At 44.8% G+C, this 144,179-nt stretch overlaps 6 protein-coding genes across 16 annotated transcripts; 2 read left to right on the top strand and 4 right to left on the bottom strand.

Annotated features, from left to right (window-relative positions):
* Positions 1-45,426: 45,426 nt before the first annotated feature.
* On the top strand, positions 45,427-92,083 carry LOC118505880. Of its 2 annotated transcripts, XM_036042317.1 has the most exons (4): positions 45,427-47,439; positions 83,499-83,624; positions 90,302-90,887; positions 90,973-92,083. In XM_036042317.1, the coding sequence occupies exons 1-3, from the start codon at positions 45,432-45,434 to the stop codon at positions 90,418-90,420; spliced, it is 2,253 nt and encodes a 750-aa protein (XP_035898210.1). In that variant the 5' UTR covers positions 45,427-45,431; the 3' UTR covers positions 90,421-90,887; positions 90,973-92,083. The 2 variants fall into 2 exon arrangements, with proteins under 2 accessions (XP_035898210.1, XP_035898211.1); XM_036042318.1 differs by lacking the exon at positions 83,499-83,624.
* A 1,490-nt stretch (positions 92,084-93,573) lies between these two features.
* On the top strand, positions 93,574-110,752 carry LOC118505879 (phosphatidylinositol 4,5-bisphosphate 5-phosphatase A-like). 8 transcript variants are annotated; one of them, XM_036042312.1, is made up of 10 exons: positions 93,574-93,765; positions 96,982-97,258; positions 105,614-105,736; positions 105,809-106,034; positions 106,115-106,290; positions 106,378-106,608; positions 106,685-106,838; positions 107,284-107,433; positions 108,921-109,199; positions 109,272-110,752. In XM_036042312.1, the coding sequence occupies exons 2-10, from the start codon at positions 97,227-97,229 to the stop codon at positions 109,551-109,553; spliced, it is 1,653 nt and encodes a 550-aa protein (XP_035898205.1). In that variant the 5' UTR covers positions 93,574-93,765; positions 96,982-97,226; the 3' UTR covers positions 109,554-110,752. The 8 variants fall into 8 exon arrangements, with proteins under 8 accessions (XP_035898205.1, XP_035898201.1, XP_035898202.1 ...); XM_036042308.1 differs by having other exon boundaries at positions 105,584-105,736; XM_036042309.1 differs by having other exon boundaries at positions 96,930-97,258; positions 105,584-105,736.
* On the bottom strand, positions 110,541-116,395 carry LOC118505877 (probable G-protein coupled receptor Mth-like 14). 3 transcript variants are annotated; one of them, XM_036042304.1, is made up of 6 exons: positions 115,875-116,395; positions 114,740-115,518; positions 112,241-112,965; positions 112,032-112,156; positions 111,728-111,947; positions 110,541-111,645 (listed from the first exon to the last, which is right to left on the bottom strand). In XM_036042304.1, the coding sequence occupies exons 2-6, from the start codon at positions 115,250-115,252 to the stop codon at positions 111,261-111,263; spliced, it is 1,968 nt and encodes a 655-aa protein (XP_035898197.1). In that variant the 5' UTR covers positions 115,253-115,518; positions 115,875-116,395; the 3' UTR covers positions 110,541-111,260. The 3 variants fall into 3 exon arrangements, with proteins under 3 accessions (XP_035898197.1, XP_035898198.1, XP_035898196.1); XM_036042305.1 differs by having other exon boundaries at positions 114,740-115,011; positions 115,165-116,390; XM_036042303.1 differs by having other exon boundaries at positions 114,740-116,395.
* A 967-nt stretch (positions 116,396-117,362) lies between these two features.
* LOC118505878 lies at positions 117,363-123,896 on the bottom strand. Its single transcript, XM_036042307.1, has 5 exons — positions 122,187-123,896; positions 118,923-119,538; positions 118,639-118,839; positions 118,398-118,554; positions 117,363-118,308 (listed from the first exon to the last, which is right to left on the bottom strand). Exons 1-5 carry the CDS (start codon positions 122,631-122,633, stop codon positions 118,011-118,013), a joined length of 1,719 nt encoding a protein of 572 aa, XP_035898200.1. The 5' UTR covers positions 122,634-123,896; the 3' UTR covers positions 117,363-118,010.
* Positions 123,897-126,168: 2,272 nt separating this feature from the next.
* Positions 126,169-127,191, bottom strand: LOC118505876. The gene is made up of 2 exons (XM_036042302.1): positions 126,876-127,191; positions 126,169-126,795 (listed from the first exon to the last, which is right to left on the bottom strand). The coding sequence occupies exons 1-2, from the start codon at positions 127,166-127,168 to the stop codon at positions 126,495-126,497; spliced, it is 594 nt and encodes a 197-aa protein (XP_035898195.1). The 5' UTR covers positions 127,169-127,191; the 3' UTR covers positions 126,169-126,494.
* A 1,966-nt stretch (positions 127,192-129,157) lies between these two features.
* On the bottom strand, positions 129,158-135,996 carry LOC118505875. Its single transcript, XM_036042301.1, has 5 exons — positions 135,273-135,996; positions 131,402-131,631; positions 130,952-131,307; positions 129,865-130,225; positions 129,158-129,784 (listed from the first exon to the last, which is right to left on the bottom strand). Exons 1-5 carry the CDS (start codon positions 135,588-135,590, stop codon positions 129,484-129,486), a joined length of 1,566 nt encoding a protein of 521 aa, XP_035898194.1. The 5' UTR covers positions 135,591-135,996; the 3' UTR covers positions 129,158-129,483.
* Positions 135,997-144,179: the final 8,183 nt, after the last annotated feature.

The following is a 144,179-nucleotide window of genomic DNA, read 5'->3' as shown; positions in this document are numbered from 1 at the left end:
CCATGGGGCGCATCGTTGCAGTACATCCAGGAAAGGACGGGGTAGTTCGCGTTGTTACACTGCGCACTGCTTCAGGGAAGCATATCGTCCGCGCAGCTAATCGTCTAGCTGTTCTACCAAATCCAGACCCGCTAAGTCATCTTGAAACCACGGAAACCACATGCACTGATTAATGCGCACTTGTAAACCACGCTACATTGTTTACATTCACAAGTGTCAATCACGGATCAAGATAAACAAACACACGCCCACACGCACCCACATATACACACACACACATGATAACAGGCAGATAGGAGATAAGCATTGCGTCAGGAGTACACGATTAGTTTTGAATTCACATTTGCATGAAATTTAAAGAAGTTCCTTCTTTGGTGGCCGGGAATGTGGGAATTAGAATAATTATATAATCTTGCATGCATTTGAACTACAGGATTTAATATTACAATTTTCGAGCATGCATTTAAATTTCACGAATTAAACAGTAGACAATTAAGGATTAAGATTAGGACTACTCGACTGTTATACACTTACACGAACTACTCGAATTACATGTAAATCATTATGGACAAACGAATACACAGTTGCAAACCGACTAGCGATACGAGTGCACACAGTCTCACTTCAATCCTCAAAATATATCACAACCACCCCCTTTCGTGAACATTTTCACACCCAGATTGTTAATTTAGACTTCTTATTCCTATTTGGCACTACAATCTCGAAAGATTGCGGCCTGCCATTTCTGTGGCTTGAATTTACCCTGTAAAGGATCCTGTCAGTCAGGCCTGCGGACGAGGAAACGATCTGATTGTCGAATCTGATCCCAACTTTAGCTGAAGATTGTTGTTCCTGCTAAATCAGTTATTCTTCTTCTTCTTCTTTGGCCTAACGACCTCTTACTAGGTCATGCCTTACATCTGGCTTACTAGACTTAAAGATACTACGTAGATGGAAAGAAAGCCCTCACTACGGAGGAACAGTCCGGTTAGGATTTGAACCCCAGTCCTGCCGTATGAATACCTGCGCCTTACGAGCCTCAACCATCGGGCCGCCCCGAATCAGTTATGCTTGTGGTTGATTCATTTGGATATTAAAAAAATACAGACTAAGAGTTCTCAAGGTTGGAAGTCTTAGTCTCCTGGTCTTAGTCCTGGTCACTAATTTTCGGCCTCATTGACTTTCAATTTTCTCATACAGTTTGACAGTAACTCGTTTGTGGGAAGGATAATTTGAAGGACCGATTATCCATTCAATTTCAACTAGAAACAATCACTACCCGTTTGTCACCTACGTGAAGCCTTTCGCAAATTAAACGTTTGTACTAAGTAAACAAAAAAGGCTTTTACTGCGCAACACTAGTCAGCATTACACCAGTAGTCACAAATAACTGTTATTGAACCCATTGCACACTCCATTTGCCAGCACCAAGTGCGTTCTTAAGCGTTCTTTCTGCCACCGCTGGATGCGCCTTGCCCACGTCTCCACAATCGTCTCCCTGTGCGGTGGGCACGGGCTGGTGGGTGGGATGTAATTGCGTAAAACACTCTTCGCAACGCATCCTGCGAACAGCAGCTCCGTTACGTTGAGTTGGAGCAGGGGCAGCCCTTAGCAGCCCCGTTTCGGAAGCAAATGAGATCAATTTTTACGCCCATAAAGCCAAGGGCGTGCTCGTGCGCGAATCGCAAAATGCAGGCGGCTCAGTAGCTCCCCGGCCCGTACCCTACAGCCCTACAGAGAAGGCAGGAAAGTGGGATGATAGTCGCTTGATTATGGAACAATTGCAAGCCACTGCCAACACCAGAGCCCATCGTTGGAGCAATATGATCGAGAGAAAAAGAGAGAGACAGAGAGCAAGAAGCGATCACTGACGGTAGCTAGAACACGCGCCCGCAAGGTAAAGGAGCCCGCGAGCCTGTTCTAGTTCTATTCCCATTCTTGTTGCGCTCGGAGGCTGGGAGAAGATAATTAAAACAACAGCTAGTTATTGGATCTAACGGATCTTTCGCCGTGGTTGCCCTTCGGGAGTGCTGCCCTCGGTACGCTGGTGGCGGGTGAGTCTATACGAAATGAAGAACAGGAGAACAGCTTCTGTGCACAAGGGACACGAGTTTTCATTATGTCTGGGGCATTTTTTGTTGTTGCTCTGCTAGGGATCCGTTCAAGAGCCGGTGGCGATCATTGCCGATCGATCGGGATTGTATTTATAAGTATAATTTACGGTTGTTCTGTTGGATGGGTGCATACTCTCGGTAAGTCTGTGAAGGCGGTTTGCATTTGAATAACATGTCCCTGTGGCAAATCGGCATACATGATTCACACCACAATCGGGTCATACTCGCCGGTAGCTCGGTGTCGGCTACTGGGTTGCATTGGTTGGTGTTAGCTGGAGGGCATTGGGACTCTTTGTGAGCAGAGCTGTAGATTTCTACTTTGTGGTCTTGACCTGAATGCTGTTTGGTTCAGAAATGGGTGCAGAGCTCTTTGCGAAGGTGTCATTGTGAGATGTGAGACGTGAAATTCTGTAGGAAGAAATAAGAACCCTTGATGGTAATTGATTAATCTTGTAATGCTAATTTGTGGGAGGCCAAATGAGATATACTAAAGCTGGGTTTTCTTTGGAGGATAGAGAACCAAAGAAGAGCAAGAAGGTCAATGAAGAAGAATCAAAATTTTTATGCATTGAAGATGTGTTAAAGTGCTTATAATTTAAATATCATAATTCCGCAATATGACCTCAGATAGAGAAGACAATTTTTTTGTGGATGGAAAACTCACAGGGCCCATTGCTATCATCCGGGAAATGGGTTTGCCTGTCTGCTTTTCAATCTGGCGCTAGAGAGAGCCATCCGAGACTCAGAGGCGGAAACCTCGGGAACCATCTTCTATAAGTCAAGCCAGATTCTGGCATACGCTGATGACATAGACATCATTGGTTTGAGGCTCTCCTATGAAGCAGAAGCTTATCAAAGGATCGAGCAAGCGGCACGGATCCTCGGGTTGGAGTTCAACGAGGCGAAAACCAAAATGATGGTGGCACCACCAGCGGCCCTGCTAACAAACACTGATTTACGCAGGGGTGATGTACAGATAGGTGACCGCACCTTCGAAGTCGTCCAAAACTTCACCTATATGGGGTCAAAAGTCCGCACCGACGACAACATTGATGTTGAGTTACGCGCAAGGGTGCTGGCTGCCAACTGGTCCTACTACAGCCTGAGGAAACTTCTCCACTCTAAATGGACGGACGAAGCTGGGACTGTAAAGACCATTTATAGTCCCAGTACTCACATACGCCTCTGAGACATGGACTCTGTCCAAAACTGACGAAACCCTCCTAGCTGCGTTCGAGAGGAAGATGCTCAGAAGGATTTTTGGCCCCGTATGTGTGGAAGGACAATGGAGGAGCCGCTGCAATGATGAGCTCTACGAGCTGTACGAGGATCTCACCATTCTGCAGTGCATTAGACTCGCCAGGCTCCGGTGAGTTGGTCATGTCATGAGAATGACACCAGACGACCCAGGCTATAAAGATCGTTTTTGATCGCACACATGGACAGAGGAGACGTGGTAAGCCAAAATTGGGATAGAGTGATGGTGTTGATGCGTCCGCCTGAACGGCTGTGATAATGGATTGGTATACGACGGCTTTGTATCGTGAGCCGTTTCGAGGATTGTTGCAGGTAAGTAAGGACCATCCATGGACACTTGAAAATGGATACGTTCGAATATCTCAATAAACTCAAGATCTCCAAGAATAATTAGGTCTAAAGCTAACATTTAAGATGCCATATTTATGTTGCTAACTTACAGAGGGATGACTAAGATTCAAGGCGATCTTTTTGGTTTATTCTAGGAATTTATCCAACCCTAAAGACTTGCAGAATCGTAAACACATTATGTCGATGATATAATATAAGACTCGTAACAAGATCTGTATTAAATTTAAGCTAATAATTCCAGATGTTTTCTGATAAGAATTTCCGACAGTTGTCAAAATCGTAAACAAAATAGTAGGCCTTCTTCTGAGTAGATTGAAAAACAAAGTATAGAAGTTCGTTTCGATCGATTTTAGAGTCTACTCATGATAAAAAATAATAGCTCAGTTATCTTATAAAATTTAGCTTTTGTAGACTTTTTGACTGATTGTCCAAGAGGTAACTTCAAACTAGCTTCAATTTAAATTCAAACCAAAACTTTGCCAAAGCAATCGGATTGAGTTCCAGACCGGTTCCCAGTCTTGACTTAGTCGAAGTGCCCAATTCACCTTCGAATACTGCATTTACATTATTTTTTTCAAAACACCTCATTACAATAAAATTCATGTACCCGCTAAATGTAACACCGCTTCTAGAAAGTGTTTACCCCCAGCCTGTCACTTTCCCATTTCCCATCACACACCAATTGTTGCATCGTGTATTGCAGAACCCAAAATGCCTCCCTTTCTCAGCACCCAAAAATTGCACAATCCGAAATCACTTAAGCGCACACATAATCATGCACCGCAGCAGTACGAATTGAACAACAACAAAAAAAACCTCCCATGCAGATTAAATCATCACGCCACAGCAACAACATTGTCTTCGGTCCGAAACCATCCCGGATATGCAACGATCGGTGCACCACATCGGTGTTGTTTGCTGATGTCCACGTTGTAACAATGCTCCGGTGCAATAACCACGCTGGGAAGGCGGCACTGGGCGCGCCTACAAACAGCTGACCGAAGAACTAACCGCAACCCAACCGCCGGGCTTACCATGACAACCGGTTTGGTGGGGCCCATCGGTTACTTCGAATGATGCAATGGTGCAAATTGCAAGTTTGTGCCGTGTTCGTGCAACGGACACCTTAACGGCATCGCACAGGAAGGACATCGACGGTCCCGGTAGCGATGGAGCACGGGGCAGCTGCGGTAGCCATCATCACCTGCAGATAATTATTATCATCATTAATTGCACTTATCCGTGGCACCAAGCAGGAGTTTGCCACCATCTCATCTTTTAATTAAATCACTGGCTTTGTGGTATTTCTTGCTTCACCAACCAGCCCTAATCGGTTTCCGCGAAGATACCGCCACAGTCAGAACAGTTCGCTCTTGACCCGCGGAACGTTCCTCCCTAGACGCGACGGCTAATTGAGAGGATAAATCCAGCGAACTACGCCTAGGGTAATGCTCAGCACCGGGCAGCATGTTTGTTCGGGATTTATTACCCATCCGGTCTGATTAATCTGCAGGTTCGCGCATTAAACTCTATTAAGCCCCGAGAGGGTGCACTTTCAGCAGCTATCAAACAATCAATTAAACGGGTCAAAGCTACTTGTTTTTTAAAGCCTCACCATTCCATGCCGGATGCATCAAATCTAACTGTAAACGTCCGAAAAACCTCCGAACGTCCGAAAGAAACAAACTGGTAGTTTAAGATCAAACAGATCAATGAAAGAAACAGAACCACAAAATATGACATTCTTAAAAAAAGCAGTTTCCCACCGCTTCCCTGACGGACTGTTTATGCAACGAACTTCAAACGAGAAAGAGGAACCAACAGAGAACCAAACCACTGAACGGACGACGACTTGTCAAACGAGGCGGCGATATGAAGCCGAAGATAAGCTGCAAGCCTTACTCCAGTTATTTGATGAATCATTTTACTATGTGACTTGTGATTGGGCGATTCCTTCTTCGATCCCTCCCAGCACTAAACTCCCATTGATTGACGATCAATGATGATGGGCCGCATAATTAACCGGAAACTGGAAGTTTAGAAATCGGGAGCAACGGAGCCCACCACTCCACAACCCAAGCTACTGGAATTCAACCTTTTTGTGTGTTGTTGTTGCGGTGAAGACCTCCCTTGGGGCAGATTCTGGAATCTGGACAAAAATTCCAAACGACAGGTTGTCGCTGTCAAAAAACACAAAACCGTTTCAAAACCCCATCCTTGCAGCGCTTGTCCGCTTTGGAAAACAGCAAAACAAGGTGAGGATCAAACGGAAAACGATTGCCAAAAAATTTGCAAATTAAATTTCTTCTGGCCCTCTCTCTGGACATCCGCTCCGTTCCCACCACCGAAACAAAAATGGGGGAACAATTCCAGGGCGTTTTCTGGATCTGGGGAACCACGACCCGCCGGATGGGAAGGAATGTATTTTGCACTGGGCCACAAATGACCATCATTAATCAAACACGCTTTGTGACGTCCAAAAAACGAGGTGTCTTTTGGCTACGTCCCTCATACGGCAGATACATTAGCAGAACTCCTGAAAGCTGAAGCCTCTTCGAAAGATGCGTTGGGCGATAACGAACGGGCCACGCTTTACATGTGCGCCGGCCCGGGCAGCTTTAATCGATTTTGCTGTGAAATTTGTAATTTTGCATCACGAAAACAATTATCAATAATTCAGCTCGCCACATCGGTCGGTTTTCTTCCCGTGGAAGACAACATGCAAAAATGATGTGAAAATGATCCTAAGGGAGGTCCTGACTGCTGCAGTGTTCACGTTCTCCAATATCTTCTCAACTGCTTGGACGCCATAGAAATTCTGAGAAAATGCTTGTTCCTGAAATTAAGTAAGTGAGATACGATCTATACTGAGTCGGGGAGGAGCTCGAGCCATCCGTGTGGTAATTCTTTTGTGCGGCAATATCAGAATCTCACACTCATTAGCTCATCAGCTCCGGCTAATGTATCAATTTCTGCGCCCCGGCCGTGCATCGTGAAGCCCGCCCGGCCATACCCATAAAATCATTCAACGATTTTTCTTTCCCCATCTCTGGATCTTCTGGAAGTTTGTCTCCATCGCATCGTCAAGAATCTTCAGGACAGCATCAACCGGTCCATAACGAGCATTAGTGGATACGAAATCTGACACTCGATACCCTTTTTTTAGTGTGTGTGTGTGTCGCTCGGAAGACACATAAAAAAACCCCATCCAATAGGGGAGGGGTAGCAAAAGAACCGATCGTGGTGGCTGCAAACCGAACTGCAACTCAACCTCAACTGATCTCATGTTAAGCCTAATGATCGATTACTCGAGCCCTCACAAGAACAAGGCGAAGCCGCCGTCAACATCCGGACCGTTCCAGTCCGGGTCCATTTGGTGAGATGGTTTCTTTGCTTTAGCGTACGTTGCCGCCTCCGTACCGCATGTCACAGGTCGCGGTACGATCGCGGTAGATCATTAGAAATCCGCGATTACTTATTTCAGAACCCAGTCCGGGAATGAAGAATCCCAGTAAAGGGAATGAAGATTATACTCCTGCCCACCCATTCATCTGCCAGCGGGGATTGGAAAAGCTGACGCTTTTTTTCAACAACCTGTGGCAAGTAAATTGATTGGCAATGTTTTGAAATTAATTCCCCAGCACCGTTCGGACTCACCGCTACCTAGGGGCGGTGCGCGCGTCATCGATGGTGTCATTTGGCGCGCTTTTGACGCGCCCTCGTTGAATTGTTTTTTCTGGCCGCCACTCTATCGAAGGAAAGCGTTTCCGATTCCGAAGGTCTACCGTACCTACCAGGGTGGTGAAACCGTCGACAGCGTGCACCCCGATAACGGGCAGATATTTTAGAAAACAAATTAATTTCACGCTTATCACGCGCTCGCAGGTAGCATTTCGGAAAAGCCGGGCCCAACCGGCCCCAACCATCGGTCAGTTGCAATGAAGTCAACCAGCCAGAAAATGATCAGACCACACCGACATACACTTCTCGCGGTGAAAATGTTTCCGCGCCCTGATTCCTCCGAGATGCGGATCGATCGTTGGAGATCGCACGTTTGCTTTGCGGGAGCCGCTGCCGCCACACGCAAATCATGTACAGCGGAGGTACTACTGTTGACGGCATGTCCCCAACCTGGTAGCCGCCACATTCCACGTGCGGAGGCTGGCACGAGCGAATCGGCATCGGATTCAAGTGTGGTCGGTATCGGATAGTAAGTATGATGTTTGTAACGCTCATTTAATGGCTCGCTTCGATGAAGAACTAGAGGGTGGATGGTGATAAAGATCATATTTAGCTACTTTCGTTTTCTAAGAAGCAGTAAAGATCCTCGGCTGTGAAGAGTGAATGTGTTGGAGAGTTGTTTTGGTTGTAATGGAGCTATCGAGAAGCTTCCAAGCGATGTGAGGCTTAACACGCCACACTCGTATCGAATCTGATCTGAAACAAACCGCTCGAAGCAATTATTGAATAATCAGCTACAATTGAAAATAGCTATTGGTGGAGTTCCCAGTGCGTCCCGATGACTTACCTCATCCCTCAACATCAGGATAGCTAATGACGCATTTTAAAGGGAATGTTCAAAGACTTAGGTTAAGTACCTATGTCATTTATATTGTTAACTTAGTCTTAAGTTAAGTCTACTGCTCGAACTCCACATACCATTAGCCGCGAAATCAGTTAGGATTAGGATCAGTTCTACGGACATTAATATCTGCGAGTTTCCCAACACCGATATTAATTGCTAAGCGTTCCTTCCTATCTCACCAGAGTTGTTAAGCCCACCCACCTACTTTTGAATAGCAGATAACACCGGCCAATGTACCTTAAAGTACTATTCTTCCTGCCTTGCCAGAACCGCTAGAACATCAACTCAAAAAGGGCTTAAGCTCAGAGCTTAAAGCCGAACCATTTTTCTCGTCCCCAGCAAACGTACGTAACCCCTTTTCGAGTGATCCTGCAGCGAAATGGATGGGCCCGATTTAAGCCCTTCCCGGTGGCCTCCGTGAAAGCAAACCACGGTGGTACAGATGGTTCTAATTAAAAAAAGGAACTGTTTTCCCGGTTAATTGAAAACATTTGCCAAACGAACGAACGCGACGCGCTTCTAGTACGAGCGTGGAATTCTACATCCATTTGCAAAAGCCCAACACTGCAAGACGCCGGTCACCGTCAATTAGCCTTCCGTACATTAATCTTGCCGGATGGTTGGACGGTGGTTGTGTGTGTGTGTGTATCAATCTCTTGTGTTGCCCAGTGTTCCGATTCTAAATATGCCTTGGGATCCTTGGTTTTCCACCTTCGCAAAAACGGCACGGCGGATCACGTTCCGACGCACGGGTTTGGCAAACGACTGACGACTGCTTTCACAATTTATCACAGCAAAACTAGCAACAATTTCGCACACCATCGCCCGCCGACTGAACGTTCTCGGGCGACACTAGAAGGTTAGAAAGGTGGTGGTGGCCGCCGTCGCCAACAATCGCGTGCCAATCGCGTGGACACGTCTCCCCGACAGTCGCCGGATGGTCAGTTTTGCGGCGTGCGATAGTAAATCTTCCGGTGCGGTAAGTTTGATTTATGATTGCAAACGTCGGCATGTTCCCGGACGATTCTTTTGTTGGAGCAGATGCCGAACCGCTGGATGTTGGTCAGAACGGGCGGGAGATAGAATTCGCTTTGAAACACTATTCCGGTCGCAGATAAGGGTACGCCGTTCGCTATGGTTTCTTTCCGCAATCGATTAATGCACTAGTCTCATCCAGCGGTGGTTCTTGGCCGGACGTACTGGAACTGGAGCACGCTGCGATGGGAAAGAATTTGCGCGGAGATCAACAGCAAAACAAGCTGAGATAAGAGAAATGTTATGAAATCTGCAAGAGAATGTCTTCCGCTAGCATGATCGTTTTCTAGCGTGTCTACAGCACGCCGACGACGGTTTGGATGGATCTCGTCCAACATCTCGACACAGCGATACAACCCCTAAGACAATAGCACTTGGTCACGGTCACAGCCGACTGCAGCAAACACTTGCGTAAATAACAGTGCATCAAGAGCGGCAGAACAGACTGCAATGATCCCAATGGTCGTAATGCACACCTTCAATTCCTCCGAGGGTCTACGGGACACCCCACAAACACACACACACGGTGTGTCACTTCTTCCATTTCGATTGTTCCTCCCCCCGGAGCAGCACTGCTGTTGGTGTAGCTGTATTTACTACAAATTTTCCGCATAATTAGAGAACCGTCCGTACATTCAACTCTGCATGCTCCGAACGCGCGTGTGGACCACACCACACACACAGCAAGGTGGGAAAGGTCAAGAATTATGCTGCAAACGAACAAACTGCGATGAGTGTCGGCGAATGGTACAGACACGCCGAAGGTTACGTGATACGTACCTGTCAGAGGTGCAGCAGGGAAGGCACAAAACCTCCACCTCGACGACGACATAATTAAGTGCTGCAAGGGCAACACGTGAAGACCTTCTGGCAGTGGGAGCAGAGGATTCCGTGTACTGACCCCTCAGGAAAACACTTACGGAATAAATCCGTCCATTCGGGTGTTTATCGTGCCATTTGCTGTAGGGACGAACGAAAGAAAATGGGTGAAATAAATCAGCTGATGCAGCAGAAAACCACACACACACACGCGGAACGAACCGTGCAGTGCAACAAAGGAAGAGCTCATGAGGCTCGGGAAGGTCAACTACAGCCCTCACTCACCCATAGGGCGGTGTGGTCCCCCCGGTGAGAAAGCGAACGGTAAAGCGAACCTCCTCTGAAGATCAGCTCCACCAAATTTCGCATTCATTAATGCAAACTAATGGCAGTTTTACACTGATCGTTCCAAGATCTCCCACTTTTCGATCGTGTTATCGTCTATTTGGCTAGCTTTACAACTGGCAAATCCTATACACGCCATTTGCAAAGATTGATGGTTGCACACTAGAACTAACGACACCCTTCCATGCGTAGTAGGGTCGATGAGCTTCGAAAGCAACACGGCCCAAAACGAAATCGAAAGACAAATGACGCCAGCGACGGTAGGACAGCGTGAACCGACACACCAAAACCCCTGGAACCGAACGGTAGCGAAATCGATTCCATTTCAATCGAATCGGCACGGCTGAGGTATCTGAGGTAACGTCGAACATCGGTCCGGTACCAGTTTTCTCCGTCAATTCAACCGTCATTATGTTAATGAAGTTTGTTGACTTTTATGGGCTGCCTAGCGTCTGCGCGATGGATGCTACTGTGCCGGCTGTTGGACCACTCCGCTCGCCATCATCCCGAGGGAGTTCGCAGAAGAAGATCTGTAGAATCTGTGCAACATTGTAGCGAGGATTTATCCAGTGATGAACCCCACGGGTCTTACAGATGTCTAGAATTCTATGTCTTCTCGGGTGAGCTCCTCTCCTGGTCGTGGAACCCAACAGATGGGCGGGGGGATGCGGTTTTCGTAGAAGTATTAAGTAATTTATGGTTAGCTACAGGACCGATTCCTACGATTCCCAGCGATTCGCAAAGTGTGAACAGACCAATAACAATCGAACTCTTTTGCTCGTGTCACGTTCCACCACACGCTCGGCTGCCGGACGATTTGAATAGACGATGTTGGCGGGATGAAATAAACCCCGGCTGATAACCGACTCTCCGATGTTCGTGTCGGAGTCACACAGTCGAACCGGCTCGCGACCGGCCGGGACGCACTGAACTGACGTTTCCGTTCTGGGCGACGACGAGTCGCATTCGCTTTCCTGGATCCCAGCGTGGATCCCATGGCCATAGTTGGTAAAAGTGCTGTTATTTATGGCGTTGATTGGTGCTCATTTGCTGACAGGTTGAACGACTATTTTTATTACCACCGAAGACTGAGCCTGAGCCGACTCGAAGGGAACGCCCTTGCACGGGACGAAGCAATTTCCCAGCCCGGTCCCCGGGGCCGACGTCTGGTGGTGTGGTTGTGTGGAAAAATTATTCAAATCTAATCGTCCACATTTTCCGAGGTCGTTTTCTCGCGCACATTATGCTTTGCGCGTTCCGTCACCGTGAAGGATGCGGCAATGGGTGACTGCACACCTAATTAAATGTGCAAATATCAATGTCGTGGCGCATAATCGGTGACTGTAGCGAGTGAGACATAGTGAGCCGGCAGCAGGCAACTCATTTATTTCCTTCGGTTTGATGCTGGATGGTCTGGGTGATTGGGGTGCAGAAGAAGGATCGATTGTGTCATCCTGGCTGGAAGGGGGTGAGTGACCCGTGCCCGTGGGTCATTGACAAGCGGAGTTTCTGTGAGGATCGGGTTTCTTAACGGTGCTCCGATAACTGTTACATATCAGTGCTTGCAGTTTGTTGACAGGTTGATGAGGGAAGATGCTAAATATACATTTCCAAGTGAAGTTATCAGCACGCATGTGACGTACGGGATAAGATTATAATAGAGAGACATCGTCCAGGGACATTATCCTGGGATGATCGGGTCTAGCGCGTCGCTTTTGAAATGACTGTTTGAAATTAAAAGTATAACATTTGAACATGTTAGAACACTAGGACAAAACCTTAGCGGCGCATTGCTATGAAAAACTTTAAGTGTTGGAAAAAAGTAGAACCACAGATTTCGCAGGCGCGAGCTAAGCGTTATCTCTGAAGTGTATAACTAAAGATCGCTTCAGAGATTGGTGTCCTTGAGTCGATCAGATAATTAGTCCCATAGCTACTGGAAGAATGCACTAATCATTCACTAAGAGGTGAATGAGGTCTATGAGATTTCACTCTCTTCTTGGTTTAACGACCTCTTAGGACATGCCTGCCATTTCTGGCTCACTAGACTAAACGTCTTCTTTTTCTTTCGTGGTCTAACGACCTCTTAGGTCTTACCGGGCATTACACTTATTGATACCGCATAATTGGATAGTTAGTCCTCACTATGGGGAAACGGCCCAGATGAGACTGAACCATGGTCCAACCGTGCAAATATCGGTGCCGTTGTCGCCAGGAATTCACTGCTATTCCTATTTGTGACGTAGTATGTGATTATGATGTTTATGTCTTGTGTTCTGCTCGTTGCAACCACCTTCTTACTGTCTTCAGGGTCCATTTCCATAAGGCGTAGAACTTCTCTTTACAACCGATAGTGAAGGCTTTACAAGATCTACATATCGTCCAGGCTTTAAAGCTTTATATAACCTTGCTGAATTCTTTAGAGCCATCTTGAGTTGGAAAACTCATAATGTTCAACATTTAGAAGGAAACCCGGTTGACCACAGCCATTCAAAACATGACAGTTTCTGATATGTCTACCCTTCTGTGATTTGATTTTTCCCGTAGCTGTGGGGAGGCGATCTCGATGAGATTTGAACAGTGATCCTGCCCGGCGCCGCTGTCTTCTCGGCCAGCGAACCGCCACGACATTAAGAACTAGAATACGTTTCGAGGACTCACAAAAATTTTGAAACAAGAAATTTTTAGGTTACAATATATTTTCTCCAGCTTTCAGGGTTCGACGAGATCTCCAACTAGATCATTCCGAAAAACATTTCTTGGGAACTTCATATCAGTCTCACCAATTTCTTCTACCAAGTATGCAAATGATATGCACCATACTGTCCATCCCAAGGGATGCATTTTATGTGCCTTATTAGCACCACATCCAGAACTCATCAACGCTGCAGCAGAACCATTTTCTCACCATTACCCCCCAAAAGAAAAACGACCCACACACAGTCATCCCGTGGCGAGAATTCGTTCCACCTGAAATTTGAATTAATTTTTGGGTCACCGATGCAGGGCGTTACATAAAAAGGACCATTTTATCGGGCCCGACTTGGATGTAACTTCTGTCCACATCATCCGATCGGTTCAGCATTATTTACGTTACGATCATTGCAAAGCAGGTCTCATTAGGCCGATAAAACGACGACTCCCCATCACCCTCCCATCATAAGGTTTTTTATAACGAGCATAAATGCTTCACCGTTTAAATTGAACACCCAACCGCGGGCACGTAAAATTAGATAATGACCATCACAAAAGTAAGGGGAGAAGAAGAAACAAACGAAAAAAGAAAAACAAAATCGAACACACGCATACCGATCCCCAAAATGAAACAAAAAAAAAATACGGAAGACCCCCTTCCCGCTCAAGCCCTTTTGCTGGAGCTGGAGAAGCGATGCATTATTTCCGATTTTATAATCAACCGATGGGGAAGGTTTTTCTTTATGGTTCTCCCGGCATCATTCCCGACCGCAGCTGAAGACGTACGAGCGGGTGAACAGGGTAGAAACCGCTCCATCCATCCGTACGATCGATTGATTGTTGGAGTGGCTCGATCGATGTTTAACCGGTTCGGTGCGTTATGCCGTTGCGGCATTCTTCTGGCATCGGTCTGGCCACGTTCTTCGGGTGGCCCTTAGCGGCCGATCCGAGTGACACGATGCGATAGAAATGGAAGGAAAATCATCATCGGCCAATCGGAATCGAAACCCCCCCCCCCACTTTTTTCCACCGCTGCTGTGGATACTTCATTCTTTCCCTTTGGCCACAGGAACAGAAGCTGGAAGACACATTCTATTTTCTTCCCTGAAGCTTCCCTCGGGAGCATCACGAGGATGAAATGTTTCTTTTTTCTTTTTCGTTAGTTCCATCCGCACGATTCTACTACGGCTCGCCATTATTTGCCCAACGTAAGTCGTTTTTTATTATTATTGAATCCCCGCTCACATCCTCGAGCACCTTCCCCACCATTGGCCATTGGCCCTTCCGGGGGCCTGTCTCAATCATCGGCATGCCCATTCCGACCTGCGCCTAGAACAAATACTAAAACTGGACACGATCGACCACCGGACGCGACGGTTGCTCGTGATTTGTTCGTGATGCTTGCGAGGCCCTTACACACCCCGTACAATTGTATGGCGGGTATGGCTTCTTTTTCTTCTTCACTGTACCCATCGGATGTACCATTACCCCCCCCCCCCCCCCCCCCACTGCAGGCCTTCCCATCGTTCTAACCACCCGCTTAAGCTTTAACGGTTTTAATGAAAATTTTCAATTGATTGGTTTTAGGAGCTCCCGGTCACCCATTCTTCACTGACTGCTCTCTCTCTCTCGCACTCTCCCCTCGACCTAAACAAGAAGTAACGGATCGCGCGGATCAAGTCGGGCTTTATATTCTTCAAACCCTCGGCCCACTATTATGGGTATAAATGTGTGTGTGTGTTTTTTTTTTCTTATGCCCCATCGATCTGAACTCCCATCCTCCCATGCTGCCGCCCGTCAATGAGATCGCTGGAGAGGGCGGCTTTTCATAGGCAGAAGTTTAGATAAGGTCGGTCCCGGCGAGCCGAAAAGCAAACAGAACGTTCGACCGTCTGAAGATTGAATTTCGGAGTTCGAAAGTTCATAGGGCCATTTCTTGGTGGATGGTGGTGATGACCATTGGTCAGCACATTTTTAACGGTTCCGTTCCGTTCTGGCGTAAAGTTTTGGATGATTACTTAAATTTGCAGGGCTCGTTTCACATCTCGTTTGGTGTGAAGAGCAGCGAAATTCGCAAAGTTTGCAATTAATAATGAAATGATAATCGTTATGTTAATTTTCCCCAGTCTGTGCGTCAGAAAAAAGCTTATCTTATTTTATAGTCAATAGCACGTACTGCTTGGTTTGGCAATAACAAAATAGCTTGGTCAATTGTTACAAATTTGAGAAGTACAAACCTTAAACCTTATACCATTAAAAAGATTTTGAAGCACAGAATAGGCATTACTACAGTAGATGCTCCTGATCTATTGGCTCTAGGTAACACAAATTTGACAAAGCTGACTATCCAGCTACAAGTAAAATTAAGTCACCGGGAGCCAGAAATTGCATGCTGAGACCTCTCGAGGTTGCAGTGTCAATATCACTTCCGTTTAAATACTTTGTATTGCTATTGGTTCTGCAAAAAAAAATCCTATTTGAGAAGATCCAAATACCAGGTACAAACGCTCCTCAGGTATCAGGATCTCCTGGATAGTACGTTCTGATACGTTCTGGTAATATTGCTAGACTACACTTAGGATTAGAGCAGGATTGCTAAAAACCGGCTTATAAAACGCAGCTCATCCTACACAGTTGGCACAATTATTTTTAAGTTTGAATGAGTTGTGCACATTGATATAGCATGGCCGTTTACGCCCGAGTAATTAGATACCTTGAAACGTAAGAAAAAAAAAATCAAGCCTGAAGGATTTTCTACGAAGAATTTAGTAACTCTTTCCTGATATGTACGTCAGGACATGGTGCAGTGATCAATTAGATCTATCAAAAACAGATGTAAATCCTGAACGCTTACTTCCGTGCATCTTCATGGTCTTCAAAGTCTGGATAAGGCTTTCTTATCTATAATTAATTGTTTAGATGAATGGAGATCCATCCATTGAGGTCTATAAGATTTTTAACAAGTTAGTTAAAATAAAACAATGTTCTAGAAACTGTGGACATTAGTAGGAAAATAAAATCTTCAAGAAAATATCAAGAAAACCAACTAGAAACAACCCTTGAGAAACCCTGCAGTTCTAGCAGAAGATCAAGCTGAAAGATATCCAAAAAGAAAACCCGCTACACAATAGAAGTGATCCAAAAAACCAACAATCCTTAATCCCCAATTCCCAAAATGCTTCACCCTTTATTGATGCACAATACACAAACAAAAAAACGGGCCACGCGCGCCCAGCCATTCCGACTGTTTGAATGCTGACGTTTGATTGAGGCAGAAGTAGCATCCAGCAGCAGCAAACCCATCCCTTATCAAAATCTCCCCTTGCACGAAAAATCACATCAGTTTCCGTTAGGTCGGACCATCGTCATCGGCCAACACCCTGATCCACCACCAATTCCACATCAAGAACGAAAACAAGATCAGTTTAAAGCACCCACCCCACAGGATGGGCGGAAAAAGCGTAGACCCAGGGCATAGGAAGCTGGGCCTCCTTCTGGAGAGCGAAACAACAGTTTAAAGCATAACACATAATCAATCGGGGCCCGCGGGGTCTAAGGTTTCGTTCGGAGTCGGGACCATCGTTCCCGGGCGCAAGGGTTTTCGGTTACACTGTTATGTTTATCTAAGCTTTCTATTTGGACAACGGCCACCATCACCTCGCGCTCGAAAGGAAGCCGTGGCGGGCATGTTGTGTGCGTCGTTTGGTGTTTGTTTACCACCGAGTGCTCCCGCGAGATGCCTGGAAGTGCCTGGAAATTGGTTCGGCCCTGCAAACGCGTTATTGATTTGTTGTTCGAAGGAACGAGATCGTGTTCGGATCGCCGAAAAGCTGTTCGATCGCCAAGCCATTCTTGCTGCGTCACCTCCACACGGGGTGATTTTCCGCCCCGATTTGACGAATGCTGGATGAGTTCTGTTCTGCTCTCGAACCCGGGTGTAGGCTCAACGTTTGGCTTATTGATTTTTCTTACTTAGGTTTGGATTAGGTGCCTCCGGCAAGAACTCGTAAAATAATGCATCCAACGTAAAATGATTTAAAGCACCTACCATTTCCTAACACAAGTACCTGGCCCGTAAGCCACTGCAAAGCGATTGCAATAACACTTTGAACACTCGTTTATGGTATCCTTGGAAATGGTTTTATAGATTTTATGCGTCGCTATAAAACTGTCCCCCTTTTTTTCTCGAGCTCGATCGTGCATTTCCATCACGAAAATTGCCCTCAAGTTCACGATCACGTTCAAAGGGCCACCCCTCGGATAAGGAACGGGGTTCCCACAATGGTAAACCGGCAACCCAAAGCGGTCCCTCCCACAGGGTCCAATCGATTATCACATTTCTCTGTCACCTAGGACGGTGGACCGTTGCACCGCACGGAGAGACCCAGATAACTTTGGTCCAGTGCCGCACTGCATTTACCCGCTGCACCAGAAGCGGGGACTTATCTTGTGATCGACTCGATTTTCCTCCATCCGATCCCACGAGAAGCGGGAGGCATTATTTGGGGCGGGCAAATACCGCACCGTGCGATCGGAGTTCGAAGATCGGTTCGGTTACCCAAAACGGGGTAAGTGAGTTAGCAATTCATAACGCCAATATCTTTAGCCGCCCTCGGCGTTCCCGGTTGTGGGCTCGTGCGAAACTCCGGAAGCGCGATATGGGTCGTCGCGAAGAGCTTTTTCGCTTATTTTATCCTGCTTTGCATAACTGTGCCCTCGTCACACACACACCTTCCAATTACGTCAAACGATCCTTGCATTCCATCGGGCAAACCATGATCTGTACCGTTTTTTTTTTCTTCTGATCGCTACCTCGCCTAACCATATTTGGTCAGTGATCTATCGCCCGTGACCAGAGAGCATGGGGCGAGCGTCCGGGCACGTTAAGCGAACCTTCAGCTTCGGACGTACGGAGGATGGCGCAAATTGCAGTGCATAATTTATGACCACCGTAGCAAAAGTCCCCATCCGCGACGACGACAATGCACCCTTTGCGGGTATCTAACGTCCAGAATGCATCCCCGTAGGACATCCTTTCTCTCCTACCCCGCGCTCGTTAGGTGAAAGGTTTACGCGTTTTTATGCAAAAATCGTCATCGTTTTTCATGCCACGCCATCCCACACAGCACCAGCGAACCCTTCGGTCGCCCTTTTCCAATGGCCAGTCCAGGGGCCGCTGGTGACCTCGACGTCGACAGCTCGCCCGGTTGAATTTCGGTCACCCTTAACGCCACGCTGACCGTGACCGACGTAGAAACGGGACGGCCGTGCTTGGTGGCGTTGTAGGGCGAACCCGCAGGCCAACAGACTCACGCCTCGGTTCGTTCCATTCTGCCCGTCAGCACCCTTCACAAGCGTGGCCTGATTTCTGTGTGTGTGTGTGTGTGTGTGTGTTTTTTGTCGTTCTTCACTGCTTTCCTAAGTGCTTAGGACTATGGGGTTTTTTTGCGAATAGTGTCTTCTTTCGGTTTTGGTGTCTGTGTTACTTGTTTTTCGTACGGTCGTTTGTTTCGTTTGTGCCTACGAGAAAGGGGGGTTTGGAATTCAACGCTAGATTCGACACACGGTGAGATCGTGAGCGGCAGTGCGATCGAAGAGATGAAACCGTTTTACATTCCGAAAATATCGGTCTTGATGCGTCGTGACTGAAGTGGACGACATGGATGACCTTCTTGCCGGCGGCCGGCGCAGCGATGACGTTTATTGGATTAGATTCTGTGCGAAAACAACAAATTCTGTGGTTGAACAGGGGAAAAGGCGAGCGAGCCTGGAGGTAGGCTGAGGAGGTATGCCATGTTGCATTGAATGTGTGTCATTTGTAGCAGGATTTAAATTGGATTTTTTTAAATGTCATTTATCAGGATATAAATATCGATTTGTATAATTTAGTAGGAGCTTTCTAGACAGTTCGGGAAAAAAATAGATCAACATAAATTGCTGCTTAAGTGTATTTTCAAGTATGAAGATCGTAACGGAAATTTACAGCTCCTTGATCGACGTACATCACTTTACAACACTTTACACTTTACAAAAAAATGTTGGTGAAATATTTACTGTGAAACTTTACTGAGAAACTAAAGAATACGATGGAATGGTATTTCCCTAAAAAAATACGATATTTGGCCAAACTACGTTACATTTAGACTGGACTTGGAGGTTACTTCACAATTATTGTGAATTAATACAATTGGTTTATGATTACAATTTGAAGATCTTGATCATTTCAGTAAGAAACAGTTTCAGTAACTAAATGTAAGAAACTACATGAACTCATCCCATACATTTAGGTCCAGGTCCAGGTCATCCAGGTCTAAGGCCTTATCTTCAACGGATTCCGGTTATCTTTTAGTGCGTAGATTACATCTAATATAGGAGAAATAGTAAAAGAAAGCTATTTGGCTTGAAAAACGAGATTATTTCAGGCATAATCTTCAATTCAAATTTTTTATTTTCATTTCATTCATTTTAAAAATAAATGAGCAAAAGTATTGTAAGAAAAATGTCGTTAGCAATTGTTATGAACACAGTTATCGTTTTTCACCGGTCAAAGAGGATTATAGTAAGGCTTGTAAAAGGCTTAACCCGGTTGCAATTAGCAACACGGCCAGGCCGTTCTTTATGAATAAAAAAAAAACCCGGTTGCAATTTCTTCCAAGAGCTTCAAGGGGCCTTCAACCCAAAGTAAGGTTTCAAAACTCCAACAAAGGATGGTCCTTCCGAATATCACTGGGACTTTCCTTGCCAAAGGTAAGGCCTCGATGTGTCTAACGTCCTAATAAGAAAGATTCTGTTCTGAAGTCTTCACTGCTGCCTGGATAGTCGATGTATGGAAATATTATTTGTTCGCCCAGCTTATGGTTAGCACTGTTCCGTCGCATTTGATAGTTCTATCTGTTTTTACTCACTACTTACTTATCAGGCGCTACAACCGCTTTGTGGTCTTGGCCTGCCTCAACAATCCTAGATACCGCTCACGGTTTAGTGCCGTCGTCTGCCATCAAAGCCATCACTCCATCTCAATTTGGGCCTACCACGCCTCCTCTGTCCGTGTGGATGGCCTAAAAGGACTTTACAGGCTGGGTCGTCAGGTGTCGTTCTCATGACGTGACCATCCCACCGGAGCCTGGCGAGTCTAATTCGCTGCACGATGGTGAGATCATCGTATAGCTCGTAGAGGCTCGTCATTGTAGCGGCTCCTTCATTGTCCTTCCACACATACGGGGCCAAAAATCCTTCTGAGCATCTTCCTCTCGAACGCGGCTAAGAGGGCTTCGTCAATTTTGGACAGAGTCCATGTCTCAGAGGCGTTTGTGAGTACTGGGACTATAAATGTTCTGTACAATCCCGGATTCGTCCGTCGCGACAGGTTTGTTAGCAGGGCCGCTGGTGGTGCCACCATCACTTTAGTTTTCGTCTCGTTAATCTCCAACCTGAGGTTCTGTGCCGCACGCTCGACCCTTTGATAAGCTTCTGCTACATAGGAGAGCCTCAAACCAATGATGTCTATGTCATCAACGTATGCCAGGATCTGGATTGACTTATAGAAAATGGTCCCCGAAGTTTCCACCTCCGAGTTGAAACCTTTTTACTCATTACATTGGTTTAATCAGTGAGTAGCTATCATCCTGGGCGGTCCAGTGTAAGAGACGATAACGGCGCCGTTCTTCACCTCCAACTGACCTCAGCAGCATCAAATAGAATTTGTGGGGAAACTTATGTTGGAGGCCCTTTTCCCTTTATTCTTTATTCAACACGGAGTAACAACTGACCGCTGAGAATGTTTGAGACAGAATCTGGACTTCTTTTTTAAGATAATAATAACCAAAGCTTCATGTGATTTACATAAAGCTACTTGTAAGCTTAACATCCAACTTCAAATTATGGTGCATCTGTGTTAACTATCTTCACCACCTAAAGCTGCTTCATTTTTACATATGAAAATTATTTAAAAATCTTTTTGGTGGTAACATATTTTTTGCTACATATTATACCCTTAAAAGCACTCATTCAAATGGTATAAATGTTACCTCAATGAAGAGTAAAGGAAAAATACCCCTTTTTCCCGTCAAACATCCCTTCAACGCCGCACGCTGATAAATAGCCCTTGCGACCATTAGGTCAAATTAAATAAACGAACACCAAACTGCATACCGGTGGTCAATTTGTGACGCTTGAATCGACCGCACACGCGAAAACCTCCCACGAAATCGCGTCCCGAAAACCCACCTCACCGGTTGCTGACCGGTGGCCACCGTTCCTTTCACGTGGATAAATTACTGATCCTCACCGAACCACTCTAACGAACACGCATTGTTCGCTACGGTTGTGAAAGCGACAGCCTGTGAAGGAGGTGTCTAGCAATAAAACGCCGTGCCAAAGGTAGAACACCCCTGGCTCAGAACGTGCCCATTTTGCAGGCAGCGACAACACAACAAACGGCGACTACACTACAATCACCACCGAAGATGCAAAATAGTGGTGAGTCGACTTCGGTTTCGGCTCCCGGAGAACAGACCGGCCCTATGTCTACCTGTGTCTGGGAGCATATGCATACACCACAGCCATTGCACCGGTAAGAATGATTTGTATTTGCTTTTTCCCTTTACCAACACTCCAGCTTCAGTTTCTCCAGGAGATCTTCCAGGCTCCCGACCAGATGCGCACAATCGACGATCTGTTTTTCTTCCAGTGCGCAGTGGATGGATGCGTTTTGCTGTACGGTGCGGCCGGATGCTGTCTGCAATTACAGCATTAAACCACTGTAACGAATCGGCAAAATGGGCCACCACCACAATCGCGCTGCACCGTGCCCAATCGGATGCATCAGCAAGCGCATGCACAATAAACTTCATCCAGAACCGCACGGCCAACCAATAACCACCAACCACCACCTTCCAATTAATCAATCGGCCAACAGATTGTAAGTAATGTGTACATTAAGCCATAAGAAAGGGTCTCCGTCCGGCACGCGGTGGCTCGGCGAATGGGAATGGAAAACCGCATCCGTTTTGCCAAATCAAATTAATCTATTCGCCCAGCGGTTTAGCTTTTCGCCCCAATGCGCAAAACGTGTAACGACAGCATTTTCACTCCCCTGCAGCTTTTCTTTCTTCCATTTTTCCTTGGTGTTCACACCTTTGGCTGCCCTTAATGTGCCGTTGTTGCCGTAATGATTCGATTGCGCTCTAGTGTGCGGTGATTCTGGTAGGGGGCTGGAAAGTGCTCGGAAAACAGCCAAAAAATTGCTACCGAACGATGGCGTTAATTAAACAACCGTTAAAAGCTCGGCGAAGAAAAACAAAAAAAAAAACTCCGAACGCCGAGTGTTGGCGAAATGATAGACAGATTAATGCGTTGCGTGGGATCACAATTGTGGTAGGGGTTTTGTGCTGACGGGAAGCTTTAAACCAGCGGGTGTGGTTATGTGTGAAGATTGACAAATTCGTTGCTATGCTGGGAGGGAATGTTTGGTGTCCGTTAGGTTGGGGGCGCAAAACGGGGTCGCTTATCTAGGGCCTATGATGCTCCAGCAAATTAATTTAAGATCCAAATTTTACTGTGCGCTGTAGCCTGAATTGTGCCTTGTGATTTGCCATGTGATAACAGTGCATGCAATAGGTGGTTAAGTGTCTACATAAATCTCTTTGTCTATTAAAAATAAAGCTTGCAGATATTGATGTAGGATTACCCACCGACTTGTGATCCTATGATAACAATATTAACTACACAACACCTTAGACAACAATTTGAGCCATATATCTGTAGACTAATCGATAGTCGAGCAAACCAATTTCGAAACAGAATCAATGCATCATTTTCTATCAGATTTAGATATTCTGGAAAATGACCAGCATGAACTAAAAAATTTAAATCTAATGATTGTTACTAGCGATGGCCCGGTGGAAGAGGCAAAACGGTACCGGTCTTCATACGGCAGGACCGGGGTTCAATTGTCATCTGAGATATCAATGAGAAGAAGAAAAAGAAGATTTGTTATTACAAACGAGTCGTAGTATCAGTAAATGATGTCGGATGTCTGCGACAAGTGAGACTTTATCGAAACTAGTGTGAAGCAGTTAGAGTTTGGTAATAAATTTTGGTAATAGAATCTTGAACAAACTAATCAAATGTCATGCTAAACTATAATAGTTATCATAGTTAAATTATTAGGAGCAGGAGAAAAATTAAGTCCTTTTCTAAGTGATGTAGTAGCTGAAGATGAGAATTTTAGGTTGATTGTCATTCCGGGATATCTTCTTATTCTATCTTGGCCAAACGACCTCTTAGATCATGCCTGCCTTTTCTGGCTTACAAGACTTATTTTAACCTTATTTTAATAGTCAGTGCTAAATATGGGGGAACGGCCCAGAAGAGACTTGAACCTCAGTCCTGTCGTCTGAAGATCGGCGCCGCTGTCGCATCCACCACCTGGTCGTTCCTCATCCGCTAATTACGCTAATTCGCTAAAAGATTTCGCTAATATATAGAAGCCTTGCAGAGCACATTCCACTTAATATACCTAAATTTTAAAGAGATTACAGGTTAAGAGTCGGGGTCTGACAGACTGAATTCAAATTTCAGTCAACAAGGGCTGCGTCCTGCAGCCGCCTTTCTTTCGATGAAAATCTTTTTCTCTCTCTCCTGACGCTTTTAAGCGTGCCTCTGCTATCGGCAATCTTGGCTTCGGGCGTTGAGCCGACCGTTAAGAACATTAAAGTTCCCAGCAACGTCTACCAATGAAATAGTTTCGTACCACTAAGAATTCTAAAACTATTTGTTCTGTTAAAGATTTTCTTTAATACTAACACAGTCTAACGGAGCGGTCCGGTGACCGGGGCGACAGCGTCGACGGTCTTCACAAGGCAGGACCGGTATTCATATCCCATCATGTATATAGCACGAGGGACTGACTATCCAGCTACGGGTAAAATGAAGTCACAGAAAGCCAGGAATAAGCTGGCCGAGATCTCTCGAGGTTGTAATGCCAAGGAAACAGAAGAACAAAGCCTTCCAAAGCACTTTCCGATAGATGTAACTGAATTTTAAACAAGTTACAGGTTTATTGAAGAATACCCTCCATATATGAGTGGACCTGGTCTGACAGCCTGGGTTCAAATCCCAACTGACAGGCTTGCTTCACAAAAGGACTATTCACACGACTGTAAATTTATCCAACCTCAACTATAGTTCTCTTTGGACTTTTGACTGGATCCAGAACGAGACATTTTTTGCTTTAAGAGTGAAAGAAAACACAGGAAAAGCATTAGTCCTACTATCTAATGTTTATCTTAAGTTACCTCTGGATCTATCAGTCCTGACGAGATTTTTGAACACTTATATTAGGGTAGTTCTGCATTGTTCCTAAACTTGACGAAGAGCAAATATTTTAATCTGAAGCTACTGCAAGAATTAAGCATAATATTGCATAAAATTTGATCAATTTAACGATGCTTGATACATCTTCACTTGTCTTATATTATTTCCCTTTATTATTCTCAATCCTCAATCAATCCATCCTCAACATCAATCAAGACAGTACCTTATAACACGATATATTGTAAATTTTTTCCCAAACCAAACGACATTTTGGTTTGTTTCTATCCTAAATGACACAGGTGAAAATTCCACAACCAGCTCTATTGCTTTTCTTCCACGACTTCTCCCCTCAGCTACAGAACTTGTAGGTCACACTTGTGTTGTCCGTATGTTAATTTGAAGTTTGAATCGTAACCGTTCGACATTTGGTGTAAGTAACCCGGTAGTTACCCGAATGCCCGCTTTCAGCATATCGTCCAGATAAACCACATTTCCATATTCCTGGCCGCGAACTTCACGGTCCCCGCTGTACGTGCATTTCATTAAGTCACTAAATTCGGAATAGATACATTGCGCCGGTGCAAAATGGTGCATCGCCCGGTCCGAAAAGGAGGCCAACGTCCCTCGCTGTTGTGAATTTTTCCAAAGTTTTCCTCCCCAACTGGACTCCAACTGCTTCTTTCGGGTTGGCAGTTTTGTTTTTCTTCTTCTTGTTTTACTCCCATCTTAAGTAAAGGTTGAAACAAACACACTCACCCAATCGATCCTCATTAATATTCAAGTATCGGCATTTGACCGTTTGTAGCATCTGACACATACCCCCACTTTTGGGTCGGTCGGTCGATCCGGGGTAACTGTAAATTTTAATTCATTCCTCCCATTTAAGGACTCTTCAGGAGCAGTCGAGTAGTAGCGGACGCCCGGATGATCGTTCGCTACTTTACCACTCCCGTTTAATGATGCCCAACCACTCATAATCAGCAGCGTACGGTGCAGTGTTTTCCAACGCGAGGGTGCGCTTGCCCGGCAGGATCGTAATTGCAATCCATCGACGAGCAGAAGACGCGAGCCGGAGACGCTACCCTCCACTTAAACCGTCGCCTACAGGCGGAACGTATTGAGGACGTACCGGCAAGCTACTTTTCCCGGTATGCCACCTTTCTTTCCCTAGGTGACCTTCGCCTTCGCCTGGGAAACACAGCACTGCAGCGGCCGAAGTTGTGGCGAGTAGCCCACGGAACAGTCAATTCGGAGGGCATTTAATTCGTCGTGGCTGGGCACGGGAAGCTCCCTCATTAGAAGGCAATGAATGTCAGACAGAGCACGGATGGTTTGCCAGCGGAGCGGTAGATCGAAGTCGCAAGATCCAGAATGCAAACCGCGCCAACGGCAACGGCAGAGCAGCCAACTGCCAAATCCATCGGGAGGCATGTAATTACAAGCCAGACATTGGCGGAGGTCGAAGCTGGGGTTGGGGGTTGCTTTGATCGAACGAACTCCGTATTTGTGGAAAGAGTCGAGAGTTCGGGAAGATGTTGCAATATAAAACAGACCGCTGTCTGTCTCTGTTTCGATCTGTTTCTCTCTGTTCACTCCTAGCTCCAGCACCCAATTTCTAGTCCCAATTTCTCTTTGGCTCGTACTCGCCTCATTTGACTCAACACCGGGAGTCGGTGGATAAAGCGCAACTGCTTGCGGCTTGGAGGAAGCACGCCGAGCCCAAACGTGTTAATTATCGGAACGCCGGACTGAAACAAGAGCACGTAAGAAATTGGATCGATTTATGATGGGGTGGCTCATTTGGGAGCTTTTTTTTGTTGGTTGTTGCTTCCTCAGTTCCCCAGTTGCCTAGTTTATCCCGCCGGGTTTTTTTCGCTCCCCCTATTTCAACGAAGATTTGTCTTCCCTCACTCAATTAAATAACGAGTTTCTTCTAGCCTCAACGAGGCTTAGGGAAATGTTGGATAACTGGCGAAATTTAAGAAGTCTTATATTTTGATAAGCTTCTTGCTTTCTTCCAGTGCGATTGGAAAAGCAAATTATTAATTTTGTGAAAGTAAAATTACAAATAATTGTAAAATTGTTTTTAGTCTCTCGTCAAAGAAGAAAAGGAAAGGTTGGAAAATTTGGTTTAAAAGCAGAGCAATCATCTTAAACTAAAGCTAAGATAGAACCATTTGATTTGACTTGATTTAAATAAATTTTTATAAAGCCATATGTTCGTCCAAACTCTCCCGGATTTGCATAATGCCTTATAAAAAATAAACGAATGAAATATTAATTAAAAAAAAATCAATACTTGTTACTTAGATACTAGGTATACCTAGACTTCGTATTCTCAGATATTTTTGTTTTCGTCCAAGAACTGGACAGGATTGGCCGGGTTAAAAATCCTATCCGGAGCTTCTCTGTCACAGGAATAACTATCGACCTATGAGAAAATTGAAGTCAAGAGAAGCCAATAAAGACATATCAAGATATCTCGAGGTTGTATCTTCTTCACTTTCCTTGGCACTACAACCTCGAGAGGTCTTGGTCTACCAGTTCTGACTTATCCGTATCAAAGCAGTCAGTCTCACGTACGGGATTTGAACTCCGGTCCTGCCGAGTGAAGACTGGCGTCGTTATTGCCTCAGCCATCGGACCGCCCGAGGTTGTATATGCCATATGCAAAGACATTCAAGGAAAGATATTGACACCTATCGCCAACCAAATTAACCACCAGTCGATAAATATATCGATCGATATAACGACTATCATGGCGGAATGGTATCGCAACGCAACAAATTTGTCAACCCGTAAAACGATGGTAACAACTGTCATGCCCGTCATACAAATCGTGAGGAAAAAGTCGAGCAGTAGTTAAAAAAGTCGTTAATTTGCATCGCGAACGACACAGTTTGGCACTACCGATCGATATATTTATCTACTGCCACGAACCAGTTGATAAACGGTACGGAGTCGGATTTGAGAGCTTACGTTGGATTTAGGAAAAAAAATTGTACTATTTATGTGCTATGTCAAAATTTTTCTAGTAAATTTAACGATTTTATTGGGTCGTAAAAGGAAAAAAAAATGCTGAAAATTATATTTATCATGATTTTGCCGAGAATTTCAATGAATTTCGAATTTTGAATCAATCTAAACAATCAACATGTAATGTAATTATATTGAAAAACTTAAAATCATGAACACTTATAAAAATAGGCAACGGCTGTTCATCCAACAAGGATTAGTACACAACACGCATAATTTAAGTTGCTGGCAAACTACCAGTAACGTAATGACCAACGGAACACTCAATCTCCTAATACCGGGCCACGCGCGCACCCGACATACGACACGCGCTCTGCGACACCCTTCGGAAGGCTCTTCATCAAAGTTCAGTATGCGCTTCTCCGGGAACTAGAGCCAGTAACCACCTGACTAGCCATACTGTAAACCACTGCCCGTCTTCAGGGTGTACACCTCCTAGCATCCTTCCACGTATCAATGCAATCGATGGTCACTTCCACCACACATGTTTTCCCTTACGTTTTATCAGGTAATTCAAAATGCCTGGTAACAAATGCCTTCGTTATGCTGCAAGATTTGTATGATCATCATCACCATCATCCGTTAAAAATAATGCATTAAACATTTTTAACCAAACTTTTCCCACTAGCAATAACAATCTTGTGTTGCTATTTGTAAACAAACCAGAGATTTTACAGCCAATTTGACAGATAGCGTAACTACTCGAACAGTATTTATATCGATCGTTATCTTTTTATCGACTCGTGAGCGGTAGGCGTTCGCGATGCCAATTCGAGTAGATAAATTTATTGGTCGATATAACCAAACCAGTGGTTTATTTTTATCGACTGGCTTCGCGATAGATGTCATTGTTTGACTATATTGTACTATGAAGGTGAATAGAATAAAAAATATAAAACTGAGCTAGTATTGATTCGATAAAACTGAATTCTGTTCGGGGTAGGTTTCTAGCACTGATTGTACAGTGCTTCTCTTAGGAAGACAATCAATCGCTTTCCGATTTAAATTATGTTAAAAATCATGTAAGTGATCCTTATTCGCAGGGTTTATCCTTTCGTGTCAAAAGATCCGGGATAAAATCAAAAGTATCGGGAAGAAATAAAAAACGGCGTACTCTTGAAAAAAAAAATCTCGAGAAGAGAATAAATATATCTGGGAATGCGTCCAAAAACCATGATAAATCGTCAAAAGTCACCGCTATAGCCGTGACTTAATAATAAAAATTATTAAGTATACTATTATTATGATTACTTCAATAAAATCAAATTGCACAACAAACAGTATAACAAAAAAATCTAAAACATAAGAACAAGACTGTAAAAAATACAAAGAAAACACAAAAAAAGCCTAAAACATAAGAACAAGACTGTAAAAAATACAAAGAAAACACGCTATATAGACATAAAGTGTGGCAACTGTGTAAAAATAACAAAAATACAGAACAGAAGAAAATGAAATAACAATTTAATCACTTGAAAAGCATAGAAAGAAGAAGACAACGTTCAAGTATAAAAATTAATGAAAATGATGAACTAAACAAATTTTAATAGGAGTCTTTGCTTTAAGACAAATTACTGATGATGCAAATTTTTCCTGTGAAATACTTGTTAGACATATTAAATTTTACTTATTTTGATTATTTTTCTACAAACTTTTTAAATAAATTTGCTTCATTTAATTTTTTTTCATTATTTATAACATTTTCTAATTGTCAAAGATCATTACATTACATTAGTTTTTATTGATTCGATTTACAGTTACATTCATTTTAAGTTTTACATTGGTTCCGATCAATTGACCTCTACTCAATATACAAAAAAAAAAATTTTTACGCTTTGCGATGGTGGATGTTTTGCAAGTACGAATGGGACTTAACTCGGGAAAAATTTGAAAAAACCCTATGTTTGTTTCCTTATTTATATCCTATGGCCTAATATATTAACCTATCTTACTATCTAACTATGTACATGTGCAGTTGTGTGTGCGTTTCAGAAATTAAGAATTGCAGAGAAAGTTTTTTACTGAACGAATTCCAGAAATTCTATGAATATCATACGTACTGTGCCATGGAGGAAAGTTAAGTATTCTTTTGAGGTACTTATTTTGAAATATTTGCAGTTTCTTAATGTGTACATTGGCACAATTAGCCCATACCTTAGAAGAATGCATAATAGTTGGTCTAACTACGGTGATATACAACAAAAGTTTGTTTTTTAAATTTAATTTTGAGTTTTTGTTGATGAAGCTGTACAATATTTTAAGCACTTTAGATCCACTAATCAGTTTTTCATCAATATGGTGTTTGTATGTTAGCCTTCTGTCTAAGTATATTCCTAAATATTTGACATTTTCACTCCAAGCAATGTCCCAATCATTTATTTTCAATTTGCTACTAGGAAGTTTTCTTGCACTTGTGCAGCGGGAAAAATAGATGGCTTCAGATTTGTCACGGTTGATTTTTAGTTTCCAAGTATTACAAAACTTTTCGTAATGTTTAATTCCGTCGTTGAGGTTTTTTATGATTTTTTGTGGATCTGAATCTGAACAACTCATAGCGAAATCATCCGCAAAGCAATACTTTTTAACAGACTTTGTTTTCGGTAAGTCGCTTGAGAAAATATTGAACAGGACGGGTGACAAAACACTTCCTTGTGGCAATCCAGCAAGCGGTAAAAAGAAATCTGATTTTTCGCTATTTAATTGGACAAAGCAACTTCGATCGGTTAAAAATGACTGAATAAGGAGGATAATAAATGGTGGAAAATTGAATCTGATGAGTTTATGTACAAGTCCTTGGTGCCAAACCGTATCAAACGCTTTTTCTAGGTCCAGCATCACAAATCCAGTAGATTTTTTTATTTCACGCTGTGTTTTGATAATTGAAGTTAGTCTATGGATTTGTTTTGTGGTTGAAAGGCCAGGTTGGAAACCATATTGATAGTCTGGAATTATTTCGTGAACTTTAAGGTGATTTAGTATTTTCTGCAGTATGATTTTTTCAAAAACTTTCCCCATGCAGCTAAGGAGACTTATAGGCCTGTAGTTTTTGGGATCTTTATGGTCCTTTTTAGGTTTTGGAATTGGTATAATTTTTGCAATTTTCCAGGCATATGGGAAATAGTTTAGTTTAATACACGCGTTTACAATAAACGTGAAATATATGATGGCTTTATTAGGCAAATTCTTTAATGTGCGATTATTGATTCGGTCAAAACCTTGTGATTTTTTTGTTTTTAAGTTTTTAATGATTTTTTTAATTTGCTTCGGTTTTATCCAAAACTTCAAATTGGAGTTTGTACTAGAGTGAGTTTTATGATAAGCAAAAAATCGATCATTTGTGGTTTGGACATGTTGTTCTAAAGGGCTATGATCATGGAGGGTTGTTTTGTAAGCTGCTTCAAAGTGTGATTTCAGTACCTCGCATTTTTCTCTACTTGTTATATACCTTTTGCCATTGGAAGTTAGTGGAGGAACTGTCTTAGAACCCCCTTTAATAATTTTAACAAATCTCCATAGCCTACTCTTGTTTGGATCATTATTCATTTTTTCCAAGTTATTGGACCAGCAGTTATTTCTAAATTGCTGGATATCTAGTTATTGTCAAAGATCAACTTTTCAACATCTCCAGATGCTGTGTGTCACTAGCGCTCCCCTATGTCCATTCCCAAACCGATCGAAGCATAGATGTCACCTTCGTCAACCATGTTGTGCACACAAAGTAGTTCGCACACGTCCATCAACCACGTCCACCTCCATCCCTCAACAACTAACGGGTCATTTTGATGGCATAACTTTACGGTACTCCGCCCTCCCCTATTCGCCGGCAGCGGCGGTGGTGAGTGTGTTACAACTGTTGCAGGTTTTGTTTTTGACATTAGCGAACCCCCAAAAGGGATAGAGAGAGAGGTGGTGGGAAGAACTAGCAGCATGCCTAAAACCAACCGTCGGCAGGCGAACGATAACTGCCACACAATGACCTCAGCGTATTGGCGATGCGCGCACCGGTCACGAAAACTGCTCGTTCCCTCTGCTGCCAAACGCCTCAAATCGGTCATTCGCGTTCCAACCGAACCGGAGGATGAGCCTACGAAAACATTCCTACACCCCGGTTCCCGCTTCACACCCTCCTTCAGGTTGACCGGCGTAAAGCCGCGTGCCAATTTAGGCGACCGGCCAGACTGTGGCCGACAACCGGCAAAAAGACCATTACTTCACCCGTGTTAGACGCAGGCAATTCACCGACGGGTTTTGCGTTGCATTTCTCCTGAGTCATGCGGCCCGAAACCGCTCACGCGGCCGACCCGACCCAGGAATGTTCGACGGCACAGGGCTGAAGTGGCCAATTTGATGAGCTGGCACGAGCTTTCGCTTGGCGACCTAAGACAAAACCCTCTGTTATTACCACCCCCTCTAGCTGCCTGGCACCGGGGACTCCCAAACCTCGGACGACTCTGTTAGCTCTAAATTGGACGAGTGGACTCGGTGGACTTTCCAGTCAAACACAACGCGCACACACACGCCCCACGGATGGAAGGGTTCTTGTAGGATTTTTTCGATAATTATGCGCGAAAACATAGCGCTCCCTGCTCCAAGTGCAGAACCCCATCATCAAGAACGAACGCTTCTCGTGTTCTCAAGAACGTTTTGCGTCTAGCGCGATGCTGCAGGGCGTTTACCGGACTCGCGTACTACAGGTGTGTACCAGAAGGCTACTCATACTTTAGACTCGTCGTCGATTGTCGAAGTGATTGCAACCCCTTGACGAATGAGTGGAGTTCAATCGAACGTTACCATACGTTGCCACGTGCTAGACCTGCTCGGGATGAGGTACCGTACTATACCGGCCCATGAGAGCGAAACAATGTGCGGATTATTGCCACGTTCCGGGGTTTTGCCAGGATCCGGCAGTGTTATTACACCGATTATGCTCATTGCGCCGGTCATTATGGGTGCTGTTATTATAGCTTAATTTTGTGATTATTCTGGTGGGTAAGAAATCGTGCCGTGCTGAGAGCTCTGTGAGGATTATGCGGTAAGAATATCAGTGCGTTTGGTTAGGAGATCGTGAGCCATGAGACTTCAAGAGCTTATGTTACACTTTATCAGGTTTGATGTGCGAAACTGGTCAAACGTACTTTTGGCTTTAAGTACATCATAAAATTTTTTTTTATGTATTTCTTATAAAAAATATTTCTCGTTGTCTTAAAAATTATGAAAATTTTAATGGTTGAAATCAATAGAAAATACAGGGGTTTTCAGTTGGTAAGGTTATAGCACCTATTTTTATGGCTGACTCTTTAGATGAAATGTTAAACAAAGCTAGTTAATATGGGAACAGCTAAAGATGGTAGGGAAATCAAATACCTTTCATTGTAAAGTCCTCAGATGATATTGTCAGAGTAGCCGTTGATATTGCACGCACTTACCCGAGCGCTGAAAGGACGTGAACAATATCAACGGCTACTATGAGAATATCATCTGAGGACATCACAGTAAAAGGTATTTGATTTCCCTGTCGTTTTCATATCAACTAGCTTTGTGTGCACTTTCATCTAAGGAGCCAGCCATAACAATGGATGCTATTGGCTTATCAACTGAAAAACCTTGTAATTTTTATCGTTTGTTTTTTTTACTGTTGTCTTTCTTTTCAATCTTCTTTTTTGCTTGCATTTTTGTTCTCTTTTTCTCACAGTTTTTTCTTTTACCTCTTCTAGTACTTTTCTTTTTATTTTTCCGTATTAGTCTTTTTTGAATTTTCTCTTGTATTTTTGTACTTTTTTGCTTTTCTTTACTTACTATACTGCATTCTTCTTGATTTTATTACACTGCAATACATTTTCATAAAGGAAGGTCTGTCTGTATTATTCTGTAGTGTATTGTTTTCCTTGGTGGCAAATAATTTTATTTTTATGTCTCAATACTTCCACACTATATTAAAAAAAAATATATGAAGATATTTTTAAATATTTTATACTGATAGCTAACAAACTGAAAAAAAAACAAAAAAATATGAAGCAAATTTCCAAGAAACATGCTATAACCATTAAGTTAGGTAAAAAAACTCACTAACAAATCAAGAAAACGTAAGTAATAAAAGCAAACCGAACGTTCCCGAAACTATAAAACAGTAAGTGCAGTAAAACGCACCACCGCCCAATTAGCATTCAGCATGAAACGGCACTCCGATAACCGACAAAAGCTATTCGGTGAAATAATCCCTCAACGAATACCGTCGACCTGAACCGTCGTTAGCGGGTTCGGTCCCGAAACTTTTTTGCAAAACGTAAGGCCAAACATTAAATCACACTTTTCGCTCGGCTGGCCGGCAGCGAACGATCGATCGCGCAGCAAACGCGAGGTGGCACACGTAACAGGCACCGCCACGTCCGTTCGTGGCGGAATGCAACGTGATGTGGCTCACGCGATGCACATACACACGGCTCCCGCGAGGTCGGGTTCAATCAAGTTCAAGTGCAATCGGTACTCGGTGCAGGCGGGAACGTTCAGAAAAGTCGGGAAGTAAACCAGCAAATCAACCGAACCGAACCGGGTGGCGTTCGATGCTGCGTATTTGCTGCCCAACTTTTTTTTTATTTTCGGTACACTGGCGCGTCTCACTTTCGGACACTCTGTCTGTGCCATTTAATGTCATTTAATCTTAAAGGGCGTCTCCGGAAGGTTGGAAGCAATTTGGAAGCTTACCTACGGCATCGTTTAAAGGTGTCTGGTACGGTTAAACCGTTCCCTGTAAAATCAGAATGTGAATGTGCGCAAGAAGAAAACGCTTTCGTTCGGCGCGTGATGGTCCACCATGCTGTGGGTAAATGTTTCGTTGCGTCTACCTCCCAAGAACATGAGCGAGCTTCATTCAGCACACGGGGCAACGAAAAGGAAAACTCCGAACCGAAGCCGTTGCACTTTCGTTTCGTTTGCGTTGCGTGTTGTGCCCTTGTGTCAACTTGCAACCGGTAAGAAAAAGGGAGAGGGGTGGGGGGAAGAGGAAAAATAAATAAAACCGACGGAAAGGTCCTTAATCTCCGTGACCGGTCTCCATTTCAACGCTATCGTAACGCGCTGTAGACTTTCGCGCTCATCGCGCTCTTTCACATCAGCATCTCAGCCAGCCGTTCAACAATGGATGCAGATGGTGATAGTTGGAAGTAAGTTAAATCCGGGACAGGAAATGGTGGGAAGAAAGTATTATTTTTCCGAAAAATGAACTCTGTTGTCGCGCATGGGGACGCGTGTGCGGATAAGACATGCACATTCGGATGCGGTGGAAAACGAAACCGTCGCATCGGTCAGGGGTGCTCAACGTTTGTTTTTTGTTTTCTGTTTCGAAATACGATCTTAATGCTTAGAACCGCTTCAGGGTTTCTCGTTCTCTTGCTTTGAATTAGTCTAATATTTTTTAACTTTAAATAGGTTAGTTGAAGCACAAAAGTAAAAAAATAAATATTAGAAACCTAGCAAATAACTAAGAGGCCACACGGACAGAGGAGGCGTAGTAGGCCCAATCTGAGATGAAGTGATGGCGTTGATGCGTCCACCAGCACGGTCGTGATAATTGATTGGCAGACGACGGCGCTGGACCGTGAACGGTATCGAGGATTGTTGCAGCAGGCCCAGACCGAGAAGCGTTTGTAGTGCCGGATAAGTATGTAAGTAAGCAAAATAAGAAATATTCGTATCATCATATTCGGTGAAATTGTGCTTATTTTTCGTTACTTTTCGATCGTTGCTTGTCAAATAATAAATTTGAGGTAATAGTTAATTTAATCATAATAATAATTTAGGAACGAAACAATTGATCCCTATTAATATCTTTCTACAAACAAAACAGTAAAATTTTACAGTAAAGGAATATTATACAAAAATTGTAAAATTCTCAGTGATTTAAATCAAAATCTTATAATTATACAACCACACAATCTGTTCTTAGATTTATTTTTATTCATAAAGGACGGCCATATTACTTAAAACTAAATTACAAATCGAATACATCTCACGGTGGTTTGGAGTTATTGGCTTCTCCAACCCGTGAAAGTGCCTTATCCAGGGTGAGCTCGATCGTTGATTTGTTTTTTGTTTCATCATTTTTATATGTCCTTATTCTTCTTCTTCCTTGGCACTACAACCTCGAAAGGTCTCGGCCTGCCATTTCTGGCTTTCTCTGACTTAATTTTGCCCGTAGAAAAGTAGTCAGCCTTAAGTACGGGGAGGCGGTCTGGATGGGATTTGAACCCCGGCCCTGCCGTGTGAAGACCGGTGGCGCTGTCGCCTCTGCCACCGGGCCGCCCTAACTATCTCCTTATTAGTTATTTATTTATTTTTACTTTCACCATTATCACTATTGATTTCACTTGTGTATAAGTTTCGTTTAGTTTGTTTCATATTTTTTCCCGTGTTAGTTAAGGATTCTTTTTGCAGGACTTGGGAAGCTCATAAGGGCACGAAATCTCAGAAAGTTTGACCTTTATAAGCATTTGAGAGAAAATATGTCATTTATGTCTTTATAACATGTTAGTTACCTTAGTTGGTTTTCCCTGTAAAGATCCTTCAGTTAGCAATAAAGCCAGTGCATGTGTTATGAATAAAAATAAACTCCTTTAGTTGTAAAATGCACATACCCACTAACATATTTGTTATATTGGTATATCTTACAAATATTTAAGTCTACCTTTTACCGAATTTTATGTTCTTTTGTTTTATTTAAATAAAAAAAACAGCAGTTCCACCAATGATATGTACAATTGATATGTATCTTTGATACATTTTTTTTAAATTTTTTTTTACATAAATTGCCGCCCACTGACACAAAACGTGAAACACCGCACGAATCTTCCTTAGATAACGATAATAAATGAGCTCGTTTTGATTCCTCTTGCGCAAGATCTCTCGTTGCAAGACTCGTTGCGCGATGCGCTCAACAGCAACAACAACAAACAAAAAGGGGAAGACGCTACCGCACCAAGAATCCGACGAAAACGAAACTGGAGCTTGACGACGTGACACAACCCTTCCAACCTTAAGAGACGCTTGTTTGTCGCCAGCAGAAAAGGGCGAGGAATGTGTGCACTGGCTTTTAATTACCATCGCTCCTCCCCAGGCCTTCAAACGTATCCTGAAAGCGAGTCCTAATGAGCTGTAAATGAAACTTCCGAAGAAACCACCGGACAACTGCTGCGCGCCGACCAACACACTCGTCAACATCATGCGCCAGGAACCGTTGATAATTTATCAACTTCTAACTACTTTAGAACTGCGTGTTTGGCGTTGCTTCCGAATCCGGTCAGCTCGCGTTGCCATGGTTGCCGTGAAATTCTACTGAAACTTGATCGTAAAAGCGATCCCGAATCTCCTGAAGAATTTTTTTTTCTTTCCCAGGATCCCTTTCTGGTTCCTCAACTTCAAGCTTTAACTCCACATCAGTAACACTGCCTGCTCTTATCCCGCTTTGGATCATGATGTTTGCCGAAAACAAAAGCGGCGCAAAAGCGAGCGAGATGGACACACCGGCATAAAGGAATAAAACGGATGCACCGGAGCACCGGTCCGGTCCGGCAAAAGATTGAATTCCAATTTTTAATAGCATTCGCTAATGGTTGCGAGAAATCATAAAATTTAGACATAAAATTTGCACGACCCCGAAAACACATTCCCACCGCAGTTTCGCGCCCCAATGCCCGGGCGCTCGTCCATTGCCGTCGAAAACGATGCATTCCAACCCATTCCGGGAAAAAAGCGTGCATCTCGGTGTATGTTGTTGCTTGCAAAAACAAAAAAGAACTAACCCTCCCCAACTACTCTCCCCATCTCCATCCCTGTAACTGGCCGTGGATGTCTTTCGGGATGTGTTGCCGGCGTCGGGGTCAACGTTGGTGGATTTTGCCCGTTTTTCGCTTTACGCTTTGAATTATGTTCATCACCGAGTTCAGACATATTTACTCGCGTTGAATGAATCATGTGGCTTCGCGGACGGTAATGATGTTTCCGTTCCGTGCGCCGTCCTGGAGCTGCCTGACGCGATGCATTTATGACCCCCGGGAGGTCGGGCCGCAGCAGCATCCTTTCGGATGCAAACTCGCCGTGTGGCTTTCGTGTGCAATCTGCAAAGCTGCTGGTTTCTGAGTTTAGGGGTAGCGCGCTAGCGTGTGTTTGTGGACAAATGCCGGTAACTGGAGGTCTAGAAAAATCATTTCTTTTAATGAGCTTTTGTTTCCTCAAAACGTGGCTCTGGTCGGGTTTGGGTATGCTGATGCTGGGGTTAAACAGCCATTCTCACGTAAGGATTTGGGTTAGACTTATTTGTTTAGCTCTTTGCGAGTTGCAATATTCAGTTGACTGATTCAATTCCAGTCTCGTTCTCTCTGCAATTATCAGTTTTTCAATATTATTGAACAATTCTTCAAATGTTTTTAATTGTGCTTTTGTTATATTTTGCTCAGATTTACGGATCAAAAATTTCTTTCTGATCAAATAAATAATTCATATAAATGTCGGATCCTTGTGTTAATCATTTTTTGAAAAACAAAAAAAATCCAGATTACTAAAAAGTAAATATATTACTAAAAAAATCTCGTATGACATAACAAGCTCAGTTATATAAACTAAATTTAAAAAAATCTTTATTTGTTTATCTAAACTTTATTTATTAATGCTTTTTTATTAAATATATTCGATCATTTTAAACAGACTATCCACAAACAAGATTTCATCTTTATTGTGTTGTTTTAACTTTATTCGATTGTTTTTATCAGAAAATGATTTTTTTTAATTTTATACTTCAATGTTTATACTTTAGAGTCGAATATTTTAAAGTATGTAATTGAAATATTTTTTATTCATTGCATTTACGTTTGTATTTGTATGTTAAATTAAATTTATAATTTCTTTTAACCTTTTTTTTTACGACCTCGATTTTATCATTCTTTTCTACATTGAGTATCGTACTTATTTTTATGCTAAAAGACTGGTCAATTGGACTAATTAATGGCTTCAGCTTAAATATTAATCGTCATTTCTATAAATTAGATGGTATTTTAGTATATTTTTTCTGTTTTTTATAATTTATTTTTAAGATTTTTTCTTAGTGTTTGTTTCATGTTTTATACAGCGTAATGTTTTATTTTATATCAATAGTTACAGGGGTTTTCAGCTGATAGGGCAATTATACACGTCCTTTCAGCGCTCGGGTAAGTGCGTGCAATATCAACGGCTACTATGAGAATATCATCTGAGAACATCACAATAAAAGGTATTTGATTCCCCTGTCATCTGAAGCCGTTTCCATGCCAACTAGCTTTGTTTGCCATTCCATCTAAGAAACCTGCCATACAAATGGAAGCTTTTGCCTCATCAACTGAAAAACCCTCTATTAAGTTTCAAACATTTTTTTAATTTAAATATTGTTCTATATAAATAGTTTTTATTAGATTTAATTTCATACTTTTTTAATAAACATGGTTGCTCAAATTTAAAGTCAAATATCGTCCATTTGGTATATGTTTACTTTCCAAAGTGTGTACTGTAAGTGTTTTTTTATTCACTTTATTACTTTAAATTCTTTTATTGCTTTATCAAGGTACCTCCATTCTTCATCTTACATCCTCAATTGTTCTTACCATCTTCCCTCGTTCTGCCATCGTTTTCTTCATTCTCTAACGTCCCACAAAGAAGATTCAAAAGGTCACCGAAGAAAGGCAAACACAAAAACCAAAACAAAAAAAACAAAACTCCAAATCCACCCGAAAACAAACTTTCCTCGAGCGAAAGATCAACACCTTCTGATTAAAGCTTCCTCAAGATTCCGCCCATTGTTGTGCTGCCGAGCCGAGCGGAGTTTCCATCCACACGCTCGGTACCTGGGCAAACCGCGGCAAGGGTACGCAAGATTTCAGAACAATTGATAACGCGTACGCAACGTGACAGTCAAGCCGGACCACTGTGTCGGTGTGGTGTGTCCTCCTGCTTGGTGTGGTTTTTTGTAAAACGCTTTCAGTGAGCCTGGTATATTGGCTGGGGCAAAGGGTTGGAGGATGAGCATCGGGGACGGGGTGTTTCTTGATTCATAAATATGTATGCTCGTGTGGAGTCCGGTTTCGGGCCTTTGGGGCCTCTTTCTCCCGCATACATATCTTAATTTCCGAACCGCAGATTCAACGACTCCACGATGCAATCACACGGCATCGGGTTTTACTGCTTCGAAAAGACAAAAGGCCAGCGAGTTGCAGAAAAAAAACACTTCAACTCCAGCCAAGAACACACACACCAAACGAAAGAGCAAAAAGCACACGGCCAGCATGGATGGTCGGCGAACAAATGGAGGCGTAACGTCAAAAACCGCAGACGAAAGTGCACATTCTTGGTTGCAGCGTGCTGGTGCGTTTGTTTCGTGTTATGCGATCGAGACGGATTTGGTTTGTTTGCTGGTGCTTCGCTTTTCGGCACATTTGTTGTGAAACGTTTGGTTTCTGCGTGTGTGTTGGCGACTGTTTGATGTACTTCCAAATAATCTCTTCCCTTGCCTCATTTCACCGCGTGGATACGATTGGCTGTGCAATGAAACTTTATTGAATTACAACCGGCGGAGCAGTAAAAGCGTAGCTGCAGTTAAATCTGTACGCTGCACAAATGCGCACTCGGATGGATGAGCAAAAGGATTGTGGCAGAAACTTTTCGTACCTAAGGTATTGTAAATGCAGGGTTTACATCCTGATTTGACTCTTATTTTGGTAATCCTTGAATATGTTTCTTATTTCAAAATGTTTATAATTGTTTTATTTGTTTGTTTTAATAAAATTTTATAATTTTGTTCACGATTTACAACATCGTCTAATGTTCCTCCTATACGATTAAATTATTTCAATTATGATTTTACTCCTTTTTCTTTATCTTTCCATTTTAGCAATCATTCTCTATGTACTCGACTTAATCTCTTTTTTCCAATTCTGAAGATTATGGCAATTTTATCACACAAATAAAGAACAAATTAAATTAATTCATGTTGTTTTTTTTGTAAATTTACTTTAAGATATGTTCTTCTTCTGATTATTATTCTTCTTTTTCTATGACCCTTTAACTTCAAGAGGCCTTGGCCTGCCATTTTTGGCTTTTCTCTGACTTGGTTTTACCCCCCCCCCCCAGGATAGTCAGTCCTGCATACGAGGAGGCGGTCCGGATGGGATTCGAACCTCGATCCTCCAGTGTGAAGTCCAAATCTGATTGTTTACTTTCAATTTTTTTTTAATTCATGTTTTTTTCATATTAACGAAGGATTCATAAAATTGTTCACAAAGATTTTACATTGATCAGAATTCTTATAAGGTTCGTCTCCTTCTTCTTCTTCCTTGGCACTACAATCTCGACAGGTCTCGGCCTGCCATTTCTGGCCTTTCTTGTCTTGATTTTACCCCGGGGCTGGATAGTTGGGCCAGGGTACGGGGAGGCAGTCTGGATGGGATATGAACCCCGGTCCTGTCGTGTGAAGATCGGCGCCGAGATCGCCTCCGCCACTGAACCGCCCCAATAAGGTTCAGCAGATTTAATTATTGAATTATTTTCCTTACTCTACAAAATTTATCAATTTGTGTAATTTTTGTATTTTTCGCCTTAACTTTTTTATTTCATCAACAAATCGAAAGGGATTCACTATTTTCGTTGACTAAATTTCGATTATTTACTTGTTTTTAAATAAATTTGTGATAAATGAAGAGAATTTTTTTATTAGTGTGTTTGTAATTTTGGGTCATAAACGGGATTGATTTGATTCCTTTATTTATTTATTTATTTATTTACTTTTTGATCATCCTATATACTTATTAGTTTATTTAATTATTTAATTACTTTTCGATATTAAACTGCAAGAAACTTTAAGCAATTTTCAACTAAGACCAAACAAAGGAGAAAGGAAAATTTAAAAATTCGTTTTTGTTTAAACATTTCAGTAATTTAACTTGTAAATCTTTTATTCAGTCTACAAGATGTAAAAAAATCAGAACAATTCATTTTTTATTTTAAACACCTTCACGCTCTTCCCTTCGTACGAACCCTTTTTCCAGCAGACAGAACAAACACAATAACTAACGTTCAAACGTTTATGCACAACCGATCCAGCATCGATGCAAGCAGCATCGGCGCAAAAGATAAACCCAACACTACCCAATACGGTTTTACGATACACCCCGAAACGAAGAACTGGAAAATTTGGGCACTATTTTTGGAACCAACCGCTTTCGGGCAAGGATCGGTAATCGAACGCTACCCAAACCCCGAGGATGTCTTTTGGGGGTACCGATGCCATTGACCTTTTGAGGGCCGGATCGCACCAATCAACCTTCATGTGAGATTATGCAGTACGTACGGCGGAAGGCTGACCCGAAGCCACTGCACCCCCCACCCCCTGGTTACGGGGCACTTGTGCTTCCGAAAACTGAAGCAAAACAAAACCGAACAAACTCCGTGACCGTCGCACACAAATCGTGAGCAACAATTCGACTCCAGCGAGCGATACACGGGTCGGAAAATCGGAAACCATCGCAAAGGCACACGTTACAGTATCGAACGGGAAGCCACAGCACACAGTTTCGGCGAGTCACGGCGACGGGTTTTTTTTTTTTTTTGCGCAGTGTTCGAACAAAACATTGTTGCACTGTTGACCCGCGGCTGTCGTTTGCCGTAATCAATGACATCCGGGCAGCGAGATTTGTGTGCGCGGGCATTCTTGGCAGCCCGCCCGCCGGTGCTTGAATTCCTGTTTCTGATCCTCATTTTATCCTGCAGCGCCTGCAGTTGACTTGCTGGGAAGTAACTGTATGTGTGCATTAGGGGTTGACAGTCGCGTCTGACAGTTGTGGAGGACATCGTGTACCGATGAAGTGGAAGAAATGTTTATATGTCAACGATCGTAGATTATTCAATCATTGGTCGCGGTCGTGATCGTTCTGCTCTTGATAATGAATCTGCCCGTGAACACTCTTCCGCCAGTCAACCGCTTCTCCCCCCCAAAAAACTTCGAATCGGTATAGGGTTTCTTGCGAGAACTTTTCGTTCGGCTGACCAACAGCGAAACCCCGAGCGCAGCCAAACACAAACAGAGATACGGCGGCACATTATGAGCTTTCGTGCCGCTTCATTTCCGTCCAGCTCGAAGGGATCTGCATCGCGCGCTTAGGCCCTCGGTGATGGAGTCCCTGATGGTTTGATGGAAATCATGTCCGTCATGCATGCTAACAAGACACGCCAACAGACGCCCCAAGCAATCGAAACGCCCTGATCGACGGCGATGACGATGATGATGCAGATCGGATCCAAAACGAACGGGAACTCGACCAAGTGGAGCCGCTAGTCGTCCATCGGTCCTCAAACGCAACGCACAACGAAGAAGTGAAAACGGGAATGCTACTTTCGTTGGTAGCACCTTCTATGGGACACACACACACACTCCCCGTGCAACTTGCGTGGACGTCGTGCGTCCATCCCTCTTGCTAATCGAGAGAGAGAGAAAAAGGCGAGTCAAAACAACCCTTTCCATATCTGCGGCTAGACCACTCGAACCAGAATCTGCCACCGGAAAGTGTTAGAACTAATGGCGTACGATAGCGCAATTGCGTCACTATCTGGCTGGAGTTCACTTCCCACCATTCCGTTGGAAGACCCCGTTGACGGGGTCCCACCGGAAAGGAAACGGAAAGTGGTCAACCCGTGCGTTTCGCAAGCACGCAAGTCCGGTTTGCCGATCTCCCCAGGTCCCCGGGGTGGAGATCAACATGAAAAAAGACCGGGAGAAATTCTGGTTCGTAGATAGGGACGCCCGTGACGCGCTGGTGATACCGTTAGGCTAGGTATCCCCGCCCCGGGAACAGGTGTCGGCGAACCGGCAAAGTTGAGGCGTTGATGGAATTTTTAGACGAAACCCGGTTGTTGAAAAACAAGTTCAAGGCACGGGCCGTTCCAGAACCTCACCGGTGATAGTGCTGAAGGTGAATGAAATGGATGTAATGCAGGACTCGATTTCAAATCGCGAAACATCCTGGGAGAATCGTTACGGCAACACAGCCCTTAAACCGTACACCGCAATCGTCAACATCGACGATCGAGTGGTGGTAGATTACTCAACGCGAGCTGCAGTCTAACAAACACGCCACACGTATAACCCTCAAAGGGAAATTAAGTCGATAAGCATTTTTTTTATTGACCACAGACGTAACATTATTACGTTTTTAAAGGGTTACCCGCCAAGAACTGCCCACTCGGATGGCTGAATCGTGTGGGGATATGTGGGGTGTTGCGATGATGATGACGGTATTCAAAACCACCGAACAGTTTGCAGTTTTGCATCGAAAATGCAGGCAACGGGTGTGGAGTTGTGCCAGTGGTGAGAAGGAACTCACCGGCTCTGTTCTTCTCTCGTTCGTTTTATGTTGAGAGAAGAGCATTACAGTTTGTGCACTCCAACTGCACTTGAACTTGCAAAAACCCCATGTAAAGCGGTTTGCACCGAATTGAGAGGGAATTGATGGTTGCTTCTATGCAATCATCGAAGAAAATAGATAAAAATTATCTACAACATTTAAAAGTGGGAGTAATGTTCATTTTTAAGCTTAAGTAAGCTTTATTTATCCCTTAATTAACATCTTTTATTTGAGAGGAGGTTTAAAAAAGATCATTTGGTAAAGAATTATCATAGTTTTAGTCCGTCTTAATGGTTGTGAATGCTTTGCTGAATTTTCAAAATTAATCATTCAAAGTCTTTCTTGATGTAGAAAAAAAAACTATTTATTCTGTTACGTTATCAATTCCTTGCTCTCCATTGAAAGAAAACAACACTATTTCACTCTTTCAGATTTTCTTTAGTGATTTTCCCTTTTTTGGCTCTACAACCTCCAGTGGTCTTGACATGCCAATACAGTCTTCCTCGACTAAGCTTACCTGAAGCTCGATAGTCATTTCTGCGCACGAGGATACGGTCCAGGCAGGATTCAATATCGTGTCCTGCCATGTGAAAGCCAAGTCAACGACCGCCTCTGCTACTTGAACTCCTCGAAGAAAAATTTACTCAAGGATATTCTTGAATTAGTTGATTACTATTTTTTGGGGCGTTCGGGAGAGCAATGCGATAGTCGTGCCAGCTTTCACAAGGAAAAACAGGGGTTCAAATCCCATCTGGACCGGCTCCAGGACTAACTATCCAGTAACGGGTAAAATCAACTTTCGGAACGCCAGAAGTTGTAGGCCAGAACCTCTTGAAGTTACAGAGCCACGAAAGAAGAATAAATGGTGTACTAATTATGTTATTTACTTTCAATTGACTTTTTTTTTAACATAACTTTATAATCATTGCATAGCGTATTGATATTTTCCCATTTTTAACTTAATTTTTAGCAGTTTTAGCATTTATCTCCTTCATTAAATTAAATAAGCATACTCATACCATACTTTGATGACGCCGAATTTTTTAATGTGATCGTATTGGTTAAAAGTTTTTTTTAATTAAAATAAAAATATTAAAAAGCATATAGAAATTTTAAAGGCACGAAGGAACTTCAAGTGATGTTATGTTTACCTTCAAATCTTATTTCTGATCCCAATGTAAACCACTGTGCGATCAAGCTCAAACTCAAAGATCGCGCTGAGATTGAGTTCCGGCGAGAGTGAGCACCCAAAGCCCCAACAGTACACATTTCCCCAAGCGATCATGCTCATGCTCCCCCTTGCAGAATATGCTCCTCTCAAACATAAAATCCAAAACCCGTCTCACGAGTGACCAACCGTCTCAACTCACGCACCGGCATATGCGCGGTTCCCCCCAAAACAACGCTCAGTGTGCGCCTCGGGTGAGCACAGCAGCATGCACCGTTGGAAGCAACAGTCAGTTCGGTATGGCTCGTCGACCGAAACGGTCGGCGCTCGTGCTAGCGGTCGCGTTAGTGGCGTTCTGCCAAGTGGTGCACTATCGGTGTTTGGCTAGTGGCGTCGTCTCCTCAGCGTTAGCTGGCAGCAGTAGCGGTGAAGCGGATGCCGCCGATCTGGATGCGGCGGAAAGCAACCACCGGGCGTTGCTTAATCTGCCCAAGTTTGGCGATCGGCTTGCGCCACGCAACCGTCCCAATGTGGAGGACATCGGTCCGGGGGTGTCAGTGTCCGTCGGTAGTGCAAGACAGGCCCGAGGGCCCACAGTGTACGGGAGGGCAGGAGTTGGGTTGGCACCGCCAGCTCACCCATTAGCTCCGTCCAGCGACAATGACATCAAGCGTAGTGACGTGATGATGGTGAGCGGTAGAAGTGTGAAGGGTGCGGGTGTACGCGCCGGCTCCCAGGACCTCACCGAGGAGGACGAAGAGGAGGGTGATGACGAGGAGGAGGGTGAGGAGGAGGTCGAAGCGGAAGAGGAGGAGCACGGTGTGAAAGATGATGGCGATCAAGCCGGTGGTGACTATTTCGCGGTCGATGCGACGCACAAGGAGAAGAACTCCGACACGGAACAGCTCGCCCAGAATCGGCTCGATACGGTCGCGGTGACGCGTGACAGTGCCGCCAGTGCTAGTAGCGGTGTGTTGGAAAGTGCGGGTCGAAGTGCCGGCATCGGGCTTAACATTGCCGGCATCAGCAATGCGTCATCTGCGCAGGCGCATCGGCTCGAGATGTCGACCGAGTTCTTCGTAGTGCCATCGACAGCGTCGTCTGCGGCGTCGCGTTCTACGACCGTACGGCCCGGTGGGGTCATACTGGCCGCGCGTCACCCATCGGCTGCATCGAGCAATAGTGGTAATAGTGGCAGCAGCAGTACAACGCGTCAGAATGTGACCCCACCGACGGTAGTGTCGACGACCGGGTACGCGGGAGGTCTCCGTAAAGAACCTTGGGTAGTGCCGGTGCTGGTGCTTGCCTCACTGTCGATGCTGATGATGGCCGCGTTCGAGGTGTTCGTACTGTGCAAGGCCTGGAGGACGTCTCCTAGCCGAAGGCATCTCTTCCTCGGTCAGATGCTACTGCTCGGGTTGTTTGCCTGCTCGGGGCTGGCCGCAGTTCTTACCGTCAATCCAACGATTCTCTCGTGTGCTACGATGCGCTTCGGTGCCGGTGTTGCGTTCGCGCTCGTCTTTGCCTCCCTGCTGGTCAAGTGCGTGTTTCTGATCAGCTTAAATGGAGGCGTGTACTTGCCGGCACCTTACCAGGGTCTGCTGCTTCTGTTCGCCGTGCTCATTCAGGTGGCCGTCGGTGGTCAGTGGCTGCTGACGTCACCGCCCAGTGTTGACAATGTTCCCGTGGGTGCCGGGGTTGGTACCGGTGGTGGTACTGCAGTGTCTAGTCGCTATCACCTTCTCCTAACGGCAGGTGATCTAGCGGCGACCGCCACTCCCACCATTCCGCTCTGTCACACCCCGTTCGCGGAGCTACTGCTCTCCCTGATCTATATCGTGTTTCTGATCGTGTTCGTCGCTATATTGGCAATCAAGTCGCGCGGCATTCGGGACAACTACCGTGAGGCAACGTACATTGGCCTAGCGATCGGTGGCATCATTCCGATCTGGCTCGGGTGGACACTGTGCGGGTTGGCGGTGGCCGATCGGCATCGGGACGCGTGTCTTGCGTTCGGGCTGGTAGCCACCTCGTCCACCGTGTTTTTGGTGATGTTTATGCCGAAAGGGCGTCAGCTGGCGGCGATGGGTAAGGAGGGTCTGTACGTGGAGGACCGCGAGGAACGCTTCAGTTCGCTGAGTAGAGCAGGGTCAGGATATTCGCCCTCGTTCTTCCACTTCAAACCGATCAAGTATGGCGTGATGGGACCTTCGCCGACGCTGCAGACGGCGAGTGCGAATCTCGTCGGTACAACGGCTGCCTCGGCTACTACCAAGCATCATCAGGCTGTTGCAACATTAGGCGGAGGTAAGTGCAAGAGCTGCAAATCGGAATCGGCCTCCCAAGTCCTTTTCTAAACGTTCCTGCAGAAATCCAAATGCTTAAGGAAGTTCCTAATGTGAGCAGTGTTGTTTTCTTGTGTTCGTGTGCGTGTAACTTTGTGTGAGTGTGAGCTGTGATTAAATTGTCATTTTACTTTCAACTGGACTGTTTATTGGTACTTGATGCTGAGAGTGAGGTTGTTATTTAGAGACTGGATTTTCTGATCGCTTATCGTATGTAGACGATTTTTGTTGTGTTTCGGTGCTTGAAGTAACTGAAAAGTGATTGCTAGTTTCTAGTATTTCGTTACACTATGCTTACATAACCTCTGTCACAGTGACATGTCACTTTGACAGTTCACTCTCCCTTTCTCCGTTAATGAGGATCGTTAGTTAGTTCACACTTGATCGCTTTTGTCTTCTCAGCCACGAGCATATGTTGCCACCACTTATTAGCGTGTGACTGTGTGCAGCAATAGCTGCTTCACAACATTTACGATACGATCAAACAGCCAATTTCCTTGCGCCGGATTTGCAACCTCCTGGGCACGGCAAACTTGCAATCAACCTTATATGAGCAAATCTGCCATCATTAGCGTGGGACGGTAATCTGGTAGCCGACGCCCAACCATTTCAAACGTTGGGAAATAAAAGCCGCAACAGCCGTAAACGAGAGGAAAGTAAGAGTGCGCCTAGAAAGTGCATCCGCATAATGAGATGTAAGCTAATTTCTCTCACCGTGCGACTTAATTAAGTCGGTTAGATCGACGCGAATAAAAACAAAGGTTATGTCGTAATGCAATGCTGGGGCCCCCGGTCACCCCGTAATGCAAGATAGGGCCATGGAAAGCTCTTCCAGGGTTAAGTACCATTTTAGGACACACTAAATGCGGTCTAAACTGAACCACACCCTCCGGGCTCTACGGAAGCCTTGAAGTATTCATCACCAAATAATAAGTGTTGAGTACGACCCGCTGACTTCGAAACTCATTATTCACCACCAGCCAAAGTCTCGTCCCATTTTTGGTAAGCTCCAGAATTGAGATGTGCCTCGGATAGGGGGCTCGCAACAATTGCTCTTGTCTTTTACGTTATAAATCAAATTAATTTCATATTCCATTCCGCATCTTCTCCACCACAATCAGGCTACGCGCTAATGGATGTTTGAAAGGGAAATCCTTGAAAGCTTCCAACAAATTCAACTGCCCATCGGCACTGTTGCTGAAGCCACGAATTCTAAGCCTCCTCCTCCTCCTCTCGAACGTGTCCAAAACAGGAACGGCTCCAAGCGAAGGATAAAAGCAGAAAATTGCAATTAAAAGGCTTTTGGGCGGTCCTTTTTTGAAGCACAACACAGCCACACACAAAAAAAAAGGCATCAGCTTGCAACATTCGAACCCTTGCGACTGTGTCGGAATTGTTTACCAGTCCTCACCGAACAGGTAAAGGGAAGAAGATCCTCGCGATTTTAGCTTTAGAACTTTGTACATCCCACATAAGATTTTATTGGCAGCTAATGTATGCTTCCTTGAAGTGAAAAAAAAGAAGGCCAAACCGAAATCGAACCTCAAAACGTGTTCCAAGGAGATGATATGTTATAAAAAACCGTTCTTCCTTACTTCTTCCGAAATGTTTTAACTGTTCTGTCCTGAACCGGAGGACGGGGACCAACGCTCAAAACACATTTACGAATGATAAAAGTGAAGCTCCAAAAACCCCTGAAACACGGGCGAGGTCAGTAAGGAGTAGAACAAAAAAACAAAACGCGGTCCAGAAATGAGATACAACCGCGAACTCGCGATCGTGACTCGTCCTTCATTCCCCGTTTTTTTTTTTCAATCCTTCGGCTAACTTGCCCGAGTTTGGAGCAGAGTTTGGAAGGAAGGAAGAAATATGAAGAAGAAACAACCAGATCCCCAACCCCAACTAATGGGGCAAGTAGTAGTTGCCGTCTCGATGGGAGGGTCGCACACTTTCCCATTCGCAGCATTTCGGGAACGTTGAATGAGTTAACAAATTTTTCAAATAACATAAAACCCGTCCACTGTCGAAGCGCTCGGGACACGATAAGGAGGAGGATGGCTGGCCAGAAAACGAGGACTGGGAGCTTAGGGGTTTGCCAATATCGGAGGGTAGCCATTAAGGAACTCATGCTCAGGATATTCTCCACGGTTCAGATCATCCTCCGAGCGCTGATCGCGTAAAGTGGCAACGATGGGTGGATCCGTCCAGCTTGATCATTGCCTTAATGTGGTAAGGCTTTTCAAGCCGGGTGAGAAGGGGCATCCGGCGGGAGGGTTTGTAATTTTATGGCTGGACGATTATCAATTTTTTGAGCGGGAAGAACCCACGGGACTGTTTGACTTATGACGTTAGAATGTTGTTTTGAGGATTTATATTTATATTTTTAGGATTACGGCTTGACGCCGTATTGTCATATTGTTTTGAGGATATTGAGGGGATTTTTGGGATATTTCGTATGCGGTTTTTACACTTATTTATTAAAGGTCTACCTGAGGGGAAAATTGAAAGTAATGTTAGGTTTATTGTCTACTTGTATGATAAATAAATACCTAAATCTGGCAAGCTTAAACACGTAACTATAAAACTGTTAGACTAGTATTCTAGGCTTCTGGAATCTCTTCAGAAGTGAAGTACAAGTATGCAACATTAAAATAAGTACGTTGCGATACTCCTTCTTGATGGCAATAGAATTTATAATTTTATTTTATTTCCTGAACTGTATTCATAAACAAAGCAATTTTCGTGAAGCAAGAAATTGAGAAGAGCTCTCTCTTCAAATATTCAGGAGACTATCAATACTACTGTTGAAATTCTCAATTTGTCAATTTGGATAACATCCGATATTCTAATATTCTTTGAAGATATCATTGACATCCAAAGTTGATACTCGGACCAACTGTCCATTACAAAATCGTTCGTAGAGACTTTGTGAAAGGATTCAAGAGCCTCTTGATAAGATCAGGAGTTCGTGTTCTTTGAAGATATTACACTGATATCCAGAGTTGGTACTCACAAGAACTTACTATTACAGAGTCGGCTATGTCCTGGGAGTTGGAAAACTGTCTCAAAATACTGAGTACTAGATAGCTGCAGTAGCGTCTTAGACTTAAACCAATTTTCGTAGCTCTAAGGATATTACAGATGTTAATTTTTGACAACTGCTTCTAATATTCAAAACCTTTTAAAGCAAAAAATATTAACAAAATCTTAAATCTCTCTTCAAACCAACGCTGAGGTCTCTCTTAACGTACACAGCTCTCTACACCTTAGTTCATTCATATTTTTCCCGCACCCCGTTTGGCGACCGATTTTCCATTACCTGTTCGAATACGAAACGCTTTCTTCGCATTCCGACAAAGCCAATGTTACGCGAACAGCGTCCACACCGCGGGAAAGTAATCCCGCCCATTACCCTGGGCCCTTTGCGGGGCAGGAAAGCCCAGCACACGCACCCGTTCGCTCGCAAACTAGAAAAGAGGGAAATTAGATCACAGTTAAATCAGCTGATCACCGGAACGCTTCGAAAGCCGCAGCGTACGATCGGTCCCGGTCTCCGGTTTGCCATCGGACACCCGAATGCGCCGCGCCTCAGCGAAGGAAGGAAAATTCCATACCCCGGCTCGAAAAATCAGAAACAGAAACAAAAAAGCCAGATATAAAATAAGTGGTAATCAAAATTAAATTAAGAGAAAATTTCTCTTGCGCTTCAAAGTTTTTGAAATTTTTCATCCCACCTCACAGTAGCGATTTTTGCGCGAGATGCAGATAGGCGCTGATAGGTGGTGCACATTAGGGATGGGTAGAAGAAGAAAACAAAACCTCACCGAACCCAGGCTCAATCAAGTGACAAGCAGGTTACGCGATCAGCTATTACTGCGTAACCTCGAAAAGTGGACCAAACGCTTGCTTGGGGAGGAAAACCAAAACGCCGTTAATCGAATTACCATCAGGTGTGCGAAAATTGTGTGTGTGTGTGTCGCAACACACTTTTCAGGGAAATTCATAATTCATAAATGTTTAGTTTTTTTGTTTTCCCGCCCAACACCAAAAATAAAATGGTTTAAAAATATATGTACACACTTTGAGGTCGTACCAGTTGTTTTTTTCAGTCTCTAATGGCTTACATCGCTCCAGTTTTGCCAATTTCGATCGGTGGAACTGATCACATCATCGTATTTTGTAATCGAATAAAAGAAGGACTGATAAGGTCATAAACCTCTTTGTCTTTGGGGTTTAAGATGACCTAAGCCATTTGTTGTACGTATTTTAAAATTCTGTGGTATTCGACAAGTCGTACAAGGAGGAGCTTACCTGTTTCGGCTCTACTATTCTGACTGCTCTACTGTTGGACAGAACGCGGCTTAAATTTACCTGAATTTCTAGCTTAGACTACACTATAAAACTCTCTTTAAATCTAAAAAACAGCACCAAGAGTTTTATTTTCTTTCGAATAAAACCATTGGTCCCCTCGGCTCACCTTCATTAGCCCCACGCTAGAACAGACAAAAAATACCAGCCCAAAACAGCTCCTTCTAAACAATTAGCTAGACAAACACCGTGAATAGAGTTACCCTAGGTTAAGCTATCAACCTAATAATAGGGTACATGGAAAGTGATTTGCTTCTCCCTCATTCAACCTGCTCTCCGCCAAGAGGAACGTTTACATTCGAGGTAGAATAAGAAAAAACTGAAAAATGGGTCCTCAACCTTCTAGCACCACAGACAGCTTCTCATATCCAACTTCCACCACCACGAAAAAACTATAAACACCCAAAACCACCCATTAAAAAAGGTATCCCCCCCCCCGCTCGGTTCCATTGATTGGGACAGCCGTGTGAAATTGTAGCGCTTCTAGCGATGGTTCGTGCTGGGTGCAGGTAAAAAGGCAAGCTTCATTCTTGAAAAACTTCGCGAGTTACAGGTATTCGCGCCAAGCAGCAACCTTCCACCGATCGAAGATTTCATCCCGAGCAAGCGGTGCGCGTTATGTGTATAATTAAATTTGGGAAATTATTGCACAACTGAAGGCAAATTGTTGTGCTCGCGCAGCCAAAGTACGATCGCACCCGGTTGCGAAACCGAGAATGATTGTGCCTCGTAAAAAGCAATGGTCGTCAGAACAACAACAAAAAATGTTTGTCGACCTACACCATGGGTGGAAGGAAAAGCAGATCGAATCTTAAGCTCCTTTTTGTGTATTGAATATTCGAATCGATTTTGCATCCAAACGAAGAGCTTCGAATTTTGGCAAAGCACCAGAAGAAAAACCAGAAAATCGTACCGTCGTAATTAATGGTGCTTAATGTGCACTCATTACGATAATTGATATTGGTGGGTTGCACTTTGGCACTGATTTTATTATCAAACGACGCACTTTTATAACCCTTTTCTCCATTCTACCGGGTTCAATTTTTGAAGGGATCTTTTTATTAAATAATTCCTTAACGCAATCGAAACCATCTTCGCTTACCGTGGGTCAATGGCCGCACAATCTCGCTCGCGCAAAGAAGGTGTTAAGCGACCCGTTGAATGGTTGATGGTGGTTGTGCTGATAAATTAACGCCCGCCCGAAAGCTTGTTTCGTGTTCGGACTAACCTAGTACCCGGTTGCTGAGGTGGCAAAGGCTGCTAAATCTCTCTCGCCACACAATTTGACACACGATTGATTACGCGCTTGCTTCCCCGACACATTCCCACCTTAACTTGGTGCTACCCGGGCAACCTCTAGTGGCTGATTGAGCGGGCCAATAGAACGCCTTGTGACGTGTTTTTATCAACCTTCAATCTAAGCAATCTAAGCTTGTTTGCTTACTGGGAACAATACAGTGGGAAGGAATTAAAGAAGCAGTCGCTTTTAAATCCTTACCTGTGTGCTCTGTTGCCATGCAAATAGCTCACTACTGGGGTTTTGTTTTTTAGGAGCCTGAAAGAGAGACTGAGGCTTGTTCTTAATCCTTCCTATCCAGTTTTTTTGTCTTCTGGAGTTCTGAGGTGGGCTCGACAGCTACGCAACTAACGGTATTAACACGGTGTGCCACCCTGGGTGGCCTCCAACATTTGCAGAATTTCATTCAGAACTGCAAAGCTGGTCCGCGGAAGTCCACCAAAGCGGACCTACCGAATTCTTGCCGCGTGGTGAAAGAATAAAGAGAAATAATCTTCCCGGTGCCCGGTGATTTTCAGGTCACCGAACAGTGATAGCGAAACCGACTATGCGCCCCAAACCTCATCAGCGAAAGCAGTTTGGGAGGTGTATAAAAATCCCCATGCTTATAGCAACACACCTCGGAACCATTTTCCCAATTTCCCAATAAAACAGCTCGCGACGAGGGCTTTCGAGAGGAGCGCTCGTGGTAGGTACTGCCACAACTGCCTCTATCTAAAACCTACGTTCGATGATCGTACCATCGCAGCGTAGCGCGGCAAGTTGGGGTGAGGGGTTCGGTAGCGCAACAAATAACCCCGTGAGCAATTAATCGTAACATAACTGGAAAAAGGCTGGAAGCGGAGAAAATTGCAGAAGAAAAGCGCGAGCGCGCGCGAGCTCCCGTACACGGCAAGGCCTGAGCGCAAAAACGGTGACGCTGCACGTAACATTTGCTTTGCTGGGCAACAGGGGGGGGGGGGGGGGGAGGGTGTCTACTTGAGCTTTTGTTTTTTGCACCATTGCACGCCAAAACAATGAGATGAAATTTGTACCATACACAGCCACACACGGAGCCGAATAAAAAACTTTCCAAGCTAAATAGCGGCGTGAGCGCTAATGCCCATTAGCTACGTTTCGAGCGGTGCACTTTCTTCTACTAAAGATGGCCATATTCTTTCGAGGTGCAAAAAGGTAGACTCAATCAAGCTGAGAGAGGTGATGACGTTGGGTTGGTGATGGTGATTGGAGGGTTTGTCTTTAAATTAAAAGTGAATATTAATTTATTAGCTCGCTTAATGAGTCGTTGGTGTTGAATTGTGAAATCTTCTCCACTCGAAATACCTGTCACGACAGATGAATATATTGGAAATATATAGAGCAAATTAAGATTAAGAAGGGATTTTTTTACGCTATATTATGATCGCACTACTTAAAATAGCACCGGACGATCCGCAACATTTTCAAAGATCGTCCCCTTCTACAGAGGCATTTGCCAGAAAAGGCAATTGAAGTCCATGCCCTCTAAAACAATGAAAATTATGATTGCCGATAGCAATATAAAGACTTCAGCGAGTATTTAGCTATAAAAATCATAATAAATCTCAACAAACTACGCAGCACCCTGCAACCATTAGCATCGGTTACACCGCAGCAGTAGCTCCTATAAAGAAACAATCATATCTTGAAACATCGTCGTAAAACGTTTGCAATGAAAAAAGCGACCAGCTTTCCACAGTTTTACGAACCATCAACGCATCGCAACCCGCTAGAACGCATTGTTATTAAGAAGCGCAGCAAGCAGAACGCTTAATTAGGAAAGCTTTTTCATTCTAGCTTCGAGCTACCCAGACAACTAAAATGCTGGTGCACCTGGTCGCTATATCTTCAGAGGCACAACAACTACCACCCAGCGCCTCCTTAAGTTTCGTTCTTCCGACAGCTACCGGTCGAGGTACCAGCACGTCTGCACTCTTCGGTTTCAATTTCAACCGCTTTCCAACCCATCTTTCTACTAGCAACTGGCTGCAGCAAGTGACGAACCCCACTCGTTTAGACCGGAGCTACTAGGGCTATAAAACTAATATCTCTTGGCAGCAAAAAAAACGCACACATATACTCACAAGGCGTACTGGCGTGGGTACTCTAGCTGGTGAGAGAAAACGGGGGGAGAAAATCGGTCTTGAAAAATCGGTGTTCGCCGTTCGGGCTGCGGGAGGAAAAAAACACAGCCATGCGAAGGTGGGCGGCTGCGGGCGATAAAGGGAACGGCTACCGTAAGGTAACAAATAACAGCAAATAGAAATACACGCGATACAGGCATCCGTGTAGCCCGCGTGCAGCAAGCGCTGATAATAAAACTAGCCGGCCACATTCTACATTCCACACCTACCTAGTTGGCCACCAAGAGATGAAAGGGAAATGTGCAGCAAGGCGGGTGGGAGACGAAAAGAGCGGATGGTAGGTGAACAGGGAGCGGGAAGAAAATCAAGCTACCAGAACACGACCAAGTGTTGTTAATTGTTCCACCCGGCGTGCTACACCTGTGCCATCGCTGCAGCCATACGAAAGACTTCAACAGCCGAACAAGCGATGAACCTTTCTGTCTAGGCGCTAGGTTAGGCTTGGGTGAAGAAAGCACGCTAAACTATTTGTTTTCAAACGGCAAGATAATAGCAAAAGCCTCTCCACTAGAGAAAAGAGATGCAACGGTTCGTATGTGTGTGTGTGTGTGTGTGTGTGTGTGTGTGTGTGTGTGTGTGTTTGTGAGCGCCAGCTAAGCCGATAACGGAGCAGCAACCCCGAATGCTCTGGCGATCACGTGTAGGCGAAATTGGTACAAATAGCGCAAAAAACGAGGAGAAAAAAAGAAAAACCAAACCACACTCACATGCGTTAAGTCGTTCCTATAATCGATCACCGAAGGCGGTAGACAGTGCCTTTGATCCGGGCTACAATGTTGCACACCGAGCGGGTGTAGTTATTTATTGCACTGATTACGGTTACCTCATGGATGGATGTTAAACAAGTGGGTTGTGTGAGATTGTTTTTTTGCTTCTTTTTTTGGGCTGACCGATGTAACTCATTGGGATGTCAAAGTTTAGTGAAGCAGTGAGCCTATACGATATACTACTGCTGGGAAGGTAGTATAGAAAAAAGAGACTGCAAGGCAATTTATACCAAAATTATCCTGGATGTAACTCTCAAAACCCTATCTTATCCTCACCTGGCTTGATAGATTCCAGGTCAATTAATTCCGATATGCTGTCTAAGTAGGCGATTATCGCCCAGCACACAGCACATACACACACACACACACACACACATGTCAGCTAGATAAGCGTACAGATATTCAAGCCTTCTTGTTCCTTGTACCTTGTTGACCACCTCCAGCATCGGCTTGCCCTTAAAAGGTACCGAAATCTTCGGTACAGCAAGGCACGCAAGCAAATGTCCCCCTTATGTGTGTGCGCGCGCGCGCTCACGGACCAGCTCAAGAACATTCTTGTCGGATAGCAACAACGGTGTGTACGTGCGCACCCAGTGAGAATGTTGTCGAGAATGTTTTTTTGCGCGCTGGTTCGCCAACTTCCGATAACGATGCCCGTGCGAGACAAGCATTCCGATCGGATTTGGTTTGGTTCGCATCGGGCGACACATAAATATCGATGTTCTGGTTGGGGCACGGGCGCAGGGAGCAGCGAAGGAAAAGCACGTGAAGGTGGCGTGAGGGGTAATCGCGCACGGCACGGGTTGAATGAGAGCGTGCCCTTGGGTTTTTGGTATGGTACGTAGGGTAAGGCAGGGTTCGCAAGACTGACTAGCCTTAGTGCTTTAAATTATTTTGAAGGATTGTTTTTTGTTTATATCTCGAGTTTTGCACTGTAAAGGTCGTATTTTAGAGGGCGATCTGGTGGCCGAGGCGACAGCGGCGCCAGTCACCACACGGCAGGGCCGGGGTTTAAATCCCATCCAGACCGCCTCCCCGTACGTAAGGCTGATTACTTTACTACGGGTAAAACTAAGTCACAGAAAGCCAGAAATGGCAAGCCGAGACCTCTCGAAGTTGTAGTGCCAAGGAAGAAGAAGAAAGGTTGTGTTTGATGTCCACTAAAATATATAAATTAATTTCTTTGAAATATCAAAAACGACAAGTATGCGGACCACGGCATATAAAGCAGATAAAAGTATTTCAAAATTGTGTAAAACAATCTAAAATATGCGATATTGGCCTTTTCCCCGTTGTCAGTTTTTTAGTGTAGTTTTCATCTCACGTACATTGTACGTTCATATAATTGTATTAATTCTTATTTTCGTGTTTATACGTTTTGCCTAGAAATGTTTCGTTAAATACCGACAATGATTTAGGATTTTATGATATACCATTGAGTTGCATTGTCAGTTAGCTGACAACTGTTGAGTTCATGTACTATCTAAGTCTAAGACTATTTAAGCAATCTCAAATGAATTCAATTGAAGATAAATTACACAGGTTAAAATATCAAAAAAAGTATTAATTTTTTGTTGATTTTATTTGTCATAAGTTTGAACAATAGTGGTAATGTAATGACTCACACAAAAGTTTAGAATTGATCAAAAATGTCCAAACCAAAACTAATAAGGAAAACCCTTCAATTGTGTTATTGCTCCTTTTGCATCCCACCGTTAACCTGCATGTTACGATCAGATAGTGTGTGGCTTCATACACTGCCGTGCGATGTGTATGGTCTGGCACGGCACGGGATGATCACTCCCGGTACCATCCGCGCAACATCGACCGATTGGAAACTCTTACACGGCTGCTTCGTTGCTCCTGGCGCAGCCGGCACAGAAGAAGATTCTCCCTTTCTGTCCATTTTCCCTTTCCATTCCGGCCAAGCATTATCGCACGACAAGTCAGAAGGCAGTCCCTTCTGACAACCAGTCCTCCATATCGGAATAAAAGAATAATACGCGCTCTCAAATAAGCACATGCGAAAATAAAACACAGTCGTGCATGTGCAATAAAAACGAACTACTACGTCTACCACTACTTCCACCGACGATCATGATGCTGATGATGATGATGATGCCGATCGCCCTACGGTGCTGCAACGAAGTGCACATCCCTACAGGGACATCCCTTCGCCGGCCTCTCCCTCTCTCTCTCTCTCCTATTTTACGCCTCATTATCCCGCACGGGGTTTTGGGATGGGAAGCCTGCGGAATGGACTTCGATGGGCTTCCCCGATCCGAGTGACACCGTGTGCGACACAATATTTAATTTATTTAATTTGCTCCACCAAAACGAGGCATGCATATGAAATCGCACGGCATGGCAAACGGCGCGAACGAAAACGGGTGGAATGAAAATGGAAAAACTATCCAGATCCGTCGATTTGGGGTGGGGAAGGAGGAAGGAGGGAACCCGTGGGGGGATAAATACAACTGATTTAGCGCTGATTGTGAGAAAACGAATAAATAATTGTGTATACACACAATTGATTTGCGCGAACTTTTGCGCATTCTCGGCAAATGAGCATACCCCGGCCTGCCAACCAGCGGAACGATGGCAAGAAACAATCCCTGCTTCGCCACCGTTCCCCATCCCGTTTTCCCGTCTGCCTGTCGCTCCCTTCGAACGGAAGGGAGTGACTTCTTTAGACCCAGCAGGCTGTGTGTGTATGCAGACAGTGCGCGTTTTATTGCAAATCGCAGCCCCAACCATTCGGATGTGACTATCGCGCTTGCTTACAAACGAACCAAAACACATCATCCGTGTGGGGTGTCATTCGAACGGGGGGGGGGGGGGGGGAGGTTGGTGCTGCGTGTAGCACCTTCATTCGTTGCCCCTGGTGTAAGGTGGGATTTTCCTTGCGGGCACGAAACATAATCAATTTCGATTCCGGGAGGATGAGCTTCAGAAGGTGTTTGGGCGATGTAAGGGCAGGCTTAGTTTTACGGGAAAGTGATTGCTGACACAAACAAAAAGGGAAAATGAAGTAAAAACAGAAGATGCTTCCATATTTCTGTTGCATCAACCAGAGAGAAATACATGAGTATCCTGAGGAAGATACTCGGGCGAGATTTTTAATTATGGAGATGAATATTGAGAGGAAGATTGTTATTGCTTTTACATGGACAAAGTGCTTCAAGACGAGAGAGTGTCATCAATATATCTTTCCAATTAACCCCAATATTCTAAAACTAAAACCGGCGCCGTTGTCGCCTTGGTCACCGGACCGCCCCAAGAATAGTTTACCTCAAACATATTACAACATAATATGCTAGGGATATATGGAAGGATGAAATGAATTTCAGATCCAATGCCCGAATTAATTAATCAGGTTAAGGTACGTTCTGGTGGGACATCACATGCCTTGAGGTGAATTTTTTATATTGTTAGTTAGCCTTCGGGCGACCCGATAATGAGGCGACAACGGCGCCGGTCTTCATACGGCAGGACCGGGGTTCAAATCCCATCCGTATCGTTCCCCATGGTGACGACTGACTATCCAACTGGAAATGGCAGGCATGACCCAAGAGGTCGTTAGGCCAAAGAAGAAGAAGCCTTCGTTAATCCCGTCGTGAAATGGCAACTGCTTCTACTTTACTAGGGCTAGGACATTTGGCCATTAGTTGTCGTTCCTCAAATAGGTTTTGAGGATTTCCCTAGATTCACCAAGGGATTACCTCTCAGAGAAGAATAGGAAGCAAAATAATAAGATAGACAACATTTTAAGCTTCACAAAGGTTGCCCTACACCCAGAGAAGTTAGTGACTTTCAGTCGGCTATAGGACAATCGACAAAGTTTTTCGGTTTTGTTGCAGATACTTTATTTATATCCTTCACCAGGATTAAAGTCATTTCCTCCCCCGAGCCTTCTTGTAGTTCCTTTAAACTTTTTTTCAATCTATTGACGTTTCACTCTGCCTTTCATTGCAAGCATTTCTGCAATAATTGCTTACACATAGTCTAACCTTTTGCCGAGCATTATATTTCAAAACCGATGTTCAGCACAATAGGGAGACCATCCATGCACTGTCATCCACTTTTAACCACAAGAACATTTTGTCCGTTTTGCCCTATCTACATAAAAGACTCTCCTGCTATACTTCAGTAGCTTGATTGCCCTTGCAGCCGCTGCTATCTTCACCATGAATAGAACGAAATCTCGCCACAGGTTCACCTTCCCGCAATGAATCACATCCCGCCGGTCAGCCAACGCACCGCCAGCGTACAGGTGTATTCATTAACGTGCATGCACCGCACCGGAACGGGGTTGCATGTCCGAACCGTGGCTAACGATGCTTACAATCCAATCACCTCCCGGCCACCGCCGATACCCCCAGCAAAGCGTGGCACCATATTTAAGATCAATATTTTTCGCCCGCAGCTTCCTACGTAGGCCGTGTGTCTATGGCGCGTAAAATGTGCCCTTCCCGTACTCATTCGCACCTTCGGTGAAATGTGCTTCGGCGAGAATGAAAACATCCAACCGGACAGACAACCGAGACCCCAAGCGCATATGTGTGTTTCTGTGGCCTTTTTCTGCACAGTCGGCTCATTTATGCTGCTGCGGCACGACATGTGGCATGTACATGCCGTGTACTGCGCTGCAAATGAAAATGTTCGCGATCACCAATTGCGATCATATTTTCTCCACCGGTTCCGTTCCGCGGATCGTGGATCGCTGGTTTTAGCGGCAGAACGCGGTAACCGATTGGAATTGCTTTACAGAATGTTGTACGAGCCTTGGAAATCGATCCGGTGTGTAGGCCTTCCGTATGCTCTGTTCCCCCTTTTTTTTTAATAAATCGACACAATTAAGCTTGTACCTCGGTTGCAGTAGAAGGTAGACTACAAACAATGCCCCAGCAACATGGCTCCACGAATGCAGCAGCCTTGCAGGAGGCGATTTTAATTAGCGATCAATTTCGATTATTGTTTTCTTTCGCCAGCCCAAGAATGGCCCCGTTTCTTGGCCAGCCAAGAAAACGTTCTACAAATCAAACTCCCCGTAATCGGCTGAGGCCGGTTTCGTCCAGCCGGATTGACCCAGAAAACACACAAACATATGGCCCGGTGGCGCAACCGCAAATGGCGCCGAATCATTCTAGCACACCAACCAGCACCCACCGGTCCCGAAAGCCTACCGATCGAGGCCGATCAAGATTGATCCGGCCGGCAACAGCTTCCCGTATGAGCTTCGTAATAATTTAAATAGCCTTCGCTCACCCTGCCCCCGGATGTACCGGTTCGGGGGTTTCGGATTTGTATTGATTTGTAGGCCACGGCGCATCGCAAACGATTGTGCAGATTGTGCGCCACCACAACCATGATTGATGAGGTTACGCAAAGCTCCCCTCTTTGCCAGCGGTCTGCACCGTGTGGAACGGCTCAGACCCCGGCCATGCAAAACGGACCGTCAACGGGTGTGCTCCAGTAACAAGGTTCGTCCAAAAACCGCAAAACAATGATTACGGACATTAGACGTCTATATCGGACCTTCCGTGTGCCGCCGCGAGTTCCCGCCGAGTTCTGATCGGGAACGGATCAGCTGGTTTGAAGTAGCGAGTCGGACGTGGTTGTTCCAGACAGCAAACCCTTGGGAACGCTATTTGCTCCAATGAGCCGCTTCCGATAGCGATCCCTAGCCAAACGGCCATAAAAACAGTTACAAACGGAACAGTTAGGAACGGAGGCTATGTGATGAAGAAATTATTGGTTTGCAAAACCCAGCAGAAAAAGGCAGCAACGGCAACGGCCCTCAAGAAGCCTTCGTTGTCCGATGTCCAGCTTGGTTGGCGATAGCGGAAGCTCCCTAGATACTTAACGACCATCGGAGAACCGCAGTTGGCGAGATAGTGAGCATGGAAAACATGCCCCGGCTTACCCGTGGGTTTTGCTCAATTAATTTATTCGATGCGTTCCTACAATGCGTTCCCCGGAGATGGGCCACGGCCGTAACAGGTTTTTGGCGATGCAAAAAGGCCCATCTCCAATGTCCGATGAATGACATTGTTTACTATTTTTCCTCGGCTCGAGAGCTTTGCGTAACTGTTCATGGCCAGCACCACGCACGATCTGCCGGGCGCTTCATGTAAATTAATTAATAAATATTAAAGTTATTAGTTCCTCGGTACGGCAAGGCGTTCCTTGGCACGGTGGGATAAGTGCACGCGGATGACTACGATATTTATGCCCCAGTTTTAGACCGTATTTTATACCGTAAAATGCACTTGCTCATGAAAAGACCGGTTAGCGGGCGATGGAACTGGGAAGTTCATGATCAGGTGCATCTTGTTATAATGCTCCTTCCTTAATGAACTTCTTGAGACTCTGCGCAAGGGGTAAAAGAACTCTCCTTTTTTTTCACTTTCGCAAGAAGAGTCCACCAAACAAACCTCAACAATCAATCGTACAATTTTCCACTTATTGTTGTACGCCATCGTGCGGAGCCGACCGACCCCACCGGGCAAGCGGATGCAGGTAAACGACCCGAATGACTACGAACAGCGAATACCCAGCAACTAGATCCAATCGGTTCTGAACAATCACTTCCTTCTGGGGGCCGCACTTTTCCATCGCTTTTTTCCACCGTACCGTAGCGAAAGAACGCAAACATTTCACACCTGTTTCACCACCAAGCCAACAAGCCGCCAGACAGGTGTGGATCAGCAAAAAACCGACCCCGTGGTAACCGTCAATGAGGGCCAGTGGAAGGTAAGAACGCGTCCGTTGAAGCTCCGTTTGATGCTCCCAGAAACTCACCCCCGAAGCACCACCAGCACCACCATCAGCTTGCGGATCAGCTTTGAAGTGGTGCCGGAGTTGCCGATCGAAGAATTCGTAGCAAAAATCAGTTTCGCTTCGATTTCACTTGCCCCCGACGCGACCGGGAGATGCGGCAAAGTTCTTAATCAAGCGCGAAGGTGTCGGAAAGTGAATGGGTAAACGTGTGGCAGCTGAAGACAAGCTGAAGCGGGCTCTCCACGTCTTAGATGTGGCTTTTATGCGGCGCGAAGAATAGCACCACGGGAAGTTGTGGATTGTGGAGCATTGTGCCCGGACTGACTAACGAGATCTTAGGCACTTCTGCTGGTGGTGCTTGTCTTTCCCAAAGTCGGGAGCCAAAATTGGGAACTCGAACCCTCCCCAGGGGTGTCTTCGGACGAGGTTCGTCCAATGTGCCATTCAAGCATTTGGTGGCTCACTCAGACAAGTTCTTTGTCTGTGGGGGGAGGGCGCGAGATCACGCCGATTTGTGCTACCGTGGCTGTTCTGTGCCGGTTGAGGTTTTATTGAATGCCTTTTCCAGAGCTTTACTCCAACAACGGCTGTAGAGATGGACACGGGACAGCTCGAACAGTTCAAAGCCCACACCGGTGGGCAGTGGTGTGTATCATTCGATGCGGTTAATTAAGGGTCTGTAAGTGAAATACGCCGGCTACCGAATTTCTTGCCGGATGACCTTCAACGTACTGCCAGCCCAATCGTTGGTGGTCACTGAGACCGATTCTGAACTTATTTCTCAGGGCTTCGGCCCCCTCGAAAATAAAAAAAATACTCTCGCTCAACGAGAAGAAAACTTCTCTAGTATTTGTTAGCTCCTTCTTCAGCTTCAGACGGTTGGACTTTGCACCGAATCGACCATATGTCCGAAAGTTCTCACTACATCAAACAGTCCTGTGGTAGCGAAAAAATTGGTTCATATGTGCGCCGAAATTGTGTCGAAGTGAAACCGGCACAGGAATGTGGTGCAAGCCGGTTTCCGAAAAGCTGGCCTCGCGCACTCACCCTTCTCACCCTATCGATAGCAGATTTGCTTCACGTTCTTGAGCACCCCTTTGGCCACCCCGGTTCTTAAGGGTTCGTGTTCGTGGATTGAGGGAGATTAATTGAAATTTATCGTTTTCGATCAATCAACCACACCAACAAAAAAACTGTGGACCGGTGACCGGTGGTGAGTGTGAAACCGGTTCGATAGCTTTGCACGTGTGCTTCTGTCCACTTGAAGCCTCCCGTTTTTCTCCCCGCCTCAACCAACAAACCGGATCACCTCCGCCGGACGGTTTGCTCCCGAAGGAATGCAACCCGCCTGCAATGTCCGAACGAAGATGAATTCCCTTTTCGACAACAATTTGTTAATAATAAATCAAAACGCAAATCGCCAACTCGCCGCCCGATGCGAATGTCCGGAAGGTGTACTGGCAAAAGCCACCAGGGCCATTCCAGTTTAGTATTGAAATTTATTTCAATAAACTATTCAAACGAGTACGATCGTGCAGGTTCCACTGCCTGCTAGCGAAGTTCTGGCCCAACTTCTACAACGCCGGAGTTAGTCTGCAAGCGCGTTGGAACTTATTTTTCATTCTCTGGTGCTTCCCTCGGGCGCATTCGGGCGCATAAATAAACAATTGTTCTACGATTGGCATAATTTACCATCCGATAGCGAGCGAGCAAAAAAACCACTAACACAGCTCCCCCAAATGGGCAAAAGGAGGCAACACCGTTTGCATTGAATTGTAAATCGCTCGCGGGTGCACGCGAGACACTGAGAGTGGCGAGCTATTTTTAGGAGATGCATCTCGACCCCGGTGTGGAGCATCCCGGGCGGAAACCGGTCGTGCGCATCAGGTCCACCGATTCTGGTCTCACTTGCCCCGCAGCGTCCGCAGCAATTGACTGTCAGATTGATCTAGCTGTTTGACAGCAGTTTGTCACTTTGGGCCCATCCCTGAACCGAGTCACGATCCAGCACCCTTAGGATGGCACTCACAGTCAAATGAATCATAAAGTTTTTCATGCCCCTGCCCTTCTTTCGCGGGACTCGGTGCCGGTGGAAGCGATACTACCGAGCAGCGCGTTTCTAGCTGAACCAGAACTGTACACTAGACAAACCAATCGATCGATCAGTTAGCTCGGGCCGAGATTCACCCGAACGACGGGAAGCAATAAATATTTAATAGGATCAATTTATTGCACCGGAGGTACGGTTCCCACCGAACCTCCGCTCGCTCGTTTGGTGAGCTTCCAACTGCTCAACCAGAACTCTAAGAGGCGGTGGTAGTTCTGGCGGCAATATTTGCAGAACAATCGCAAAGATTTATCGCGAGCAAGCACACCGACACACAAACACAAGCGGCTATAACGACTACCAGTGGGAAATAAAACATGATCAGGCAGCGGATCGACGGTAGCCGGTAACTGGTTCATTAAACCACCGAAGGGACCCACGCTGGACACTGGACACTGTTAGGAACTTTTTTTTGTTTTTGAAGCCACCACACTGAACAAACCCCACTGACCGCGCGCAATGGCTCACCAGGCGAGTGCACCAAAGCAATAATCACCAGTCAATTCCGCTGCTAATAATTACTCTTTTAATTAGTGTCCCCCACCTAGCAGACGCGGAGAAATCATCCGAGAGATCTCCATTTCACCTGACCACCAGATGTGGTGCAGACCCCGGCCGTCCGTGCAAAACTGAGAGTTATTCATTAACAATTAATGTTAATGGTGGTCGCGGCCTAGTGTGGTAATTATTTAAATCAGACGACAAACTGATGCACCCATAATCGGTTTCCCGGGGGGGAGGAACCGCGGGATTCGTTTGATGCCGCGCCCAGTACCGCCCTGCTTGGTTGCGCAGCGACATCTTGGTGGCGATATTTCTGCTCGCAATGCCTTGTTGGAATTCTAACGGCTTCTTGCAGCGAGAATTCTAAGCTCGCTTGTTTATCTGGGAAAGTGAACAAGATCGTAGACACATCTAAACCGTCCAATGAACTTCACTGGCAGGGTAGCATCGTTTCGCTTAATGATGACTTACTTGTGAGTTCTTGTTAGTTCAGACCAATTGCGTGTCTATGAATTATGAGACGATCGTTCAGTACTTAGTACTTAGGCTTTAAGATCTGCGACTCAGGACTTGAGCTTTGTCAACATTTAAGAATCTGACAGCTGTCATTTTGACAGTTTTTTGTATTTTCTGAACTATTCAGTACTTTTATCGATGCGGCGTAAAGGTCGTTCAAATTGAAGCTGCGTGATACAATAATTATCATTCTACAAATTCCACCCTTTCTTCGCAATTCACACGATCCTCATCAATTAAAATCCAATCATTGCCAATTACAACGCCCCTTACCTAGGGAGCCGTTTTTTTTTACAGGACACTTTTCCTAACTTCGAGTACACCATCCTCGGTTGGTTGCTTGGGCGTGCGGTGATTGATCGCAAAATAATGACAACTGTTTGCGCTAAAAATAAAACACTCTCCCTTATCACGGGCCGGCTTATCGCCGATCGCCACACTCATCAATCATGCAGCGATGCCCGCAAGGCGGCCGGTCCGCGATCGGCGATACGTCCCATGAATAAATGCAGCGATCCCGCATCGATGGTGCTGCATTCTCAAAACAGGGGTGCGCACGATCGCACGTCAATCAAAATTCGAGCAAAAGCGAAACCGAGTGCGAACGAACCTTGTGGAGCGAAGCTCGGTGAGGTTCTATACCCGGCTAAACGGACACGATCACCAGGTCTAATCTTCACCCTCGTTTCTATTTGACGTCTGCAAACCAGACACACACACACACACGCTCGGTCAGACAGGAATCGAAGTGCATTCTCTCGTGGGCTTGAGAGCTTCAACATCCTGACGAACTTCACGCTCACAATGCGGTTCGTTGTCTTGAGTCGCACTTGTCAAAAGGGGGGGAGTCACCGGTTTTTGCTCCATCGAGACTGGAGCACCGGACTTTGGAGCATCGACAACACACAACACGGACCAACAAAAAAAACTGTTCAACCGCGAGTCATCCCCGACGACAATGCGAACGATGCTCACTAAAGACGCGTCCAATGAAGATTGATTTGACTGATATGAACTTCAACTTCAGCAGGCGGCGACCGTAGGATGACGTAGAGCATGGTGCTGCAAAAACAAAAAAGCAAGGAATGTCCAATCTCGTCGCTCTTTGTCGGTGCTCCGGTTTTTTTTCTGTTCTTGCTGGGCTGCACAGACATCCAGCCACTTGTCGACAATGACCATGAGGAAGATGCACCTCCAGAGGATCGGCTCGCGAGAATCAATAACGTCTTCGTTCTTCGTTGGGACCCGCCTGGACGGTTATGAGTGGTACGTGCTGGCAGCTATCCACCGACACAAGGTGCACACCTTCGCCACGGGATTTAATCTCACCCTGCGGTGCCTTTACCGCCCGATCTCCCCCCGACTTAACTGAGCTGTTCGATCAACACCGCATAATGATCGCTTTTGCTTTTGTGCTCATCGCTACGCACCGTAGACGATCACTCACGTTCGCCTCATTTGGTCACCGACGACAAGGAATGCATCACACCTGCATCTCCGCGCACTAGCAAAAGGTGTCAAGCGAGGAGTTCAAGGATGATGAAACTAATTCTTCCCCTGCTGTTTCTTCCACCCGATCGCACGATTGCCGCCGATCCCGCCGATATCGATCGGAGGCGTGCAGCATCGGACGACCTTCAGACCTTCGGAAGACAATTTCATTACTTTTAATTGCCCATTCCGGGCGTCGTAAAGCCCAAACGATTAATAAAAATGAGCTGGCCGTGAAGATGTGGCAGATCGTTCCCACTGCTGATCGAGGGTGTTGTTTTAAACGCAATAATTAGCATATACGTTTGCTTCGAAGAATGAGCGCGTCCTCGGGAATCGGGAGGCGATCGCTGGACGCGGGTTGTCCTAAATCTTTGCCCGTCGACCCAAGCGACAGATTTCGCTAACCTCAATCCAGCGTGTGCAACAGAATTCAAGTCAGGCCGCTCAGGCCGGGAATGTCGGTCACATAATCCGCGCACACAACCCCGTGATGTAACGCGAGCCTGCTCACCAGAAGAAAACCGCTGAAGCCTCTCACACAAACAAACAGAAAAAAAGGCAAACAAGTTTGTCCCGCATGCAACTGGACGGAGCACACGGGCGCGCGGTCGAGTATGTTGCGGTCGCGATTATGGCCGCGCTTGGACGAACTTACAAACTTGCCTGTTGGTTTTCAGACAACACAAAAAAAAAAACCGGCTACAGCTGGATGCTGGACACAGGCTGCAAAAATTACAGTTGCTTATCCTAAATTCCGACCACTTCACCCTCGCTTCCAACACACACGCACACACATTGGGTCACTTACGCTAGTTGACGTTCGTGGCGAATTTTGCTTTCGGTAGGTACGCCCAAGTATGCGACTTACTTGCAATAAGATCCCAACCAAAAGGGGGCTGCGCCAACAATGGGGGAGCTATGGGGAGTAATAAATTTATTACCCTCAGATTCAGCACTCAAACTACAGACACGTCTGTTCTACTCGAGGTGTTTGCAGCGTTGGTCATGTTACGTGCCTCCACACTCCCGAAAGCTCATTCAATGTGTCAAAATTGGGCGTCTCAAAAACATGGGTGTGTGTGTGTGTGTGGTTGTGTCTGCTTTGGGGAGTCTCAACACTCCAGAGCTTAAGAGAGGCTTGTGACATTAATAATTTATACTCACAGACAGCCGCCGTCTCTTGTGACCTATTTTTTCGCACATAGCTCCTCACCGATAATCACACAGCTCACCCACCAGGAGAAGCGCTTACACACGCCCCCAAGGGAAGGTGTGCACTTCAGGTGACACTCGGTGTAACGAGTCCTACGCAATGGGATAATCGAAAAGTGTTAAATTGCCGTTCAATAAAACACCCTGTCAAAGTGACAGCGTAACGAAAGAAAAAGCGCTGTCAAACCGAAATCGGCCATCAACGAACGGGAACTGCCATTTCTTCGAGGGAAAATTGGTTAGATCAACCCCAACGGTGGTGCCTCCTACGGTGATGGATAAACAACAACAATCCACCCAGTAAACACACACCCAGCACCGTTAAGCTTTTGGGGGGATCGAAATTCCACCCCGAACGAGCGTTACCGTTCAAGCGCCTCGGGGCTGAATCTGTAACGCCAGAACCAGAACCGTTCTTACCACTGACCTACATGCGGGATGCGTTAGATTGAATTCGGTAGAAAGCACCCAAACTCCCGGTTGAAACCGGCGGGTACTGATAGAACCAGAGTACCGGAACCACTTCTCACATAGCTCACACATTTCTTCGTCTACCGGCGCAATGCACTCAGGTGGAAAACGGACACAGACAACGCGTGTGTTGGAAGAACCGTTCCGAAAGATTAATTCTTCCGGCGTGTGTTGTCAACTCGCTGTGTGCGGTGACGCCCCATAATGATTGTGTGAGAATTTTTCGGGAAAGTGAGAACTTTTTTCTTGGGAAAGACAACTCCAGCTAATACTTTAACTTCAAGACATGTCCCAATCAGTCGGTACTTGTCCAGGGATTCTTATATTTCTCTCTCTCTCTCTCTCTCTGTTACGGTCCGTGAGGGTATTAGACACGTTTGTGGCGTGTATACATTCTACACCTAACTGTTCTGCGATTTTGAGGGGATTCGAAACGCTGACGGAAAGGAGAGAAGGCCCGCGAGTTGGCGAAAGCGTAATCAATGGCTGACTGTTTTCGACCACCCGCCGGTTACGCTCCGGTGGGCCACACTCGCGGCACACAGAGACGCGCTGCAAAACAGTAAATTGCTGGTCTTTTGAATTGAATTTACACAGTTTCCTTTCCCTGCCTTTTGGGTTGGTTGTTAGAAACCCCCCCCCCTCCCCCTCTACCACACATCAGCTTCCCGACGATCGAGCGAAGACAACGATCGAAATAGCGGGGAAAATCTTTATCCGGATGGCGCAACTCCACCGGCTGGCAGCAGCACGGAAACCGCTAGCGCATGTAAATGTGCGCATTATGTTAACGCACCTTGGAAAACAAACCGATGACCTTGATTTTTCGGACACCGTCACCCTTAACCGGTCGGTGGGCACCGATAAAGCTACCAGCGATGCGATTATGGTTCGTCGCCATTGTAGGTCTATCGATTATTTTGGGCCGTTGTACCGATACTTGGCTGGTGGTTGTTTGGTGGGGTGAAAGCGCCGGCCATAGGTTTTCCCATCCGTGTGCTAGATGGGAACGCATTTTTCATGTACCGTGGTACAGCTTTAATGTGCTAGACCCTTGCCCATCATACGAACCCTTGCTGCAAATAGTCTTTCTTCCCCATCTGGCTTAAACCGTGGTGCTCCAAAATTTATGATGATGTCTATCGTGCGTCGGAACCGAACGCCATTAATCTTTTCCATCGCTCAGGTTTGCCATTAGTTTTCCGGCCGTCGCTTACCTGCTACTTCGGGACCAAGGGAAACCGAATGGAAAACTGGGACCCCGTTTCCAACGCAGCGCATTTAAAGGGGTGGCCCAATTCTGCCACGCACTGTGCGTCGCCTTCATCCACACTAACTTCATTAGCGTGTGACGAAACACAAAGTTCAGGGAAAAGTGAGCCAATTTTCGCGCCAAATCAACGTGGCTCTCCCAGCTGGAACTGGACCGCACAGAATCGATTAGGTTCGCGTGAGTTGCCGTCCGGAAGATTTTGGTGTTTTTTTTTTTTTTTTTTGGAGAGAGCATAATTCGGTTAGCTTTCGATGGGGGTGAGGGTCTTGCTCAAGACGCATTCTTCTGGTGACATGCCACATCACAAGTGGCACCTGCGTGCGACCTAATCCAAAACGTGCAGGAGAAAGCGTTTATCAAATCTTTGGGCCCCACGTCTAACGGGGTTTGATGGGTGGAATTCTCACCTGTCCCTTAAAACAAATAGAAAAAAAAAGGTTACAAACCTGCTACATTTCAGCATCATATCTTTGATGTCCGAGTGAGATTTCAGGACAGCTAACCCCGAACCTGGCTATCGAATATCCTCCAGCCCCCGTTGGGTTGGGCTTTGTGCGCTTGGAAGTGGTGGCACGGTTCATAATTTATTTAAATCAGGTTTACGAGCTCCAAAACGCTAACAGCCTCCTCGGCCCTGTATGTTTGGAGACCCAGATTGCTCGGCTCGTGCTGACCCAGTTTCAGCCACACATCCGATCGCCTCCGAATCGACTCCAATTTGTCACAATCACTCACAAGACTCACTGTGAGTTCTGGTTGATGTTGAAGGCTTGTCTTATTTTCGGAGGCCAATTTTTCTTCCTCATTTCTCCACCGCTTTGTCACTGCTCATTCAAGCCTTCGAGAATGAAACGAACGAGCGTAAACGAGGCCCAACAAATCTGGTCGGAATGCTTGCTTTTCTTTCACGGGGGGAGTCGTTAAAAGTACTGTTATCGAAGCTGTCTGAGATCCCAATTTCTTGGATTCCAGTTTGGGCGTCCTGGATGGATTTTTGTTGCGCGTGTTGGCTGGCATATTGAACTGGTCAAACGAGTGTCGTTTTCGCACGTCATAAAACACGTACGCTCGCAGGTGGCTGCACAATTCCTATATTCTGTGGCTGCCAATTATCAGCTGCAATCAGCCGCTGTGGCGTAAAGTTTTTATGCGGATTTTTTGCATATTGCCGAAAACCCCGACATTAATTGGCAAATGATTGGCCAACAAGCCTCAGGGAGTAAAGCAATAAAACGCTGAGAGACTCGTTTTGCAGAAAGTTCACATAGAGTTCTACCAGCCCAAAAAAACCGATTATGGTTGAAATTCTATCTGATAAATCTGTGTTGGACACATGCTGGAGCGAGAGAGAGAGAGAGAGAAACAACTTTGCTACAAACTATCTCTTCCCCAAGGGCTTAATCAACGCTATAATAGCAATAAAAACGTTCCTGTTTGCCAAAAAACACACTATTCGGACACTTAATTCCAATCAAAACTCCACCCTGCTGTGGTGAACTCCCCTTGATCTTATTCTGCTTCCTTTATTTCGATTTCCGCACTTCGGCCTTTACGTAAGCACGGCCGGGAAGGAACTGGAGCGAACGCATGCAAATCCGTTCGCGTAACCGCCTTCGGGGTCTCGCTGTCTCCCGGTCGCCATCCCCGACGTTGATCGCCTAATGACAGACCGCAACGGCCACTTTTCGCTGGCCGATATACTACTACCACCTACAACAAACTAGACACCGAGCGAACCAGCTCCGTGCAGATGTGCTTTTACGAAATTGCAGTCTTTCTCCCGTTCGGAGCGGCGAGTGCCACCACTTCCCGTTTCGAATTGGTTCGGGTTTTTGGATCTAACCTAGAAATGCGCTGGTGCAAGTAAGAAGGCACCGAGCCCTTCACCGGGCTCGACCGAACGCGACGCGAAGGTGTCGGTCATCAACCCCCGCCACGACGTTGGAACGGGTGACGATGGAAAGGCAGGCGGTTTTATGCTGGAGACGACAGACAGCACGAACGTTAAGGCATGGGCGTTGAAGCATAATAATTCACGTCGTCAACATTCACGCCCCGGGATGGGGGATATTCGGAAACGGGGGGGGGGGAACGAAGGGAAAGGGATTGGTTCCAAACGTACACACACACACACAGACAGCCACACTCCGGACGGGCGACGATCATGATCGCGCTCCATCACGCGATCAACGTGTCGGATCTTGGAAGTGGCGAACAACCGTCAACACAATATCGACCCGCTAAGGGTATTATACCTTCAACGGGGTTTGAAGATGAGCCATTGGGGCAGTTGTTGCTGTTCTTTTTTTTTTTTTGGGGCTGTATCCTCGTAGAATCTGATCGTGGATCGCTGATCAACACACCCCATCAGTCGCAGGGCTTCAAGATGTTAAATATTCCTGCCGCGTGTTGGGAGGAAGAATCGTGAGCAGTTCCTTCCCCACTGCCAGCAGAACTTCATCCATTGATGACCTTCGTGGCCCGCCGTTGGTCAGCCGGCAGATCTCCGGTACAGGTGTTCGACACCCAAATTGCGTCACTTGCGGACACTTCGTGACAATCGTCAGCAGCGGCTCCGTAAGACTGGTGGCCACTCTTGAAGATATTTACACTTAATTTATGCATACTTAACTCAGACAGCCAGGCGTCCACACCTCCAGACAACTCCAGGAGATTCCTGTTGTAGGTTCTTACTCTTCTCCCATGGCTCCTCGTGCGTTGCGTGATATGTGTTTCCCGAGACGAACCGCCGAACCGACCTCATGCACGTGACTTTGACACTTGACATGCATGCGTTGGACGTCTGAGAATCAGCCACGGTGGTCCGAACCGATCAGCGGAAGTGACTACCGTTGGGTTTCACGCAAATACGAACGTACAAACGATCGGATCGATCAAGTACCACCGTATAAGGCGAATTACGATGCAGTTACTGTTGCGGGACCACACACCGATCGATTCTACGCCCGGCCGTGTTTGGAGAACTGAGGATCGTTAAATTAAGCTAACGGACCTCTTCAATCGGATTCCGATAACTTCCATTCCGGGTCCTTTCCTGGTGAGCATTTGACAACTTTAAGCTTCGCGCTAATGGTTGAGCTGGTGTCGTTCGATCTGCTTACTCCGTGGGACTTTTAATGGATTCCAACGAAAATGGGGGGCGATCATTTGGGAGAAAAGATTTTAATTTTTTTCTTAACTACAGTCTCCCGCTCATCTGCTGTTTATTGCTGGACTTTAACTTCAAATCGCCTTCTTGCCTTCTGCAAAGTGCAGCTACGATTTCCCGTTGACCCGTTCCTCAACTTTGGAAACCAAGGTTCCGGACAACAGGATCTTGTGACCTGCCGGAGACGGATAAGCACAACCTATTCAAATATTGACGCCCTCTCGCTCCGGACGTTGATTCCACAACCTCCTAACCTAAAAAGATGGCTCTTTTAACCATCACAACAGTCACTAAAAGCCCACCACCACCCCGGGATCATCTCGGGACTTCTCTCTCTCTCAACGTGCTTTGAATCGCTCTGGCGACCGAGCGGAAAATTATCATAGTAGTAATTTCGTCATGCGCTTTCCACGCTGTGCGATAGAATGGTGAGGACCACCACGCCACGGATAAGCTTTCACGGTTGATACGGATCATTTTCGTGTTACACCAAATTGACGGGTTTGGGGACGGGTTAGGATTTAAAAAAACATTTACCCGTACTTTCTACCGGGCACGGAGGCATCTTCCGAACCCGGACAACAAAGTTGCATTTGATCGTGTGCTATTTTGTTGTCCACAGCCACAGTGAGGTCTGTAAGACGGTGCTGTTAGTGCTGTAGCAAGCAAGAGAGAAATGTGCATAGAATGTGCCTGCCACCAGCGAAGAAGGAACAATTGAATGTGCGAAATCTATGCACCGATGCAACGGAACCGGGCTACGGAGAACATTCTTACCGAAGCGAGTGAAGGAAGTGGCACAATAATGTACCTTTACCATAAATCACGTCGACGGCGAGACGGAACTGCTGTTGTGGGTCTTACGTCTCTACCGTGTGTCTCGTCTCGTTCAGCTGGTTGCATTCATTCTTCCGCGTCAAGTGCAACCAACTGCAGCCAAAAAAAAACTACAACCACTACAACAAACAGTTGTACGGTAGAAATAGGCCAACCGGTAAACTTTGTTGCCACGGCTGGGTGACTAGAAGTAGCGTGAACGCAACGCAGAGATTAGATAATGTGAATTTGAGTGTTGACGAATGTGCTTTTATGTTGATTTTTTTCCGCTTTAAATACCGATTTGCGTCTTTGAGAGAAAGAGAGAAGCTAAAACCAGAGCGCTGTAACTGTAATAAGCTTATTACACCCCAAATTTTCCCTGAACCCAGGGTGTGATTCCTATGATATACTCTGGTAGGCTAGTTATAGAGGAAGATCCTGAGATTCTAGTTGATATTTAAAAGAGCATTTCACTGTGGAGTTCTCAGGGTTTATGACAACATATTTGAATAGCTTGAAGGATCATCAACAGTTTAAATCGTTCCTGTCAAGTACAGCTCTATTTCTCACTGAGCATAAATTTCAGTTACATCAACGTATTGATGCCGAAGATTAATGCCAGGAGGTATCACAAGAAGACTTTATTATCTATGAATACAATTCAAGATAAAATTCTGAGCTCTGAGTTCTCTTAGTTAATTTGATGAACTTGAGTCATCTCCAAAGTAGACGTATTGCGTCTGTTTTGTCAACGAACAATGTTACCGAGTTTTGTAAGATCTTGACTACTTCTTCTTTATCTTCCTTGGCACTACAACCTCGAAAGATCGTGGACCTCCAAAGGTTTTGTCTTTGTATGACTAGATTTTTACCGGTGTCTGGATAGTCCAGCGTATGGAGAGACGTTCTTGATTGGATTTGAGCTTAGTCCTGCCGTGTGAAGACCGGCGCCGCCCTTTGACAGAATCCTTATGTTCCTGCTACTCCTGAGCTTTTAGATGGTCTAAGCAAATAGTGTGGATATGGTCAGAAACCTTAAAACTCGTTCATATAGAGTCTTCTTTTTTGTCCTTTATTATCTCAACTACTATTCGGATTTCTCAAGGACGCAGGACAATCGTTTGTCATCTTTGTCAACATTTTTATCTTTGGAGAAATTTTAATTTGGAGAAAAAATCGTTAGAATCATTAAGATAACTACAACAATTTTGAGAGGAGATAGCACTACTTCACACATTGCTGTTGGTCATCCAATTTCAAGCAACATCAGTTCAACATTTCTTTCAGCTCTTTTTGTGGTGTAAAAGAGGTTTCTAACTTCAAGAATTAGAGATGATATCTCTAGTAGGACCTCTCAATTCCTTTGTAACTGCTGTACCCTTGTGTCTCTTCTTACCTATCCGATACATGGTGTCTTGTTAGGATCAGATCTCTTCTCTTAGATAATCTCGCATTAATAGGCCACAAAAAATAGCTTCTTGTAGCTGTGTGTAGAGGACTCAAACAAGCTTTGCACAATTAGTGTATGATCATATCTCCCTTCTACCCAATAATGATGTGTACCATGCGTAAAATAAGTTCCTTATCTCCCCCAACTCCAAGCCCTTCGCTGTAAAGCAAATCAAATAATGCCTCGCCGCGTAACTCTCGCACAAACAAACAAACAAAACCAACCTGCATGTCAATCTGTCATGCAAAACAAAGCAAAAACAAGCAACTCACAAGCAGCACGGTGCGCAAAACATGCGTCAGTATGTTTGCGTACAATTAGGTTGTTGCGAATTCTACCTACCCTTGATGTTTCCCATTACATCAGCACCACATCATCATTATCCCTTTCCAAGTACCGAGCCAGGCCCGGTTGCCAAAATGTCAAATTTAATTTTCAAATTATTCGCGTCAACTGCAACTGGTGTTCGGTTTTTTGCTGCGTTTATCAATCGAAATCGAACCTCGCGATGACTTGTGGCAATCGTGGTGATTGTGCAATCCAAAGCGCATTTTTTTGGCTCTCCTTACATTGCGAATCAATCGCCACAAAACAACAGCGAGACAATCGAGACGAATCTCATCGGGTTTTTTAACCTCTTTTTAATACTGTTTTCTTCCTTGTAAGCCCCCTTTATTTTTGGAAGTGTGATTTCGATTGGCAAATGGGTTGGTTTCTCTTTCATTTCCTGCTACCGAATTGCCGCACTGGTTATGCTTTTTTTTTTCTGTGATTCCACGATCAATTCATTCATGCATACTTAAACCTCCTCCTCTTCGAAGCTTTGGCTGGAGGGAAAATTAGTCAAGCAACACAATGATGAGCAGAATAAAATAATCGCTTTTTCGGTTGCGGTTGTTTTACTGAGTTGCAACTGTTCGCCTGCTGAATTCGCAATCGATTGCGCCACTAGACTCGTTCGGGTCGTCTAGCGATGGCTTTGCGGATGATAAGCCTTATCGAAAGTTTTGTCTTCTTTGCTGCCACACGTGTTCATTGGGCCGGAACTGATTTCGAGTGAAAATTATTAGCGCCATCGAAACCAACACACCCAACACACCGGTTAGCTCGCGGTACACACCTTTCTCTCGTGCTGCACGAGATTTCGGTTGGCGTGGCGCATGCCCAACAATGCGCATCATTAAAACACAAGTGCCGATGCTGGGCGATCGATCGGTTCGCGATGATTGTTTATAAATCATCCATTTTGCATGAGGATTTATCGGTTTGCGACTGCACGATCGGTTTCACTTGCACTCGGTCGGGGCGTTGCAGTACGCCCCCGGGTAACCACGAAAAGCACGGTACAAACGATCCGGGCGGACGATAATGCGGATGGTGGGCTGATGGAAGGAGAGCCGAGACAGCGACGGAACGCAACTAGAGTGGAAAACAATTATCTTTCATTCGTCATTCCGCGCGTGAGGTGGTGATGTTTTGTCCGGGTTGGGTGGGTTGTGTGGGTGTGGTTGTAGGCAGCCGCTATCCTACAAGCATTTCACTGGGCGCGCGCGCGCTCGCCGTTTCCGAGCATCATTATAGCACGGTGATCACCATCATAATCATCATCATCTCGAACGTTGTCATCGTTGACGAGGTTTAATCGCTTCACGCAAAAAAAAGCAGCAAACAAATCGTGCATTTTGTGTCAACGGTTCATGGTTCCCCATTTTCGAAACTTTCCTCCTCGGAAAGCGGAACGTCTAATGAACTCCTGCGTCACAGCCGATGCACGAGGATGTTCTGTGCTGAAAGTGCATCCCTTTCGCAGTCTTCATTAGGCTCACATTCGCAAAACCAAGAAATACCAATCCCCCCACCCGGCGGTTTGGAACATCTTCATTTAGTTCAGCACCTCGGCGACGGTCCGCCCGGATTGCTTCGCACGCAAATGAGCACCGCACCAATTTGCCAACCGCACGGTGACGGACATAATTGGTGGACATTTTCTCAACTTTCGACTGTTAATTACTGTCAATTAAGCGCGTCCACAGATGTCGTGGTTGAGAATTTACTGCCGGAACTAATCGAAAAGAACGCGTGTGTGTGTATGCCACCAAAAAAAACGATCCAGAATGCAAACAGGATCGCATTCTCGGGGGAGCTGGTCTTTCGAAGTTTATTTCGGTTCGACTCTTGTGATTAATTTAAACACCGAGCCGAAGGAGGAACGTACACGCTCAGCCACACAATCACATTATGCCATTTTGAGGGGTGGGGGGGGGGTTCGACCCTTGCTCACGCATACTAAATGACGTGTTATTAGTTTTATTATTATTGCCCGTTTCGGGTTTCACTCTTTCGATGCTTGTGAAGTGCGCGCGAGCGATTCGTTTCGTTGCTGAGATGGGCTTTAGCTGAGAGCGATTGATGTGCGAAGGAAGGGATCCCTTTAATCATATTGAGTTCAAACTTGATTATGAGTTTGTAACGAAAAATCACACGAGCATGCATTGAAACGAGACGCGAAAACGCTATTTTTTAATAACCTCCGTTGAATCGTTTCACTTATCATGAACTGTCATTTTTAAGCGTTTTTAAGAATAAACTAACGAGATAATTTATGATAACTTCCATCAATATTTTTATTTTTGTGACACGAATGACTGGTTTTTAATAAATATAATTGAAACGCTTCACTAAGCACTAGCTGTCACTGTATCAAGATAAGCGGCCAGATAGTAAACTTCAATTAAAGTAATAGTAAAAAATTTCCAGTTCATTTAAATCTATCATAAAAAATGTGATATAATCTAAAAATCTTTGTAGTTTTATGTTCTTTTCAAACAAGTGCAAGTGTTATAAAAACGCTTCACTACGTACCAACTGTCAAATCAAGCGTTTATTAGAGTAAACGTTACTGAAAAATAAAAAAAATTAATACTTTTTAAAGATGATAATCTTTAAGACAAAAGTATGATGAAAATGCTTCAGTAACAATCTACTATCATTTGAAGCGTTTTAATTTTGTATAAACAGAAAAGCTTACAGTAGTCGCTTTTAGTCGCTGTAGATATCATATTTATTTGATGTGTTTTCAGTTTTTATATGCGCAGAAATGGGACACTTTAATTCGGAAGCCTACGTTTAGTTGTATTCGAATGTTTCGTTTAATTTAATCCGCTGTTTATTCTTGAAAGACAATTACTATTGTCGTAACCGCAGTTTATTTCACTTCAAACGCTTCACCAAGAATCAAATGTCACTTTAAGCATTTCGTTCAAATTGAGAAATTTTATTTTCAAAATTTATGCCTTTTAAAACATGCCTTTTATCGATTTGTGTAATGGTAAGAAATGTTTCTATGAAGAAAAAATAATGTCGTTCGCTGACGATCAAGTGTTTGGCAAAACTGATAGTAAAAATCGTCTCTACCATTACAGTAAGATTAGTTTTCATGCAAGCATAACTTCTGCATCTTTGGTCTAACGACCTCTTGGGCCATGTCTACCATTATCGGCTTACTAGACTCAGTCCCAATAACGAGGGAACGGTCCGAATAGGATTTGAACTCCGGTCCTGCCGCATGAAGAGCGGCGCCGTTGTCGCCTTAACCAGCGGACCGTATGTGCATGCATGAATACGTCGATTTAATATTCTAAACTCATACATCTTTTAACGAAGCAATTCAAAGAGTTAAATTAAGAAACCAACAGTGCAAATTCTTTAAAAAAAATCTCCTCAAACATTCACAAAGATTCCTGCGTAATCAGTGCAGAATCACGGTGCCTCGTATCGGTGCGATAGCACACACGCGTTAGATAGATCTCTTAGCATGAATTCTTCACCCTGATACTGAATCCTACCAGCAGCTTACGCGCACCAAGCACACACATAAACACCTCCAAAATACATCACACCATGGATCGTGACCAAGGATAGGATGGTGACTCTCGTTCCACACCGGCAGCAGAAGCTACCCTGTGGCGCTGTTACGTTATCTGTCGCCTCATCCCCGTTCAGCGACCCCTAAAACCCTTGGCGATGCATGTCAAGTAACGCGCACAGTACGCTTCGACCCCGTAGCTCAACCCGCTTATCGAGGTGTTGCTGCTTGTGCGAACCGTGGTTCGAAACAATAAATTATCCTAGCTTCTTCAAAAGGGGGATAAAAAGGAATGAGAGAGTGTACGAGTGAGACAAGCGAAAATTATCGCAATTTTTCCACCCACCTGGAAACTAGCTAGCCGGACGACCCGCCCTTCCGATGCCTTCCCTCTTTTTGCCTGGGTGTCTTCTGGAGGGTGTAGCCGAGAGATGACCTCTGCAGGATCTTCCAGTCCCTCGCTCTCCCTTCGGAAGTCGGAACCAGCCGGCACAGTAAGGGAAGAACAAGCGCGCGATGAATAATGTTCTTGCCATCATCACCCGCGCCGTACCGAGACAACTTGGCCGTGTGCAGAGCCTGAAGATAAAGCAAAGAACAACAGCAACAAAAAACATCCAATCTGCATCCGTTTCGACAGCACCCGAAACTGGTATGCGCATAAGAACAAGCAGTCGCTTCGATAGGGAATGCCAGGTCCAGAAGATAAGGGTTGAGAGAGAGAGAGAGAGAGGATACATTTTTGAAATAGTTTTCGTGGGTCTACCACCACCAGCTAGAATGCTTCTGCTGGGAGATGATGAAGGTGGTGCGAATCACTAGAAGAAACATCCTCGAAAGCAACCGTCCCTTCTGATTACGCGCTTTTCCAACCACTTTGCCACCATCCGCGGTAACGTGTCGCGTCGGAGCGTGTGTCCGCTTAATGCAGCGGAAGCAACGTACCATGTTCTAAACATTCCATCCAACATCTTCACCCTCCCGAGCGAACCGAACTCGCAACTCGTAAGAACCGTTCCGAACAACCACAACAACAACAAAAACGGTTCGTCGTCCGATCACTCGTTGAAGTCTTTCGATTGGATGGGCTCGCTCAGGCACTCCAGACCTCCATTGGCAAGCAAACGGGTCAGCGGACAGCGGACGTTTATTGATTATCGGCGCATTATGCTAATGTCGTGCCGGGTGCCGTATTGCCGTAGCTGTCCCCGTGGCCGTTGGCCCTACCCGCGCCACGTACGAACGAAAGCAAACGCAGCAGATCGCGATCGCTTCAAAGTGCAACAGTCACGCTCATTATCTTCTCACGGGGTACAGCGATCCCGGCGGGTGCGATCTAATGCACGCGCACACGTCCGGCACGTCGTCGCTCCTACGGGCTCCTCCGGCAGATCCTTTAGCCCCGAGCCCCGTGTATGTGCACCGGAGAAAGGCGCACTTTTGCACTTCCAAACCCGCGTACGTGCGCGTATTTGCATATTCGTCTTACTTGTCTACTGTTCAGTTTCTGTTTTGTGTTGTTAGCGCTGCTGCCGTTGTCGTTTTGCCCCCGACCGACGCCTGCTCTCCGATTCCGATCCCTGAAGAGGCTAGAATATTAATGCCCCGGTTGGCTGGAGCCTGATCGGTAAACAATACCGGACCCGACCGGCATCTCTCCGTGGTGCCGTCTTCGGATGGAACGCATCGGACGAAGGTCGCCCAAGAGTGGGCTCTAAAGGGCTTACAGCAGCACACGGTGCAACAACCAGAGAAGCCTCCATAGAAAACGCACACACACACACACACGGACGTTGTTCGACATGTATCCATGTTCAGGTTCCCCCGCTCGCCTCCACGCTTCACCCTTTAAACAAACCAACCCGTTGCCCGCGGTGACATGTTTTGCAGAAAGTAAAATGCTTCTTTCTACGAAAAATGCGTTCCGACTGTGTGCGCGCGCTGCATGGGAAACGATCCCCGCTGATCCGATGCATTTAGCGTAGCCGGCAACGTTTGGCAACCGAACAAAACGCATACACACGCATGTCATAAAACAGCAATCAGCGGCTCGGGGCAATATATCGCCACGTAACGTACATTAAACTGTTCAGTGTATTTAGCTTCCGTAAAGGGGGGGGGGGACGCTTCGTCCATCTCGCAGTTACGGACCATGGCATCCCTTACACATTGCATCATAAAGCGCCGGTAATGCGTTAGGCTACGATTGGTAAAGATTAAATGTGTTCTGTGTTGGGGATTTGAGGGCGAGCAAGTGTGTCTATAATGCAATCGTGTAATGCGTGTTAACAACGCCACGCTTTGGTTTGCTTCCTTTGATTATGTTTAAGTCGGTTCGGTGACGTGACTAGGATTTTTGACAGCTCGATGTGCTCAGTTGTGTTGGTTGACAAGCAATATACTGGTTATGTATGTGTGGTAGTGGCTGAAATGTTTTCTTTCACCTTTGGAGTCGATGAAGGTTGGTTAGAAAATTTTATCTTGCAACCAGTCAAGCAAATATTGAGCACAAGAACAGGTTAATTTGTTTCGACAAGTAATTGGGAGCAGGAGATTCATGATCATTTAATCGAGCACTTGAGGGCAAACATGGCGATGACCAGAGAGGCTCAGTAGAAATAAGATTCTATACTTTACATTAGGAATAACCGAAATGGGATATTTGTCACCTTAAATGGGATATGAATAATGGATCTTTAGAGTTACACTGCGTTCCTGTAAATCCTATACTTAAATGCTCAAAAGCGTAGTCCTCTCGAACGAAAAGCTAGGTAACAAAACCGAAGAATCTCTATCTTGGAAATTTCGCGAAAAGAAACAGTCAAACAGAGCTTTTTTTCTAGGATCAACAATTTCGTAGGACAAACTGGTCATATATTTACATGTTGGACTTGATTAAGACCCATTATCGGAATAATCTATGCTTGCTGCGAACAGACGGTGCGGTCCGATTCGATATACAGCTTTATTATCGGGTCTGCAACAGGTTTGCCTTTAAGCAAACATTACTAATGCCTCATAAAAAGGCTTTAAATACCACTTTTTAAACTATGATAAAAAATTACCTATCTCAAATCATTATAAACATCTGTGTTCTCTGATTCTGTTTAAACATTGGTGACGTGACCAGGATAATTGACAGCTCGAGCCGAGATTACTTTCGCAAAAAAAATATCTTGCCATATTTCATATTTGAATGCGTGTATATTTTGCATCCGCTCATAGGTGCTTGTGTGATTGGGATGGTTCGTTCAAACAAATATCTGCATGTAAATATACATTGTACAAAACCATGTGTTTCCTTTTTCAATTTCAGGACATCAACGTTCAAACAGAAACGGTTTAAAATGTACATTAAAATAAATATTTGGTGGATTTTTTCAGCTTGGAATTGGGTTTGCTTTAAATTTGTTTATGGTAAAAACTGTTCACAATCATTTTGTTCCATTCAACTCAAAAAAATGGAGCAAAATTTCCAAAAAAAAGCATGGCTCATACCATTTTTGCACAGTTTTGACGGCACTCACATCATGGTTTCAGCACACCCACACAACAACTCGCACTCACTCGCACCCGGAAGCAGGGAAACTGCACTGTTATATTGCGCTAAAAAATACAAACCTAAATCCTGATCCTGACCATCCCCGCCTTGTTTCCATCCTTGGAACTCCCTGGAACCCGCTGCCGTGACTGCGTCAATCCAGAAGAAACGAGTACACCAACCAATACCGTCGTTTGTCTTTCTGCTCCTTAATTTTTTATAGATCGCGTTGCACTGGTTACGGCACCACCGAGCTATACGCCACGCATGTATCATTACTTTCCAGCACACATGACACACCCCTTCTGTTACTACCCCTCACTGGCACCGCAACAGGCCCGATACCCAGGTACGTACGAGCATACATTAACCAGCGGGGCGCGATAACCGAAACCCGGTGGCCCTCGAGGAAGGGGTCTAATCCTTTTCCTGCCTTACTCTAATATTACCCATACATTCCCGAACACGAGAGAAGGCTCGCTGTGATTACGCGAAGTACTTACCTTTTGTGTGGGATGTGTTATTAACTTTTTTTTCTGTCGTTCACTAACTCACACGCTCTTACCATAAATCATACAACCTGTTAACTAATGCGACAAGTGCTAACGCTTCTCCAAATTCTGCATAAAACATGACATTATGCATTTTTCACACCATATTGGCTGAAAAAGAGATTAAAACCAGGAAGAGAGCCCTAATATCTCTTACAGCTGACCGGCATACTCATCGCTTTTTAATACATAGACACGATTCGGTTACGTTCCTTTTAATTCTGGATTTTGATTATGCATCAACGTACCAAATAGCAACTCTTCTTCATGGTACCGAAAAATAAAACTCCTGTCACGGTACGTAAACAAAACGTGCGCTAAGTAAACAAATCAGCACACTCGGTACACTCTCACTCAGCTGTCACCGTGCTGACAGATGGCAACATGTCAAAAGAGAGCGAGCGAGAAAAAAACAACACCAAACTCTCGCTTGTCCAAAACAAAACGTAAACAAACCCATCGGAAGATCACTTCACTACTCGTGCCAAGCGCTCTTACATAAAGCTGTTTTGCTTTCATCTTCAAACTGCTTCAAAAGAAATTCTTTCACGACTCGGCCATCCCGTAACCTCCCCATCCCCCGGAACTTCAATTTGGAAGTTCCTCCAGCGTTTACCGGCGATGAATGAGGAACAGACAGAAAAGAATGGTACGCGTAACGCTTCCCATTATACAATCGTCATCGGCCGGGTCGTCACTGGGCTCAGGTTTCACTTTCTTTTATTACGCTACAATACGGCCAGACCTCTCTCTCTCTCTCTCTCTCGCTGTGTGCCCCCAACAGCATCCAACGGCTTCATTCTTTGTAGGTTACAAAGCGAAGTGTGAATGAGATAGGAAGCCCCACAAGAAGGTGTCACCATTGTGTTGTTTCTCCCTCTTGCGCTTTTGTTAAATATTTCAACCCGCCTACTAAGGCTTCATCTGGTGCGCCCTCTAGTGGCAATCGGATTAAGCGATGGCTTCGCTTACACTAAGCTTGATTGACTTGACGGCGATGGTGATGTGGCGTGTAATCGCACGTTTTGTACCCCGACCATCATTATTGCAGCAGACGCGTGGGGCTACCTGACAGCGTCACCATCAACGAGCCCAATTTTTTTCTTCTTACTATGCCATTGTAAAGCGCCTTGTTATTAATTTCAACATCCAACCCAACGCAACAAAAGGTTTGCAGATTTCGCTTCACCGATTAGTGTTGGCTGGCTGCCGGATGGTTTTAGACAGCCCTTTTCAGAGCGAGAGACAGAGAGAGTCAGATAGCTCGCAAAGCTAACTCAATCAGTCGTTGAGCCACCTATTTCTTAATGCCGTACACTCCCCGGTTTCGACTGCACGGGAGCGGTTAATTTACGACGCATTTCACTTTCCACCACCCTGCTCATTACGTGCCCTGCTTTCGTTCGTGTCTTTGCCTTATTTTTATACTCCCAAATTAAATTAAAAACATCTACCGCAGCTCCCGGGCGGGAATGTGCACTGCCACACTGATGGCTTTTTGTCGCCTTTCAAACTTTCAATCCTTCGTTCCATGTTCCGATCCCATTGCCAGCTTCTTTTATCTGATCATTGACAGATGACAGTTTTGCGTGTGTTCAATACCGAAAAGCGCATGCAGCATCCACGGATCAGTGATAGTCGGTCGCTTTTCACTGCTCATTGAGCCTTCCCGAGCTTCCTGCTCCGGAATCTTTGGTTTCATCACAATAACTCCCTTCTCTTCTGCTAGGCTTGATTTTGTTTCACTTCACTCCACCTAATTATGGAACAGGTTAGCAAATAAGTGATAAAATAAGTCACCTTTTACCATTTAGCTAACGATGTCGCATTATAATGTAGGTTACAATGAATTTTCAAAACAAAAAGAACAACCGACCGATCGGGGAAATCGATAAGCAGGCAAATGATTTGAATTGTTAATAATCATGGCAAAGGCACAATTGAGTGCTCATCCGTATAATGGTTGGAAACTTTTTTTCGGTGACATTCAGCCACCAATTACAATATGAATGAATAGGAAGAAAAGGTTTAAAGACGTCAAACCGGCTGATCTTTTCTTCTCCGTGGAAGCTTTCTATTTTGATCGTTTCATTAGCTGCTGTGTTGGATTAAGTCATTGCAGGATTTCTCTTTCCTTTCTTTGCGTTTTCTTTCTTTTCATTTTATTTTTTAACATTTTCAATAAGAGGGTATTTCTGTATATAGGGCTATAGCAACCATTTTTATGGCAGGCTCCTTAGATGGAAAAGAAAAAAAGCAGGTTGATATGGAAACGGCTTCAGGTGATAGGGCAATCAAAACCTTTTATTGTTATGTCCTCAAAAGAGATTGTCATAGTAGCCGTTGATATTGCACGCACTTACCCCTCTACTTACTTATGCCTTATCAACTGCAAATCCCTGTATGTTATTAATTGGTCATTTCACTATTGATGATTATGTTTAAAGCATTGCTTTAAACTTTTTTTATATTCCTTCTGTATTTGTTTCATTTCCCGTTTCTTAATCATTTTCTTTAGAAGCGATAAGTTTTTGAACTCCATTTTCTTTCTTTCACTTATTGATTATATCACATTTTACATTATATTTATTTTATTTTTGTCTTTGCTTATAATAAAAGGTCTCAGCTTAACTGATAAAATCACTGATTTAAAAAAAATCTTAGTCTTCAGTCATCAGTTTGTTTCTGGTTTTCTTTTTATTGTTTCTGTGTTTTTCTTTGTTTGTGTTATAATGGTTGAAATTATATTTTACGTTAGCTTTTAAAAGATATTTTAACCTTTTTTATTTGGTTTTCTTTTTCTTTTCTTGTTTGCCACTTTGCTTTTAATTTGAAACCTAAAGTTTGCTTATGATAATTATGCTTTAAACGTTAATTGAAACACGCTTTAATTTTTTGCTCTGTTTTCCCTCTTCAAAATACTTTTCAATAAAAAGTTTTTTAAATAAAAATTTGACTTTTTCTGTTTCAAATGCCGTTTGAAATAGTAACTTTATCTCTGCCATTGGTCTATTATCCATTCTCTTCCTATTATTTATTATATCTTCTTTTATCGTATGTTTAGAATATTTTTGAACTAGGTTTCAAACTACTCATTTTTCTAGTTTAATTTGCTTTTTAAGTGTTTACTATTGATTGCCAGCTTTTTTTAATTCAGTGATGTTATTAATTTTTTATTTCAAAATTGTCTGAAAATCTTCTTTTATTTTTTTTCACATGAGACTTTATTTTTAGTGTTTGAAATGATTTATTTATTATTTATTATTTCAAATCCGGTAGAGGCCAATACTTCTTTTTGTTTTTTCTAGTACTCTTTGTATTTTAAGAGCATTGTTATTATGTTTTTGATTTAAATACTTCATTTAAGTAAATGTTTCAAACCCGAGCCCAATGCAGATTTTGAAACTTCAGTCTAGTTAGTATTTCGACTTCCATAAAAAGCTGCTCAATTTCGTTCCACCCTTCATTACACTGAAGGGCGTTTCGAGCATCCGAAAAAACAACTCCCATTTATCATAAAAGCATTCTCAAAATGGGTTAAATTCAATCAAAATCCTTCAAAAACAAAACACAGACCCACACCTTCGTACTGGATGCCTCTTCCGATACCGATTACAACCGTCCACCCCACCAAACCGAGGAATTTCAGTCGATTTTCGCTTTAACTCATTAATTTGCTTCCCTTTCGCTGGCGCCCATCCGTTGCGTTTCTCCCGCAAGGCGCAAAAAAGGTTTGAATTTTTCCAAACCACGCCGCACTACCGAAACAAAAAGCCAACCCTCCTCGCTGCCTCTTAAAAATTTAATTATGCTTGAAGCATTAAAACCGCTACCGATTTCGAGCCTCGCGGCGGCCTCGAACTCTAAAGTTCGATCCGGTTTGCACGGACCCGCTCTAACTCTAATCCTGCTCACTAGCGGAATCCACTGCCCAAACACAACCACCAAACTGACCAATTATCCGAAAGTGAAACCGGTGCGTTGATTTTTGTGTTTTGTTTCTACCTTTCCGAACAGGGCCAAACTAACGCCAAAAGGGCGGTTTGGATAGTTTTGGATGGCCGGAATTTCGCCTTGTTTCACCCCACCTATCTTCCCCGCTGTTTAGCTAGTAGCAATGTTTATTGGTTGGTGATGTTTGGCAAAAATTTCGTTACCGCCTTAATTAACAAGAGCCGCGAGAGTTCGTTTGGAAAAAGTAAAATTTCACTTGTCAAACTAATAGCTACAGCAACGTACAGCTACCGTAGGAAAATGCTTCAAACGCGAGAGAGAGAAGAAGAAGACGAAATAACAAGCAGCTTGTAGTTGAGTTCCATAATTCGCGTGTTTCAGGAGGCAAAACCCTTTCCTACCCCGCACGTCGATCTTCGTTACAAAGTAGGTTCGTCCGCTTTACTGCATCTTTGGGGTGTGGTAGCAGTACGTAAGGGAAAGCATCTCGTTGCCCTTACAACTCATGTAACTGTTGAAGAGAAGATTTACATTGTACTTCATGTGCTGTAATAAGGTTACATGGTGAACAGAATGATTTAACCTTAAGATGATCGGACAATTTATTACTGGTACGACACAGCCTAGACCTCAAGATCTCAAGGGATGTTGAATGTCTCATATACTTACCACAAACCACAGGGTGCTATAATAGTCAAATTGACAGGGTTTTACAACCACTGATAATTTATTAGTTCTATGCAGTTGCTTATATTTCTAATACAAAAATATTATCAAATCTTCTGGTCAAATTATTTTAGTATGCAAAATGATGTAAAATAATAATAGAACACAGTAGAGAGTTTCAAAATAATTGTGCATTTTAATAGCGTATTCTTTCATTATTTTTTCTGATAGCTATGAAATCACCCCATATAGCTTTATTCCAAGGTATTCTAGCAACTTTTACCTGTTCCAAATTAGACGTAAAAAAAAGTTTCAAACAGTGATTTGAAACTGTTCAAGTTAGTTTCAAATCTTGTCTAACAAAGATCCTTACAAATTATTGTCGTGTTATAAACATTATCACGATTATCATCATGGCATTTACTACTTACTTCTTGACTTCTTGCGCTAGAGTATCTAAACTTATCTAATAAAATCATCATTTGTCTCTATTTAAAATTCTTTATTTGGTTAAAAAGACCTCAATTCAATTACTCAAACTTCTTCAATATTTTGCGAATCGTCTCAAATTCAGATGTTATGCACTACAATAGTTGAACTAGAATGAAATGAATTTTCTAAAGCAACCATAAAGCTATCTTAAATAAGTCTCAAATGGCATTGCTTCTCTGCTCTAATGCCTTCGTGGGGCCTCGGCCAGATAAAGCCTCGGTTAGATCCTTGATTTGTCGTATGATCAATGGAGCTTTTAACCGTCGTGCAAGACTGATGGTTTTGATCCCATTTTTTATTCTTGAAAGCAGAAAAAATAGATTTCAAATCCAATCCAGACCGTCTCCCCGTACGCATGACTTGCTATGGATAAAATCAAGTTACAGAAATAAAGTCCAGGCCGAAACCTTTCAGGGTGGTAGAGCCAAGTATGAAAAAGAAAACCCGCAGTGGGTAGCGCAGTTCCAAACAGTGAGTGCCCCTGAATGGATGGGTTCTTCATTCAGGCGCTAGGCAAATGTTGTCCAACTACTCCATATCATGTTTGAAGCAGAAATTTTTCATCTAATCTAATAAATCCTGTATTGTTGTTTGAGATGAAGATAATTAAGATGTTTGTAGACTTTTGTTTTGATTCTAAACACTACCCATAAACATTTTGCGTTAAATTTTCTAGCTTTTACTAAGAATGACTTCTTATGCTGGCGGATTTTATCTAATTGAGTAAAGAAAAATATAATCATTTTTCAATGGCCTCAACTAAATTTCTCAAAATTCTACATTCTGTAATAATTCAATCAAGTTTTTAATTCATCTCGTAGAAGCTTATTCGACCAGTGCTCCAACACTATCTTTGTCCCTCGGGGCTGAAGTTTATTGGAGTGAAGAGTCGTATCACGACATACACGTGTTTGGCTATGGACTGTCAAGTGTTTTGTAGAATATAAATATTTACTCATATGTATGAGAGAAATCTATTGCCTAGGTGATTGTCTATTGACCTATCTCTCACATCCAGTTTAAATATGACATATTGGTGAATATCCTATCCGGACCGTCTGCCAGTAGTAAGGACTGACTACCTATATACGTGGTATCAATAACTCTAGAAAGCCAGAAATGGCAGGCAAAACCTAAGAAGTCGATAATATGATTGGGTATTACAACATTTCCATTGATTTCTAGTATTAAAAGCCTTTAGTGTGATGCTTTAGTAGCCATTAGATCCTCCTTGTTCATCCTTGTCTTTACAGTAGCCATCAACCTTAGCATTTGCCCTCTCTAGATAAATCAACCTTTTTACCTCAAAAATTGCAAACATTCTCATCCCTTCGTTTTGCTTTATTACCCATTTTTCCCGCAGGTCTATTTATGCGACCGGATGAGACGAATCTGTACACCACGCTCGAGCAGACGATGAGCAGCAACCCGAACGTGTACTTCCAGCGTGGCGGTGGCGTTCATCCGGGCATGATGTACTAGACGACGGTGGTAGCGCCGGTCCACAAACATTGTGCCGTGTGATCGGATCGAAGGATGAAACTACAACTCAAAACCCCACCAGCGAGAGGGCTAGATAGTTAAGGCCTAGGAGCTAGGAACACCGAATAGAGGGTCGCTCTGACCCCATGTATGAGAGTGTGTGAGTGAGTGTGCGTAAGCGAGCGTGTGTATGTGTATGTGCGTTCGGGGCTGGTGAGCCACGTACTAAGGATGCTTCCGTTCCCTGCGCTGACCGAGTGTGCTGGCGGAAGTGGTGATTTTAGATGCATAAGACAACCCTCCCCCCATTACTTCGATCCCCCCAACCCCTTCCCCCCCCCCCACCCAGTAAATGTCAACGAACGCTCCACCGCTAATCTTTCGACACGAGGGCTAACAGAGCGAACACTACATCCTAGCACTCTCCAATGCCAATTGGGACCGATAGTTTTCATTTAGTTAATTTAGTAAGTATTTTTGCAAACATCTATATCCCAAGTTTTTTTCTAAAAATTAACATTAATTTTGCTTGTCGATTTCGTTTCTTCACAGAGTAAACGAGAAAATGTGATCTCTCTACGGTAACTGCTAACAGAAATTAGAGGGCAAACGGTGAAGCGCCAGCGAAGAAAGAAAAACTTCCACGGTGACACACGCACAGTAGAGTACAGTAAAGGATGCTCCACATACCGGTGGAACCTGGTACACCCAGCGGTACAAAATGTTTGCTCGGCAACAGTAAAAAAAAAAATAAAACAAAAAAGCGGTTTCGGTTTTTGGAATATGAAAAGAAAAAACGTATGGGAAGTTTTAGTGAGCAAACTACAAAACACATTGGCCAACCTTTTTGCTACACGTGAGCAATCGCATTATGGTGTGTAACGGAAGTTGAGATTCACCAGACGTAAGGACCATCATCCGATAGGGAAGAATACTTATGCTTAGTTGCTAGGGACTCTGTTCATTTCACGGCTAATATACATAGTAGAACAACACACGTTTCACTAGTTTCATCGGCGAAAATGGACGCTTCTAGAATAATAGTAGTATTTTCCCTAACCATTTAAGCGAGAGAAAGCTCGCTCTCCCAACTTGGAGTGACCATTTCAGAGGCGTTTATGCTAGGCCATGACAGATATTCTTCCCATTTTTTTTTGTTTTGCTTTTATTTTTAACTCACTCCCTGTGGCATGGATGATTCCTTTTTTTACGATATAGCTAGAATGTTTTAAGCGACAAGGTAGAACAAGAAACGGTAGAAGAATACTTCCGAAAACTCGATATTTTTTAACTTCAACCAGGAAGCTTTCCACTACTTTCGATCCTTCACTTACTAACTGTAGCCAACAAACCAGCTGCCACACTCTGTACGAAGTCTGAACGAATGCATACGGCGGCGGCATCTGTGTATATATTAGAGTTTATGGAACAAGTAAAAACAAAACAAAAAAAGGACATCGCCGGACGGTTTCGGTACTTTTTTTTTCAACCTTCGCTTTACTACTTTTTATCCCGAGGATACCGAGAGATTGACGACTAGGTAGGGAGCGATTAGCTTTTAAGTGAACGACTCGTAAAGGCAACGAACGTGCTAGACGATTAAGGGCGGAAGCAATAGTGTGTAAGAGATTCTATGAGAATAAATAGCGAAAATCAGAAACGAGCTGAGGTGTTTGCTGGTGTGGTTGTTTTAGCCGTTCGGGAAAGAAATCGGTATGAATGAGGTTTGTAAAGAGGTTTGTATTGTATCGGCTGAAATCCATGCTCGATAGCTGTTGTCTGCTAATCCATTATCTCAGCTTTTCTTGCGGACGCATCAACGCCATCACTCTCTCTCTCAGTTTGGGCCTACCACGCCCACTCAGTCCGTGTGAAAGTTCTTAAAAGACCTTACTGGATAGGTCGTTCGGTTCCTTTCTCATGACATGACCAGCCTCCCAGATCAAGACGCATCTTATTCACTACACGATAGTGATCAACGTAGAGCTCGTAGAGGTCGCCATCGCACCGGCTAATCTCCTGTCCTTCCACGCATCTCACGCTCTCTCTCTCTCTCTCTCTCTCTCTCTCTTTCTCTCTCTCTCTCTCTCTCTCTCTTTGGCCTAACGACTTCCTAAGGTCATGCCTCTCTACTTATGGTAACTACGTAGTTGGACAGTCAGTCCTCACTACGGGGGAACGGTCCGGATGGGATTTGAACCCCGGTCGTACCGTATCATGCATACAGGTCTTCAAACCTCGGGCCTGGCAGCCTTTTTTATTAATGTAGAACGGCCTAACGGCTTTAGCCTAATTTACAAATAGTTAGCCTTTCACTTTCATTGAGAGACATTAGCTCCTTGTTAATCTTATTTTATTGTCCTTCATTTAATATAGCCATAGATTCTACTAGGCCTTCCGACAGCACTTTTGAATAAACCTTTTTGAAGAGAGTCCTTGTCTCATAGGCCTTTGTGAGTATTGGGACTATAAACGATCTCCGAAGTTTTCACATCTTAATCTCGAATGGACTTCCCTGGCGCCAGATTGAAGAGAAGACAGGAAATCCTGCTTCCCTGGCGCAGGTGGTAGCATTGGGCTCAATGAGTTTTCCGTCCATCTTCTTCTTGTTTTCTTCTCTGAAAAGTAAACCATCGGTAGGACTAGGAAATGAAGCTTCCTGGGGCTTTCTACGCTACTCCGCCAATATGAGAACATAACGCACTGCTCGAATTTCTCTAAAATTTGAAATTTATTCAAATGCTGGTAATAAAACCAATTATTATACTACTGAACTGACGCGCCCAAAGAGTTATGGTGAGAAATGCATTAATCTGAATCTCAACTGATAAATATTTGAAAATCCGTTCAACATCATCTTCTTGTACAGCGCCCTCTAGCTGTGAAAATGAATGCCTATACCCTATTAGATAAAGGCCTTTTCGTTACACAGTGGGGCTTTCTTTTGCAATCGTGTTCTGTTCTCATTAATAATCACGTTTATCATAAAAAAATTACTAGCCAATCACTCAATTAAGTAGTTCAATTATTTTTGTTTAACATTTCCACTTCAATTTCGTATTTTTAATTCATTTTATTCACTCTGCTGTCAGTGTGTGATGACCACCGCGCATCCCAGAGTGTAATGTTTGTTTATATTTTGTTACCGAAACATCATTGTCTTGTTCTTTCTCGACGAGAACGGAGGTTAAAATTCTGCGCGGTCTTCAAAATTGCAAGTGTCGAATCATTTGCTCCCTGCCAGACTTCTCTAGTGACCTGCGGCACTGCGGGCGTTTACTCCCTGAAACGCGTTTCATGGTGCTCCACTATGGCAGTGTAGTGTTCAATCGGTTTTTAATTGAGGTATTTAGTGGCGAAGGAAGGAAGAAAAAAAGTTTATGCCAGTGGCACACGGTTCTAATCGAACGCTTGTTGCATTATCAGCTTGTTTTGATTTTCATTCCACCCCACGAAAGGGTGTTAGGGTGCCAGTGAAGGGTGTGAAGAGGCTGGGGACTCTTTTCCATCCAAAGCAGAGCACAAAGTTTCAAGTGTAGTGCCGGGCAGTAGAATTTGCTGTTGTGTTATTAACGAAGCTTACGGAAATGTTGTGACTGATGTGACCTAATTAACAAAACCCCCAACAAGTTGTTAAACAAGTGTGAAAAATGTAATCCTTCAAGCGTGGGAAAGCATAAATCCATCATTGGCAGCAAAGAACGGAGATTACTCGCTCCGAAAAAAATGTGATATTCCCGTGTTCTTGGCCCATACGTCTGGTTCGCGTAAATAGTGGGAGATAGATTAAAAATAGATTCCAACATTGCGGGTTTTACAACACCATTGACCGTCGTCGTCGTGGTCACCGCGAGTCATGCGAGAATTAATTGGCTGTAATACCAGTGTGGCTTCCTTCGCAACCAGTGTTCGTTTTGATGAGTGCGCAACGAGTGTGTGTCTCGCTGTACGATGTCGTCGATGTATTGAATGATTCACTTATCGCGCTGTGAACGAAAAGCACCTTCTCCACGGGGTTCAATAAAGGGTGTCGGGCTACGGGACGTCACAACTCGCTTGCCAATCGAAGTGTGCTACTTTGTGGCCAAATAGACATCACCCACCAATAAACACAGATTATCCGGGTGTATGCGTTTATTTAGGCTCTCTCTGTAGCTCTCTGTACACTCAATATTAGATTATGATGGTTTACCGTGGAAGGAACATAGGCAACGCAGCAACAAAAAATGGCAGCATCATTGCACGATAACCTGTCTCCTGAAACATCACAAACAAGCTCATAAAAACCCCCCATAGAAGCAAGTTGTTGTAACTCGGTTTTGGCCTCTCCATTGGATCGTATCCACAAGGCAACGCACAGTTTGCAACGATAAATGGTCGCAAACAATTTTAGTAGAAGCAGGCAGTTTGGTGCGTTGCTACAGCACCAGAAAGCGTTAGTTAGGAGCCGACCCGAATTCAAACAACCGAACGACCGATAGCAAAGCGCTATCCTACCAGCTAGTTAAATATGTTCCATTTTCAAGGTGTCTCGCGCATAGCGCTAATTCAAGGTTAGAAGGTTTGCAGCCGTGGAACGCCGGTGGATGGAATTCATCTCGGTAATGTGTACTGACTAAGTGATGATAGGAGCTGTTTACAACGAATTGACGCAGTGTTTTTTTTTTATTCCTTGTTGAACGTTTCTGCGCATTCGGTTCTGTTGAGCGTGCGGCCAGAAGTAATGCCGCAAAAAAAGGGTATGGAATGTTAAGATAGGTTTTTTGTTATTCTTTTTGCCTAACTTTGGGCGCAAAAAGAGTAATGAATGGTCTTGCAAACACGTTTCTGCAATGATATGCATTTGAGGTTCTTAATGGATGAAGTAAACTATATTTTCAAGCTTGAAAAGTGCTTGTTTGAGTGATTGAGTTAGCGATAAAAAAATTATGTATTTAATTTATATAATTGTTTTCTTCTTCTTCTTGGTATAACGACCTCTTAAGTCAAGCCTGCCAGTTTTGGCTTACTAGACTCAAAGATACCGCATAGTTGGATAGTCAAATCAATGCTCACTACGTGGAAATGGCCCAGATAGGACTCAAACCTTGGTTCTGCTGTTTGAAGACTGGCGTCGCTATCGCCTTTGCCACTGGGTCGCCCCAACTAATCAAGCAACTCTACTCACATAATATGCTTTAAATATAATTATACACCGATTTAGAATACCGAGAGCACTACTGAGTACTAACATCTGAATGTCAAACTAGTACTAGAGTTGAAAGGTCAACTGTCAAGCATCAAAACAGATCTAGAAAAATATAGTGGCGGATCAACCCTCGTCTGTTAGTGTTTCGTGAAAGAGGGAAATCCTGTTGGTCTTACTCACAAACGAGTCACAATTCGAGGGGCCTCAACTGCCATTCCACCTGAGGGCCTCCAAAAATCTCTATCCGCCATTGGAAACATGCTGCTAGTATTTTGGTATAGTAACCCGCAGCGAGAACTTATTCGTAAGCCTCTGCACTCAGCTCTCAAAAATAATGAAACTACGATTTGAAGTTTCGAGAGCATTACTGGCCACTAGGGTTAGCTGTCAAAATAGTGCTAGGATCGCAAGACCAACTGTCAAAGGTCGTATGTCAATTTTAAATTTTATAAGAGGAATTAAATCTTAACTAATGTCCCTTATGCAAACTGTTAAGTATCCTATCGATAGAAAATTAATATTTTAACAAATTGCCTCGTACTTATATAGTTATTCTCGAATGTTTCAAATTCCACTATCCCGACAAAGCTTAACTCGTTGCGCTCATTCTCGGCCTGCAGGTTCAACCAGCATCAACCAGCCCACCCGGATTGCCTTGACAGTGTCCAGGACGAAAGACAACCGGATGGTCACTATCGTACCGTCATGCAACCGGCCTGACTGACTTACCTTGACTGTGAGTTTTTTGAAAGCTAACCGGCGCACGATCATCGGCACGATCGTCGCGTGTCCACCGTGTCCAAGCGCCGTGCTGCACCTTGAACGAAAGGCCAAACGTTGACGTGTTTATTATGGTCGTTCATAGAAACGATGCGTCCACTTGGTCCATGGTGGCAACGTTTGGGGTACAGGAATTGCTGCCTATTTTTATCATTTGCTCTTTGGGCAGGATATCATGTATATGTACTGGTTTAATCATAAAAAATGGGAGTAAAACACTTTTTTCTTTTGCTGCTCACTGTCCCGTATCGCGCACTGTCCAACCGCACCGCAGGCGATAATGATATGATAACAAACTCGAATCGTGGGCCAGACTTCGGCGGTCGGTGTGATAAGATATAGCGTTTATCCCACCGCAAGCTTTTGATACAACCCCACGAGCAGTGGTGTCCACCGCAGTCAGTTTTTCAGAACGATTCCCAGCGACTGTGGTGATCGATTGAACACTCGAGAGCGGTCGTGATTATTGTGTTCCGTATTTCGCCAACCAAACTTGTGTTGATCGTTCACATTAACCACTGGGTTTTTCGTATGGTTTGAGTGGTTTTAATTTGATTGTTTCTGTGTGTGCGTGTGTTTGTGTTTCTATGAAGTGATCTTACAGTTGTGAGTTTGCGTGGAAATCATATCAAACCCCCACCCCGACCCGACAGTGAATGGTGGTTGTGATTATTTATGCTTGTGTCCTGTGGCCGATGGTGAAGCAGCCGCAGCACAACAGCCAGCAACCGTAAAAGCGTTGGATTATCCACAGGGAACAACATCAACGGCACCGGCAAGTGGTCCCTCCAGCGTTACCAATCCCGAGCAGCGGAAGGACTCATCGACCGGATACACAATGAGTCACTGTGATAACAACTGGAACGTGAAGTGAGTAGACCCTTCTCTTTTTCCTATTTCTTTCTGTAGCGATACTAACATAAAACTCGGAATTTGCGTGCCAAGTGGTTTCTTTGATCAATAATCGAACCCCTCCATGGATTCGATAGGCGCTTTATTTTTGGATCGTCCAAATTCAACCGCACCACACACCCGTTCGTGGTCGATAATCATAAACTATATAGCCATACGCTTCTGCATTGGTTTCTTTTATTTGTGCAAAACGAAACAAAAAAAAACCAGCACTGAGTTTAAGAAGGCTCTCCTTGACATCGTCGTGCCCTATCGATCCGGTTTCACTGCATCACAGGTCATACGCTACGGAGAGGCTCGGAAAACTAGGAAAAGCACGATAGCACCCGCGACGATGGCTGACGATAAGCACCCGCACGGTACGGGCCCAGTCTTATCACACAAGGAAGGCGGGTGAATTGATTTTTTTTTCTTCGCAATTCTCCGTTGCCTTCTTAAGTTTTATGAGTACCGTGATGAAGTGATGGTAAAGCGAGAGAGAGAGAGAGAGAGAGAAAGAGTGAAAAAAAATAGCAGCACACCTCTTCACTGTTATCGTGCCCACTGCCCGATTCTGACTTATCGCACCATCATTTCTTTCGCGACCAGGCGCATAAATTCCACAACTACACCTTTTGCCCCTTATAGCACCTCGCATGGGTGTACCGTTTGATTGGAACGTCCCGCACTTTACTGGCAAGTCACGCTGATATGGTTGGTCAGCGCTTTGATCCTTTGAGCCAGAAAAGCACTCATGCTCAGGAAATGTCTTTTTTTTTATTCGCTTTAAATGGAAAAAAATCGTTTTAAAGATGTTTTTCAAACAAGTAGCAACATAAAACCTGCTTAGTGGTGATGAGAATTGTCTACATTCAGGCGTTTGTAATAAAAATATTGAAATGCATCAGCTGGCATACTCTCGGATCCATTAATCAAAATTAATTATTAAACAATATTATAGCAACACAACCAGGCCGTTTCTCATGAAGAAAAACATTAATAAACTATAAAAAAAATATCTGCACAATATGCTGGCCCATTGAGCAATTGGGCGGCTCGGTGGTGGAGGAGACAACGGCGCCGGTCTTCATATTCATGGGAGTTCAAATCCCATCTGGATCACCTTCGTAGTGAGGACTAACTGTCCAGCTACGTGATTATCATCAATTCTAGTAAGCTAGAAATGGCAGGCATGACCTAAGAGCTCGTTAGGCCAAAGAAAACAGAATATGCAGGCCGTACTTTTGGGCGCATTAATTTCATACATTGAAATAAAAAAAAAGATACTGCATCGCGGAAATCCCGGCAATCGCCTTGAACTTTGCAAAAAATAACAGCTTTAAAGTCTCGTTAAATAAATATATTTCGCACACTGTTAGGTCGTGAAAACATTCGTTGTAATATAAAAAATCGAACTTTAATTTAGAAATTCGGGCATTCGGAGTAGTTATTACAACCGAATCCATAGCTGTTCTTAGCTGGTAGAAGCTCGTTCGTCTTTGACTCGGCTCTTCAACCTCGACAAGTCTTGACCTACCATTAATGAGTCCCTGTCTTGCGCAGCTGGAGACGATTCTGGATGGGATTCAATCTCCATTCCTGCTATCCTGCAACCACTAGTTAGATGCTAGTCAAATATTATTCATACTTCGGTAAATAAATAGTAATTTCTATCACGATGTATCACACGGATTGTAGTCATTTACCAAAGCGATGTATTAAAGCAATTAAATTTTAATATTTAATTCAGGATGAATTATTTTTTCTTTACCCTTTCTTACATCACTGAGAATTTTTGCCTCACAACAGCACCGAGCGTTCTCTAACGATTTGTAAGAACAACTCACCCTTTTTGCTGAGATTTTTAAATTTCCCATGTTCATCAGGATTGATAGACTGTATGTCCTAAAAAGTCCTTACTGAATTGTCCTAAAAAGATGTTTCATAAAATTAGGAGCTCTCATAAATTTCATATTTTGCATACTTTTAGGCTAACAATCTCTTCTTCTTCTTCTTCTTCTTATTCTTATTCTTCTTCATCATCTTCTTTTTCTTCTTCTTCTTCTTCTTCTTTGGCCTAACGACCTCTTAGGTCATGTCTGCCATTTCTGGCCTACTAGACTTAAAGAGATATCTCGCAGTTGGATAGTCAGTTCTTACTACGGGGGAACGGTCCGGATTGGATTTGAACCCCGGTCCTGCCGTATAAAGACCAGCACCGTTGTCGCCTCCACCACACTTTCACTTACACTTTCAAATACACTTTCACAATACTATTCTGAAAAGTCAATGCTTTACATCCACTCAAATGCGACGCAGATTGCATACCCGAAGGCGCAACCAAATCATATATCAACACACTATCCAATCGAAATTTCGCAAAACTTCTCTCTTCCCAAATTCCAAACCTTCGTACGCAACCCCTGGACAAGGTGTACTCGGTCGGCTGTGCGCTATCGAACGGGGTTTCCTGGAGATATATGTACACATTGTTATCGCCCAGTACTCAGTGGTCCCGGGATTACATAAGTAACAACAGCACTTCCAGCAGTCGTATGACAGCGTGCCAAACCAGGCAGTCGTGACCCACTGACGTCAATCCGTTTCGTGCTTGATGCGATTCTCCTTTACGGATGCTGGCCGACACCGGGAAATGGGGTGAAAACACTGCATCAAGATGCACGGCTGGACCTAACGCTAACGAAACGAAAAGCGTGTGAACCGTATCTGTCCGTTTACAGTTCAAGAAACACATACACACCCGATTCGTGTGCCGTTTGAAGCGAAAACAAACACGTGCTTAATGCTATCACGAGAGGGCGCACAGCAGGGCCCGTAATTAGAATATAAGAGCGCTCGAGCGTAATCAAGAATCGTGGGCACGTTTTCGAGCTCGATCGATTGCAATTAATCGTTTCTGTTTTCGTGCATTCCGTCTACTTAATCCCTAATGCAAATGAGGTGTTTATTATTGGCACACGAAGCATACGGGTCGGTTGGTCGGCTTCTTTTGCCCTTTTTTTTTTGGGGGAGAAGCTCAGTGTCAACTGTCAACGATAGGTAATGTCGATATGTAACCCCTTTTTTTCTCGTCCGGATATCGATCAATTCGGATCTGAACACGCCAAGGCACGCCAGCCGGCCTTGCAAGGCGGGTTTTCCGAATCGAGGGACCCGTTTTTTTCCCGGGCCACCTCTTGTGCGTAAAAGAAAAGCGCAAAAGCTTACACACTAACACTGCTATTTACTGCATAAATGAGAGGCGTCGGTCGGCTTCTGCTGGTTGAAGGAAAACCCGGATTGCAACAAAAAATGCCGTGCAGTGCATTCCAATGGCATCCCTGCTGAGTTTCGTGTTTCGGTTGCCGGTGGTGCTTGGCTGGAAGAAATATGCCCGTGCCACACACACGCACACACACGACGATGCCAAAACGGCATTGATTTTGTGCTGCTTTCAGCTGCCCGGGTGCGATACGGTTGCAGTAGAAGATGACTAATGCAGGCCTGCCTGCAGTTGTGGACTGCAATTTCTGCACGTGAAACGGTAGTGTCCAGATGAAAGCAGTGTTTAGAGAACTTCAACCACACCTTTCTTAGCAAACGGGTCAATAATGTTACCCTTACTCTACACCGGCTTTCCTTGGTGGATTTGCGTGAGTACTATTTATAATTCATCGTGCCATTGCAGCGTATTCTTTCTACCCCATTAGCGGCCACCTGGAACAACCGCTGTCCGTTGTCTGGTGCGAGCTTTTATGAGATTTTATTTATATAGCTCATTCAGCTGCTTCGAATGCGCTTCACAATTAGACCGAGCTATTTTTGGTGCCCCAATGGGTTTTGCGGGCCCCAATCTTAGCATGATGTGCCTATTAGCATCACTTCCAGTGGCGTGTGACATCATTGCACCGTTATCGGATGCAAGTAATAGACGGTTGCATGCCGAAGGGGTGTTGCATGCCAACGGCTAGTGTGTGTGTGTGTGTGTATCGGTCGTGCGCGGAAGGAATCCATGATTCGGAATATGATACGGTCAAAGGGTATTGTCCCTTGGCAAATTGCAATTGTTGGTTGGCGCGTGAACGAGCTGAACGAAGAATTCGTTCAATTATTTAATATTGCTTCATAGTGCAATGACATACGGGGTCAAGCCTTTCCTTGCAAAACAATTTGATTAGTTTTTCTTAAGCTCCTTTGAATTTATTTAATATCTGAATGAGACTTTTTCTAGTTTCTTTTCTTTTTTAAATTATTATTTACTGCTTAAGTGAAGGTTGATAAGCAGTGGAAGTATTATATTATTCAAAATTTGAAATGAATATTCGGTTGGTTTGTTTTGTGAAATATTTTAAAACTTTCTTATTCTTGGTAAACATCTTCTACACATAGATCTTGCTTTTCTTCCTTGGCCTAACGACCTCTAAGGTCATGTCTGCCATTTCTGGTTTACTAGACTTATTGTTATCTCATATTTGGATAGTCATTCTCCCCTATGGGGAAACGGCCCAGATGGGATTTGAACCCCGGTCCTATCGTGTAAAGACGATCTACTACCGAGCCACACCATCTACAAATAAATCTTTCAATTAATGTGTAGGTGCACTTTCCACGAGGTTCTCCAATGTCCACGAGGTCCGAGGGCAATGAGAAAATAGGGAATTTATTTAAATTGATTTATTCATTAGAGCTTTCTTATTTATAAAAATACTTCTTCTTCCTCTTCTTCCTTGGCACTACAACCTCGAGAGTCCGGCCTACCATTTGTGGCTTTCTGTGAATCAATTTTATTCGTAGTAAAGTTGTCAGCCCAACGTACGAGGAGGCGGTCTGGATGGGATTTGTACTCAGCTACCTCAGCTCGGAGTTTTTTTTATAAAACGTTGTTGGCTTGCGGATTTATTTTTTATATATTTTTTGTCACTTATCTTCTTCTTCTTTCTTGGTCTAACGACCTCTTAGGTCATGTTTGCCATTACTAGACTTTTTGATGTCGCATAGTTGGATAGTCAGTCCTCATTATGGGAGAACGAACAAGATTTGAACCTCGGTCCTGCCGTGTTAAGACTAGCGCCGTTGTCGCATCTTCTATCGGGCCGTCCCCAGTCAGTTATGCACTTTATATTTTATCAGATTAGAAAGTTTTGTACAAAAAATTTTACTCGCAATATAGCATCACTTACCTATTCGTAGAGGTGTATGAACTATCTGTTGGCCGAGATGATAGTTCACACGGCACGAAAACGGGGTTCAAATCCCATCCAGATCATGCCTCCTCTTACGTAAGCACTTGACGATCCAGCTACGGGTAAAATCAAGTCACAGGAAGCCAAAAAATGGCAGGCCGAGACCTTTCGAGGTTGTAGCTAGTGCCAAGGAAGAAGGTTCGTAAGGTACAGATTTGCTCCCGCTCAAGGTCCGTCATCTGTCGGATCAACCTTCCCCGAGCACGCATCAACGTTCACGCTCCAATCTCAATTAGAGTAATTGAATTTGTAAATAACCACTTTCTCCTTCCCAGCATATCATTGCATATCAGAGCGTTGGTGGGCCGACAGTGTACTTGTTTCTTCATTTAAATTTTATACATATGAAGCCACAACATTCTTTTGCATTAAACCGATGCCGATGCCGTTGCTTCAGTAGCCTAAGTAAACTTAAGTAACTCATAAAAATATCGAAGTAATTTTTCTTCAAATTTAGAATTGTGTTCAACACTCACCAGTACGCAATAATACTTATTCCAAAGAGCTGTGAAAGCAGGCCTTTTAAGCAGCTAGATTAGATCTAGGATGCAGTTGCATCCAACCATTTCCGCGCTCGCTCATTAAACTGAAGTGTTATTGCACGTTTAATGCCGTTGTTAAGTAATCGCTGCCCCTACTTTTACACATTTTCCCTTTCGAACCATTAATGTTCCGTCAATCGCTTCTTGTGTAAGTGATGCATTCGATGCCGGACAGTCATTACAATACAAAACACTTGCCCGTTGCATAGGATGCACGCGCCTCCAAGACAAGGGTTGCGCCGTTTTGCGCACTTTCGTATGGAATAAATACAAACGCAAACTGCCCAAATTTCTTTCCCCCATCATCATGGCCCACGGAGCAGCGTGCTGTTTGGAAGGAAAAATAATTCATCGCAAATAGCTGCCCAGCGTGTTTTTGGGGGTGGGAGCACTGTGCCACTGGTCAATCACGGGGTACAAACGGTTGGATGTGCTCGTGTGCCTTCGTCCATCCGGTGGACGCACGGCGCGGTCTAAATTAATGTAGCTTGAATTTGTGGCTTAAAATTCCATTTCGCATTGGCACACGCGAGGAAACGGCCGATGGCATCACTTCCTCGTGCCCATCGATCAGGGTCAGCTGGTGCGCGGTGCAATGCGATGGACACGTTTTACGAGCTGCATTGTTTATATTCGCTGTAACTAGGCAGACCGATTCGATTTAAAGGATGTACAGTTAAATCCTCACACTAATAACGACGGTATTAAACTGATAAAAAAGTTAATTTTAAATTGATCAAAAATGGATTAAAAATTGAGAGAAAAAAAATGAAGGGCTATAATCGGTGGAAGCTTTTAAAAATTGTTTACTGTGAGTCATTCATACACAAGCAAGAAGCACTTGATATCGCTGGTAAAATTTGCACGATTAAAGACCCGGATTGACAACAGTTGTTTAAAAAGAAAAGAGGCTGATCTTAATAATTGAATAACAAAATTTAAAAAATATAAAAAGCATTCAAAACTACGTCAATAATAATATTGGTGGGAACTCCTGTACATTCTGTACTATGAGTTGTTAACAGACAAAAGAGAAACAATCTCTCTGTTATTTTTTTTTTAAGGAAAGCTCTCTCCAACTAGATAAAAAATGAAGTAAAAATTAGTTAGTTTTACTCAAGCTAACATTTAAAATGATCCCTGTTGCGATCTAGAAGTTTTTCTCTTAAAAAAAAAACGATCGATGATTTACATATAATTATGACCTACTACATCTTTATTACAACTCAAACACAATATACAGTCCGGTTTTTGTTTTTATTTTTACAATAAATCAACGATATTTGTTAAACTATTAACATATACTCAAGACACTTTTCAGCTCACCCTCGATCGATGCAATTGTTACGATTATATCAAACACAGTTGCATCTTGCGCCTAAAAATGCCTATCCAATCGCAATAATGACACAGTTCCTTCTCTCACACCCTTCTCCACCCACCCCTCCTCATTCGAACATTCGCCCGCTCTCTCTTTCTCTCTTTCTCTCTTTGTTTTATACTCACTCTTTCTCTCTGTTAAAAAAAGCGCGAAAAGCGCCAACCATGCCGTGTGCTTCTTCGTCCCGATTTTCCATCGCGCGAAGCGTTGCATGCGGAAAAAAAGACCAGCGCACTCTACGCGCACCTCGTATGCGTGAGCGCCCCCCGGTACCCGTGTTTTATCGGTCAATTTCGTGTTTTGTGTGCTGTCCGGTGAAAACGGTGAGCCCGGGCACGGGCAAACGTTTTCCTCGGGTGCCGCCTCGATAGTTGACTTACTTGAACCGTTCGATCGGTGGTGCCTACAGGCAGCCGAGCAACGATCGGAAAGCTACGCACTTGGAAGGGTACGCACGATCAGTCGAAGATCGGTACTGGACACGTGAGGACGCCTAGTGAGCCACTATTCCGTGAAAAACGAAAAACCCCAAAGCGATCTGTGTTGTGTAGCGATCTTAAGCAAGAGAAACAAGACCTTGCCCTCAATTTCGTTCCGCCGTACCGGAATCGGCACGGATCCGCTTTGTGCTTTGGTTCGCGCAGATAAACTTGGTAGACGCAATGTTTGGACGAAAGTCTTCGAAGAGGCGCCGGAAATCGTACCCAGTTAAGCAGGACCACCGGACGTACAATGCGTGCAGGTAAAGCTAGCGATAAGGGAACGATCGGCAAAGATCTTGGCAGGTGAATCAATCAAACTGCAGGACCCGTTCGTAGAGATGTACCGAGGTGATCACATAATGTTTGCTGCTGCAGACAGGAACGCCAGGTGGAATAGGCGTAGTGGAATCGATGTAGGAAGTGGCCAGTGTGATGTTTCTTTGTGTACCACACACGCTATGCACCGTTCGGCCAGCTAATGCGCTTTATGCAAGAGCCTGTTATTGTTCGCCCCTAACGGCAATTATGTTTTGAGTAACACGCGAACTTCGGTGCGAGGTCCAACAATTCAATGAAAAGTCCCAAACTAACAGTATTTTAAACAGATATCTTTTCCACACATAAAGCTGTCCACACAGTCATTGTTAACCTTAAAGTTTGGTTCGGTTCTTACCACTCGCCCTCAGAATCTACATCGTGACATGGAACGTCAGCACCAAGTTCCCGGAAAACATCTCCCTCAACAAATTGCTCGGGTTGGAGAATCGCCCCGACCAGGACACGGCACTGCCGGACTTTTTTGTGATTGGGTAAGTGGCAGCGGCTTCGCGAGCCTTAACTCGATCCAGATATCTAACAATCTTTCTCTATATTCATTGCAGACTGCAGGAGGTGAATGCGCAACCCCAGAACACGCTGTACAACCTGTTCAAGGATGATCTTTGGACGCAAAAGTTTAAGGAGGTGCTGAAGGAGCGTGACTTTGTTGTGATCAAGACGGAGCAGATGCAGGGTTTGCTGCTTTCCGTGTTTGCCCGGCGGAAACATCTACTTCATCTGCGACAGGTCGAGACGGAGTACACCCGGACGGGGCTGGGTGGAATATGGGTAGGCATAATGGACGATCATTACGTCAACTACGACGATCAAAGAGATCTGACACATTCTCGTCTTTCTTCTCACCGTAGGGTAATAAGGGAGCGGTGAGCATACGGCTGAATGTGTACGGCAGCTCGATCTGTCTGGTGAATGCACATCTGGCCGCACACGACCACATGCTGGAGGAGAGAATCAATGACTACGAACGGATCGTGCAGGAGCAAAAGTTTCACGTCAAAGCAAAGGAAACCATCTTCGATCATGAGTAAGCTCGAAAACAAAACAAAAAAAATGGGTCCGAACCGCATTTCTGAGCCTCACGTTTCTGACTCTCCCGATCTCGCTTCTTCAGCTACGTGTTTTGGTTCGGAGATCTTAACTTCCGGCTGACGGGCGAAGCGACCACATCCGCCGACGAGATCCGTGCGATGGTGGCACGGGACGAACTGAAGCAGCTGATCGAGAAGGACCAGCTGCTGCTAGTAAGACGCGAGGGTCGTGCGTTTAGTCAGCTACAGGAACGATTACCACAGTTCCCGCCAACGTTTAAGTTCGAGCACGGCAGCAATGACTACGACATGAAGTGAGTGCCCGGCAAAGGTACCACACTAGTGGTGCTTCTTCAAAAAGCGGTCTGTGACACATCTTTCCACTTGTAGACGAAGGCCCGCCTGGACCGATCGGATACTGTACGCGGTGAACGAGAACAACTACCGAAATGTACGGCTGACGGCAGAACAAACGTCGTACAAAAGCCATCCAAGTTACAGTATTAGCGATCACAAACCAGTTACGAGTGAGTTCACCCTAAAGGTACGTCTGCGGATACCCAAATTGCTCATTACCTTTCCGGGTGTGTTTTTCATTGTACAAAGATGTCCTTTATATCGGGACGGCTCATATCCCTTCGAATGTTCTCTTTCCGTATTCGCGCCTGTGTGAGTGTGTGTATGTTTCCATTGATTTCTACCTTCCATCAATCATTATTTAAAAATGCGCATGGAAATTCAATTTTCTCTTCTCCCCATATGGAGGAAACTAACAAGTCAAGCAATAGGGATGCCAGGAAAATCTAATCAAACTATGTCTGTATGTGTGTGTGTGTGTTTGTGTGTCCCCGTCACCATGGTTGCGCTTCCCGTCTCGATCACTGTGTTTCACACATCCACCTAATATCCGGTCTGTCTGCAATCCGGGGCATCAATCCATGTGGTTCATGCAATTAAATCCACCATCGGTAACACGGATCGCTGTGCAGTGTACGCTGGAGGCTAGCCGGGACGAGAATGGTAATCTGTACGCTAGTGCCACCACCACTAGCCGGAAGCTTAAGACGATACGGCGCAAGAAACGGCGTCCCGCGGCGCTGCACAGTACCAAACAGGCGGACGCACCCAGGGAGGCTAGGGTGAGTTCGTGTTGCGTGTCCACGTGTGTCGCATACCGGATTAGGAAAACGCATGACAATATTTTGCTTTTAGGTAGTTTGCAATAAGTTTGGTGTATATAGTAATTTACACGATAGGGTACAAGTGCAAAGGGTTATTGAAAAAGATTTACAATAGTGTTCAGGCTAATAGCGGCGGCATTTTATTACCCCAAACCCCATTGTGCTGTGGGTTATAGTGGCTTCAGCAAGAAAAAGTGAAACAGTTAGTAGGGTTATTGATTAAAGTGTTTTTTGAATTTTTGGTCGAGTGGCAATCATATTTTCTTTCCGGCGACTAGCTTGGCTTGATCCGACGTTGATGCAATTCAATTAATTGGCTTACACTGAAATCGTGCAAGACGGTTGGAAGCCATTTTAATCAAGTATATTACTTTTTTTTGAATGCTTCTGCCTACCTTAACTAGTCGTGCTATTATTTTCCAAATTTAATACCCTTTAACTGCTATCTTCCAACCGTATCTACCGATCTGGCTTTCCGTCAATAGCGATTAACCGCTTAACCTTGATAATTGGATTAGCCGAGATGGGTTTTGCGTTCAGGGTTTTTGATTTTCCGTGCGTTGGTTATCATATCAGCAGAACTTACGAGCAAATCCAATGTGACAGATTAGGGGTGAAAGACCATTCGAACCATCTAGTAGCTGGTTCTCTCCGAAGTTTTCCTCGGGACAGCTGGAGGACGTAGCATATTGAGCCGGCCTTAGGCCTTAGGTTCCTGTTCTCAAACTATAAAGACAACCCATTTCGGATTTCCCCGGCCTGTTTGCATTGTTTTCCATTGGCTGCAATAATAATCTAAGCGATAATGTTTTTTTCTATTAACATGCGGCTGCTATTAGCTTGAACACTACTGTAGCTACCACTTGTTAGGGAAATGTAAGCTTTACTGGTTTATTAGCTAAAAAGATAAATTAACATCTCTCTAAAGCTATAAAGTAACACAACTAGTTTGCACAATATTTAACGCTTAATCGCTTAAAAGCTTCATTAACCGATGTGGTTTGGTTCTAATTAATTCCCAAACTGCAGCATTAACTGCTCGCTTGCCTTGTGTTCTGTGTTCCTTACTTATCTGTTTTACTTGGTAAATGTTTTCCATTTTTTTATTTCTTTCTCTCTTTTTTGCTTCTCATCGCCACCCCCCGCCCTTATAACCAACACCACAACACCGTTCTCGCACACTCTCTCTCTCTCGCTGTTGAATGCGCATAATTTGGTATTTGTGGTATTTCACCGCGCACCGCCCTCACAAACTGCACCCACGTGCGTGAAACTAACTGTGGCTGTGGTCGTCTGCCTGCGTTCGCCCATCACTTGGCTTGGGATATTGCGGGGGGAAATTTGTTGCTGTCGTTGATCCTGCCTGCCTGCCTGCCTGCCTGCCTGCCAAAAACCCAAACTTCATACACACACACGCTCACACATACACACACCACCGGTCGCAGGTGAATCGAAAATCTCAGTACAATGTGGAACACTTCCGGAATCAGCATAACAATCGGCTTAGCTACAAGCTCGCCATGCGTAATAATACCGATGTGCATTCTTTCGACGATCTCGTCACGGATCTGATCGATTACGGGCAGGTGTACGAGGATACGACCGAGCGGACGATTTCGTTCAAGCCGATCGAGCTGTGGCTGGTCGGCGAACCGAACACGATCGAGTACGTCATCCCGAACGGGTTCGACGAGGGCAATGCCGACTGGATCGGTATCTATCGGGTAAGCTATTCGCTGGTTTTGAAAACCTGAGCATCCCGGGGTTTTTACTTGGAGCCATTGTTTTGTCCGCAGGAAAACTTCACCAGTCTGAGCGAGTACCTGGCGTACGAGTACACGGAAACGTACAAGGACAAGCAGCACCAGCTGAACGAGCAGCAGCTACAGCATCTGCAAAACACCCGCACGGTGCAGCTGACGTTTTCGGAAAACGTTAGCCTCCCGCTGGACACGCGCTACCAGCTGCTGTACTTCCAAAGCACCGGCACCCGGGGCGTGACCGGGCTGGTCGGCATTAGCGATTCGTTCGCGGTCGAGAAGCGATGCCCATCGCCATCGTTTGACGAAATTGATTGATCGCGGCCCAAACGGTACTAAGCCGGGCAGTGTGGCCTGTGCTGCGCACTACAGTTTCCTTCACCAGATTTCTTGTCCTGCTATGAACCGGGAGTGTGCTACACAAAAAACCAAGTGAAACAAAATGGAGGAGAGTGACAGTAAAACAGCAAACCACAACAGCCAAAAGACGCCCAATTCTCTTCCAATCAACTCAATCAATTGTGCGTAATAAGGTTGCGTAGTCACCTTCTAGCGATCATCCTTCTAATAGTGGTCAATGTCGGAGGATTTTCGGTTTCGGTTTTAGCTGTGCCTCGTACCACACACACACACACAGAATAAGCTAGACTAGCGAGGTGAGAGGCCTTATCGCATTAAGCTTAGCTGGGACTAACAGTAACCAAAAAGAGCATGCACAGCAGCAAACGCCCATTGCATCACTTATCACGAGATTTTGATCCAACTTTGCCTTACAAGCGCCGCACGATTACTGCAAATCTTTAAACGTCTATCCGTGAAGTGAAGAATGATGGTAGCACTCTAGGACAGATATCGTAACCAAGGATACGCCGGTGTTGCCCTTCAAAACCGTCGATTTGCTCACTGCGTTTAGTTTTGCTACTGTTGAGTGTACGCGTCGGTTTCTGTCTTTTAGGTGTGAAATTCTGTATAGTGTACACACATCGCTTAGTCGGGTTATATTTCGTTGTTTTTTTATAGTTTTGTAGGGAATTTGTTTTTATTATACGTTTAAGATTGTTTTATTGTTCTCTGTGCACACTCGTACACACGCACCCAACCAACCAAACACACAAACACACAGTGAAGGACTACTTTCTATGGTCCGTGTTGCTTGCAGAAACTAGTGGTAAAATACTTAAAGAAACTAATGCAACAACGGCACCCCCCCGTTTTCGTGCCCTCGTCGCCGTCGGGCAATATTTAGCGTTAGTAGTCAAGGCGAAAATCCCCTCCCCCTTAGAGGCCGCATCAATGCCAATCTTGAAGTAAATACTGGACGATTAGAATTTTAAAAATCTACACTTAACACATATATATTAATTTTTTGTTGGTGATCTTGTTAAGTCGAAACAAGAAAAAAAAACAAACAAAATACAACAACCACAACACACAGGTAGATAAAGCGACACGCTATTCCCTCGTATTGACGAATTACAAATAAACGTTAAATGAAATTGTTTCATTTCACCTTCGAACGGTACCAGATTTAAGGTTACTCCTATAGCCGAACCTACTTTTAATTAGTAAGAGTTAGTAAACTAGAGCCTCCCGATTTACGGCATGTAAGCTAATGGTAATGTGGAAGTGTTCTGCACCCTAAACCTAGTGGGCATTGTAGAATCCTGCCCTCTGTAGTAATCAATGCTTTCTCTCGCTGTTTATTCGTCACTGGTTTATTAATCGACGTTCGACGTTGCTGCACGCGTCGTAATACGCGGTAGCGCTTCCGTGTAATGGGACATCGGGAGAAAAAAAAATTAGCTTCATTACTTTACTACTACAGTTGAGCTTAACGTTGGTATAGACTATTTAAAAATTATTGGCTTCCGCTACGAAGATGTCCGCAAAGAATTAATGCATTAATGCTGATTAATTAGTGTCTCATCCAGACACTCCAGGACGCTAATCTGCACAAGTGTTTGTACTCGTGTGTAATTGTTGCAGCAGGTATACAAAACCATCAACGGTGACGCCCCGGGACTCTTACACCTCCTCCAGATAGGTGAAGGGATTTTTGCTCCGCGTAAGCTGCTTCGTTTCAGGCATATACACACCATTACACACGCCTCGGGCGGCGGCCATCTGTACCGGGACGAACCGTCGCGCCATTGGCGCCTGTTCCTCCACCGTCTGCGCATCGGGCTGCTCGGTGTGGCACATCCACACACAGCAGTTTTTGCTCACGAACCACACCTTAATTGTGTCCCACGGGCGCGGCATACAGACGAAGATGATGAACATCAGGATGCCCTGAAAGCCGAACAGGATGTCGTAGAAGATTGGCAGCTCGTACGTGGTGTAGTACGTCACCGCCATCACGGTCCAGATGATGCCCATCACCAGAAACAGCGGTACCGTGTACTTGGACCTGCCGGTAAGGATGGTTTTGTAGTATAACGAGGTCATCAAATCACTTTCTCCATTGCACGTTCGCTTCCGCAGCTACTTACATGTAGATCACCTTGTTCACTTTCCGTCCATTGACGGGCTCGTAGTCGCGCAGCTCTTCGAAACGCCCTTCCAGCACCAGACGGCGCCGTATTTCGTGACAGGTGTAGTAGCTCTCCTTCAACCGCTGCAACCCAACCAACGTTACCAGCAGACATATCAAACCCAAACCCAACGTCGCACCGATCGGGATGAAGAGATAATGCTTAATGGCAGGCGTTCCTGGGAAATGGTAAGCCGCGTAAACGTTTTTTTTCCTTCCGGTGGCGCGAATCTCGCCAGCCCCCGTTCATCCCGATCGCTTACCTGCCGGTGTCGTCGAGTAGCACAGTACAATCCACAGTGGGACGAGCTGTGCGAATGCGGCGTACAGTGCGAATCGCCGATTTTCTTCCCGCATGTTAAACTTCTTGCCCCGCGGCACGTAATACCTGCCGGCGATAAGGGGGAAACGCATCGGGATTAGGGTAGGCTGCTCGGGAAAACATTCCACCAGCACCTGGTACAACGCTTACCAGGCATGGAAACAATTGTTCGCACAGTTCACCAGCAGCCAGAAGAAGGTGGCCAGTATGAAGTACTCGGCGTAGTTCTCCAGCACCATATCATCCATCAGCATCCGCTTGCCCCGGTTCCTGTACTGGAAGAAGCATTCCAGCAGCAGCGCAATGGCAAAGTTAACACAGTTCAGGGCCAACGCACGGCCGTGCAGATCGTGCAGCTTCGGTATGACGATGTACAGCACCGCCGTAACGAGCAGCCCCGGGATGGCCACGATCAGGCAGATGGTGAGCAGAAACAGCTGACCCTTGACGAGGTCCACCATTACGCGCACCTCCGACGGGCACACGTACCCGACCAACGTGCCATCCTCGCGATCATAATCCAAACAGTACGTATCGTACACGTCGTAATCGTTGATGCTGTAAATCACCAGCAGCGACCCATTCTGTATAATGTACAGCGTATCGTTCGTACGCTCGCCGTACATCACCATTGCGCCCTCGCTCGGGCAAGGATTGCCGAACCGCACGTCCAGCTCGATGTCCTCCTCCAGGTCCTCGATGCAGTCCTGATAGAATTGGGCCACTATCGCCTGCGGCAGTTTGCTTCCACTAGGTGCGTTCGGCTTACAGGACGCGTACTTGGGATGTTCCTTTGCCAGGGTTTCGCCTTTCGGGCAACACTTTCTGATCACGCTCTGGTCGCGGCTAACGAACGTCGGCTGGGATGATAGTCTCTGCAAGCAGTGGGAAAAGCCGTTGTTAGCTCGAGCAGGGTTAACTTCGTTGAAGTTAGTACGAATGTGCCATACGAAGTTCGCTTCCATAGGAGTTCCCGGAAAGCTAACGCTAGGGCACGTATCGTGTTTGCCATTGGCACAACCATTTATCCATTATGATGGTCATAAAGGTATAAAAATGTCTTCGAGATATGGTTTAAAGTTCAATACCGTGGCCAACATAGTACCGTGGCTCGACAATGCTTTGCAAGAGTAGAGCAACAGTAACAACACATATGTTCTGTTGACGATATCTGTACGTGACTCTTTTCTTGCTTTGCTTTGCTCTAAATCAGCTTTCAAAGTTTAAGCTAAATGAAGGATGTAAAACTACGATACGAGCTAAGAATGCATTGTTGGGTCGATTTAAAAAACGTACAATTTGCTGCAAATTTAGTTGTTTTTAGAACATTTGCTGCAAGCCGAAAGCACTTTAACTGGTCGATCAAGAATTGTGAAAAAGGGCGTGGAGAGTACTTCGAGAGGGAAAACTTCCAGATGGATAAACCGTCCATCAGAAAAAAAATGACCACGACACGTCATGCCATATGCACGTAAAAGGCCAGCCGGTTGCTATTGAATGAAAAATAGTTTTCAAGCCTAATCCAACCCATCACAGCAAGATTTCAGCAAGTCTCGATAGCTTAATGTTGTTTATACTAGATACAGGATAACTGACGAGTCCCCATCACAGTCCCGAATGCTGCCTACAAGATCCTGTCCCGTATGCTTTTCTGCAGACTTGCGCCCCTTACTCCACGAGTGACCAAAGCTGCACTCTACGGCCGATCCTCCAAAAATTCCGCAAGCACCAAATGCCCATGCACAACCACCTTCAAAGTATGGTTTCCCTGCGAAGCTAGTACTGCTGTTGAGGACCATTATGGACGGTGCGCAGTGCAAGGTGAGACTGTCGAACATGCTGTCGGAATCGTCCGAATCTCATCGGGGATTGAGGCAAGGGGACGGACTCTCCTGTTTGCTGTTCAACGTCGCTCTGGCAGGTGTGAGATGCGGGCTTCCGCATCAGAGACCGAGACCCGTCCGGCTCGTTGGCTCAAGTGGAGTAAACCCTGCAGGGAAACCAGATGGAGCCGGGAATGAAAGTGTGCAGCCATTGGACCAAGTTTGCTGGAAACGGACTAAACATCAGGCCATGTCTTTAATACGTGCTCCATTTTTAATAGTGGATCCTGAAAACCACATTCCTCCTCTTATTCTTTTTCTGTGGCTCCACAACCTCGAAAGGTCTCCTGCCCACCAATGTCTGGTTTTCTGTGAGTTGATTTCACCCGTAGCTAGAATAGTGCATACGGAGAGGCCGTATTGATGCTACTTTAACCCCGGTCCTATCGTGTTAAGTTCTACGCCAAATCAAGTCACAGAAAGCCAGAGATGACAGGCCGAGACCTCTCGAGGTTGTAGTGCCAAGGAAGATGAAGAAGACTTTTGGGTTTTTGGTAAATCCTTATCATAACCCGATGTATACGATTTTGGCACGCTTTACGATATCTTCCTTGGATTTTGCTGACATTGCCCACACACACACACACACACACACCCACAGAGACCTTAACAGCTGAACTAGGGGAACCCATCGTGGGGCTGCGCATAGGCCAGCAATCGAACCTCACCCTGCTGCGAGTGTTTACATTACGCTATCTTCGTTTGCTAATTTCCATATCTGAGCAACCACGTGTATGACGTAATACACGCGACATTTGTCACCTACCTTACGGCCCCGGCAACTTTGTTCCTCCTCCCCCGGCGCTGGAGCGGTGGACGTTCCATCGACCACTCCCGTCACCTTGCTGACGGGGTGTACCGTACTAGGTTCGCCCTCGTTCAGCAAGGTGGACAGCTTTTCTTCCATTTCACCAAACGAATCGTTCCCAACACGCTGACCCACCGGCTGCACTGAAAACGCGGTCGTAGCGGGTGCGGCCACTACGGAACTCGCCGACGATACACCATCGTCTTCCAGCGGTTCCTCGTAATCGTACCCTGAGTAAGAAATGTCATCGTCAGTGATCGGATCGAGCACATCCTCGTGGACGGCGAAGTCCTCCAGGTGGTCCAAGTAGTCCTGCTCCTCCTCCTCCCGGTAACCGCCCTGGTACGGGCCCTCGTCATCGTATTCTTCGTACGTGGACTCACCTTGTCCACTGGCCTCGCGGGCACTTGCCACGGTTAGCACCGCACCACACACGATCACCACCAACCATACGGTCCGCGCTCTGCCCATCGTTCGTCCCTTTCGAACCCGGCCAACTCGCTAATCCGCGCACTCGAGCTGAGACACTCCACTGCCGCTACGGGTCGCACAAAGCAAACACACTACACACCATCCGTCGGGCGATCGGCAAAACGAATGAAGGGTTCAGGGAAACCGAATTTAGGGGCCAGCAAACTTGCTATCAATGCTGCCGGATAAACACTGCCCTATCACTATCGTGGCACAACTGATAAGAAGTCCGTTCCTGGTACACTACCCGCCACACACCGTCCTTACTATGGAGAAGATATCGGAATAATAATAAAAAAAACCTGACTTCTGGTTCGAAAACGTTACGGAATCGGGTTGCGATTGGGCGGGCGGCCAGATGAAAGTCCAGATTGAGTTTGAATATTTTACAGAATTTGCCGGATTAATCACGGAATTTCCCGGTGCTCCAACGCGCGCGCACACACACACGTGAAACACACTCAGATACCACTTCGGCTCAGGATATCATTACTGCACGCACGCGTCCAAAACCGATCACCAGCACGTGTAAACTGAGCGTCGTCAAAACGCCCGGCGGAAGACACTTGTGCAATATGCAACAGCGGAATGCGCCCGTTGTTTCACGCTACATGACATCTACCTGCGGCTGTTTCGAATCAATTCCCGATCCGTCCATTTTGCCACGTTATCAGAAGGTACACCACAGGTTCTGACAGATAACGTCTATATCGGCCACTTAGACTTTGGTAGTTGTTCAACGTGTCGTGTCGCGAGAGTTACGCACACATGGGCACTGAGGTTGGCACAAATTGGGCCGGAAGTGAGCCCTTGCTCGGTTTCGGGTCTGCGTCAGCCAAATTCCAACGCTACGGCTTACGCACCGTGTGCTTCCTTCTTCTGCACGATGCGGTATGACCGTGGTGGTCATTTGATTTCGCAGCCTGTACTGCCCTGCACGACTCATCACACAAACACTCGCGCACAACACTACCGAGACCGATCGGTATTTCTCAAGTGCATACGAAACGTTCGCTCGGTCGCGCATGATCTCAGATAAGCAATTAGCCGTGGGATGTCAGCAAGGTTGTGGGGCGCATCGCCGTCGATCCCAACATATCGAACGTGCTGTGGACTATTGGTGCACCGGGGGTTGGCGAAACTGCCAGACGACAATGTGTTGGACACTCATCTCTTCCGATGACAGTTAGATGACATTAGGTCTGTTTTACAATTGAATGATCATAGGAGGCCTTGCAATTGGCTATTGACGTCGGGCAGTGGGGCGTGCAGTGGAGCCGACTTTCAAACAGTTAGAAAATTATTCCTTCGAGCCACGTGGTCTTCAGATGCCAGTTCTTCTCCGAATTTCCCCGAAGAGAATGTGGAGTAGCTTATCAAACGAAAATATTCTCATATAAAAGATTCTTCAACCAGCGCTACACGAAGGTGTGGCACAGTGATGAAGGCGACGACGGCACCGGTCTTCATACGGCAGGACCGAGGTTCAAATTCAAGAGGTAGTGAGGGCTGACTGTTCAACCACTTGGTATCATTAAGTCAAATAATCCAAACATAGCAGGCATGACCTAAGAGGGCGTTAGGCTAGGCCAAGAAGAGAAGGAGAGAGAGAGAGAGGAATTCAGCGAGATCAGCGATATTAAAGCCAAAAAATGCGTCGGTTTTCTTGAACAATGTTGGACTATTTTTGAAGCGAAAAACTTCATACTGAAAATATTGTTGAAGTTTTGTAGCTGGTCGTAGCCGCAGACTCTAATTCGGAAGGTCAAAGTAACCTGCAGAGCTCCGCTGTACAGCCTATATACATGATGTTAGTCTCAAAACTAGAATGAACAGTAGTTGCCTTGTCCTGCTAGGACTAATATCGCGCTTAGAGCAATGCCCGTGCTCTATGGCTTGGAGTTATTTCACTGACGTGACAGGCACCCAAGAATCTTTTGATAGATTGCAAAAAACGACTTATTAACTATGCTTGTGCAGAGAACTACAGAGTGAGTTCCCTGAAGCTGAAAGCTGCTCTTGCTTCATCACGTTATTCGAAACCTCCTGACACCTCACATCGGGCTTACGCGATCCTGTGACGTGTGACACATACAGGCAGACATGGTTTATCTAGATATAGTCGTTCTTTATAGCTGCATTATCAGTAAGAATTACATCACTACAAATTTACAATCACAAGGCAAAACATCTGGGTAAGCAGAGCAGCTCCCCAAAACCGGATAAAGCTCTTATCATAGGTGTTGTTGTGTGACAATTTGCATCATTTGCTTCCGATAAGATAGAGGTGGGATTCAAACGAGCCAAAGCTAGATGTCTGATTAGATTTTATTGTTTATAAATAGAGATACCATTCAGTTTCGCTCGTTTACATTGTGTCATACTTATTCTTATTTCTTACTATCTAAAATCTGCCAGACTTGCGTACAGCTCCCAGTCAAAAGTAACCCTTCCAACGCATAGTATTTTGTATGAAGCGTTCGTATTCAATGGTCCTAAGCCAGTGTTTTTCTCTACATGTTTTTGGCACATCGCAACACGTACAATACTCAACGTTTTCGACATGCGCTTGTCCAAGCAGTGTATACGCTCGTTGCTTCTAACCATTTGGTAACTTTCTATTCGAATGCAACATCATCTCAGCACGAGTTTGTGTCACGCCACGGGACTAAACGATCACAGATAGGCTAGTACTTGTTATGGCATTGAGTGGCGTTTCGCATGTTCAGCGGCGCCGCGTTTTCCCGCTTGCACCATCTTACGCACCATCCTCCGTTTCCTCTATCAACGTGCGCGGTTTGGCGAACGTTTTCATCTCCACCCCGTTCTCAACGGCACGCAGATCGACCGAGCCCGAGTTGCTCCAGCACTCTCGCAGAATGATCCACCGCTGTTGGCCGGCCACAAACAGCACCCCGATAACTATCCCATGCACCACCACACAGTAGACGGCCACGATCCGAGCCCATCCGGTCATACAGCTGAACAGTATGAGGCCGGCCAGAACGATCCAACAAACAAGGGCGGCAACCGTCTCCAGCAGACAGAGGCATCTCCTGAAACGAAGGCGTTATCAGACCCGGCATTGGAGTAAACAGTGCCGCACCCTTGCTGCAGGCTGCAATTGCCGAATTTATCAACTCACTGTCCATTGATGTCATTGAGCCGGGTTTGATTAATTTTCGTTTGGCCGCTTATTTGTAGATAGATGCCCGAGGTGAGCCTTCGCGTGTAGTATGCCGATAAGATGAGTGCGACCACAATAGCTCCAAAGTACAAAAATACGATGCATATTAGACCACCTGGAGCGGGCGAGAGAGAGAGAGAGAGAAACAGTGCTAGAATTTGTCAGACAAGCCTGATACACCTGTGGATCTGATACATACCCTTGGGGAATAGGAATAGAGGTATTAAGGTAATACAGTAAAGCACCGCCAAAAATGCATACATGTCGCGCTTGTTCTTGTTCTCGTACTCCAGCCCGTTCGGTATGTAGTACGCGACGTACATTGCGTTGTACACGTTCATCAGGAAGAAGGCAAACACGGAGCTGCCCAGCAGTGCGTTCGAGACCATTTCGGTGAAATCTGCGGAGAAGCGTAGCAGTAGCGTTTGCTCAATGCGTCCAACACGGTTCAACAAAGTTCACCCGCTACACCGAGCTACCTACCGACATGGCCCTGATCGATGCAGCGACCACCGCACCTCGCCAGCCCAAACAAGATCGTCCCGATAGCGAACGTGCCGGCATGTACCGCGATCAGATAGCCGAAGGTATCTTTCAACTTTGGCACGAACGAGTAGCACAGGGCCGTAAACAGCAGTGCCATCACCGAGAGCAGGGAACCGAACAGCATGAAGAACTCGGTCACTCCGACACGATCGATGCGCACATGTTCGCACACCTTCGCCAACAGCTGCGCGTCGCTCGTCATCTCCACGCAGTAGCTATCGAACACCGATACGAGCGAGCCCAGCTCCAGCACCAACAGTGATCCGTTCTGCAGCACAAACAGCTCATCGCCCTGGTCCGCACTGTACATCAGCGCGTGCGGATCGCTTTCGCACAGATCTTGCGATTCGACCGGCAGCACCACCTGCTCACCGGTCACCTCCACGCACTCGTTGTTGCCGTAGAACTGGGCCTCGATTGTTTCGATCTGCAGCTCCCGGCTGCCGGGGACACACTCGTACCGGAAGTTGTCGCGCGGCTGTATCATCTGGCCCGGTGGGCAACATTTGCGGATGCGAGCCTTCTCGCTGTACATCAGATGAATGGGTGAGGCCTGACGGTAGAGTGTTTAAGAAGGGAGCATTAGTTAATTATTGTGTGCATTATTTAGTACGTTAAACTATGTCTACAATACTTTAGGAAATATTTTATTGTGTTTTTAATTTAACTGCGAAACTTAATAATTAATTCTATCAAAACGTTATTGGCAGAGGTGTCAAACTTGAGCCCACACAGTCCCATACCGAAGAAAAAAAAAATATAAAAGATTTTCGCACAAACAATTTATCAACCGAGGTTGCAAAACATGAAACACATTTTCAATTTATTAAAGCTTATTAACAAGCTTAGTAATTAAAATTAAGGTTTGAGAACGAAATAAAAAATTGTAGGGATTGCCTTTTTAGACAAAATTAATTAAAAAAAATGTAAATATTGTCCAACTGCGCATTTTAACTAACAGCCAGATGGCCAAAAGATTCATCAGTGAAACAAAACAACGACTCTAAAACACTAAGCAATATTGTTCGTTTTTTTTATTTCTCTACTTAACGCACAAATAATCAATGGGAGAAACATCATAAGCAGTCGGTATTGATTGAATCAGGGATGGATTAAGCTCCCTCAAATGAGTATATTAATGCTAGATGGTTCTTTCGATCGTTATCAATAGGATTTATTTTCTTTCTTTATTTATTTATTAAAAAGTAAGACCGTTTCAAATTTCAAGCCAAGCACACCCGATCCCCAAATACATGTCGTGAATAGAAACAGCAATAGAACCAGAACAAGAACTAGACAACGAATATCCCCAACACAACAACCACCATAGACCTGAATCACACCACAACCATAAATCTACAACCGAGCATGCCCGGCATAAGGCAAATAACCGGGAGGAAATGCCTTGCAATTTGTTGTATTTTTGCATGTAATTTTTTTTGTATTTTTGTAAATTGTTATCTTTAGCACGGCGTTGACAATACGGCGTCAAACCGTCATAATCGAACTTAAATACAAAAAATTTTAGTAGCGTATTATCGTATGTTTATTTTCTATTGCCTCATTTTTAACCTTTTCTTCTAACCTTCTTTTTGCGACAGAAGAAGAAGAAAAGAGTATTTGTTTACCATACATTAAAAAACGAATCGTTTCAATTTAATTATTAAATCATATAAATAGCTAAAGACAATACGGCATCAGTCCGTCATAATTAATTAATAAATGATTAAAAATATAAATCGCTAAAATTTTTGGTAATACGGATAAAAATTACAAATTAATCATTAATCATTGGTTAGCCAGTAGCAGCTCGAACAAGTCAGACAACAATCTAATCCCGGTTTATTATGTAAAAAACACGATGATAAAATAAATTGGGATTCAGCTTATCACCTAACATGATAAGTTTGATTTAATAATGAAATTAAGTTTTTAATTCAATAATTCCGTAAATTTATCAATTACATCTATCTTATCATCTGATCCAACCTAAAACAGAAGGAATCCGTTTGAACCTTTGATTAAATCTTCGGACTATTTTGTGGCACTTTGACAACTCTGTTGAATGGATATTATTTAGAACATTTGATTCATAGTTTAGCATGCGTTTTTGTGAAGATTTGGTGCTAACAACTGTTACTGGCATACTATCGATGATAAAATAAATCTCCATAGTTAAAAAAAAGTTCTTATTGCACATGAGAAGCAAATTAATTTTAAAATTTTACTCTATGCAACGTACTGTACTTACGGCGAAAGAGAACAAGCTAATCTTAAGTTAGATTCCAAATTAGTGACAAACAGATCAACCGTTGCTAACCAGTATCGTACGCTATACCTGTACACAAACCAGTTTATTGTTTGCTACAATCAGCATAACACATTTGGAAGTAAATCAACAAGCACAATTTGTCCCGGTAAACAAGCGGGCGTAATACAGCTTCTAGAACGGTGCGGTACACTTCCAACACCAAGCGTTCCAACCATAACGAGTACGATCGTCATTGAATCACCGCTCGCTGTGCATGTGTGTGATCGTACATCCCAGGGCCACTATTAATGGCCGATCGATCGACAAATGTCATAAAAGCTAACGATTCGTACCGTCTGGAAATTGCGACGTCATTATCGGCATCCCGGATAAGACATTTAAAGTGACATCCACACGAACCGCATACGAAATGCGTCTAGACGTGCTGCCATCCGGTTCCGGCTCTTGAGCGCTGCGGCCATTGTGTTGGTGCCTTTTTCTCTAGCTCTTTCCGTTTTAAGCCACCCCGAATGGAGCATAAGTCCTCTAAAATTTTACAATAATTGTACACCAGCACTGGTACACGCTTTGCATATCGAATTATCACGTCAGTACCCGAGGCGGACACCCTTCTTGGCACACCGCTTGTGCGGTGTACGGTTTCGCACCGGCAAGCCGTCGTGTGTGGTTCGTTAAATGTCAATTAGAGCGGGTTCGCAAATCGTGACCACGAACCCCCGAAAATAGCCTTCCCGCACACGGTACCGGTTGGTAATCGGTCGGATGAGCTAACAGGTTTTCATTTCTTGGTCCTGCTTCCCAGTATCGGGCAGCCTTGCATTATCTTTCCTCGCGGGGAGTAATCGGGAGCTTATCGTTGCGTTTTATGCCACAGTCATGGTGGAGGAATGTGCCGCCATGATGTGGCGGCGCGGTTGGTAAGTACTTACGCTGAATTCCGAACAATTCGGCGGATACTCATCGGCTGAGGTGGAGTGTTGCTGATGAATCGGCTCAACCGAGCTGACCTCCGTTGATGGTACCGAGGCCGTCGTCGTCGTTGTCGTCACGGTCCGCGTGGCCTCATTACTGGATATTGATGACGTCGTTGTTGGAGCTACCTCCGTCGTGCTGACAATGGTGTTAGTGGCGATCGTGTCGGTTGCAATCGGTGAAGCAGACGATTGGCGGCCAGCGGTATCTAGCACGGCAACTTCAGGTGCAACGCTTGACGGATCAATCACTATCGCGGGCACTTCACTCGGTAGCGAGTTCTCGCGAACCGCACCTGTTGCGTTATCTATCGTAGCTACACTTCCATCCAGCGTCACCAGAAGTAGCACCAACCACACCGCACCGTATCGGACGAACGTCCGCATGGCGCAACGTACCATCATTACCTACGACACACGATCACGATACAGCGATGATGCGTGGTGATGGGGATGAAATCACTACATACAAAAACCCCCGCAACCGAATGTTACCGCAGGGCAACAACACACCTTCACACACGTGTCCCCGAACAGCTGTTTCGTACCGGGTCCACGACAGCTACCACCAACACTAGGCGCTTAAGAATTCAACCCACCACTGTTAAACGGATCCACCGACCACTGCACCACGTTCAAGGACGTCCAGATGCCTTGCTCCTGCAGCAACCACACGGTGATTTAAACAGCCGACACGACAGCCAGGTGACGAACGTATATGGCAGTATAGCTCGCATCAATTTTTCGTGGACCCTACCTGACTCCGGTACCTTACATAACCTAGCACACTTTCCTTTTGCCCTTCACACACACACACACACAGAGACACTTTGATTGCACACGTGACCACACCTTTCCGACACCTTCGCTTCAATCGGCGATGGCACATTCTAACCTCATCTGCCGTGGGTCAATCGTTACCACGTTCGCTGGGTTGATTGCCGGGTTTCCGTCTCTGTCAACACTGTCGACTGAAGGTGCTGTTGGCCCGAGATACGGCAAGTGGGTGTCTTCATCGTACCCGCAGCGCACGCACACTGGAACGCCGCGCAAACGGCTCACTTAGCTACTAAGAAGAATCTGCTCTCTCTCTCTCGGTCCACCCCAAACACCACATCAGCGAGACAAAAGGCGAACCATGCTCGCTCTCAACATTTTTGTACGCCTGCACCATGTTGCTCCATCGCGACAAATGGCGCCTCGAACCGTGGTCACCGTTGGTCGGTGCTCATTCGCTCTCGCGAGTTCTCCTGCCTGCTCTATACCTTGCAGGCAACGTTGTTTACGACCACCAAATACCACCAGATCACATTGTAACCGCAGGAATTCGATATTCTATTTGCTCATCGAAACCGTAACCGGAAAGGTGCGCGAAAGGGAGGACACGGAGGATCACCAGTAAGGGGTTGAAATTTTGCTCAAAACTGGTTCACTGGAGGAAACGTTGCTTGGTGAAGGAGCAATGGCAAAGCACAACCGCAAAAAAAAACGTGTCTGTGTGATTCACGTTGATTAAAACTCCCTCCGAAACCGCGAAGAGTCTACCAGGGCTTGCCAAACCGTGCAGTTGCCGATAAGGATAAGATTTATCTAATCGCAGCGTACTCAGGGATGGTCTCCCGGCAGAGCTCCACACCAGAGAGCGAAAAAGCTGCTGTCCGCCTCTTAACGCTACCAATTTCAAACTGGACAAAGACAATGTATGTTTCGCTTTCTTCGTGCAAGCGTTCACGTTTCCCCTTTTTTATTGCCCCACCGAATGCTAAACAATAATATTCCATCTACGGGAGCGGCCCGGTGCGTACGTCCATTTCCGGCGTTGGCGTTTCTTCGTCAACCCTGAGGGTTTATATGTTGTTGTTTTTTTCCTTCACCCGTTAAGGTGCCGTACACATCGGAACGGAAGCTTGAGCCGCTTAATGTTGGCATTAAGCATGCTACGCATAAATAAGCACCCATGCTTTTGGGACGTTTTGTACGTTCGTTCCTTTGATCTTGGGAAGATGGGCGAGATGGGTTGAGTCGTTTGCGCATAATATTACCCAGCATAAGGGGGAATGAAAACACAACGCTACGAATGGGCCACGGTTTTTTTTATGAGGGAAATGTCGATGTTTATCTACTCAAGTAACGCTTACGAGGGTGGTTAAAAACATCGTAATGAATGTTAATGTTATTAATGAGCACTTGTTCCGATATCGGATTGCCTAGATTGCAGAGATTTTTAAACGATTTTAGGGTATACATTTATGGTAGGCCTAGGAATAGGGCCAATTTGTTCAAAATTAATTTAAATTCGTATCTCATTTCTATACAAAAAAGCTAAAAAAATTGAATATTTAAACAAAGCCTGCTCATTATCACTATTTCCAATCCAATATTTTAATCGTTAACGGTTTGAATATCAAATTGCCTAAATTCAGGGGCTTATGTTTAAAATCCATTTAACTAAGGTGCACCGAATACTCGCCCATGATTGGTGCACCTTCGCTAAATAGATTTTAAATATTCGCCCCTAAATTTAGGCAATTCGATAAAAAAATGTTTATTGTTTAACTGTTGTGCGGAAAAGCGCATGAAAACGAACTACAATTTGAAAAATAAACATCGGTTTATTTCATTTCAAATGACCAGAAGCCTTAGTCACATTTGCCACTTTAAATGGTGTAAATTGAGTGATTAAAACAAAAGTAAAAGTTTTTTTTCTCAACCTCTTCGATTTCTCAATTATTGTGCTAGTCTGAAAAAACAGATTCAGATAAATTTCCTCTTACGAAAATGACCGTCAACATAAAGCTGAAGGTTTTTTGTTACAAATTTGCTGTTACGACATGTTTACCTCAAAAAAAATTGAACTCGAATTGCCTACATTTAGGGGTATGAATTTAAAAGCGAGTTGCATCGTCTTAAACAAGCATCACCATTACTTTGTTGAATAAAGCAAGCCTTCGCCCCTGATTGCCGTGGGATTTACACGATTTAATTATGGAGCAAAGATACAAAACAAAAGGAGACATTCTCCTTGGAAAAACCTCTACATGATAAAATCCCCACCAAGAGGCGACTGGTTTTGGTCATCATTTGTACTCCACCACTGATGCGAGAGGCGATGAATCATAAGAAAAACACCACCTTCAAGCTATCTACGTGCAACTTCATGTACCCTGAAGCCATCGTGTACAGGTGGAATGGACAACGTTTGCGATCTTCCACGGAAAATCCACTAGACAGTTGGACATCCCGTAAGCCGGTTTTCGATTCCCTGTAGGGTGGCTTACAGTTTACAGCGACGCTCCCCATTCTCCTACCGTAATCAAGGTTAGGGAGGTTTTTGTTGTGAAAATGAAACGACTGTTTTTCTGGTCTTTATCGAAAGGCAACCACAAAAAAAGGAAACTATATTTTGGCTACTTCACCCCATAAATCTCTTTATTCGTACCATTCACTTGTCAGTGCGAGAAGGCAATTAAAAGGAACCTTCATCATCATCTAGAGAGGAAAGACAGTTTTTTTTTAAGTTAAAACATTTCTTTTAGTGGTTTAAACATGTTCTACAAATAAAAGAAAATACACATAAAATTAATGTCCCCGATGACATTCGCTCTCCGCAAGCTGGCCAATAAAACGACACTCGAACTCGCAAAAGCGAACTCAACAAAACTGAACCGTAAAAGGAATTGCAGTTCCAATTTTGCTTTGCTCGAGCTTAACATTTTGATTCCGCTCCGATGGTCGTTTGGCAGCAACACCGTTTTCTGGTTCAGCTGCAGTTTCACGCCGAAAACCCTCAATATCAAGGCCACCATTTCGGCTTGTTGTCGTCCACAGACGGGCGTCACCATTCGCTGTAGGCTGGGATGATGTACCGTGAAGAATTCAAACCGGTTATGTTCGCAAAACCCGCCATCGGATAAGAAATGTGTTGTGTGAGCTCGCGCCGTTCGAGTATTGTTTGTTTTATTTTATTTCGCCTTTTCTTACGTACGAAAAGTCCCAACAACGAAAAAATCCCACCCCGATGCTTGGACGATGTGGTTTTGGGGAGCGTGATCAGCGGGCGAACGATCGCCAACCGGTGACTAAAATTGGGTATTTTTTTGGAGGAGACTTATTGGGATAAATTTTGTGCTAACGTCTTAAATTATTTCCCTTGAAGAACGATAAATTCCGCTAGCGAAACGAAACGTTTCGTTTGTTTTTTTTATTTACAGTCTCTACGAGCAAATCTCTTCGGTAGTTTTAGGGGGGGTAGCAGCTGACCTAGCTCTACACCACACGCAACTCATTTTCTGCCTCTATGTCGTCGTCCGGCGGTAGGACCGTTTGTGTGTCGCGAGGCATCTGATGGTCGGCGTACGGTGAGCCGACGGCCACCTGTCCCGGATGGTGCAGCTTTACCCGCTGGCCAACGTTGCACAGTCCGATCGAACGGCGCCGTAGGCCGACAAACACGACGAAGACGATGATCGCGTTCCAGGCCAGCACGGACAGCAGCGAGTACTTGCCCATCGAGTACGGTATCCACACGATGATCTGGGTGGCACAGGCGAATGTTGAGACGATGGTGCTGTTGGGCGAGCAAGGGGAAGAAAGAAAATTACTACCAACGCTCTTCGCTTCGGATGATAGCTTAAGCAGTCAACTTACAGCTCCTTCCGCTGATCCATACGCTTCGCGGTGCTACCTTCGTTAATAATCTCGAACGGATTTTCATTACTATTAAACCCGAGATGATTACGCCCGAAGGAGGTGTAGACGTTTGCTGCACTGATGACCAGCGCTACCAGCAGGCTTACCAGTACCGCCATCAGTAGGACGCGCTCGGAGTAGAACGTTAGGCCCATGGCAATGAGAGAGCAGGAGGAGATGAAGAACACGGTTACTAGGAGTAGCCGATAGTTGATGTTATTGGTGCCGGTGGCCGAGGAGAAGAACAGCATCGCACTGAAGATCACAAAAATGGCGTAGGTTCGTTCCTTTGATCTTGGGAAGATGGGCGAGATGGGTTGAGTCGTTTGCGCATAATATTACCCAGCATAAGGGGGAATGAAAACACAACGCTACGAATGGGCCACGGTTTTTTTTATGAGGGAAATGTCGATGTTTATCTACTCAAGTAACGCTTACGAGGGTGGTTAAAAACATCGTAATGAATGTTAATGTTATTAATGAGCACTTGTTCCGATATCGGGTTGCCTAGATTGCAGAGATTTTTAAACGATTTTAGGGTATACATTTATGGTAGGCCTAGGAATAGGGCCAATTTGTTCAAAATTAATTTAAATTCGTATCTCATTTCTATACAAAAAAGCTAAAAAAATTGAATATTTAAACAAAGCCTGCTCATTATCACTATTTCCAATCCAATATTTTAATCGTTAACGGTTTGAATATCAAATTGCCTAAATTCAGGGGCTTATGTTTAAAATCCATTTAACTAAGGTGCACCGAATACTCGCCCATGATTGGTGCACCTTCGCTAAATAGATTTTAAATATTCGCCCCTAAATTTAGGCAATTCGATAAAAAAATGTTTATTGTTTAACTGTTGTGCGGAAAAGCGCATGAAAACGAACTACAATTTGAAAAATAAACATCGGTTTATTTCATTTCAAATGACCAGAAGCCTTAGTCACATTTGCCACTTTAAATGGTGTAAATTGAGTGATTAAAACAAAAGTAAAAGTTTTTTTTCTCAACCTCTTCGATTTCTCAATTATTGTGCTAGTCTGAAAAAACAGATTCAGATAAATTTCCTCTTACGAAAATGACCGTCAACATAAAGCTGAAGGTTTTTTGTTACAAATTTGCTGTTACGACATGTTTACCTCAAAAAAAATTGAACTCGAATTGCCTACATTTAGGGGTATGAATTTAAAAGCGAGTTGCATCGTCTTAAACAAGCATCACCATTACTTTGTTGAATAAAGCAAGCCTTCGCCCCTGATTGCCGTGGGATTTACACGATTTAATTATGGAGCAAAGATACAAAACAAAAGGAGACATTCTCCTTGGAAAAACCTCTACATGATAAAATCCCCACCAAGAGGCGACTGGTTTTGGTCATCATTTGTACTCCACCACTGATGCGAGAGGCGATGAATCATAAGAAAAACACCACCTTCAAGCTATCTACGTGCAACTTCATGTACCCTGAAGCCATCGTGTACAGGTGGAATGGACAACGTTTGCGATCTTCCACGGAAAATCCACTAGACAGTTGGACATCCCGTAAGCCGGTTTTCGATTCCCTGTAGGGTGGCTTACAGTTTACAGCGACGCTCCCCATTCTCCTACCGTAATCAAGGTTAGGGAGGTTTTTGTTGTGAAAATGAAACGACTGTTTTTCTGGTCTTTATCGAAAGGCAACCACAAAAAAAGGAAACTATATTTTGGCTACTTCACCCCATAAATCTCTTTATTCGTACCATTCACTTGTCAGTGCGAGAAGGCAATTAAAAGGAACCTTCATCATCATCTAGAGAGGAAAGACAGTTTTTTTTTAAGTTAAAACATTTCTTTTAGTGGTTTAAACATGTTCTACAAATAAAAGAAAATACACATAAAATTAATGTCCCCGATGACATTCGCTCTCCGCAAGCTGGCCAATAAAACGACACTCGAACTCGCAAAAGCGAACTCAACAAAACTGAACCGTAAAAGGAATTGCAGTTCCAATTTTGCTTTGCTCGAGCTTAACATTTTGATTCCGCTTCGATGGTCGTTTGGCAGCAACACCGTTTTCTGGTTCAGCTGCAGTTTCACGCCGAAAACCCTCAATATCAAGGCCACCATTTCGGCTTGTTGTCGTCCACAGACGGGCGTCACCATTCGCTGTAGGCTGGGATGATGTACCGTGAAGAATTCAAACCGGTTATGTTCGCAAAACCCGCCATCGGATAAGAAATGTGTTGTGTGAGCTCGCGCCGTTCGAGTATTGTTTGTTTTATTTTATTTCGCCTTTTCTTACGTACGAAAAGTCCCAACAACGAAAAAATCCCACCCCGATGCTTGGACGATGTGGTTTTGGGGAGCGTGATCAGCGGGCGAACGATCGCCAACCGGTGACTAAAATTGGGTATTTTTTTGGAGGAGACTTATTGGGATAAATTTTGTGCTAACGTCTTAAATTATTTCCCTTGAAGAACGATAAATTCCGCTAGCGAAACGAAACGTTTCGTTTGTTTTTTTTATTTACAGTCTCTACGAGCAAATCTCTTCGGTAGTTTTAGGGGGGGTAGCAGCTGACCTAGCTCTACACCACACGCAACTCATTTTCTGCCTCTATGTCGTCGTCCGGCGGTAGGACCGTTTGTGTGTCGCGAGGCATCTGATGGTCGGCGTACGGTGAGCCGACGGCCACCTGTCCCGGATGGTGCAGCTTTACCCGCTGGCCAACGTTGCACAGTCCGATCGAACGGCGCCGTAGGCCGACAAACACGACGAAGACGATGATCGCGTTCCAGGCCAGCACGGACAGCAGCGAGTACTTGCCCATCGAGTACGGTATCCACACGATGATCTGGGTGGCACAGGCGAATGTTGAGACGATGGTGCTGTTGGGCGAGCAAGGGGAAGAAAGAAAATTACTACCAACGCTCTTCGCTTCGGATGATAGCTTAAGCAGTCAACTTACAGCTCCTTCCGCTGATCCATACGCTTCGCGGTGCTACCTTCGTTAATAATCTCGAACGGATTTTCATTACTATTAAACCCGAGATGATTACGCCCGAAGGAGGTGTAGACGTTTGCTGCACTGATGACCAGCGCTACCAGCAGGCTTACCAGTACCGCCATCAGTAGGACGCGCTCGGAGTAGAACGTTAGGCCCATGGCAATGAGAGAGCAGGAGGAGATGAAGAACACGGTTACTAGGAGTAGCCGATAGTTGATGTTATTGGTGCCGGTGGCCGAGGAGAAGAACAGCATCGCACTGAAGATCACAAAAATGGCGTAGGAAAACTCGACCAGGACATCTACCACGGGACGGTAGTATTCTGTAGGGGAATGGCAGTGGGACCTTAGTTAGAATTGAAAGCCTAATAATATAACATAAAGTGGTAGGACTGTACGTTGTTACCAACCAAGAAACTGAGCACTCAAGTAACAGAGAAGAATACAAGAATATTGGATAATTTTAACGGAAGACTTAAGACCTCTAGGAGATCACATTTTACTAGTACATGAATTCTTAAATTGAAGTTAGCCATATCAGCTTGTCTGTATAATTTGAGGACCGCATCAGCAAAGAGCATTTTGAGGAGGTCTTCAAGTCGTTAGTGATAAGAATGGACGATCAATGTAATTGCTCTAAAAGAATATCTTTTTTCTGCTCTAGTTAGCACCTAACTCTAACTTAAAGATTCTCTCAAGAATTCAAGAATATTAAGTTATTTTGGGCAATGGTCAGTTTCAGATTAAGAGATATTTAATAGGAAATTGTTTACAGGGTTTAAATGCATTCCTTGATCCTATTCACATCAGCAATCATAGGATCAAGGCTCTAAGTTATGATTAGTTTCAATTTCCAAGGAAACCTTTTGTTTGCGTTGAGATCTTCATCGGCACTTCTAACTTGACCTAATTCTTCGTCTAGCTTTTAACCTCAACTGTTGCATATAACATATAAACAAGTGATAACACAATAGTGTTTTTACAACTACGGCCCACATTCTAGGCAACTTAACCCACAGACATCACCAAGGATACCCTTGCCGTCTTACCTTGATCAAGTGCCGTAAGTAGCAGTTCGAGCAGAATTGCCCCAGCCAGCAAACCGGCATGACTCGCAATCAGTGGCCCGTACCGGTGTGGCAATGTCCGATCGAACGCGTACGCCAGCACGGTAATGGCGGACACTGCCAGCGCCAGCACTATCATCACCGTGCCCAACCACCCGGAAAACAGATCGTCCGAGTGGCCACCACCATCCACGTCGCAGATGTGTGCCGCCAGCACCCCGTTGCCCGTTTCCTCCACGCAGAAATCATCGTAGAACTCGATCCGGTCGCCGCGCGTCACCAGCAGTGAACCGTTCTGGATCAACAGCATCTGCGTGCCACGATCGTTAAATATCAACCTGTGGGTGATGGCACGAAATTAGACACTTGTCTTGGGTGAATTTGGGGGGGGGGGGGCTCCTTCAGCCTCTCCCTCTCGCCCTAATACCTTACCTTTGTCCCACACACGTCTTGTCGATGGTCGTGTTGTAGCGCAGGTATTTGCCGTACTCGTGACAACCGGGCCCGTAGTAGTCTAGCTGGCGGGCCAACAGCGTAAAGCGGCTTATGTGATCGTGCACATCCATCGGGTGGCAGGTGGTTATGCTTAGCCGGTGGAACGATTGGCCCTTCGGGCAACACTTTCGTACCGTCAACCTGTCCTGGGAGTTGATGTGCAATGGCTGGCAGGGAAAGACGTTGACAAGACAAATTAGACGTCATCAATATTGGTACTTAATTTGAACAATTTATGTAATGGCGTAGCTTGGTAAGGTGTGAAATCGACTTTCTGTTAAGGGTTGCTTCTTTGCGATTCAAATGCTTGAGAACTATTAATCTTTCGAGTGATGGATGCATTAGAGAGCTGTTAGGACAAAAGCAACAAGCATTCGTTTTGATTGGCAGCTGTCAAGCTTAAGATATAATGTTTTTTTTATAATATTCTGAAGTATTCATAAGCTATGAGAAGCTTTACTATGGTGAAGGACTTTAAGGTGCCTATATATATTTTAAATCCCTATATATTTTAGTTTAATAAACGACCGAAAGAATTACCGACTAAATTTTAAGTTAGTATTAATGTATGTAATATACGAATAAAGGGATTTCAAGAATAGTCTTAAGCTAAACGACTACATATCTTCTAATCCAATTCAATACTACTATTCGTGACCTTAGTGTGATACTTAATGACAGCTGACAGACCATGTTGACAATGTTATAACGCAAGCCAACAAGACTCTTGGATTCATCATTCGGGTAGCTGGTAATTTCTGGGACCCAAGATGTGTTTGGGCTTTGTATTGTAGTCTTGAACGTTCCATATTGGAGTATGTCTGTGTTATTTGGTGTCCATTTTCTATCGAGGGTTATACTACCAGAATTCAAAGACATTTCACACGAGTCGCCTATAGCTTTGGTTCCTCGCTAAGGCAGCAACTTATGGATCTCGTCGGCATCTGTTCAATCTTGCTGTATTAAGTCAAAAGCATCATGTGGCTAAGGTTTGCTTTATAAGGAGCTTCCTACTTGGTTCTACAGATGCTCGAGATTTACTTTCCTCCTTCTGCCTTGGCACTACAACCTCCAAAGGGTTTGGCCTGCCATTTTTGGCTCTCCTATGACTTGGATTTTACGCGTAGCTAGATAGTCAAGTCAGCCCTACGTACGGAGAGGCGGACTGGATGGGATTAGAGCACCGGTCCTGCCGTGTGAAGACCGGCGTCGTTATCGTCTTGGCCATCGGACCGCCCTTCATCCTAGAAGCGTCCCCTGGCTTTGGATACGCGACATACTGTGTATTGTAATAATGAACCTTTTATCTCATGCTTCAGATGGTTTAACCATTTACATTCTTCCTTTGTTTCATCTTCATTTATTTCAATTTTCTTCCATTTTTAATTTTACCTAAAATTACCGTTTCCTTCTCTCCCGCTTTGAGCTTCCCACAAGATTTTGTCTGCGTAATATATTTGCAAATAAAGTATTAAGTTAAGCATTCCTTTAAGCCTTTATGGCAGAAAGTATAGGATTTAATAAAATAAATGAAGAAGAACTACAAAGTTATAACTGAAGCCTCGAACAAACCAAGAACGCTATTAATCAATAAATCAATGATTAATCTTCCTCCTTTTTGGGGCTCTTCTCCATTGCTTTCTTGCCTGGTACACAGGAAACAGGTTTACTTATCCTGATTTTCATCCCAAATATGTGTGCCCACTCTTTGTGGATTCGCAAGAAAAAAACAACACCAAGACAGGCTGATATGCAGAAGTGCCGGTCTTCAGTAAAATATGTCCTATTCGCGTTCTTGGTCCATGATCGTACCATAAACTATGCAAATTTCGAGTTAGATATTGGTTAGTTAGATACAGATTTACATAACCGTTCTTTATAACCCACTTTAAGAGAAATTTGAAGATTGCAGTAGAATCAACCTGATATTCCAAAAGTCAGTATCCTCAAACAGTCGGACCTCATTGTTGTGCCACTTTCGTGAAATGCTCCGCGCCTTCAAGCCGTCCATGTCACAAACCGATGTTAATCTCCAAGAGAGACCAGTTTCTTCACCCGAAAAAAAGGCTTAACTTTCTGTATCTTCATATTTCTCGCGACGCAATTCATTTTCGGCCTTCCGTCTCCACCTGGTGCCAGGCTTTACAGGCTTTAAATCCTGTTTCTTTTCCTCATCCTCCAAACCATCCTCGGCCCGTGATGAGCTTCACCCTCCCAACCGGTACGGGAAGTATCTGGAAGACGCTAAACATCAAGAATTCTCTGACAAACCTCCTCGAATGAGATGCAGCGTTTCACACGATGCACGCGCGCAACACCGATCGCGAAAGAAAAATGATTCCACATTAGCGCGCACGCATGATTAAGCAGCGCGAGTCTCCATCGTTGCATCGACGCTCAAGTTTCCGGTGCACCTTTGCCGATACGGGTGCTGTTCACGCAAAACTGCATGCCGTGGTGTGTGAGCTGCAGTTTATTGCCTGCACCGAAAAGGTCATCCAAAAGCAGAAGTAGAAAGTAAAGTCCTTCGCCGTCCGGACCAGTACTGTAAAACACCACAACACCACAACTGTTAAGAAATCTCTGCGCAACTTGATGCAGACGCTTCTTTTCGGTGTTGTGTGTGTGTGTGTATTTTAGCAATAAAACATTGTTCTTGCACGATTAAGTTTTATTAACCTTGTGCCTGGATAGTGTACGCCAGCAACGATATCTGGCTGGCGTGTTAATTTGATACATGCAATCTTGATGAACACGCTTTAGCGGTTGATTCACTTTGCCACAATAAAACGCATTTATTGATGGCGTGAAAAACAATAATCAATACTTCCTCATTCTCTAGCCGGCTCGCACTCAAGGGCTTTGATCTGCTCGATCGAGGCTAGATAGAGGAATTTATAATGCAGAATTTATCACGTATCCTCATGTTCTACACCTAGCGAGAATTCTTTCTAACGAGATAAAGCTGTCATAAAGAATCAAAATTAGCATTCACCGCTAACTCGCAATAGTGTATGGGCCAACTTTGCTATAAAGTTGTTCCTTCCGAATGTGCCTTTTATAGCAACACCGCCGCCATTAATAAAACAACAACAATCCAACTGGAAATAGTAACCCGAAGCGACTATGCAGGTTTGACAGGCCCACTCATACACGCGCATGTTACCGTTTGAATAGTTCCTAGAAAAGCGAAACAAGCTTTCGGGTTCTAGTGTCGATTTGATGTGTAATTAAAACAATTACACAGCCACACTCTTCCATCGACAACTGCACTAAACGCTCGCTTACTTTTATATCCTGCTCATTAAGCTGCAAACTTGTGTTTTAGCGCGGGGTGAGAAAAAAAGCAAGGAAAAGCCCATGTCACTCCCTCGTGGGGAGGTAGAGAACCGGTCAACGCAATTAGCAATCCACTGTCATCCTGATGAGTGCTAACTGCATCTCACACCATTATGAACCGAAAGCGTTCACATTTGCACAACTGGTTCCCGCTGTCCAAAACGGTAGCCGTTGTCCAAGGCAAACGACAAAACGGATGACTAACCGCCGGACGATGTCTGATTATACAAACATCAAAATTTGGATCAAAAATGAAACATAGATGCGTCTGCTCATTGCATAATATTAAACAAAAAAACGACTCCGTTCAGTGTCCAGTTCCACTTCACTGTCTGCTGCCTTTCACCGGCTCAAGAAACCGCTTTTAACGATCATCTCAACCTTTCGTTCCAGTTCAAGGTCACTAAAGCTCGAAAAACACTTTCTTGACGGCTGGACGGTACCTTGAAATTTGGCATTCGCTTCTCACCTTTCGTTCGCCCATACAAGCGACACTCTGTTCGGCCGAGCTGGAGGCTAGCTCATCCGACGAGGTATCGTTGCTTCTGGGGGTTGTTTGATTCAGTGCATCCGCGATTAGACGATCCAGCGCATCGTTGTAGTCCTGGGGACGCACTTTCTTGCGCCGATGGTGCGTATCCAGCACATAGTCCTCGGGCACATTCTCGCCCGAGTCATCGACGTAGGTGATGAAGTTAGCATCGGTCCTGTCGCACTGGCTGATCAGCAGGATCAGCACACTAACACTCCACAGCGTGATCACGCACAGCGTACTGTTTGGCGCCATTTTTTTTTTTTTTTTTGTGTGTTGCTGTTGTTTCCTTTCACTGGTAACCTCACGTCACCACAAACAACACCAAAATTCGCTCAGGCACAATCAATAATCACAGATCACAGAAAGTATCACCAGGATGTAGCGGGAAGAGACACACGAGCTGCTCGAACCTCACGCCATTCCCGGTCGAGTTCGCGCACGGAACTGTTGCGAATCCTTTCCGCAAAACCGAACCGAACGCGCGCGGTAAACTCCCTACACTGATCGTGCGTATACGACGGCACCACCAGAACTGACACCTTCACAGCAACGCGCTGACCGACGGTACGATGCGTCTCGAGGTCTCGCGAGGCTGTTTGTTGATAGCGCGAGCGAGCTCGAACATGCAGATCATGGTTGTTGTGCTGAGCGCGATCGCGGTGTGCGTATCGTACCGTTCGCATGGTGGAAGCTTTTTCGAAGCTGTTGCCTTTTGTTGTTTTGTCTCACCCGCTTCAATCCCCCCCCTCCCTTCCCCGTGTTCCGGCACAGACACACCTGCCCGTCGCGACAGGTGTCAGGTGAAATCAGGTTTTTGCTTTTTCGGATGACTGAACTGATGCAACACCGAAAAACCCATCCTCAACCAACGTTCGGTAAATCCACGACACGAACGAAGTGCGATCGGAAAAACGAGTTCTCGATTGTGATGGCTCAAACGCGCCTTTGCCGGTGTTCATGATGATGATGATGATGATGATGCTACACGGTTAGAAGTTGTATTAAAGTAGCAAGGTCATGAAGGGTGGGGAGTGGAGGGGGGTATAGCTGGAAGGGCGAACAGGGATGCGTAACCGTCTAGAGGGTAGCAAGTCGAGCTTCAGTTGCGCATTCGAGTGGAGTGGGAAATAATTAAAAGATGAGTCTTGTAATGCTAATTATCGATGGAAATCCATATTCTCATACTTCAACCTTTTTCCTACCTCTTTCCCTTACTTTATTCGTTAAAGTGATTCCCCTAAACGTGGAAAAGTTCTATTCGCTCTAATCTTTATTGTGGCCAGTGCCAGTCACTTTTCAATCAACGTGCGTTTCAAACGTGCTTCGTGGTTTGCATACTTTTAGGCGTTTTTTTCTGCTTGTTTTGTACGCGTCAGAATATATCGCTCAGTTCCAGCCCAAGGCTGCGTTGGAAGTCGAATTGTGCTGTGTTTAATGGTTGAAATTAAGTTTTTTATTGAATCCTTGCTTCAAATGTACCTTCAGATTGTAAAAAAGTAATGTGTCGTTCTGGTTTTCTTTATTATTGCCATACGATACAGACTTGACGCTTGTGTTTCTCAGACGGTCATCTGCAGGAAGCAGTTCGTGACCACTGCACTCAACTTTTAAAACATCCGTTTTGCAGTTTATAGCTGCGCTTCCGCAGCAACTGAGCAGGAAACCTGCACTTTAGATACCACGACACCAGAGGCGGATCAAGAATCTTTGAAGAACTCGAGCGGAATGGCAGTTGAGGGCCCTCCAGGTTTGACTCGTTTGGTGAGTAAGCTTAACAGGATCTGCTGCGTAGGTGAAGACGCCCCCTCCTCCCTCCAAATGACGAAGCCTAGATTGATTTGCCACTTGATAGAGTGATAGGACACGATGGTCTAGGGATAAACATTACGTTTCAAATTTAATTGGGTTTTAAAAAACAAGTTGATATATTGTAGGCAGGATTCAGATTTTTTTGGAGTTTACATTTCTGCGCATGCCGGTCATATTAAGGCATACTGGATTCATTTATACCACGTTGCCGGATAGTCCTACCTCGCTATCGGAAATTAGCCAGGATAGTATTAGACTAAAAATGGTGATGTTTGTAATTCAAACCGTCTACCAATTCCGTACAGTGGGTCTATCTGAATGACTAGCTTCAGATAAAATACTAAAAGCACGGGTAGTGCACGAGTCCAACCAATAACCCTAACGGTGAGAATAAAATCTGAACAACAGCAACCAGAGAATGATCGCCCTCTGGGCGGCATATCCAATGAAACGCTCATCTTCCATTCCTCTTAGGGTTTTCAAGGAACTAAATTCGCTACTGGTTGTTCATGTATGAGAACCAGACATTCTGTAAGAATAAACAGCGCTGTTTAAAATCATACTACTACTAATCATACTTGTCGGTGTCCTGGTAAGTCCTATTACTCAGTAGATACCTCAGCTGTCTCGCATATTTAAATTCTTGGAAGAGGTTCTTCTTTGTTGAAAATTCCGTTAGGAATTGCTGACTCACGGGAACACGTAAAGCATCCCCGCATGTTCCACCTGAAATTTTCTATCTGTAACTAGAAGTGAGCTGGAGATAGATGTGGTCTTTTGGCCAAACTTTTTGTACAAGATTTACTAAATGTCCGTGTAGGGTAATAATTATTTCATTGAGCTATCTGCAGCAGTATTTTCTTCATCGCTATCCAAAACAAGCTTTTATTTATATTTTATACTTCAATCTACAAAAAACAGCAATTTAAATAAAACTGCTAAAATCTCACCCGGCGCTTTCATTCCAACAGCTCAATGCGGCCACCTTTGACCCGCCGCCCTCATCACAGGGCAGGGTAATTGTATGAAAACAGTTTCACACGGTATTCATGTTGAACATGGGTGCTACATGCGAACATATCATCGTCCTGTTCTGTATCGCCCCAAGGGTCGTCTACAGCACATGGCGTTCCGGTACGGCGGGCCTGTGAAATGCGAAACTCGACGGAAATCTAATGTCCTTGCTGCTTCGCTTATCCCCAAACGCACACACAACGACTCACGTGCACACTTTTCGAGACTTATTTGATATCGTTTTAATGAGAGTTGCTCAGCCACTGCTATGTGTAGCGTTTTCGGTCTGTTTCGGATGCTTTCCATCCCTGACCCTCCGGGGGCCTCCGGGTCTTTCCGTTTAGGGGGTGATTCTTTCTTTTGCGTTTATTTTTATGCCCCATTCCACGGCCCGCAGGCACGACTGTTCGCAGCAAAGGAAACGGAAGTACGGATTCGGATCGAAGAACAAAACTCCTACACGCTTTACGGGTACCCAGCTCGGTACGCGCTAACGAACACATTCATCTGTAGTTCGCTACAGGATGCTTTCGTAATGGTGTGTAGAGAGCAATCGAATCGCGTGCGGACCTGTACGTACGAAGGATTAGTGCTTTTAGCAGATGATGATTGTGGTGGCTTTTCCAGGACGCCGCTGTCAGCCGGAGATTGAAGTGCTATAAAAAGCGTGAGAATAGTAACGCTTCGCGGGGATGGAGATTGGAATGGTGGAATGTTGGAAGCGAGTGATAAAAAGTTTGGACCAAGGTTTGATGTTGTTCATAAATAAAAAAATTAGCGGCCAATGCTTAAGCTAGCAATAGAAAGATGCATGAAAAACTTTCATTTTCTGTAGCTAAAACAATATTTTTGTACATTTGATGCTGATGATGCGTGATGAATTATCACGTCAAACATTGAGCTACCACACACGTCCTGTAATAGGGCTGAGGTGATAACGGCACCGGTTTTCACATGGCAGGACCATGGTTCAAATCCCATCCAAATCTGCCCGGTGTTCATAGATCTTCACACTGCATGACCGGGGCTCAAATCGGGATCGTTCCCCCCACAGTGAGGACTGACTTTCCGATTATGCGGTAACAATATGACTAATAAGCCAGAAAATGACAGGCCTAAGAGGTTGTTAGGCCAAGGAAGAAGAAGAAGAAGATCCACTTTAGCCAAAATTGTATACGCTAAAGACTTTTACCACAAAAAGTTCTTCAAATTGTTACCGAGAGCTCATTAAGAAACTGCCTTCCACAACCCACAATAGAACTCGGTCTCCGACTGGTTCGATTTCACTTGGTCCAATCAACGAGTTAACCGTAAGGCTCGGCTAATTCTTAGTCATTTCTGCTTTTGTCGCCAAAGATCGTCCTCAACAACGACCTCTCAAAAATGACTCTGGAAGAAGTCCGGTAGCGAAGCGAAGTAATCTGTGAGATCGGGACTCGCGCTATGTGCCTACGTGCCCGCTCTCTGACGATGACCCGTCGAGCTAGAATCGCTAACGCAGGAGGCGATTGGAGAGGAGCAGTGCGAAGCCTCTCTTCCCGGGCAGGTGGACCAGCATACTCCAGGACCCGTACGCGACTAATGAATGAATCAGGCCTTCAGATTTCACTGCTTAGGTTATTATTTATTTATTTTATTTATTTTCGATTATGACGGCTTGACGCCGTATGGTCAGTACCGCATGTGCTGACGAAGTACAAAATTCAATGACACTAAAAATTACCAAGGCATTTCCTCCCTGATATTTCGCCTTATCCCGGGCGTGCTCGGTTGTAGATGTGTGGAGGTTGTGGTGAGTTTGTCCAGTTCTATTGTTGGTCCGGGTCTATTGCTGTGTAGAGTGTGTTGGTGGTTGAGATGTGTACACACGGGACTCCATCCTTCCGTGTAACGGATCTGGACTGAAACAAAACAGAAGGAAAACAACAATTGTGACAGCACAAACATTTGCCTGTGAACAGTGGACCTCAATCTGCCCAGCAGTGATAGCCCGAGCTCGATCAAGCCAGCACCGAATTCAGAAGCTATCGGCGAGTTCCATCCCGTAACAGCAGGGTATCTGCTAATTACGAGGTTGAACCCGCCGACCACCTCCGAACCCAACGCCAGCAAGGCCGCACTCGCTCCATCAAGGCTAGACAGAGATGAAGGACACTGTTACAGAAAAATTCTGCCTCTCTTCTTACGACAGTGACGTCTTTGACCCCGGATGCTGTTGCTTCGTCAGCGGATCACCCGTGGCACTACAACAAAAAAAAAACTTAACACTTAAGACAAAGACAACACAACGAATAACAAAAAAGGAGTGGCGGATGTGGATTGGAAGGATAATAGGGATGCGGAATCAAAGGATGAGACCGTTGTCTCTGGCGAATCGAAAGATGAGCCTCATGTATGCGAGGTCTCTAGTCGCCAACATTTCCCTTATTTCTATACCCGGTCGTCTGCCGATGCTCTCGACTGCGCTTAACAAGGAGGGTCTTGCAGTTTCAAACTCCACGCAGGACCACAGAAGGTGATCCACATCGTGAAATCCGTCACCACAGCCACACACCTTCGTCTGAGCCAGAGTTATACGCTGCAGATGAGCGTTCAACGCGAAATGATTCGACATAAGTCGAGACATCATGCGTATGAACGCCCGGTCTACAGAGAGCCCACCGAACCAAGGCCGCAGGGACACTTGCGGAGAGATCGAGAAAAGGAATCGCCCGAGATCGTCCGCCTCCCACATGCTCTGCCAGCGAGACAGGAAAAGTTGCTGTGGTAGGCGAAGAAACTCTCGGGCCGAGATCGGACGGTCGTAAAATGCGCCTTGTTGGACGCCTGTTTTGGCCAGTGAGTCTGCCTTCTCGTTGCCGGGAATTCCACAATGAGCAGGTACCCAAATTAGCGAAATCCTGAACGCCTTGTCGAACATGGAGCCAAGCAATTCTATGATTTTAATGACAAGGAAATCCTGACTCTTAACAGCCTTCGGGGACCTTAGTGCTTCGATAGCGCTAAGGCTATCTGTAAAAATGAAGTACTGATCCGAAGGTCTCGCTGCTATAATCAATAGTGCGTACAAGATTGCGGCTAGTTCTGCGGTGTAGACACTACACGGCTCCCGCAATTTGAAAAATGCTTCGGCGGACTCACTGAAAACGCCGAAGCCGGTGCCTTCCTTAGAGGATGATCCGTCAGTGTAATACTGGCTACTTTGGTCTAAATGGCCATACTTATCCCTGAAAATGCCCGGAACTACCATCGGGCGAAGATCATTCGGTATGGTCTTAATTTCCTCGTGCAACGAGGAATCTGTTGTTAAAAGGGAACTGTAGGTCTCAGGAAGGGCAGCACGGTTTAATGCCTGTGGAGCGCTAGGATGCACTTGTAGGGCAACAAAATCTTCGTAGATTTTCAAGATCTTGCTCTTAGAACCTGTCTCTAGAAGCGCTTTAAAATTTTCTTCGATCAAGGGATTTGATACTGAAGAACGGACTAGAAGGCGAAGCGACAGCATTTCAAAACGTAGTTTTAGCGGCATCACTCCGGTCATCACTTCTAGGGACATGTTGTGTGTTGATTTCATGCTCCCTAGTGCGAGTCTAAGACAACGATACTGGAGCCTCTCTAATTTGAGGATATGCGTGTTGGATGCCCAATGAAAACATATGCTTCCATATTCCAACACGGATAGTACCGTTGTCTTATACAGTCGTAGGACGTCTGATGGATGTGCGCCCCACCAGAATCCTGTGACTGTCCTTAGAAAGTTGATTCTTTTACTGCATTTTTGCACCAGATGGGTGATATGTGTACTCCAGTTTAGCCTTGAATTGAACCAAACACCAAGGTATCGAAAATTGTCGGTAGTTGATATCTTTTCACCGTACAAAAAGACATCAATTTTCGGGTCAAATAGTCTTTTCTCCCTGTTTTTTGTCGTGTCACTGAAGGGAGAAAAGACTACCATCTCAGTTTTCTTTGCAGAGAACTTGATACCAAGGTTTTCAGACCACTCGGCAAGGTTGTCCAAAGTGGTTTGTAAAGCCAGTTGGATTTCGACGGCGTCCCTGCTTGCAAAAGATATGACGCCGTCGTCTGCTAATTGTCTAATGCTGCAGTTCGGAGCTAGGCAAGAATCTATTTCACTGACATAGAAGTTATATAGCAGGGGGCTCAAGCAGGACCCTTGTGCTAGTCCATGGAAACTGGTCCGCTTTAGTTGCACATGACCATTGTTGAAACTCATAGCTTTTTCCGACAAAAGGTTGAACAGAAAGTTGTTCAACTTTGGACCCAGCCCCACATTTTCTAATTTTTGACTCAGCTTGTATGGTGATACTGAGTCAAATGCCCCCTGTATATCCAGGAAAATAGATCCCATGTTCTGCTTGCGTGCACGAGCAAGCTCTATTTCTGTTACCAGAAGGGCTAAGCAGTCATTAGTACCCCTGGCTTTACGAAAACCAAACTGGGTATTCGAGAGAAGGTTGTTTGATTCCAACCATTCTTCTAACCGAAAAAGAATCATTCTTTCAAGGAGTTTCCTCAGACACGACAGTAACGATATTGGCCGATAAGAATCGTGTCTTGATGGCGGTTTGCCAGGCTTCAAGATAGTGACAACTTTCACCTCTCTCCACTCTTGCGGAACGCTGTTGACCTCCAACATATTGTTGAAAATACTTAACAGACGCTTCCTCCCTATGTCGGGCAGATTTTGAAGCAATTTGCTACTAATCTGATCCAGACCCGGGGAGGAATTTTTGCTTGATAGGAGAGCAAGTGATAGCTCTACCATTGTGAACGGTGAATCCATCCTAGGGTCACTACCAGGCGCATGTTGTGTAAAGCTTTGCGCAGGAACGAAATCGGGACAAAGCTTGTGGGCAAATTCATACAGCCACTCGCCAGAAAAGCTTTCGCTCTCATTGATGTTGTTGCTGTTTCGCATCCTTCTAGCCATTCTCCAAAGCGAATTAAGTGAAGTGGTGGGGTTTAGATTATTGACGTATCTACGCCAATAACCCTTTTTCTTCGCCTTCAACAGGTTTTTGCACGTTCTCTCCAGTCCTTTATATTTTTCATATAAGGACCTCGAGCCCGTGTCCCGGAAGGAACTGTCGTCTTAAACCGATCAGATTATCTTCATTACATTGATTCTCAATTAAACCTGAAGTGCCTCGCACTTGCGTCAATATATGCAGTTTTATATAGGCAATTCTACTCCAAGACTCTATACCTCTGAATTACCAGAATCTGGAATGAAGCTGAAAAATCTGCCGTACTTACGCCTTCGTCTACCAATTTATTATCCCAGCCGTTCTAGCAGATGACCAACGCAATCACTCCATCTTAATCTGAGTCTGCCCCAACTCCCCTGTCCGTGTGAACGGCTTGCAAGAACTTTACGAGCTGGGTCGTCCGGTATCATTCTCATGACATGGCTAGCCCACCCAAGCCAGGAAAGTCTAATTCGTTGCACGATGATAAGATCACCGTACAGCTCGTAGATTTCGTCATTGTAGCGCCTCCTCCAATGCGTATTCGGGGCGAAAAGTCCTTCTTCAGTTATCAGTTTTGAACAGAGGTCATGTCTCAAAGACGTATGTGAGTACTGTGATCATAAATGGTCTATACAGTATTTCGTCTGTCGCGACAGGTTTTGTGATTGGAGAAGTTGAAGAAAATTCTGTTTAGCGTTCGGAAAATCGATCCGGATAGATGTTGAGGGGCTGACCGGTGGCAGATGCGACTGCGGCGCCGGTGTTTATAATGTGCAATACGGCATCGAGTGAACCAATGAGGAAGCTAAACCTTAATGATGGTCAAGGAAACACACACTTCTCCTTTTGAATGAGCCAACTCGAATGCTCTACATAAACCTTACAGTAACCTTGCAGCAAAGTATAAGTACATCGTATTTCAAACATACAACGATGAAACAACCATTTCATTTGAGTTAAACAATTCTAAAAGTGTCGGTTATCTAAAGCATTAAAACATATTTAGAGAAGCCATGCATCCTAC

This window comes from Anopheles stephensi, chromosome 2, assembly GCF_013141755.1.
Source record: "Anopheles stephensi strain Indian chromosome 2, UCI_ANSTEP_V1.0, whole genome shotgun sequence".
In the NCBI taxonomy this organism is placed as follows: Eukaryota; Metazoa; Arthropoda; class Insecta; order Diptera; family Culicidae; genus Anopheles; species Anopheles stephensi.
The sequence above is the reverse complement of the archived record's forward strand: the minus strand, read 5'-3'. Positions and strand labels throughout refer to the sequence as shown.

Bases quoted from the DNA above. Each gene is read 5' to 3' on its own strand.
- LOC118505880 (XM_036042317.1), top strand. From the start codon at position 45,432: ATGGCTCGTCGACCGAAACGGTCGGCGCTCGTGCTAGCGGTCGCGTTA. The intron at 47,440-83,498 runs GTAAGTGCAAGA...AATTTTTTATAG, and splicing joins TGTTGCAACATTAGGCGGAG to ATCGCGTTGCACTGGTTACG. The intron at 83,625-90,301 runs GTACGTACGAGC...TTTTTCCCGCAG, and splicing joins GCAACAGGCCCGATACCCAG to GTCTATTTATGCGACCGGAT.
- LOC118505879 (XM_036042308.1), top strand. From the start codon at position 97,227: ATGAGTCACTGTGATAACAACTGGAACGTGAA. The intron at 105,737-105,808 runs GTAAGTGGCAGC...TATTCATTGCAG, and splicing joins CCGGACTTTTTTGTGATTGG to ACTGCAGGAGGTGAATGCGC. The intron at 106,609-106,684 runs GTGAGTGCCCGG...TTCCACTTGTAG, and splicing joins AGCAATGACTACGACATGAA to ACGAAGGCCCGCCTGGACCG.
- LOC118505877 (XM_036042303.1), bottom strand. From the start codon at position 115,252: ATGGGCAGAGCGCGGACCGTATGGTTGGTGGTGATCGTGTGTGGTGCG. The intron at 112,157-112,240 runs GTAAGCGTTGTA...TATCGCCGGCAG, and splicing joins AACAATTGTTTCCATGCCTG to GTATTACGTGCCGCGGGGCA. The intron at 111,646-111,727 runs GTAAGTAGCTGC...CCTTACCGGCAG, and splicing joins GTGAACAAGGTGATCTACAT to GTCCAAGTACACGGTACCGC.
- LOC118505878 (XM_036042307.1), bottom strand. From the start codon at position 122,633: ATGATGGTACGTTGCGCCATGCGGACGTTCGTCCGATACGGTGCGGTG. The intron at 119,539-122,186 runs GTAAGTACTTAC...CTCTACCGTCAG, and splicing joins CGAATTGTTCGGAATTCAGC to GCCTCACCCATTCATCTGAT. The intron at 118,840-118,922 runs GTAGGTAGCTCG...GCTTCTCCGCAG, and splicing joins CATCGATCAGGGCCATGTCG to ATTTCACCGAAATGGTCTCG.
- LOC118505876 (XM_036042302.1), bottom strand. From the start codon at position 127,168: ATGCTGTTCTTCTCCTCGGCCACCGGCACCAATAACATCAACTATCGG. The intron at 126,796-126,875 runs GTAAGTTGACTG...CTCGCCCAACAG, and splicing joins ATGGATCAGCGGAAGGAGCT to CACCATCGTCTCAACATTCG.
- LOC118505875 (XM_036042301.1), bottom strand. From the start codon at position 135,590: ATGGCGCCAAACAGTACGCTGTGCGTGATCACGCTGTGGAGTGTTAGT. The intron at 131,308-131,401 runs GTAAGGTATTAG...CATCACCCACAG, and splicing joins AAGACGTGTGTGGGACAAAG to GTTGATATTTAACGATCGTG. The intron at 129,785-129,864 runs GTAAGTTGACTG...CTCGCCCAACAG, and splicing joins ATGGATCAGCGGAAGGAGCT to CACCATCGTCTCAACATTCG.